At 62.4% G+C, this 122,379-nt stretch overlaps 1 protein-coding gene across 3 annotated transcripts; it reads right to left on the bottom strand.

Moving 5' to 3' along the window:
- Positions 1-7,129: 7,129 nt before the first annotated feature.
- On the bottom strand, positions 7,130-102,957 carry RXRA (retinoid X receptor alpha). 3 transcript variants are annotated; one of them, XM_057499203.1, is made up of 10 exons: positions 102,802-102,957; positions 34,588-34,853; positions 29,086-29,236; positions 28,413-28,592; positions 20,627-20,844; positions 17,591-17,720; positions 15,584-15,716; positions 14,102-14,193; positions 12,508-12,613; positions 7,130-10,951 (listed from the first exon to the last, which is right to left on the bottom strand). In XM_057499203.1, the coding sequence occupies exons 1-10, from the start codon at positions 102,827-102,829 to the stop codon at positions 10,804-10,806; spliced, it is 1,452 nt and encodes a 483-aa protein (XP_057355186.1). In that variant the 5' UTR covers positions 102,830-102,957; the 3' UTR covers positions 7,130-10,803. The 3 variants fall into 3 exon arrangements, with proteins under 3 accessions (XP_057355186.1, XP_057355185.1, XP_057355184.1); XM_057499202.1 differs by lacking the exon at positions 102,802-102,957 and adding an exon at positions 46,625-46,774; XM_057499201.1 differs by lacking the exon at positions 102,802-102,957 and having other exon boundaries at positions 20,627-20,796.
- Positions 102,958-122,379: the final 19,422 nt, after the last annotated feature.

Below are 122,379 nucleotides of genomic sequence, written 5' to 3'. Positions count from 1 at the left end.
TGGGTGTAGGCGTGGGCTTCTCTCCAGCTGTGGCGATTTTCACAACCATCCTGCAGCCTGGGGAGGTTGCTTTTCGTTGGAGTTACCCTCACCTGTTGCTCTGCAAGTCAGGGAAAGCTGCTTGCAGCGAATAGAGAGAGCTCATGAAATGCCCCTTTCCTTGTATCTGACTTAATTTAGTGTATAACCCACAGAACTCCACGCGCAAAAATAATTCACAGGTCGCTTCTGTACAGCTGACCCAAGACGAACAGCGCAGGACAGCCACTCGATCCATACTGTTTGTTCCTAACATACTTGTTATTTTTTTGTAAGCTGCTTTTTTTCTAATTGAAGTTCCACGTATTTGTTATACCCGAAGGTCATTGGATTTGTCCTTTCTGGCAAATTCCTGGGCCTTTTCCTTCCACTTGTCCCCACCCTCTGAAACCTTGAGGTCCTCCCACATCCCTGATAGTTGGCCTTCTACCCCCTGAGCAGGCCCCACCTTGTTTGCTCCAGGGCCCTGCAGCCCAGGGGAGCCCCACCTTCCACCCCCACTCCCGGCCTGGGACATTCTGCCTCTCAACTGAAATAGCCCCACATGTGCCCTGGGCATTCGTCATAGCAGTTTGGTCTGGACAGACACACGTTTGTCACGGATTTCACGCATACCATGTTGCTGACCCCAGCTGGCCCTCCCCAGGCGCCTGGAGAAAGGATCGTAGAGCTGGGCCCCTGGAGGGGCCCCTGTCCTGGGTCTGGCCGAGCCGCTGCTTGCTGACAGCTCCTCTGATCTGGGGGCAGGGCCCACGCTCTGAGCGCTCAGCGAGGCTCAGTCCAGAACCACGGGGGAGGCCCCAGGATCAGCCCCACTTCACGGATGCAGAAACTGAGGCTCCCTGGGTGAGTGGGGGTGCTGATGTGCGTGGCTCCAGACCCACACTTGTACCTGCAGAAGCGGGTGGAAGAGGCCCAGGACTGGGTTCTGGGATTGCCGTCCCCAGGAGGGCCCTGGGTCTCGGGGTCCCTGGCCTCCAGAGGCCCCGCAGCCCATCTCTTCCTGCCCCTTTATAGGGTGCCCACTCCCACCCACACCCACTGCCATCCAGCCCCAAATGAGAAGACTTTGGAAAACCCTGCCTTTCTGGGAAAGCACACCCCTTCAGGCCCTCTGGTCCGGGGGCCTCTCCAGCCCAGGGCTTGCTGACCTGGAGTTCAGGGCTGTTTTATGGGGGAGCTAGAGCCCCACACACAGAGGGGTAGCATACGGCATGGCACGGCTGTCAAGCTGAGGCTCTCCCTACCCTGTTCACAAGCTCTGAGCCTGGAAGGTAGGCCATGGGCCTACCAGGTGGGCCCCTGCTGAGAAAGAGGGCCAGTGTCCATCCAGCAGCCTGACCCGTCCCCAGGCTGCTCCTGTGTAGGCTGACCTTGGGGCCTTTCAGACAAAAATACAAAAGCTGAACTATGTTCTCTGACTGGGGTTATGCTCACTCCTGGGGAAACTGAGGCTCGGACACTGGCAACACCGACCTAGGTAGTGACCTAGCCTCATCGGTCCCCCCGGCCCCAGCCTCCCTCCATTCCTTCTCTCTGCCCCCCTTGAATGTGGGACATTAACAAAGACTCGATACGGAATCTCTCCGGGAAAGCCAAGTCCCTATCCCGGCAGCTGGAGTGGCTCAGAAGAGGCCTTCAGTGAACACACTAGTTCCATCAGAACTTAGGCCGCCATGTGTGCCAGTTTTTAAGTACACATACCCCTTCATTTTGTAAATAAACGTTTTTATTTTAAAATAGTATTAGATTTACCAAAGAGTTATAAAGATGTCAGAGTTCGCATGCAGCCCCTCCCTAATGCTGACACCTTCCTTCACGTTGCACGTGTCCTGACAAACCAGTATTGTATGGTATTTGGATTTTCTCCATTTTTTTCCTGGTGCCCTTTTCCTGTCCCAGGGCTGCATCCAGGACCCCATGTGACATTCAGTCACTGTGTCTCCTTGGGTCCTTGGGGATGTGACAGCTCCTCAGACTGTCCTTGTCTTCGATGACCTTGACAGCCTTGAGGCCTGACCGGGTGTTTGTAGAATGGCCCCCACCTGGGACATCTGATATGTTCCTCCTCGTGGTCAGGGTGGTTGGACTTGGGGGAGGACTGCAGAGGTGGGGAGCCCTTCTTATGCCATCCTATCAGGGTGCACGTTGTCACCAGGACTTGTCCACTGGGGGTGCTGACCTTGGTCCCCAGCTGAGGTTGTGTTTGCCAGGCTTCTCCACTGTGAAATTACTCTTCTCTCCCCTTCTACACTGTCCTCTTTATAGGGAGTCACACAGCACAGCCCACGCTCAGGGAGTGGGGATTAGCCCCACGCCCTGAGGGCACAGTATCTAACTTGTTTGGAGTTCTGCACAGGACGTCGGCCTATTCTGCACCATGTGTTTATTTATGCCATCATTTATTTATGTACATATGGACTCGGGTATTTACATTATCCTCTGAGCTATAAGCCAGTATGACTTTATCTTGGTCCGACTTTATTCTGTCCCAGCTTTGGCCACTGGGGTCTATGTGGGTTATGTCCTGTGTCCCTGTGACACACCTACTGTTGTGCTCCTGTACTCTGTTTTCTGGCACTGCCAAATGCTTCCAAGCTCATCTCATATATTTCCTGCCCCAGCCCTAGAATCAGCCATTTCCCTCAAGAAGCTCTGGTCCTTGTCCTTTTATTGGAGAATGGTGTTAGAGACCAAAGTATGGGTGCTGGGTGTGCTCACTGCTACTGGGAGTGGTACGTTGCTTCTAGTCTCTCTCAGCAGACACTGCCAGGACATGGGTGTGTAGCCTGCCTGTGTGTTGTACACACATCTATCGATATTTCTATGTGCAGTAGCTATGAGGCTAAACATGATTCATACTGAGGTCTCCAGCTCTAACCCATCACGACCTGGGCCATTCTAGCATCTCCCTACTCATCTGTCACTCCCACTCCAACAGAGGCAAGCCTGACCCCACCAGACTGAACCTCTCCAGTGTACCTGCTCAGTGGTGTCAGGACCATACACCTGCAGCCCTAGGGAAATGGTTTTGTCGGCTGGTCTCCTGCACGGTCCTGCTCAGCTTTCATTTTAAAATCTCCACTCAGTTGCGAAGCTACCCTGTCCTCCATGGCCTTTGGTGACGTTGTTTCATACATCCGTGATAGAGGTTGACGGTTCTGTCACCATCTGTATCCCATTCTGGGATGCCCCGGACCTCCTAAATGCCCAATTTGCAAACATTAAGGCTCTGTTTATGCTGTAAAGTACTCTAGACTTCAACAAGTGCACGATGTCATCCACCCTTATGGCACCACTCAGAATTGTTCACTGTCCTAAAGCAGCCCCGCGCCCCGCCTGCCCCCACAGGAACCTTGGCAACCACGGATCTGGTTACCTCTGTACGGCTTCGCCTCTTCTAGAGTGGTGTGGTCGGCATCACACAACCTGGTCCTTCTCCTCATCCCTCTCCTCTCACCTGGCAGTACATATTCGTGAGCGCTCCACCGTCTGGACAGCCCTCGGTCGGCTTGTGCATATTTATGCACCTGCTAAAGGACACTTCGGTTGCTTGCAGTTTTTGGTGATTATGAATAAGGCTGCTATGAATGTTCACTTAAAGGTTTGGGGGAGGCATGTTTTCAGATAGTTGTGTGAGCACCAAACAGTGTGACTGCCGGATGACAGCCAGCTGTGTAAGGAGCCGCCGAAACGCCCTCCGCAGTGGCCGCGCACCCGGCCCACTTGGGAGGTGGAGGTGCTGGAAGCCTCTCCAGCTGCCCCCGCCGCAGCCACCACACCCTTTCAGGGCTAGTAGCCTAGTGACCTGCCCAAGGGATCTGAAGAGTCTGGGGCCACAGAGGGGACAGGAGATCCACAGGTGTCCCCGTGGGTGTTGCCCCTCTCCAGCACACAGCCCCACTCGCCACCCTAGGCAGCCTGGGCTAAGCAGGCGGCCAGGTGGGCACACGCTTGCCCCCTCTCCTGGCAGGTGCCAGAGCTGGGGCTTGTCCGGGAGCTGCCCGGAAGCGGGACCTGGGTTCCGCTGCTCCGGCTGACTCCAAACAGTCACCTCCTCCCCTGGCCTCAGTTTCCCACCTCGGCAGCCGGGCTGCTCATCTTTGCTGAGTCATTACTCGGCTCTGAGCACCCACAGCACATGCTCAGACCATGGCTGGCAGGCCAATGCTTTGCCCACAGACCTCCCACTGGGCTTGGACCTCCCCCCACCCCTGCCACACACACACACACACACACTCACCCCACCCCCGCAGCCTGGCTTCCCGACCCTCGTGCCTGCCCGAGTGGCTCAGGCCAGGCACTGGGGCTGCCACTGTACCGACAGCTGGAGGATGGCAGCCCACTTGGGTGGGTGCCCCACAGACCTGTCACTCCAGCCAGAGGACACGCCCCTGAGCTGCATCCCGAGCCCTGCATGAGGGCCACCCTGGGGGCCAGGGGGCCAGGAAGATACCGTCAGATGCATCAGTTCTGGTCCCCATCTGTACGCCTGTCTGGGCTGTGGGCCCGGACTCACCCGGAAGCCCCTGACTGCCCCCTGCCTTGTAAACACTGGAACCAACACTGGTCCCACGGTGTGCACAGCTTTCTTTCAGCGCCACTGCATGCCGAGCATGGCTTCACAAGTTTGGGCCACAGACTCCACAGCCAGCCCTGCCACATCAGGCAGGGCTATCAGGTGTCAGGACAAGGCCTGGGGCTCAGGGTCAGGGGCAGCTATGCCCAGGTCACACTAGAGGGCAGAGAAGAGGCGGGGGGGTCTAGGTGCTCTGGGGTGCAGACCCAGGGGCCATCCTCCCCTGTCATGTGCCCTAGTGGGGTAGAGAGTCCCTCAGGAGGTAAGCCTGGGCTTGGTAAGTGTCATTTAGCAAATTATTATTAATGAGATCCCCTCTCCAGGACTCCAAAACACCCCCAGCCCAACCCACACAGCAGCTCTGACCTGCCCTTGGATTTTGCCTTCAGGTCACAGATGTGCCTGACCTTCTGGGCCCCCTACCCCAGTGCCACCTCCTGGGCCCCAGGCCCTGGAACCCGGGCCCTCAGCCCCAACCTGCAGAGGTGGACACCCGCAACGAATCCCCAAGGGTCCCAGCCCCTCTCCTGCCGAGGTCTGAGCTCTGTACTAGAGCCTCTTGACACCAAAATAAAACAGGAAGCAAACACTTCAGAATATCTGGGTGAGCGGGATCTTGTACAACTTCACAAAAAACGTCCTCAGACGGGGGCCTTCTGTCATTGCGGAAAAGGGGAAACAGGCCCAGAGCAGAAAGGTCCCCCACCTCCTGCCCAGGCTCCCACCGTGCTAGCTTCACCCCAGACCCCTGCTCCGATCGGCCTGGGGGCTGCCTGGGTGTCAGGATTCCGTGGAGTCTGGTGCCTCTAACATGCAGGGAACTGGCCGCACTACCATGGGGACTGCAGCCAGGAGGGGACGGTGAGCCACCCAGGTGGGCTTTGCCTCGGCACCTCCAGCAGGGGGCAGTGCCGCCTCATGCCTCAGCTGCCGTGACGTTAGGCAGTGCACCCTTCTACCGGGGTTCATTTTGACTGAGGGGGGGAACACTGGCCAGGTCCTGCCTCCAGCCCGTCTCTGCAGGCGGCCCTCCTCCGGGGTCTCTCCAGGCATGTACTGGAAGGCTTCTGCAGCTCGGGGGGCAGGGACAACGCGAGACTGGGTGGCCAGGGCCCTCCGATACCCTGAGCGGGCGAGGTCACCAGCAGCCCCCGAGCTGGGACAGATGGGACCGTGTGGGCATTAGGGTCCTGAGGAGGAAATCTACACGAGTCCTCACCATTCCCTCCATGCTCCAGCCCAAGCACCCTGCACCTCTGTCCCTCGAGCCCTCTGCTGGGCACCAAGGGCCCCTCTACGGGATGCCCCATTTGTCATACATGCTCTTTCTCCCATCATGCTGCCAGCTGGCTCCCTGATTGCAGGGCCAGCCAGCCTGTCACTGGGCCCCTGGCACCAAGCACCTGGCCCGGTATAGTGGGTGCTCAGCACCGTCCCACCCAAAAGCCACCTACCCCAGCCTTTGCCTCTCAGGTTACAAACCCAAGCCCTGTGGCTTGGCCGGTCACCACCTGATCCCGCTGATGATAAACTTACAGAGCCGTGTCTCTGGTCCAGGAAGACCACCCTGGACAGGTGTTACCATGGCCAACTGGAGGCAGCCAGGAGGTCCAAGGCCTGTGGGCAGCCTGGGGTGTCCCTGGGGTGTCACCAGAGGCCCCACTCACTGCACAAGGCTGCCTGGTGTCACCTGACGCTCAGCCCCTCTTCCCTCTCTTTTGCCCACACCCCCAACACCTCCCCCACCCATCCATGGGTGAGCTCTCTGCCCCGGGTGTGGTCCTGGGGCCAGCATTGTGGAGAACACTCCGAGGACCCTGGGCTTGGGCAGGTGTGGGCCCGTGTCCTAGGGACACGCGAGGAGCCCTCCCCTTCTGGCCCCGAGACCCCAGCGGCTCCTCTTGCCCTGAGCTACCAGAGCCCTCTCTGCAGGGGCTGTTCACACCTGCACCCTCCCACGCCGAGACCTCCTTGCAGGGTCAGCCCCAAAGGCTGTGCCCAGAGCCAGGCATCAGCTGCCGGCTCAGAGCAGGGGGCAGCCAGGGAACCAGTGGTCCCACGCAGAGCACACAGCAGTGTGGTTGAGCATACGGAAGGCAACCCTGGGGGCCCCTCCACAGGGAGGCAACTCTCAACTCCCCAGGCCCCTGGGCTGCCCCCTATCCAGGCCAAGAGGCCCTGGCTGGTTCCTGCATGCTTCTGACAGGAGTGCAGAGTGGGCAGATCCCAGCAGGGTGGGAGGAGTAGGGCAGCTCCCCCTGCCACCCACTCCCACAAGTGCAGGCTGAGCAGGGCAGATGGGGAGATAATGGGCAAGGGCGGCCCAGGTGCCCCAGGCTGGGGCTCGCACTGCCCCGGACGGGCCAGCACCACCAGGCAGGTGAGGTACCCGGTCTGGACCCAGCCTAGTCAGATGGAGGCCCACAGCCCCCCGAAGCCGCTTGCGGGGCAGGGCGACATCAGACCCAAACAGGAAACCCCAGCAGAACAAATGAGAGCCGAACGGTGGTGTATTTTTGGACGCTCATGCTTTGTTTGCTCCCCCTTGTGTTCCTGTTTCTTTCCCACACTTCTAACACCGCCGCACGACAGTCCCGGGCACCTGCGGCCACGCCGCTTCAGAGAACAGCCGTAGGGAAGTGATTTCACAGTCAGAGTCGCGGAAGGCTGGCTGGCAACAGCGACAGAACACAGCGAGGCTTGAAAATTACTCGAAAGGGGTGGAAAACCCTTGAAAGTGGCGGGCCCCCCCCTCCTGGCCAGAGGGGAGCCGCGCGCCGCCCGGAGCCCCGCCTGGCTGTCGGTCGGCGTCCCATTGAGAGGGCGTCCTCCTCGGCGTCCAGCAGCAGAAACAAGCCCCTTCCCGCTCTGCCATCCAAGGATACATGAGGGATAAAATTACATTTGTACAAAAATAGATTTCTTTACCTTTCCTGATGCTTTAGACGTTTCCTCTCATCTTTACTCTCTGTATCTGTCAGACTCTAAAGTGTCAGCTAGGCGGCCCAGCTAAGGTGTGGCTAAGGACTGGGAACTGCGAAAGCAACTTGCTCCGAAGCATCTTAAAATAGATGCATCTCCTTGCTGGAGATATTCACTCGAACCCGGATTTCACCAAAGGAGGGGTCCTTATGTACTTGCTTACATGAAGCAAATTTATAGGAAAACAGGAAAAGTCTTGATTAAAAATAAACACAAAACATTGGTAACTGCTACATGTGCACTGTGTTGACGGCGCGCAGCTCTGTGCACGCAGTTTCTCTGTACAGCACATATATTTTACACCACACACCTGCCCGGGCAGGGCCAGGCCATGTGCCCGAATTCCATGATGGGGACAACATCAGCTGATTACCCACCGGCTGCACATCCGGCCAGGCTTGCAGGGGGGCCCCCTGGAGGAGGGGGCTCCAGCACGGTCTCCGGCACTAGCTGCCAGCCCGCCAGCCCAAACCCTTTGGGAACACCGAGACTCGGAAAACGAGGGTGTGGGGCCATCTTTCCCCGGAGACCGAGTGCTTCCAGGTGACAGGGGCCAGCCAGCTGACACAGGGGCCATCTCGGTGAATGTCCCCGGGCAGGCCAGCTTCCAAGGAGATACCTAGCAGGAGAAGCAAGCTGGAGCCTGGCTTTACCAACACCTTCCAAACACAGGACGTGGTCGCCTTAGTTCCTCGGCCACGGGAGCCCCACCTGGGTGTCCCAGCAGGGAGGGGACCCCGCCGAGAAGTGCCGGCGGCGCTGCCAGGCGTGGGGCCCAGGAAGCATCCAGTCAGGCAGAGGCGAGGTGGGCACGGGGTGGCTAATGAGCTGATGTTAGTGCTATCTTTAGAAAATTAAAGATTGTCCCACCGAAATAATAATAATATAATAATAATTACAAAAAATCACCTTAATTGAACCAGATTGGTAATATGACTAACGGTCTGGTTAAATAAAAAATCCTACCCCTCTACCGAGTCAGGTGCCATTTCCCATGTATCACCTTTCCAGACAGCATCGTATGCATTAAGGACAGCAGACAGGCACGAGGGGAGGGTGGCCCCGTGACTCTCGGGGCGCGGACAGGCATCTCTGGCTTAGAAGCTGGGGGCCTGGGGGCCTCAGTGCTTTGCGACAGCCAGCCAGGGCCCTACAGGCTATGTGCCCAAGACGCTGACCCCCCAACACAGGGCCCCGACCCTGGGTTTTCTCCGTTGGGGCCGCCCTCATTCGGACGGAGCAGGGCGGGGACGATGGTGTGTCCGGCTACAGAAGGCACCTGGGGTATTGGGTGTGGGCAGCCTGGTGTCCCCACAGCCAGGGTCCTCCATCAGTGAGTCCCGAGAGGGCCTTGTCCCTCTGCCTGTCACAGCCATGCCCCAAAGGCTCCGGAGACTTTTGGGGAAACCCTTGGAGAAGGGACCGCTGGGCAGGCCCATCTCCGCCTCAGCCAGTGACGGGGGAGGGCAGCGCGTGAGTGGCAGCAAAGCCTGTCCTCAGCCACTGCTCAGGATGGGTGGTGTGGTCAGGTGTTTGCAGAGTCTTAGCTTCTGCCTGGTGCCTCAGGTTCAGCTCGGCCGGGGCTCTGGAGGCAAAGAATGGACACTTTCTTCCCCAGGGTGGCCTGGAGACCTGCCCCTCGCTGCCCAGCCCCACGGGTGCCATTACCATCTGGGGAAACAGCCTCTGGGAGGGCATCTCCACCCATCCAGGGCTGCTGGTGGGGGGCACGAGGGAGGCCTGCTGCTGTGGAACATCCCTCAGGCTGAGAGCACAGGGCCCCACCCCGCACCCCTGCACCATCTCTGCTCAGGGTCCACTGCGGACAAACGCCAGTCCCCTGGGTACGAGGCATGAAGACGGAAAGCACTTGGACGTGGTGGCGTGACAGTGCAGAAGAGCTGGGCCAGCCCCACCGAGCCTGCTCCCCTGGGCCCCAGGCACCCGCCCCAGGAGGCCTGGGTTCGGTCAAAATGCTGCAGACACCCACTGGGCCGGACGGGGTGCCTTCAAACAGAGATGTCCAGTGGAGTTCATCACCAGACAAGATGACAGCTGGGCTGGCTGTCCCCAGGGATGCTGGCTCTCAACCATTCCCGATTCCCAGACTCTTTTCAACAGAACAGCCAGCCAGCAAAGGAGGCCTCTCAACCAAGAGCGCCATGATGTGGCGCCATCTGCCCCCTCCCCACCTGGCTCAGGTGCCCCCAAGTCCCTCTGGCCCTCGCCTGCTGCGGGCCCCAGCTTCCCTCTGAGTGGGCAGCTGCTTGAAGACCCGCTGGGAAGAGCCGCGCTCCTCCCCTCGCACCCCTGTGAGTCCCACCTCGGGGGGTGGCCTGTGCCCATGACAGGCTGCTGGCACACCCGAGTGTTTCCAGGAGGGCCAGAGACCAGGCTGGACCTCTAGGAACCAGGGGTGAGCCTTGGCCTTCCTCACAGCCTGAAGGGAAGCTCTGGGGTTGAGGAGGGGCAGGACACCATGGCCTGGCTGCCTGGCACCAGATGGGGCCACGAGGCGAGGAAGGCAGAAACCGGGGCGATGCAATGAGAAAACCAAGGTGGGTGGGCAGCCCCAGTCCCTGCAACCTCGAGGTGAACCCCCAAGCCTGCAGAGAGGTCAGCTCCTGTTCCGGCCAGTGCTGGGGAAAAAGCACAAGTCACCTTTGGGAAAGGGGCTGCTCACCCTCAGTCTGAGGGGATGGAAGCCCCAGAGACCCCTCCTCTTCCCAGGGTGGCTAGCAGACACCAGACGCCAGCCCCCGACCTGCCCCTTCCTCCCAATCCTGTGTGGGGCTGGGCCGGCCAGGTGGGTGAGGGGGCGGCGCTCCCAACAGAAGAGGCCACACGGGGAACAATGAACAGCGACCAAAACAAAGCCACCCTTTGGGGGGCTGCAGCTCTGGGCCTGGGCCGGGAGGGAGGGCCCTGGCTCCCGGGAGAGCCCGACAGGCCCGGCTGGGGCTCGCCGAGTCCTTGCCACCCCGGCTGCCGCCCCGGGAAAGCCACCACCAGGGTCCAAAGACGAGTGGCAGTGAAGTAGCGAGGGTGGCGATACGTCTTAGGCTTAGCAGTGACAGGCTGCACCCCAGGCCCGCCGGGCCGGGCAGAGAAGGGGTGGGGATGGGGCTCAGTCGAGAAGAGCGGCCGGCGGCCAGGCAGGACGGCCGGGCCAGTGGGCGCGAAGGTCTGACCAGCGGGCGGGCCTAAGTCATTTGGTGGGGGGCTTCCAGCATCTCCATGAGGAAGGTGTCGATGGGCGTGTCCCCGATGAGCTTGAAGAAGAAGAGGTGCTCCAGGCACTTGAGGCCGATGGAGCGCAGGGCCGGCAGGCGCAGCAGCAGCTTGGCGAACCTGCAGGACAGTGGGCTGAGGGCAGGGCAGGTGGCCCCCTCCACCCTGGCGCCTGGCTGCCTGCCCACAGAACCGAGCCTCACCCCCCGGCCCAGAGCTGCAGCTGCACGAGACCTGCCTGAGCTGAGCCGCTTAGGCAGCGGGAACAGCAGGCCGAGGCCTGGAGGCAGGAGCGGACACGGGCATGAAGACCCCTCAGGAAGGTCCGTGGAGTGGAAATCTGGGACGAAGGGCCAGAGGTGAGACAGTGGCTGGGCAGGGCATGACGAATGGGGTTTCGTGGGGAAATTAAATATGTGGGCTTCTTCCAAGGGCACTAGGCAGCCACAGCAGGACTTTAAGCAGGGGAGAGAGCTGGGTGCATTGAGCATTAGCAATGCCTAAGCTGCAGTTGGCAGGCCAGCAAGAGAGCTGCTCCTGAGCCGGGGAGCAGGTCTGTGCCCAAGCAAGCCCCTTCCCATAAGGCACCCACCTCCCCAGGCCAGCCCCCTCCCCAGAAGCTGGAGCTGGGCCAGAGGCAAGGGACCCTCCTCCTGGCCCTGCCCACCCCCTGGGGAGTTTCTGGGGAGGGTACTGGGTGGAAAAGGGAAGGGGCTTTTGGAGGAGGAAGCTAGGCTCAGCTGCTTGGCACAGAGGACTGCGCCCCTGGGGATGGGCCAGATTCCTCCCACGCCCACCCCTGCGTGGTGCTGCCCTCCCTTGAGGGGCTGTATACCAGGGAAAAGCCCCAGGGTTGGCAACTACAGAACCCGTGTTTTAAAGGCAAAACACGCAGCACCAAGGCTGGAGCGGGGCCAGAGACAGCTGCTTTCTGCTGAGCTGGCGAGATGGGCTGCGGCAGGAAGCCAGGAAAAACAAGCGGGTGGCTGCCCCTCCGGCCTCCACGGTTCTAGGGAAGTTTCACTTTAAACCAAACCAGATGCAGGCTGAGCAGGGAGCGGGATACGGTTAACCGTGTGTGTGCCAGGCGGCAGGCAGGGTGGACAGGGGCGACGGAGGCCTGGTGCCCGGGAGATGCCCTTGTGGAGGGAGGGGTAGCACCAGGAAAACAGACCTGCCAGGGCATGAAGCCACTAGCGTCTCCCCTCCTCCTGGATGCCTACTGTGTGCCTGGCACTGTGGATGTGGAAACGAGACGGTCCCCGCCCTGCCGGGACCCACAGCCAGGTGGTGAGAGACAAGCTCTGCACTCACACGTAGAGCGGCTACTGCCTGCCGGTGCCCACCTCTGCCTCTAGCGGCTCCCTTGAGTGGGCAGAGGAAAACACTGCCTTCATTTACGAGCTCTACAGAGACAAGCACCCACTGTGCGCGGGCACCGCGCCTGGCCTGTCAGTATGCCCCAGGGCAGCCTGTGAGCGAGCGCGCACCCTGCAGCCCTCACCAGCACCTGGTCCCGGGAGGAGCAGGGGGCTCCCGGGCTGTCCTCAGGGAGGGGGCACTGCCTTGTGATTCACATGAAAACGCCTGAAGGTCCTGCCAAGGGCAGGGGGCCAGGAGCCGAGATCCCCGAGTCCCTGAGGCCCAGGAGGACAGAGGCCACCCACCAGGCTCACCTCCCTGGCTGCTCGGGGTACTTGTGTTTGCAGTACGCCTCCAGGGACGCGTAGACCTTCTCCCGCAGAGCCTCCACCTCCGCTGGGTTTGAGAGCCCCTTAGAGTCTGAAAGGGAGAAGGGGCCGCAGGTCAGAGCCCCGCACCCGGGAAGCTGCCCCAGGGACTTGGCACGCGGGCTGGCTCCCCGCAGGCCCGGCTCCGATGAGGCCGGCAGTGGGCTGCTGGGCGTGCTCTGCCCGCAAGGGGCCACCCTGGGCTGGAGCCCTGGCCCTGCCGCTCACTGGCCAGGTAACTGAGGGCCAGTCCCCAGACCTCCTGACTCCTAGCCTCCCCATCTGTGGTGCATGAAGGGCCTGTCCTCACCCTCTCCTGGTTACCACAGCAACCGGGTGATGCCAGCCTTTGCTGTACTCGCGCCTCAGTCCCCTGAGACAGAGGGCTAAGGAGTGAGGAATGCTCCTGGGATCAGCTCGGTGAGCCGTGCTGGGCGTAACCGGTGGGAGCCTTTGGGCCGGGCCAAGCGCCGCCAGCGCCTCCCCCCTCCTTCCTCGCCTCCCGGGGTCCCCAAGACCAACAAGCTGGCATCAGGCAAGCCCCCACCCCCACAGCAGCCCCCCCACCTGGCATGCTTTGGGCTAACAAGGCCCTGGGTCTGGCCCATCCTGGTGGCATTGGGGACAGAGGCTGGAGCCCACACCCGCCCCTGCTGCTGGTCTAAAGCCGCTGCAGCCTCACGGGGGCCCCTGGCACAGGGCTGCTGCTGCGTTGCCTCGCAGCACCCAACTGAGGGGTCTCGCGTACGCCAGAGCCGTGCTCTGGCAGTCTGGCATCCCAGCGGGGGTACGACTGCCCCGTGCGAACACAAGTGGCCTGGGGTCCCGGGTGCCTTGGGAACGTGTCAGGCCCCTCCACAGCTTGGCCCCCCAGGCCCAGGGCTGCCCCAGCTCCAGCCCTCTCTCCTCCATCCCCAGACATCCCACAACCAAGCCTCAGCTGGTGAACCAGCGGCAGAAGCCAAGCCACGAATGACAAACAGGGATTCACTGGGCAGGGCCAGGTAGTATGGCTCAGCCTCCCGTGCTGGCAGGATGGTGGGCTCGAAGCACAAAGCTGGGGGATGAAGCACCCCTGGAAACGGACTCTCCCCACGAGAACACTCCCATCTCCCCCCAAGCCTGGTCCCTCAGCCCCGGAGCTGCCCACTGCCTGGCCAGCTCCCACACCCCTCCCTAGAAGCCAGTGGCCCTGAGCCTGCCCTCCCAGTCCCCATCCGCGCCCTGCAGACAGCCCGGGCTCTGGAGCTTCGGCATTGAAGCTCACAAGAAGGCTGTCTCTTCTGAGCCCAGGATTCCAGGGCAAATGGTGGTGCCCAGAAGGCTTGGCCAGAGGCCTCATCAAACCACAAAGGGCAGGTGCAACATCCTGAGCCCCACTGTGTGCAGAACCCTCACAGGGGGCATCAGAGGAAGGCAGTAGGCTATCCCCTGATCATAGAGAGGCGACACCATGGCTCAGACAACAAGGGGGCATTCACCCAGTGCCCCAGCAGTGGGGCGGCCCTGGAGGACTGGCGTCTGAGGCTGGGAGCCATACCAGGGTTGAAGAGGACGATGGCGCGCAGGCAGCCCAGCTCCGTCTTGTCCATCTGCATGTCCCGCATTTTGGACACAAGCTCTGTCAGCACCCTGTGGGGGAAGCGGGCAAATGCCAAGGTCCGAGTCGGGCTGCCCCTCACCAGGTACCTCCCCAAGTACCAATGGACTCAGGAAGCCTGGCATGGGCCTGGGGGTGCCTGGGAGAGGCGTGGCCCAGTGGAGCTGCTCAGGTCTTCCCACCCAGCCTGTCGGCTCCATCTGGACAATGCGCTCCCCCTCCCTCCAGGGGTCTGCGTGTGGCCTTTTATTCTGGGAACCCAGAGACCAAGGAGGGACCTCCTGACAGCTGAGCCAGGGTGACGGGCTTGCGTGTCAAGGACAGAGGTAAGCACCACGGTTGTAGCCACTGTGGCCCACAGGAGAGCCACGTCCCCAGAGCATGGCCTTCCTCCTGGCTGTCTCCTACTGCCGGGGCACACACGCTTGGCCTCCTGTGACCAGCTGTGTTCCTCCGAGGGGAAAGCAGCCCGCACAGCCTGTCAGAGAGCTGGGGACCCTTCCCGGAACCCTTCAGAGCTCTGACCCAACTCAGCTGCCATAGCCCCACCCCCCGTGGGCAGCCGCGCCCTGGACCCCTGGCCTCTCTGCACACCCATCTCAGCCTGGGCTCCCCAACCTCATCAACCCGCCCTGACCCACAAAACTTGATGGTCGTGTCCAGGAAGTGGCAAGTGGTTGATGGGGCCAGGCTGCAGGGGAGCAAAGGGAGGTGGGGCCTGCAGGGTCACCCTGAGGAGACAGGCTTCTCCAGTAGGCAGAGGGGACCCGGGGTCCACCGGCAGGAGAGGGGCGGGCTCACATCGGATCCCAGGGGCCTGGAGGGCGGCAGGCGCAGAGCGGGCACACGGGCACCCCACCTCTGGGGCACCACCCTTCCCACCCAAGCAGAGGAAAGAAAAAGCTGGTCCTCCCTACGCCTGCTCCGGGACCCCGGGCAGCAGAGGCCAGCGCCCCCACCCCGGTCCCCTTCCCAGCAGTGGGGACAAGGACTGTCAGCTGCGTGCCGGGCCGGGGCTACCCTTCTAGACCAAAGCGGATCCCAGAGGGGCGGACTCTCTCCGGAAGTCTCCTGTGGGCGATCAGCGCTGCCCCGTGAGCCCTCTTTGGTGGCAGCCTGTACGTCAGCCCAGGGCTCAGGGCCAGGTGGGCACACGGGACGTGCCCTGCAAGCTGCGAGGGGTCAGCCACAGTGCAGGGGCATCTGGACGGGTGAGGCGCGGGGGGCACACGGAACCCCATCTACAGCATTAGCTGCTTCCCTCTTTCAAAAATACCCAGAAGGAAACAACCCGAAGTGCAGCTTTCGGTCGTCAGGTGGCCCTAGACGCTGGCCCTACATGGGTGCTGCCCTGTGTCCATTCCCGCCCGCCGCCCTCCTACGCAGCACAGCGGCAGCAAGAGAACGCGGCCGGCGCCCCACCTGTCGAAGATGGCGCCCACCCCTGCGCTGTGGGCGCTGTTCCGGTGGACGTGCAGCCCCGTGGCCAGGAGGATCCCGTCCTTGACGGCGATGGACCGGTGGGAGAAGGAGGCGATGAGCAGCTCGTTCCAGCCTGGGGAGGGCGCGCATGGTCAGGCCGCCGTCTCCAGACCCCTCGGCCCGCCCTTCCCCGGCCCCCAGTCAGCCCCCCAGACGCAGCGTGCGTGTCACAGACCCACCCCTTGGGCAAGCCACGCCAGGGTTCCCAAACTCAGCTCTGTGGAACCCTAACCCCACGGGTGTTCCACAGAAAATGGGTTCCTGGGAACCTATGTTTCGGAAATGCCTCTTTCTTCCACAGCGCACACTGGCACGCATGATGGAGGCCCTGAGAAGTCCTGCGCAGAGCACCTCCTCTGGCTCTGTGTAAAACTCCTGTGCCCGGGGAAGGCCCTTTCTGCAAGCACAGGATGCTCGTGCCACAGAGCACGTGGAGCCCCCCCACGATCCCCTGGCACAGTCACAGGGCGGCTGCTGCCAGTCTGGTCCAACAGCACCCTCAGATCCATGTGTGCTACGCAGATGCCACAAAACAGTGACTGATCAAACTAAAACAAGCTGTGTTAGAGCTGCAGGCCGGCTCGACGCCCTCTGTGCATGAGGTCCTAGCACAGACGAAGCAAGGGCGGCATCGGAGGTGTGAGGAAAAGGACAGAAGGAAAACTCGAAATGGAAACTTGAACCTAAAACAATTTCCAAATGTTTCGATGACTCCTGTAATTGGAGAACGTGAAGCCATCTTCCCCAGGAACAGTGACACCGATTTGCCTGGCCACCTCTCTAGTGTTCAGAAGGACCTGGGCTCTGCAGCTGACATCATCACGTGGGTTTATCCTTTAATCCTGACCACAGTCCTGCAAAGCAATATTCTCCCCCATTTTACAGAAGGGGAAACAGAGGCCTGGGCGGGGGAGGGCTGCATCAGGACAAGAACCCAGGGCCTTCCTTCCTGCCCCAATCCTTCCTACTCTCCAGGCTGTCACCTTCCCAATGGCTCGGGATGCTGGGTTTTATGCAGCAGTTAGAGTGAAGGCTCCTCCAGCAGCACCCCTCCCCGCTGGACCCTGCACGCAGGGATGTCCTGCCGGGTGTCTTCCCCCTCACCCGGAACTGTCCCCCCTCAGGAACCTCTCCAGACTCATTTCACCTCTCCCTCCTGTGCCCCACCCCTGCCCCGGGGGCCCAGGGTCCAGCAGGCACTGGGCTGGGCTGCCTCTGACACCCCAAGGCGCCCAGCACAGGCCTGGCGCTCGGCTGGGGACAGGAGGCGGCTGCTGAGTGGGGTTGCGGCCTGAGCTGGTATACACGGCGGGGTCCGGGAGCCAGGGCAGGGGTGCCCTCTGAGGACCCAGCTCGCCCGGCTCACCATCCTCACTGCACCCTGGCAGGACCTTGCATTGAGCACCCGGGTCTCACAGCGGAAACCAGCTTCCACTCAACGTGTTCACACCCGCTTTCCAGAAGACCCCAAACCCCAGGACTGCGGGCCTGACCCCGAGCCCCAGAGCCGTCCCATTACACCCCATCCAGTCATAGTGTGAGCGCTGAGCAAGGGGCAAACCCTTTTATGCAAAGGCTACATGCACTGCGGTCTCTGCCCCGAAAAGGAGCCGAGGCCTGGCGGCAGAGGGTAAGGGTATGACACAGGCACAGACCCCTACAGGCAGCACCCCCTGGACACCCACCCCTCCCTCCCCAGAGGCCCCGGATAGCTCTTCACATCCCTGAAGACCACTGGGCGAGACCCCAAGTCCAATGCCTCCTTATGCGGGAGGGAAGGGATACTGAGGCCAGAGGGGGCGGGGCTAGGACAGGAGCCCCACCCTGCAGGGCCCCCCCACGCCACAGCAGCAAGCAGGGTCCTGGGGTCTGTGCTATCCCTGGGGCTCCGGCCCCTGCCCCTCTCCTCCTGAAACCTGCCCACCCCCACCAAGCCCAGCCACTCACCTGCCCTCAGCAGGATAACCTGGTCGTCCAGGGGCAGCTCAGAGAAGTGTGGGATCCGCTTGGCCCACTCCACCAGGGTGAAGAGCTGCTTGTCTGCTGCTTGGCAAATGTTGGTGACAGGGTCGTTGGGCTAGTGGAGGGAGGGGCCACAGTGAGCAGCACGCCGGGAACCAGCCCCAGACCAGGCCCTGCCAGGGCTTTAGCGCATGGGCTGCAGAACGGCCCCAAAGACATCCAGGCCCTAACCCCAGAGCCCGCGACTACGTGGCCTTACACGGCAAAGGGGACTTGGCAGAAGGGATGGAGGAAGGGATTTGTGATGGAGACGATTCTAGATGATGGGGGGGGCAATGTCCTCACAAGGGGCCTCTCCAGAGGGAGGCTGGAGGTCAGAGTCAGAGAGGGCGTGGGGACAGAGCTGCAGTGACAGGAGAGAGGACGCTGGTCCTGAAGGCGGAGGGAGGGGCCCCAGCCTGGGAGCCTGGCAGCCTCTACAACCGGGAGAGGCCAGGAGGCGGCTCCTGGAGGCGGGTGCCCCCCAGAAGGAACCAGGCCTGCTGACACCTTGACTCCAGCCCAGGGAGACGACTCTGGACTTGTGCCCTCCGGAGCCGTAAGGCAGGAACTGCTGTCTGTGGTCATTTGCCACAACAGCCACAGGAAGCTCATCCAACTCGAATGACCCACTGAGTCCCCACTGCAGCCCGGGAGGCAGGTCAGAGGGACAGGGGGACACAGGGGAGGGTGCTGGCGCTGGGGTGGGACTCCCACAGTCTCGGCAGCCCCCCACTCTGCTTCTTCCTCCCACATGTAGAGATGACACACAGACAGGGAGCATCAGAGGCCCTTCTAGAAAGCTCTAGCTGGGAGGGGACTCTCTACTCATTCTCCCAGGTGAGAAAAACCAGGCGGGCCTCAGTGGCCTGGGCAGGACGGGGCCCCCCTTGCCAGCTCCTGGCTGGTGGGGCTCAGGTCCTAAACCCTCTGGGTCCTGAGTGGTGGGGGCCCAGACAGCGCGCCAGAGGCAGAAACCACCGTGGCAGGCACCTCGCGAGAGGAACGGCTCCCTTGAAGAGCTTCGCTGGCAGAAACCATCTGCCCTTGAGTGATGCGCAGGCTAAACACACCGCCTGCGTGAAGGGCCCGCTAAGGGCTCACACGGGAGGCCCAGGGACAAGCTGGCACCTAGCCTGCCATCGGAGAGGGCTGGGTGTGCAGAGGGGCACCTGGAGCCGCAGGGACTGGTCTCAGTGGGAAGGGGTGGAAGGGCCACGCCTGCCCTGCCCCCGGACTCCCTGGCTGTGAGGGGCTGGCCCGAGGCCCCCAGCGCTCCCCCCTCACTCTGGAGCAAAGCGTGGGGGTGTCAACTGGAGGCGGAGTACTCATGAGGGGCACGTCCTGTGCCGAGGGCCCCCCAATACCGCAAGTGCGAGGCTGGCACCTCCCACTTTGGCCAACTAAGGGGCAGAGGCTGGCCTGCTCGGGTCCCAGCTGTCGCCACCATGGCCGCCCTCTGCTCCTCAGGGCCCACTCTCCCTGCCTCCCCACTCCGCAGGGCAGCCCACGGGGCAGTGGAAGCCCAGGTCTGGAGGGCATCCTGGGGGGGCCGAGTGGAGAGGAGGCTGCAAGCGAGGGGGCAGCCCAGTGAGAGCCTAGAAGCTCTGGCACAGTCGGAGCCCCCAGAACCCGCCCTCTCCCTGGCCGGCAGCTTCCTCAGAGCCCGTGAGGGGCCCAGGGCAGGCCTGCGTGGCAGGGCATCACCACGTGGGCCCAGAGCAGGCCTGGGGGGAGGGCTGGCACCGAGCCCTGGAAGCACTGAGCAGGCAGCCCTCCTGCCCCACCTGCCGCCTGAGGGAAGGGCGCCCAGTGAGCAGACCTGGAGGGGAACCCAGGCGAACGGACGGGAGGCTGCAGCCTGAGGCCAGGTGCGAGAGGGCAGCCACGCGCTGTCCCAGGCTCACAGGTGCTCCCCGGAAGGACGGGCCTCCGCGGCCAGCTCACCCATCTGTGCTGCTAAACCGCCCTGCCTGCTCTGGAGCCATGGAGAGAGCAGATGGCAGGTTTTCCCCAAATAATGTCCTTACTTGACAAAATTAAGCATTAGCAACTTTTGTTCACCTTCCAGTTTTTCTCTGGGGAGTTTCTGCTCAGTCATGGGCACCTACCAGCTGGCCCCCATCCCTCGCTGGGCCTGGAAAGGCAGACACAGGTGGCAGGACCACAGAGCAGATAGCACTTCCCAGGGGCAAAGCTGGGGCCACCAGAGGCAGCATCTCCGGACAGGAAGACACCCTCAGGTCCCCCAAGGCAGGGGAGATCTAGGGGGGCTGTGGTCCTGGACACTGGAGGGCAGGGATGCTGGCGGCCAGCCACCTGGCCATGGGGGCCTCGGACCTCAGGAGCCTCGAGAGCAAAGGGGATCTGTGCACGCTGAGATGATGCGGGTCTCACAGCGCCACGTGCGTCGCTGCCCCTGGCCAGAGCTGGGCAGCGAGCAACAGCCCAGATGCCTCCCCCAGCCCCGGGGTGGCAGGGAGGGTCACCCCACCACGTTAAGGTCATGGGCTGGGGGCCAAGAAGGGGAGATCAGAGCCTATGGACCTGAGTGAAGGGGCCAGGCCCTCCCTCCAGGGCACGAGGGGGCCGCAGTGGGAAAGGTGCCCCCTGAGGAAGTGATACTTCAGCCAAAGTGGAAGCCTGAGGGGGCAATAGAGAGCAGCATGTGCAAAGGCCCTGGTGTCCTGGGATTGGGGTGGGCATGAGCCGGGGGGCACAAGCATGTGAGCCAAGGGAGAACGGGTTGGCAGACCCAGGGCGACCTCGTGGCCGGCCTGGACAAAGTCTCTGGGGCAGACACAGGACCCCCAAAACCTGGCTACCCAGTGGGGCCCAGCTGCAGCCTCACCATCCTGGCCCAGGAGAGACGGTCTTCCCCCAGGAGTGCCCGCCAGGGGCCAACGGGCCCCAGAGCCACGCGGGATTTTGCCACCATGGGGGGAGGCCGCGTGGCCAGGCCAAGGCGCAGGCAGCACTCACCGAGTTGGGATTCAGCCCCATGTTTGCCTCCACGTACGTCTCAGTCTTGGGCTCGACGGCCAGCTCAGCTTCCAGAATCTTCTCCACTGGCATGTCCTCGTTGGCGCTACTTGTGGACTCCACCTCGTTCTCATTCCGGTCCTTACCCCGCTGGCGCTCTTCCTGCACGGCTGCAACCCAGCGGAGCGTCCAGTCAGCCCCCCGTGCCCACAGCAGCCCTGTCCCAGGGGCCAAGGAGTGCCAGCTCAAAGCCAGCGTGCTCACAATACCAGCATCCCCAGCGGGGCCGGCGAGGGGGACGCTGCTCAGAGCCCACAGGGCCATGGCACCGCCTCTGCTCCAAGCCTGGCTGCTCAGGGGCTGTACCCTCAGAACTGGGAATGCGTGCCTCTGACTCGTTCATTCATTCAACTCACATTCCCACCAAGACCAAGGGGCAGGATGCATGAAGGGCTCTTGAAGCCCCCTCCAGCTACAGGGAAGAGGGGCCTGTGGGAGACCACACGCCGGGGCCAAACTGGGTGGCAGGGGTGGGGACTGAGCAGATAGGGTGGCCAGGGGAGGCCCTGCTGCTGGTGGCCCAGGGGGAGTGGCCAGGGGAAGGAGACAGAAGAGGACAGGCTCGGTCCAACGCTGCCCCCAATGATGCCTACGTGCAAAGAAGGCTGGGGCAGCTGGGGCCCTGCAGCTGGGCGCTGCAGACATACGGACCTTGCCACTCAGGCTGCCCTCTCTAAAAAGGGGGCAGGACCTCCCTGAGGCCACCCAGCAGGCCTGAGGCCCCAGGGAACCGGAACAAGGCTGTGGAACCCACCCAGAGCCCCACAAGCACCTGCCACGGCTCCTGGGGCTCCAATAGCCTCCTGGGCTGAGCCCTACACTTACTCCATCCTCTCGGGGGGCGGCACCAATGCTGAGTGGGGGCAAAGGAGATGGCAGTGGAGCGAAGCCACGGTCGAAGGCCCGGCCCAGGGCTGGGGGCTGTCCACACAGCACTGTCTCAGCCTGAGTCGGCCGGGTGTACCAGGCTCCTTTCTCCCGGGGACGCCCCCTCACACTATCACTGGCCTCTCCCAAGCCTCCCTCCTCTGGTGCTGCTGTGCCAGTGTCTCAGCGCCCACCCCAGGCAAGGCCCTCAGCTTCTCGGGGCCCCAGGAGACCCCCCTGCACAGCGGCAGCTTAGCGAGCACACCTGCAGAGCATTGCAGTGACACCTCTGCCCACCCACCCATCTGTGATGCGAAGGGCCTCGAAGCAGCCCCCCACTGCAAAGCCCAGGGCTGAGCAGAGCCCCGGGGGGACCTGGGATGGGCAGAGCCGGCCCCCGCCTTGGGGCTGCACCCCAGTCCACAAAGCTTCTCGTGAAAGATGAAGACTGTCCTGAGCTGGGAGAGCCCCGCGGGCCGGGTCTGGCGCCCACAGCCGTCCCAGGGGGTGGGCAGCCACCCCTGCTGGGAACCCTGGAGCAGGCAGCATGGGTCCCTGGGAGACAGCCACCAGAGCCCTGACCCCCGCTGGGACCCCACCCTCCACCTGGGCACGCATGAAGGTGGGTGCCCCCACATGGCCGTGCCCCCATCCTGCTGCCAAGGCCACACCCCAAGCCACAGCCCCCAGAGGCCCTGGGAATTGGCCAGCTCCTGGGGGACCCAAGGGTAGAACATAGGATAAAATACGGTGACTCCTGCAAGAAGTCCCAAGCTGCACCCCCGGGTCACACTGCCCAGGAGCCCACTCGGGGCAGCTCCCACAGCCCCACCCACCTGGCCTCCTCCAGCCCTGCAGGGGGGGCTCTGCACAGGAGCCTGAGGCCCTCAGGAGGACACCCAGCAGGATGGCCAGACGGGCACCCTCCTTCCCTCCACCCAGGCTGTACCCCCCTGGATTCCCCTCCTGGTTCCCGACACGCCCCAGGTTCACATCTGCAAGTCCGGCTCTGAGCTCCCTCCCCGTGGGTCCTCAGCCTGCCAGCGCTGCCCCCAGCGGGACCTTGCTCTCAGTGCCCCTGCTCCTTCCCAGACCCATGTCACAGGAATCCCCAGTGCTAGTGCCCTCTGGGCCTCAGACAGGCTGCCCCCCATGGGCACCTCTCAGGGCAGACACCACTGCCCATTCTCGCAGCCACCATGCACCTCCTAACCTGCCTCCTGCCCTGGCTCCAAGGGCTGAGCTCCAGGCCCCCTCACCCAGGCCCTTCTGCCCTTGGCCCCAGACGGGTTTGGCAAATGCGAGGGGCCAGCAGTGGGGGACGTGGGGTGTCCCCATTCAGGTGCTGCCCTGCCCAGCCAGTTCTCAGTGGCCACGGCTCCTGCTGAGCAGCCCTCTATCGGGGCTCTTCAGGTCCCCCTCCTGATCTGTCCAGGGCTGGGGGTTCGAGGGCTCCTGCCATGCTGTCTCTGGGACCCCCGGGCTTGCCTGGCTCTGCAGCAGTACTGGGCCAACACCCCCACCGCCGTGTGCCAGCTGCTTCTGGCTGGGGCACCGCCGATGACCGTTCAGAGATGCTGGCGGCAATCTGTGCCGCTCTCTGGGGCACAGGGCTCCCTGAGGGCAGGCCCTGAATCCTTCCTGCATCGACAAGGGGCTGGAAGCAAGCCCGAGCCAGGGGCCGTGTTCTACAAGACCCAAAGAACTGACTCAAGCGAGGAACTTCCCATCCATGGGGCTAGACTCAAGGACAGGGGCCAGCCGACACCTTCGGGTCACGGCAGCCGGCCAAGGAGCCACAGGGGGCCTCCAGCCGCGTTCCTGCAAGCCCGGCTCTCCGGACGATCCGACAGCAGGTGTGGCTTGGGGGTGCTCGGCTGGCGGCAGGTGGCAGGAGCAGACAGGGCTGAGGAGGGCATCTCCTCGCATCACCCTGTCACGGCGCAGGGTCAAAGGCCAGGAGAGCCCACCTGAGGAGAGGCCGCTGCACGGGCTAACCTGAGTCAGCAACCACGGTGACAGGACCCCGTGTCCCTGAGACCCTGAGGATGGGGGTCCCCAGGGTCTGTCCTCACAGCCAGGATGCAGCGGGGAGGCACAGGGTTAAGCCCAACCGGCCCATTTCGCCAGGAGGAGGGACCGAGGCCCTGAGCACAAGGGGGGCAGGCTCCGCCCCTGGGAGAGCGCGAGCTTCAAGCTGCGGGCTCTGGAGCCGGGCAGCGCTGCCCCCGACAGCTGTGCGGCCGCAGGAAGCCCCTCTCCTCCCCGTGCCCCAGCCTCCTCGGCCCTCAGATGAGCAGGGTGCCAGCTGCCAGCACCTGCCTCCCTGCAGGGCAGCCGCGAATTAATTAGTGGAGGCTCTGCAAAGCCCTCTGAGGCCGGGAGGGCCCAGCAGGGCTGAGCAGCCCCATTATAGATATCATGGTTTTATTTATAGACAGCGGAGGGTGCAGGAGGGGGCCTGGGAGGTACGTTTCGCCAGCTCAATCACCTTTTAGATGCAGTCATGTTTGACTTATGTTCTGCTAGCGCCGGAAAGCCTCCGGTGGGAGGCGTCTGCGAAGACAGGGCCTCGTTATGCTCCCAGCCGAGCAGGCGTGGGTCAGCCCGGGAGGGCGGGGAGGCCGCAAGCCCCTGCGCTGGGGAGCCCAAAGGCCCAAGGAGCACAGCCGACCCTCCCCACGCAGCCACGCCAGGCCCGGAGGGGGACTCAGTGGCCAGCGTGACCGGGGTGCCCGCCATCAGGAGCCACGCAGACGCAAGGGGAGCAGCAGCCTGGCCCTGCTGCCTCCTCTGCTTTGAGCACTGCCAGCCAGCTGGGCCCTTGCTCTGTCCCTTGCATGGTCCCCGGGGCAGGCAGGGCTGAATTTCACCAAAAGGCTCTGGTTCAGCCCCCTCTTCTTAAGGCCCAACCAACTGAGACCCAGAGAGGGGGCATCCAGCCGGAGGTCACACAGCAAGTGAGGTCCCTCCAGGTCAGAGGACATGTCCCTCCTTCCCTCAAGGGACTTAATCCAGGACAAGGAGTCTTCACAAGAGACTGACCACATACATGCACACATGCACACCCACTTGCACCCATGCACATGTGTGGCCACCGCTCTCTAAACCTACCACCAGCCAGACACACTGCTGCCACCCGCCACACCGCCCCCACAGGCCAGGGGGAGAAACCTTGCTGATGCCCCCACTGGACACATGAGGGGACAGGCTTGGAGAGTGAGTCACTTGCCCAGCTGGGGCCAGGTCTCCCTCATTAGACTGCGAGCCCGAGTGTGGGGCCTGCGCCCCCCAGACCACAAGCACCAGGAGACTCCCCAGGGCCTGCCACCACCCACCCCGACAGGCAGGCTGCGGCTCAGCCCGGCTGGCGGACCTGCGGTATTTCCCACCAGGGCCTCGGCCTCCACCTCCCCGGAATGCTGCCGAACGAGTCCCAGATGGCTGCCTGTGTGTGCAGGCCCCTAACATTGCCCAACAGAGATGCTATCAGCCTGCGGCGTCCCTCATTAGCCAGGGCAGAGGTGGGGGCCCCCCAGCCCCCAGAAGGGTGGGCCCCGCCTGGTGCCAACCCTGAGCACCTCCCAGCACTGTGCTGGGCAACACTGCCTGGGTCCGAACCTTGGCTTCCTCACCTCTTACAGGGAGCTCACCAGCCTTGCTGAGGGGTCAAGCAGCATCAAGGCCAGTCAGCACAGCTGCTCACTGCAGGCACTTCAGGGGGCTCAGGACGGGGCTGGGAGCCAACAGTTCACATCCCACATCCCTCCTGGCTAAGGCTGGGGTGGCACGCCTGGCCCAGTTCCCCAGCCAGCCGTCCCGACACATGCAGACAACAGCCCTGCCACTGCCAGGGAGCCCTCCTTGCAGCAGTTTGCCCACCCAGGACAGCAGGGAGAGAGCTGCATTTCAGGGCTGGTTCCAGGGGGCCTGGGGACAGTGCCAGCACCAGGGGCAGGCTGCCGCAGGGGGGCGGTGCCCCATCCCTCTGGGCCACTTGTCCTGGGAGACGTGGAGCTCTCTGCACAGCCAGCACCAAGGCTACACCGGGGCCCCTGCTCACTCCTTCCAGGAGTAAGGCTGCAGACTGGGCCCTGCAGGTGCCAGGGAACAACACAGCAGGCTGCCACCTCGTCGGTCCACACGCAGAGGCGCTGCCCTCCGCACCCCACTTGGCAGGAGGCCTCAGCCCTCTCTACTGCCACTCTCAAGGCTCTTGAGCCTGCACAGAACCGCCATCCACAGCACCGCCATCCACAGCCAGTGCGGCTGTTTTATATTGTGTTTGGGGGACAAGAGAGCTTTGCAAGAAGGTTTTTACTGCACGTTCGTGACTTAAAAATCCAGTAAGAGGCAGAGGGGAGCTAGGTCCCAATAGGACCAGGTATCTATCCAACAACCCATAAGTGAGGTCATGAGGGCTGCACGCTGCCTGGGGAATGTGCCAGATGTGCACCCAGCCCTGGACCAGGCAAGCGGTGCGGCCCAGGCCCTGTGCTGGCAAGCCCTCCCTGGGACCCCGGCCCTCTGCACCCCATTTCTCCATCTGTGAGGTGTGGGAACAGAATCACAGCACCTGGTGGGTGAGTGAGCGTGGAGCTGGGGCAGGGAGCCCCATGAGGGCACGCACCCCGCAGGGGCTCATAACCAGACTGTAGCTGGAGGGTACCAGCAGAGGGGTAGGTCAGACCAGGCGACCCCGGGTCCCCTGAGCCCCGAGCCCCTGCAGCTCCCCCAGAGTGAGATGGGGCATCATCCTCTCCCCAGGCTCAGCAGTGGACAGACTGAGGGGGCCTTAGGAAGGGGTCAGTGTTTGCTGGACAGGCCCACAGGCCCTGGAGGGCCACTCCCTGGGGTTTGAAGGGTGTCCATGCCCAGCAGAGGCCACATCTGCTGACATCCTCAGCCTCTGCGCACGCCGTGCCCTCCGCTGGGCGTGTGGTCTTCTTACACCCTGCCATTCTTCGGGTACCAGCCTGGACACCTCCCACTCGCCCAAGCCTTGCCTGATGCCCACAGCTGGGTCAGGTGCCTCCTCTGGCTCCTAGTGTCCCAGGTCCCCTACGTTAGCACTGATCAGACCTGGGGGGCTCTGCCTGGTTATCTGACAGTCACTTCAATGGTGGGGCGTCCCAGCTCACAGCTGTGCCCAGCATGCCACGTGGTGCCTGGCACCGGGAGCATGGAGTTCGGTGAGTGAGTGACCTTGGGCGCTAATCCAAGCTCATTTGTTCTGTGCTATGGTGTCCTCGACAGAGCCTTGAGCCTCAAGCTGCGTGTCATGCCCGCCTCCCCCCAACACACTGGTACCTGGGCACACACCAATCTACTGCCACCACACACTCCCCAACGGCCCACTGTCCAGCCCTTGGGCACAATGCTGCACTCACAACCTCCAGCAGGCCCTCCCTGACTACAGGGAGCCCAGAGGAACGAGGGCCAGGTGCCCGCCTCCCTGGCAGCCACACACCTCCTCTGCCTCCTTGCTGGCCTACAGGAATGACGTCTGCACTGGGAGCCAAAGGCCTGGATGCCAGCCCAGCGTGGGACCCTGGGTAAGTCCTGGGCCCTCTCGAGCCTGTTTCTCCACCAGCACAAGAGAGTACCCCAAGCACTATATGAAACATGAGCCCCGGTCAAGAAGGCCTAGTGAGCAGACGCTCCAGACGCCCAGGCCAGCCGCTGCAGTTCAGCACTGGAGCCTCGGGGCCACGCTCTGTGGGGTCCGTGGACCCACTGCCCCTCACAGGGAGGCTGGGTTGCATCCACCCCTGCGGCCTCAGGGAGGAATCCCGCACAACCACGTGGCCTGGCTGGGGCTCTGGTTTCTGGGGCTGAGGAGGCCAAGAACAAAAGCATGAAGCAAGAGGCACGCTGCAGCCACGGTGGGAGGACAGTCCGCAGCCCTGGGGCACCAGCCCGGGGACCCCACCAGGAGCCTGCGGGAAGGAGGTAGATGAACACAAGCCACACGTGGGCCACAGAGGCAGCCACAGCAGAGAAGGGAACAGCACGCAGACACCAGCCCCAGGCGGCCCTGGGCACGAGACTCCCAGTGCGGATGCAGACCACAAAGGAGAACCTGCCCGGGGTGCGGGAGTCACTGAGCCTGCAGATGGGGAAACTGAGGCCCCGAGCATGGTTGGACAGCTTCTATGACCTCAGGGAGTGACCATGCATGCTAGCCACCCCACCACCCAGCCCTGAACAAATGTGCTCAGTAAACTGGGCTCCCATATCCAAGGCCAGTGACCTGAGGCCTGCTGCTCTGAGGCCCCAGGCATGCCAAGCACCTGGGGTTGGCAGGAGGAAGAGGAGCCCAGGATGACCCCAACATGCAGCAGGCCAGGGATGGGGACGTCCTAGTGGTCTCTGGCGTTCCCTGCCCCCACCGCCCCTAGTCAGCGCTGCCCCTGCTCACTGGACAGCCGGGACATCGCCCCTGGACCCGCTGTCCCAGGCTCCACCCACGCCAGTCTGGCCTCACTGTATGCCCACCGCCCTCTCCAGCCTCAGCCCTCCGTGTGCTTCGGCCTCCACCCGTCTCCCACAGCCCGTGCGCCTAGAGTGTGACCAACACCTGTGCTCAAAGGGGCCGGAAGGTGCCAGCGAGGAAGGACCAAGGTGACCTCTCCTGTCACCCCAAACCTGGCATCCAGGTGCTCAGTTAAGGGTAGGCGAGTGAGAACAATGCCTGATGGGGGCCAGTGGGAGACTGGTGGCCAAGACCAGCACCTCCAGGGATGCACGGCTCCCCGCACAGCCTCTACGTCTGGCAGCAGCCTGAGGAGCGTGAAGCCAGCGTCCGCCAGAGGGCCGGCCCGCTTGGGGACAGTGGGCGCCCCTGCAGGGGGCCTACCTTCCCGCTTCATGCCCATGGCCAGGCACTTCTGGTAGCGGCAGTACTGGCACCGGTTCCGCTGCCGCTTGTCGATCAGGCAGTCCTTGTTGTCCCGGCAGGTGTAGGTCAGGTCCTTGCGCACTGTCCGCTTGAAGAAGCCCTTACAGCCCTCACAGCTGTACACCCCGTAGTGCTTGCCTGTGGGCGGGCACAGCAGGGCATGAGCGAGCGGCTGCGCCCGCCGCCCACCACCAGCCACCTGGAGGACCGTCTGTTCTCACCCACAGACTCCTGTCTCCAGACCCTGGCCTTCCGCTCGGGAAGGAGCGGGCCTGGGGGTACAGAAGGTGAGGCCCAGGCCCCCGCCAAGTCCCCGTCCTGTCCGTGTCTGCCCTGGCAGACCCGGGACAGCAGAGCGGCCTTCCACTGGGGCCGTCGGGCTCGGTGCTATGACGCCAGGGGTCCCTGGCCCAGGGCACGGAGCAGGGAGGGGCCCAGCACGCTGCCCCCCGGCCATCGCCTTCTCTCTAGCAGCCTATCTGCTCACCATGGCCTCCCCGCCTACTGTCTCCCTGACATAAACACACTCACACGCCCCACGTGAAAGGCCCTCGGGGCTCCGAGCCCCCTTTGTCGGCCTGGCCCCACCCTGCCGTGGGCCCTGCGGTCCCACTGCACCCTCGCAGCCTACCTGAGGAGCGGTCCCCGCAGATGGCACAGATGTGCTTGGTGAAGGACGCCATGTTCCCTGAGGGGTGGGCCGGGACTTTGAGGACACCGTTGAGGCCCAGGGGGGGCTTGATGTCCTCGCTGCTGCTCACAGGGTTCATGGGCGAGTTGAGCTAAGGAGGGAACACCACAATCAGCTCTGGCAGGCCGTTGCTGGGTGCCCGGGCACGTGCCAGCATCCCCAGCAGCCCTAGGAGAGGATGGTGCCACACCCCCCTGTACAGAGAGAGAAACTGAGGCTCAGGGACCTGCCCACCCCTGGCAGGGAATGGCCGGGCCGGGCCCCTCTGAGTGTTGGCTGGGTGCCTGGCCCCAATCTGCTCACGGGCTGGCGCTGCCCTCAGGCTACTGCCCTCCCGGGGCTGACCCCACAAGGCCCCTGCCCGCATGCTGCCCCTCACCCACCTAAATGACAGCTGCCTCCCATTCCTGGGAGCGCCCTCGACAGAGGTATGAGTTCTGTGACCCTCCCAGGGGGGCAGGCACTTTGGGGACCCCGGCCCACGGATGGGGTCTGAGGCCCGGTCATAGTGAGGAGGGTCCAGCCCAGCAGGACACACTGCCCGGCAGGCCTCACAGGGCGGGGGCTCCAATCACGTGACTGGGAGGGAGGTGGCACGTCCCTGTCCACACACCCCTGCCCCGCCCTCAGCCGCCAAGGCCTCCAGGAGGAAGCGTGGGAAACTCGCTGGTCTCCCTGGCAACAGCGCCACGCCACAGTGACACAGCAGTTTTGGTTCCGCTGCTCCCACCCCAGTTCTCAAGTCAGCACCAAGGGCCCAGAGGTGCCTCCCGCTGCACCCCGCGAGCCAGCCTGTCTCCACAGGCGCCAGCACCCCACCACCCCCACTTCTGCAAACCCCTGACGGGTGGAGCTGGGCCCTGCGGATGGGGCTGGGGGTGGGCAGCGGGCAGCCCCGGCCCCCGCTCCCATCCCCCTCTCCCATGGGGCAGAGGAAGAGCCGGGTGCTCGAAGCGTTCGCCGCCCTGATTTCCCGCCACTCAGCGCCCGGAGTCGCTCCTCCAGCCCCGGCTGGTTCCCACCCTTCCTCCCCCAGGTGGGCAGGGCGTTCTGTGAGGATGCCTGACCCCATGGGACTCAGGCGGGCTGCAGGGGGGCCAGGGGCTCATCCAACCACTCAGCTCAGGACACAGGAACAAGGGGGGTGAGAGGCGTGGGGTCCAGGGCACCCCGCTGCGAAACAGGGCAGGGGGTTCTGGCCAAGAAGGCGCTGCGGGCCTGCTGAGCGCTGCTGTGCCAGCTCCTCCGAGCTGGACACCCCCGGGGAGGCCGGCGGCTCAGCGGGGTCGGGGCGCTGGCGGAGGGCCAAGCTGCTAAGTAGCAGTGCCGCATTTGAGCTCAGAACTCTCAGCGTCAGCTGGCGGAGAGAGCGAGGGGAGCCCCACACGCTGCAGGGGGAAACCGAGGCCCAGAGCCACTTGGTGCTCCCCCACCACACACTGTTCACAGGCACCCAGCCAGGGCCCGAGGCCCCGGAGAACACAGCCCTGCCGCGGCAGCGCTTGCTGGCCGGGTGGGGACGGGGCAAGGAGGGGAAGCGGGCCAGCCCTCCAGGCCCCGGGATGCTGCCACCACTCGCTGTGTGACTCTGGGAAGTTACTTAGCCACTCTGAGCTCGAGGTTCCTCGCATGCAGGACTGAAATAACACGGGTGCCTGTGTGGGGCCGACATCAGGGCACCCAAGCCAAGTCACAGCCACAGCAGTGTGGTGGTGGTGGGGCTACTGAATCGAATCCAGCTCGGGGCAGAGCAAACCAGCTGCCTTAGCATTCGGGCCTCCAGGAGGGGAGGCTGCCGGCCAGGCCTCGGGTAGTGGAAGGGAGCATCCCAGGCAGAGGGGGCCGCTAGGCCAGCATCTGGAGCTGGGGAACCCAAGGGACTGTTTGGAAAAGGGCAAGAACTCAGTGCAGCCAGGGGTGGGGGACAGCAACAGGGGCCAAAGGCACTGGGGGCAGCCACCGAGGGCATGAGCGGAGGCTGGCATGAGGCCTCCCCAGGCTGCGGCCTTCCCCACATGCAGAGCCCAGCCACAGCTCCATGTGGCTGGGTCTGGGGAGGCACCAAGGAGAGGAACTCGGGCATTTCCTCTTTCTGCGGCTGCCCAAACCATGCTGGGAGCGCAGGGGCCACCTGATCTGTGTTGCGGCCCCCATGGGCAGGCTCTCAGGACTGGTGCCTACCCTAAGTAAACTGAGGCAGGGCCATGACAACAGGGAAGGCTGGCCTGGGTCCCACCAGGTAAGGAGTTATAAGCAAGATGGATGGTCACAGCCAAGGCCAGGCTGGCTCCCAGGCCACATGCCAGGGGTGTCCCTACCCTCCCAGGCTCAGACTTCCCATGGGCACAGCTGTCGGCCAGAGGCTCTGGGAGCGCGGGGAGACCCTTCCCGTGTGGGGGATGAAGGCAGGGCTGGAGGCCCCGCCCTCCCATGCCATGGGACCTCCTGCTTTGCTTCTCTGCCTCAACTGGGAAGCCATCCCCACATGGCCACCAGGACCAGGTTCTGCCCCTTCACAGTGCCAGGCTGACCAGCCCTGGGCCGGGTTCACAGCCTCCAGAATAGAGCACAAGGCAGTCCCTCATCTCTCCTCTGGCACTCTCCCCATCTCCTAGGAGACCCAGGGTGCCAGGAGCCCCTTGCTGAAGCCTTAAGACCCCATGGCACAGCCAGGGTGGAGGCCCTGCACTGTTCCCTTTTCACATCCACGCCATTTTTTTTCGGTTCCAGGACTTACTACAATAACCATGCACCTCAACACCCTGCTGGGATCTCCTGCCCATTTCTCAGTGCTCTGTTCCTCTATCCATGCCCACACACCCTTCCACCCACGCGCACAGCAACGCCTCCCGCAGCCCGCTCAGCCAGAACTGGGTGGGGGCACCGGGAACAGGCAGGCCCTTGGCATCACTGGCTTCCATCTCCCCATCAAGGCAGGTGGCAAACCGCGTGGTGTGCACTGAGGCTCAGGCAGCGCCGGCCGCCCCACAGGCCTGGGCAGGACCCACACTGGGGAGGCTTTGCTGGGCTGGCGAGGCCTGGATGCTGAGGTGAAGCACTGCAGGTGAGCTGGCAGAGCCCCTGGACAAGGAGAGACATGGGGTGGCTCACGCACCAGAGCCCATGGCCTGGCCTGGCCCTGCCCTGACCTCCCCAGGCACCCGTTTCCCTGCCAGGTGGGGTCCAGTGGGGTGGACTCAGGGATTCTGACACCCTTTGTGGACATGGACTCCAGCAAGCAGCACCCGGCAGAGGCCCCTCCCTGACAACAGCAGAAGTCGGAGAACCGCGCTGGTTCCGGCAACTCTGACTTCGCGGTTGTGGTTTCGGGGCCGGGGGTGGGGGCATGCCACCCTCCCCCGAGCTCCACCCACACTCCCATGTATAGAGGGAACCCTACGTTTCCTAGACATGCTGAAGCCCAGAAGCTGAAGTCAGCTGCCAGGGAACAAGCCACAGCGGGAAGAGGTGGAGGCGGGGGTAAGGGGGACCAAGGCCGAGCGCGGGGCTCAGATCTGCCGTGACAGAACCAACCGCGGCCCCGCGGACCACCACACAGGAGCAGCAGGACAGCGAGGAACACTGCGCCCCCTGGGTGCTCGCCCACATCCAACCCTGCCAGGCCCTCCTCCCTTGCCAGACGACAGGGGCCTGGGGCCCCTGGCTCACAAGCAAACCGGAGTCACCAAGCACCCGCTCCACGCCATGAGCCTCGCCGTGCACAGAGAACAGCAGCACAGGATGCAGGTGGCCTGAAAACCCCCCACTCCCCAGCAGCGCCCCATCCCTGCCCCACACAGGCTAACAGTGCCAAGTTTGGGGGCCCTCAGGTGGGCACCCTAGGGCCCAGCCTCTGCACAGCCCCCACTGCAGATTCACATGCCCAGGCTCTGGCCTCATACAAGCCCTCACAGTGCCCAGGGCAGGCAGCAGCACTGTGATGAGCAAGGAGCCCGAGGGGACAGGTGTGGGCCCAGCCTTCGTCTGCCACTTCGCTGCATGGCACTGTGCAGCCTGCAAGAATGGGGGTGGGGCAGCAATGCTAAAAATAGCGCACCCAGGCCCAGGAAGACAGCCGAGGCTCCCCCATGCCAGCCCCTCAGCCTCTGTGGCTTCTGAAAGGCCAGGAGACATGAGTGGGGCACAGGAGCCCTGCAGTGACAGCCAAGACCCAGCCATTCTGCGCGCATTCCCCAGGTGTAAAGAGGCTGACAAGGTTGCCCCAGAAAAGCCAGCAAGATTCTCATCCAAGGCAGCTCTGGACAGGCCCAGCCAGACCTTTATGGGGCCCCAGTTTTCCTGGACCAAGGATGAGGGGACAGTTCTGGAGGTGGCGTGGCACCAGGGGCAACAAACAGGGCTTGGGAGTCAACAGGACACGGATGATACAATTAGCTGTGTGGCTCTGGGCAAGGGGAGCCCACACTTTGAGTTCCCCCGGCAGGCTGCCCTGAGGCCCCACGGAGATGGCGCACCAAAGCTCTCCACCACGGGCCTTCATCTGCCAGGAGGAATAGCTGAACCCAGACCAGGACACTCAGATCAAGAAGGGCACCTACCTGCTTCAGGAAGGACAGCCCGAGCCCCGGACAGGGCGAGGACCTGCTGGGATGCAGGAAGGTCTCTGGCCATCTAGCAAGTAATCTGCCAGAAGCCCCCAAGGCTGGGAGAAGGGTCGCCCAGGCACTCAGGATAATTCTGCATGGGCTTGGACAAGAAGCATCCAGGGAGGGTGGACCAGGCCTCTGGGGGCCCCACAGCAAGAACCGGACCAAGCCAGGTCCTGCCAGCCACCAACTATGTCCTGACCCAGAAACAAACCCCAAACCCAAATGATGCAGAGAAGTGGGCAAGCAAACACACAGCTGCGGAAAAGGCCATCGCACGCAGAGGAGCCCAGGCCACAGTGGGACCTGAGGCCTGGCAGCCCCGAGAAGGGAGGCATCTGCAGAGCCTGCGCACCCCTCCCCTGCAGGGTCTGGGCTCAGAGGGCACTGCAACCACCTGGCACAGCGAGAGGAGGGAGGGCAGTGGGGCCCAGCAGGAAGGGCAGTCGCGAGGACTCGGGGCTCCAGGGAGGTGGGGTGAAACCCGAGGGGCTCGGAGTGCCCACCCTACAGAGCTCTGGGTCATGGGAGCAAGGAGCCCCTCTCCCGGGAGGGAACCACACTGGGGTAAGGACCCACCGGAGCCTGGCTGATGACCTCTGAGGGGCAAGGGCTCAGAAGTCAGCCAGACCTGATCTCTAAGTCCGGTTAAGTCCACCCCTCTGAGGCTGTTTCCGGGAGACCACGGAGGTGACCGCACCAGCCCCTGGGCCCCAGGATGAGGCAGATGCCAGGAGAGTGGAGAGCTAGGCCCCGCCCCACCCTCTCCAGCCAGGCCCCGCCCCCTCCGGCCCAGGCCCCGCCCCCTCCGGCCCAGGCCCGCCACTGCACTTACCTGGGGGCTGCCTGCGCCGAAGCCCAGGGTGGGTGTGGTGGGCACCGACATAGAGTGGGGGCCCATGGGGGAGCTGATGACCGAGAAGGGCGGGCCCATGCCGTTGATGGGGGAGCTCAGGGTGCTGATGGGCGAGTGCAGCTGCCCCGGGGAGCCCAGCGAGGAGCCGAGGCTGGGCCCCAGGGAGGGGTGCAGCGAGGGGGCAGCCATGGAGCCGCGCCCTGGCGGCGAGTTCAGGGACGAGGAGTTCACCTGGGTGGAGAAGTCTGCAAGACAAGAACCCACAGGAGGACGGTCAGGAATTCTCACCACCTGGCCCCAGAGGCCACACTGAAGCCACAGAGGGCAAAGACGCCCAGGGCAAGGCCCCAGGCACCCCCATGGCAGCCCTGATAGCTCCTGATGCAAACCCGCCAGCACAGGCCAGGCCAGCCAGGGGTGCCTGGAGCTCTCCCCCAAGGCAGCTCTCCCGCCTGGCCTGGCCGCTCTCAGGCCCAGGCAGGGTCCGTGGCAGGTGCCGGACTAGCAGGCCAGCAGAGGCCCTCAGGAACTGAGATGCCTATCTGTGCAGGAGGCCTACTGCGCTCAACGCCCCAACGCCCCGGGCCTGGCCACCTGAGTGCCTGGTCGCCAGGAGTCACCAGCCCCTCTGCCATTTACTTGGGTCGAAGGGAAGGTCTGAGAATTATAAAAATAATGAGGGCTGACGTTTTAGAGCACCCACTACCCAGCAGAAGTCAGTCCACGTTCTCCATGAGAGGAGTTAGGTATTTGGCAGATACTATTATTACCCCATTTTACAGGCCCTGAGGTCTCACAGCTGCCTAGGGCAGGGTGGGACCAGGCCTGGGAGGCTGACCCACTCCAAAGTCTGTGGCCTTAACCAAAAGGCCACACTGCCTGGGCCTGCTCAGGAGACCTCAGCCCCCTGACTTCCCGCACACTTCCCGTGTGCCCAGGCCTGGTGGGCGGTGTGCAGCCCTGTGGGCGACGAGTTTCCGGGAGGCCCTCGGGCTGGGGGCCCTGGCATATGCCAGGCATGGAGACAGGCAGCCCACAGAGGCTGGGACCTCCCACACTGGGGTCTTTCATCTCAGGGATTTCAAAGCCCCAACAGGCACTAATCAGGCCTCCTGCCCGACCCTGAGGGCTCAGCAGGAAGGAGCCTTCCCAGGATCTCAGGGGGTGAATCCAGGGCCCAGGGCCGAGGCAGCAGGGGCCTGAGCCACAGGAGGTAGTGAGCTCTGCCTCCCTGACTCTCTGGGCCTCAGCCTTCCATCTGCAAAACGGTCTCTCCGGCCCTCGTGCCCTGGCCTGCAGTGGCCGTGCGTGTTTCTGAGGAGTCGAGCAGAACCACAGGTGCCACGGGGTGGCCTCTGTCCACGTGCACCCAAGGCCAGGGCTCACACCGTGGCTGCACCACTCAATGGCCCTGTGCTCGGCGCTCCCCGTGTGAATGAATGAGTGTGGGGGGACACGCATCATGCCGAGGCCGCCGCCAGCGAATGGCAGGACTTGAGCAGACCCAGAGCCCGCACGCTCCTATCCAGGGCCCCGTGGCCTTGTCCAGTCCGCGGGGCTGGGTGTTCCCAGCAGGGACACGGGGGCCCTGCCACCCCCACAGACCCCCCCTCAGGGACATGCCCCTGTTTCCAGCAGGAGCCTCCTCCCTCACTTCCCCTCTGCGGGAGGAGGCGTGCAAGAAGCGGACCTGAGTTCCACAGTCAAGGCCCGGGTGGTGGGCCTGCCTGCCCCTGCTCCCTCTCGGACTTCCCAGGCAAATGAGCCTCATCTGATACATTGGAAACGCAAGCCACTCGCAAAACTGCGAATAAATCATTTCACTGAGCTTGAAAACAAAAACTGAAGAACCGATGGCGGCAGCACCTACTGGCAGAAATGGGTATTGCAAGTCAGCCCTTAGAGTCCTGCACCCCACCCCCAAGCCAACCTCTGGGGAAGGCCACCGGTGGGCAACTAGGGCTGATGAGAGAGGGCAGGCAGGGAAAGGTGCCCAGGAGCATTCACGAGGTCCAGCTGCATACCCCTGATCTCACTGGATCTTATGACCCGGTCCCCCCGCCGGGCACCAACAAGGAAACTGAGGCAGAGAAGGTGAGAGGGTAGCCCAAAGGCACTATCCCAGAAATCTGCCCCTGCCCCAGGGCCGCTGCTGGGACCCCTGCAATGCCACAGGGCCGGCCCTCCCCACAAGCCCGCCTCCACAGCCTCCCACCACCCCCTGGATGAGGAGCTCCAAGCTCCGTCCAAGCCCCATCCTCCCATCTCCGCAGAGAGGCACGCCCACTCTGGCAAGATGCAGGCAGAGGTCTGGGCTAGGCTGGCCCCTCTCCTCCCACGCAGCCCAGGGACGCACCCGATGACTTCCAGGTGGAAAAGAGGGCCTTGCAGACACCTCCGCTGGAGGGCCAGCGTGGCTGCAGCTACCAGGAGGAGCTCAGGCCTCGCAGGGGCCCAACCTCGGTTGTGCATCCAGAATCCTGAGGGCTCAGCCACCCCCGGGGGCGGGGGGGGGGCCCTCTGGAAACAAGGTGGGGATCTCAGGGCCAAGCGGCAGAAGTCATCCTCTGTTCTGGTAACTTCCCCACCTCCACGCACTGCCCAGATAGTCCTGGGGGACTGGAGGGCTCCGAATTAGGAGGGGACTGAGAGTGTCTCTCGGGGCTGCTCTCCTTAAGGGGTGGGGTGCAGCCAGCAGTGCCAGGAGGGCCCAGGGCTCTCCCGGGGGCCTCCGCTGCTGGCCGGCAGCAGCTCACAGCTGCAGCCACACGGCGTTGGGCCTCTGCTCCAAGCTGGGCCTGAGCTCCTGGGTTGTTTGCTGCCACAGGCAGGGAGGGGAGGCAGCGGCAGGAGAAAGCTTGGCCGGAAGGAAGGAGGGAAAGACGCAGCCTGTCTGACTGCCAGCCATCGGGCTGCACCCTAAACTCCCCCACCGGCCCCCCGTGGTACCGCCGGCACCCAGCCCATCTGAAAACCGGTTGGGGTTAGCCAGAAAGATGGAGGAGAAAACCAGCAGGAGAGGAAACACAGAGGGCAAGGGGGCTCCAGGAGAAAGGGGGAGCAGCCTCGGGGTGCAGCCCACACCCCAAGTATAAAGGGGGCCTGGTTCCTCAGGCAGGACGCCCATTCTCTGCACCCTGAATCTCGCCTACCCAGCCTAACAGTGTGGGGCCAAGTGCCAGCAATGGCTTCAAACCGGGCTGTGAGCCCCCCCGGGGATCCCGAGTCTGGGGTGGGGGAGCCACACCACCCCCATCAATGCCTGCCTCAGCAAGACCCCCATCTGCCCCCAGGCCCCCACTGCGGGCGCTTCCTGTTTACACAGAATGTCCACAGCAGACACTTTCCCGGAGCCTGGGTGACAATGGGCTGGGTGTGTTTTCTGGAGTCTTCTGGAAAAAGACACTTTCTGGCCAGGAAGGGAATGTTAGAAAGAAAAGGCAAAGAAATGCCTAAACATCCTCTGCTCTCAGAGGGGCCCTGCCACCCCGCCTCCGCATGGGCGCAGGCCCTGCCTCTTCCAGGCCATTATCTGTCCCCACCCACTGATAAGCAAGGCTGTGATAAGGCCTTATTCTTCAGAAGTCATACTTTGGACTTGCAGGGGCCTTGCCACCAGCTGGCCACCACACGCTTATCTGATACTCAGTGGGGCTGGGGGCCAGGGCTGCAGGAGGCCAGGATCGGACGCCCCAGACCCAACCTGGGAACCAGCTGACACCCAGCCCTCCCCACCCAGGGGGTGCAGAGGGGCCGCTGAGGGGGCAGCGGAACCCAATCCCCAAATCTCACACCCTCAGAACCTGGGCCTCACCAGCCCCAAGCCCTAGCACCTCACACCCCTGGCACCCTCTACACCCACTTCAGGACCATCAGCAGTCAGTGCAATTCAGGACTCTGGGGAAAGGGGCCACGGCCCAGGAGTTCACAGGAGCTCACAGGGAACTTCGGCAAGAGAGGCCCATCCAGGCAGAGCGGATGTGTGGCAGCCCCAACAGACCTCAAAGGGCTCCCAGATTCAGTCCGGGAAGGCTGCATGGAAGAGGTGGTGGACTGACCTCTCACTTGACTCAAAGAGCATTTCAGGCCACCAAAAGTAACTCGAAATGCAAATACTTGGAAGCCAGAATGGAAACCAAGGAGCAGAAAAGGAATGCTCTGGAATGTTCAGCGCCCAGAGCAGGTGCGGAGTAGCTCCCTGGGCCCCGGAGCATGAGGGTGAAGAGTCACATCTAGTAAAGTTAAAATAAAGAATGTCATGGTGACTGACAGCTCACAGGCTACTTGAGGGGGTGAGTTCCCTGTCACAGCTACATGTGAGCAGAAACTACAACCAGCAGTCAGAACGACCAAGCAGTGGTCCCTGATGTCCCTCTGAGAGGGCGAAGGGACACCCCCACCACTGATCAAAATTCCTCAACTGCGTGGGCTCCCTCCAGAGCCCTCCTGCCCCTGGACCCCACAGCAGGAAGCCGGGGAACCCCCACCAACTCTCTTCCTGAGGCCTCTGCCTGCCAGGCGGGGGAAGTGGGGGAGGCAGCAGGAAATGCCAGTCTAGCTGCACCAGGGGCATGTACCCCTTCTAGACAGCCAGGGAACCCCCAACTCTTGGAAACGGGAGCTCAGGGCTCCTCCACAGTCTTTCTCAATTTGCAGGACCAGGCTGGGGCCACACGTCTAGCGGGAAAGAAGAGGACACGGGACGCGGGGCCCAGCCTCCCAGCAGAAAGCCCCTCGGGGAGGGATGGGTGGTCTGACCAGAGGAGCACGGGGAGGATCCCAGGGGGCTGGGGTGGGCCAGGGGCTCCCAGGAGGGCCATGGAGGCCCACCCAAAAACCGGAAAGGAGTGCTGGCAGGGGCACAAAGGGGTGAGGAAGTGCCCTGCAGGAACAGGACTGGGTCCGAGCCCAAGCATCTGCCCCCAGCCCTGCAGCTCTGCCCCTGCCTGGGGAACCCCCCGGGAACCAAAACCCTGCAGCAGGGAGCTGGCAGCCCCCAGGAGCTTCCCGGGACGCCCACCTCAAGGCCCTACCTTCCAGGAAGACTGCTTCCCCTGCAGCCCGGGGGAGGGAGAGGTGGCAGCCTGGCGGGGACTGTGGTGGGGACCACAGTGCGCCAGGGTTTGGGGGTGGCTGAGGGTGGTTGCAGCAAGAGGGGGAGGTGGGAAGCTCTGCTGGCCCCACAGGGTGAAGGGCTTCCAGGAACTGGGGCAGGAGGGCACCACACCCCCAACACCAGGAGGTGCCGGCCCTGCTGAGCGGGGGGTGCTTGCCCACCACCATTCCCTGGCCTCAGACCCTTTTGTCAAATGGGTGTGCCCACAGCCAAGGCTGCTGTGAGGGCCCAGAAGGATGGGCCCCAGGAGCCTCGACAGGGTGGGTTCCCAGCACACTGTGTGCCGGCCTCCCACCGCCATGCGGAGACCCAGGCCTGTCACCTCCAGCCCCGGGGGAGTAGGATCAACCCACTGTCTCCTGGCCCAGTGTCGGTTTACAGCTCAGGTGGCTTGGGCTGAAATTTCAGCTCCTCTGGGGTCGCCCTGCCCTTTCCGGACCCAGCCCGAAATCTCAGCCCCAGCTAAGGAGGACACAGGTCAGCTCGGCCCTCACGGATGGTCAGGAGCAGCCCTCCACCAAGAGCCTGGGACCTCAAAGCAGGGCTAGGTGGGGAGCACACCCTAAGGAGAGGCCCCCCCAACTGGCCAGAAAGGACCCAGGCCCTTCCCTCTGCCAGGCCCAGAACTCAGGTCCCACCCAGCTCCACATGGGAGCGGGGCTGTGGGGGAAGGCAGGCCCACCCAGACCCCAGAGGAGCCGGCGTGAACCAAGTGAAAACAGGACATGCACTCCTCCACCCAGCACCCACCCGCCCACCGGCACCCACAGAGAGGGGCTCTAGGGGCTTTGGCCCCTGGGCACCCAACAAGGGCTTCGTTCCCACAAGCCGCACAGAGACCACCACGGCCTCTGTGGGAATGCTTCTTCCTAGCACTGCCCTACCAGCCCTCTGGGACACAGACGGGGATGCCCAGGGCACAGCAGGCTAGGGGTGAGGAGGGGACAGGCAGGTGGACGCCGAAGGACAAGGGACAGGCAGGATGCCCTGCTGAGCCCATGGCCCTGCCAGCTGCAAGCCGGTGCCAGTGCCCAGAGAGACCAGGGGCCGCGGACTAGCAGGCGAGGCTCCCCCAGGGGTCAGGAGCAGACAGCGCTTCCTTGAGAGCCTCTGTTATGCTGGGACCCCAAGTCTGGCCACTGCCCTGTGAGCTCAGTGTCTGGGTTCCATGTGAGCACGAGACCTCAAGGACCGAGGAATGCCAAGCCTTCCTTTACAGTCACCAACCCCCGTCCAAGTCGGGCAGCAGGTCTCAGCTCCCTGCTCCCCACCCGGGAACAGCCATGCCACTGGGCTTCCCCCCCTTGACCGCATCCCTCGGCCCCTCGGCCCTGCGAACCCAGGAGCCAGGGGGACTGACGGCGACGACCCCGTCTTAGCTTCCCTTGGACCCACCTCGGCCCCACCTGGCTCTGAGCAGGAGCACAGGAAACACAAGATGTGAGGGGCATGAAGTGAGGGCAACGGGCCCAAGGGTGCTGCCCAGGCCCCCGGGCCCTGATGCGGACAGCACAGAGCTCGCAGACACAACTGGTCAGGGCCCTCTCGCAGGGACCTCCAGGGCCTTCCAGGGTGTGAGGACAAAGAACAATGACCCAAAAACCATGACCTCGGGTCCCAGCCAGGGCACAACAACCTAAAGCCTTTTGGTCCCGACTGACCTCAGGCTCCACAGCAGACAGGGCACATCCTTGCAGGGCAGTGCCCTTCATGCAGACAAAGCCCCAAAGCATAGCCAGGGAAGCCACCCTCCAGAACAAAGCTCAGGGCAGGACTTCTCAGTGCTGGCTCCAGTGAGCACACAGTGACGAACACACAGGCCCGTCACCACCGTCACCACCATCACCTCCACCACCTCCACCACCTCCACCACCATCCTCACCACCTGAGCAGCCCCATGTCCTGCCCCGCTGCACAGACACAAGGCTGAAGCCCAGAGAGGCTGATGGTGATGCTAAATGGGTTTTGCCACAAATGGAAAAAGGACGGTGTTTCAGGGTTCTGCTGGCCATACTGAGCAGGCCGGCCTGGTGAGGGGCAGAGTGAGGAACAGGAAGTGGTGCTGGGCTGGCAGCTACCCTCGCCCGGCCTGCTCCTACAGTGGGGGCACTGCGGCTGGGCCCAGGGGGGGGCAGGGGCGGCTGGAGTCCAGCCCCAGTGGGGGAAGCGGGGAACACAGCCAGGAGGAGCCGGGTGGCCAGCCAGCCGACACTCGGACCTGGAAGGCGCTCAGGAGGGAGCCGAGGGCTGGCGCCAGCGCAGTAGGCACCAGGGCCACGGCCTCTGCAGGAGGCTGCCCCGGGCCCACGCACCCTCCGAAGCCCCCGCTGTATGCCACACCAGGCCCAGCGACAGCCACCCAAACGTGTCTGAGCCACCTTCCCACTAACGCTTGCAGCAGGAGCCGTCATCACCCACTGGGCTGGCATCGCTCTGAGAGATGCCCATGGTGGGCACTACCTGGGGCGCCCTGGGCTGCACACCTAACCCAGGGGCAGCACTGCGCAAACCCCCACAGCACAGACGGAAGCCCCGCGTCTCTGGCCCACCCCAGGGCTGGGTCACACCCCCTCCTTGCCAGGCCTCCTGTGGTCTGCCATGGCCTCCGGGTGAACGGGCCAGGGCCTGCTGCACATACACCTCCCTCCTGGCCCCATCCACACCCCTCACGACGCCCCTGAGCACTGCCTCAAGAAATGCCACTGTCCCCTCCTCTTCCTGGCAACTCCAAGCCTCCCAGAGCTCAGAGCAGGGCCACTTTTTCCGGAGAAGCCAGGTGATGACAGGCGGAGGCAAACCTTGGGGAGGAGCAGCAGGCAGGCCTGTTCCCGGAGGCCTGAGCGGTGGAGGGGGTGCTCAGGGCTGGTGGTGACAGGGCGGTGGCAGCGGGACAGGAGGCCCACCCCTCTGGCGCTGCTGCTCTGTGCATCCAACAGACAGAAATCTCAGAAGCGGTTGGGCCCCCGAGGGCAGACCGTATGGCCCCCACCTGGGACCCCCATACTCTGAGGCCAGCCCTTTGAGAAGAGTTCCAGGCACCTGACTTACCAGGAGGTGCCCACATCCCCACCCGAGATGGCTGGCAGGAAACCAGGTGGCCTCACTGATGGGGCTACCCACCCGTCCCAGGGACCCAGAGGTGGGGATGCTGGCTCAGCTGGCCGAGGGCAGTGACAGGCCACTCCTCGCCTAGGCCCCATCCAGCAATGCTCCCTCTCAGCTGGTTCGAGAAAGAACCCCCTGCCAGGGGGCTACTGGGTGGAGGTGGGCACAGGGCTGCTCACCCAGAAAGACACTGAGGGGCCCTCAGCAGGACGCCCGCAGCCCTGCCCAGCAGTCCCCTCCCCTGGGCACAGCAGGCAGACCACCCTGCCGGCTGCCAAACAGCCAGGGCGCACCTCCCCTGCTCAGGGGACAAATGCATGCTGTCAAGTTGAGAGAATGGGGAGGGCAGCAATCAAACCCAAGGCCTGTGAGAATCCCGGGGGGGAGGCACAGACACAGAAATGGGGGTGACAAAAGGGGTGAAGCCACAGAGGACCTGGGAACCAGCCACAGTTAACCTGCGGGTGATAGTCATCACTCAGGCCTCTGCAGAACGGAGACTGCTGGACCCACGGCCCACGATGTGAGTGCCATGGTGGCTGTGAATCTCCCTGGAGACAAGGAGCCTCGCTGAGCGAAGGCACAGTCTAGGTGGCCGGACCTAAGATACGCCCGCACCCACACTGTGCTAACATTTCCCCCGGGAGCCCCCGGAGCCACTCCTCCATCATCCTGCCAGTGAGGAAAGGCCTTGGTGGGGGAGCTGCAGGGCCGGGAGGCTGCACCCTCACTGGGACCCCCAGCCCGGGTGGCCAGGCCCAGAGTTCCAGGCACAGACACCAAGAGCCGGCAGGACCCACTAACGCCCGCCGTGGGGACAGGCAGGAGCCCAGGGAGCTGAAGCGCGCTCACCTCTCCGAGGCCAGGGAGGAGCTCCCGGGCGCCGTGGCCTCCCCTCCAGGCAGTCTGCCTGAACTGTCCCCCAAACCTCTGGGATGCCTGCCCAGACAGCGGAGGACGGTGGGTGGGAAGGGGGGAATTCCTGGTGAAACCCCGCCTGCTGCACGGCAGCCTGGGGGGCACAGGCCTGAGCCTGCGGCCTGGCCGAAACAGTTTATCTTCAACAGGAAAATAAATGATTCTTGTTTCATTTTGAGCCGTGGCTTCGCTGGCTCAGAGGCCCGCACTCTGTCGCGGAAGGTCTATGCTTTCCACCCCCTCCGGCTGTTTTTCTCTCTAATTTTCATTTGCATCCCCGCTGGCCTCCGGAACACACTTGCAGGCACTCAGGCCTAAGCCCGCCCACACCCCACACCCCACCCACCTGCGGTGGGCTGCAGACTACTCCAGGCCAGGTGGCCGGCAAGACAGAGCATTCTGGAATGGTCAGAAGGAGGGGGGCTCCAGGCGCAGGGCCTCTGGGCCAGGCAGGGCTGGTCTCTCCTGGGGACGTCCCTAGTCCTCCCATGGCCGCCAAGCATCGCCATTTCCTGGCGTGGCACAATGCTCAGAGCCCCCAGGGCGTGGCTGCCCGGCGTCCCCAGAGAACTGTTCTCTCCAGCGTCCGCTCAGATGCAGACAGGTTCCCTGAAGGCCTCCAAGACCCCGCTACCGCAAGCTGTGACCGCGGCCCACACGGGGCCCTCCCCTCGGCAGAGGCCCACCCACGCCCCACTGACTCAGCCGGCGGCGCTGGGCTGGTGCCCTGGTGTGCAGGGGCTCAGCTGGCGGGGCCCCTGCAGACTGAGACAGGGCCCCACCCACGGGGCAGACCGAGAGTGGGGTGCCTGCCCGCGGAGCGGGGCTTCCCCACCGCAGCCGTGGCCGGGTGCACCAGCAGGGGTGGGGCCCCCGCGGCTCACCTGGGCCAGCACCGCAACCCCACCCGAGTCTGCTCCGCCCAGAGCAGCCTGTCAGAGCTCAGCCTCTGCCCGGCACCCTGCCCGGCCCTGGGAGAGCCCTGCCGGCTCCTGCTCTGGGCACGGAAGCTCCCCACAGGGCAGGCAGCCCCTGAACCCCTCACCGCTGTGTCCCTGCGCTGCCAGCTCAGTGGGGGGCCCTTGATGCTGACAGGATTGACTCCCAGGCTGAGATGCGCCCCTGCCTCAGCCACCCTGTGGGGGACCTGCTGTGTGCCGGGCTTCCCCTCTCCTCCCCCCGCCAGGCCAGTAGGTGCCAGGAAGCAGGAGGGAGCACGTGGAAAACACAGGCCCAGAGGCCAGGAGGCAGCTGCGTGAGTGCAGGGCCGGGGCTGGCTGACCCCACAAACCTCCATCCCCATCCTCACAGAGCAGCCACTGCATCCCACGGCTCCACCCTACGGCCTCACCTGATGGGGAGGGGGGCAGAGACCAGCCAGGTGGGGAGATCCCACTCACCCCACAGCCGGTACTTCTCGGGGGCTCCTGTGGCAGGAGGGGACGAGCCGACTGACCCCACAGACATGAGGGTGGCCAGGTACAGGCGGTGTCGCACCCTGTGGCCCCCGTCCCAAGAAACCGGGATGGGGCTGCGGTAAGCGTCCACGGTGGGACCCTGAACGGCCGCCCAGTCCACAGGGCCTCCAGGCGGAAGGGGGACTAGAAACACTGACAGCCCAGGAGAGCCTCCCTCTGGGTCACCACGACGTCCGCCTGCACAGCTCTGCCCCCGAGAATGCCCCACCAGCCCCTTGGTGCACAACAGCCCGAGTGGCCCAGCATGCCCCACCCCCAGCCATCCCCTCCACTGGTCTCTCGACAGACGGCCATGGTCCACTGAGTCCCTTGAGAACCTGCCACGGCTCCCCATTACACCCCCCAAATTCCAGAGCCCCTGCTTCATCCAGAGGCCAGAGCAGGCCCCTGGCTCCCAGCACCCCTGCCTTGCACCCCCTGCCCCATGCCCTTTCCTGCCCCTCGGACTCACCAATGCCCAACTTCTCCGTCCCACAGGCAACCCCCCCGGTGTGGCCAAAGCCAGGTCAACATGATGGAGAGGATGCGGGGAGACTGTCCCCACCCTCTGCTCCTGTCCTTAGGTGTGTCTGCAGACAGCTTCCGCCGCCTGCGTGCAGGGTGCATTTCTGAATTCCAGGGGGCCGTGGAGAGGGGGCAGGGCTGGGGGCTGTCCACCACAGGACCTCTCAGCTGACCAACGTGCACTCCTAGGGGCAGGGAAACACCGAGGGCCTGAATGACCAGCTCCCCTGGCCTGGGGGCCTGAAGCCTGGTGAGGCCCAGCCTTGGGGACAGGGAGCCTCAGGCAGCAGCTCCAGCCCCCACGCCCTCCGGATAGAGCAGCACCTTTTCAGCGTCTCACCCGGGGGGGAGCAGGGTCCCACAAACATGCCTTCTGGGGCTTCAAACCCAGATAGTCCCTGGTGCAGCAGCCCCCGCTGAGCAGGGAGAGGGCTGCAGTCCCTCGAGAGAATGCACAGCCTGCCAGACGCCTGGAGGACCCTTAGCATCTGGTCCTGCAGACACCCAGCTGTCGCCTGCATCATCAGAAAAGGGACAGCAAAGCACAACCTCACTGTCAGAGGCCTCGCCTATCCGGATGCCAGACGACCACAGATGCGGGCCCAGGAAGACCCCAGGGGGTAGTAAGAAAGCCTGATGCGGTGAAAGCAGCTGCTGCCAACTCCAGAAGCAAAGAACTTCATGCATCGACTCACAGACGTTCTTGCTCAGAGCCTACTGACCCCTGTTCACACACAACGCTAACAAGCTGCTTCTGACGATCTCCCGAAGAACACACAGTCGGGAAGAGGGGGAAGTGGTGGCAGGAGACAACAGGAAATCATTGAAACTCAGACAAGCAGACAGCACCCGGGCGCACGGCCTGCGGAGAGAAAGCCAAGGACCCTGCACTCACCTGTGGCGGCCAGAGCAGCGTTCCTAAGCCATCCGTGAGACAGACAGGTCAGCATGCCTTACGGGACACCCAGGAAGTCTGTCCTGGCCACCAGGTGTCCACGACGACACTCACGGGCTGGAACAGCCCCAACACCACCTCGCACACACCCTGCATCCGACCAAGAACCACTGAGCAAAGCGCTAACGGGCGGCCCACCCTCTGTGTAAGTGCAGAACGGGGCACAACATCCGGGATAGTTCCTGTATGAAAGTAACATTTTATGATTTCAAACCTCTGTCACATCAGGAGACTAGCTGACCCAGAACATTCTCTCTCTGCACCCACGTGACAGATAAGGAAACCAAAGCCAGGAGTTAGCGAGGGTTGTTGGGGGCCAAGCACAGTCAGGGGACCGAGGACATGTGCCCAGTTCTCATCCTCAAGGAAGAGCTGCCAGAGAGGTGTGAGCCTCCAGACTTCGACGGACACCCCCAGAACAGGAAGCAGAGCCCCTGAACCCAACCACGGCTGGAGGGCTGTTTGCTATAGGAAGCTGGGCCTTCAGGAAACCTCAGGCTCCCGGACTCAGACCTGGCGCAGCCTTCACGGTTCCTCACCCAGGGCAGCCAAGCAAGCAAGGGGGACGCTGTGCCCAGAGATAGCCAGGGCAGGCTCCAGGTCCCCAGCACGCCAGGCCCAGCCCCAGGACAAGTGTGCAGGGCCAGCACGCCTGTGTGTTGTTCCCGGCAGAGCCGAGCGTGGGAAGAGCTTGCCAAGGGCATGTTAAGGGCAGGCAGCCCCCAGGCAAGGCAGCATGGTGCCTCACTGCAGTGCGCCCTGATGCCAGGTTCCAGCCCCAGAACCGAATGGTCCCCAAAGACTGCCTGGCACGGCCTCACCTGGTGCCTACCACAGTCCTCACAGCACACAGGAGCCACACGGCTCCTGACACAGAGATGTAGGCAAAGAGCCCGAGACACTAAGGGCTAAACATTCACAAACAGCGAAAGGATGTTAAAATGCCTGGAAGAATTTGGACCTGGTGGTCCAAGCTGCCACCCGGCCCGGCCAGTCTGAGTCTCTCCTTGGAGCCACTAAGTGGCCCTGGAAAAGTCACTTCCATCTCCAAGCCTCATTTTCCTCTGAAACCCCTGGGCACAGAGAGTTCCCCTAGGGACATCTGCACAGGTAAGTGAGCACCTTAACGGGCCCTGAGCACTAAAGAAACAACATCCTTGGAACCAACTTTAGGGCAACAGAGCGTGAACCGGGCCACGAAGGCCCCCAGGGGGCCAGTGCCTGCCTCCCATCACAACCACGGGGTTGGACTGAGACCTGCTGGGACTCCAGCCTCTCACCTCAGAGCACAGAGAGGCTGCCAGCAACCCCCCAGACCTACCCACATCCCCATGCACGCAGCCACCAGGAGCCAGAACAAGCCAAGGGGCAGGGCAGGTCTGGGAACACCTGTCCCTCCGGCTGCAGCCCGCACCTTGCACAGCTCCCTCGCAGGGCATCTGCGGCTCTGAGCGCACATTCCCAACACCAGGCCCAGGAGAACCAGGCCCTCCAGCAGGACCGGTCTCAGCGTCCTCACCGTCAAAGGGAAGTGAGCCAGACCCCAAGGGGCCCTCCGCAGAACCGGCCACTCTCCCCACCCCACCCCAACCCGCTGGCTGATACCCAGGGCAGAGCAGAACCCTGTGGTCCTGGCCTCAGGCTGTGGGGTCCCACAGACCAGGACCCTGTCCCAGCCATGCCCACGTGACCTGAGACAAGTCACCTCCACCTGCTCACCTGTGAGGTGAGGTGCTGACAGCGGCAGCCTGGGAGGACAGCAGCACGAGTCGGGTGCCCTCAGCATGACCGGCCACCAGTGTGCACTCGGCAGCCAAGGCTGGACGCCACACAGGCAGGCCCCTCGGAGGGGCCTAGCGCCCAGCACCTGGCCCAGGCTCTCCCACCAGGGGCCTCCGACAGACTGGCCATGAGCTCCACACTCCATGGGCAAGACACTGCACACCCCCAGGCCCTGCTGCCCCACGGCCCCCAGCCAGGGCCTCACCTGCCGGCCACCTGAGGTCCCACGCCCAGCAGGCCAGGCCGCCCCCTGCAAGAGAGGCCAGGAGTTGCAGCCTCACAGTGAGCGCAGGGGAGGGGTCCCACCCTGGAGCTGGCCCTGTCAGCCCCCTGCCCACCGGCTCAGGGCCCACAGCCTACAGCGGCACGGCACGGCAGTGCGGCGAGCCGGGGTCCTGGGAGGGGAAGGAGGGCTGGTGTCTATGAAGCGGCTGCAAGCCTGTCAGAAGCAAGTGGTACTCACGCTGCCCAGCAGCCGAGTTCCCCTTTCGCAGGCCCGCCCGGCCCACCCCCTCACCCAGACACCTGTGCCCACAGGCCGAAGCCAAGGGCTTCCTGGAAGAGGACAGGGACCCCAGCCTCGTTTCCTCAATCTGAGATATCCACAGTGCCAGACTGCAGATGGTGCATGTGGGGCCTGGGGCACAGGGAAAGGGCAGGGCCCAGATGGCTAGCAGACCTGGGTTCAAATCGGCTGCACCACCTGCCAGGTGACCTGACTGAGCCCATTTCCCCAGGTACCCACTGCTGTGAAGATGGGCCACTGGGCAAGCACCCCGACACAGTGCTCCCTCGCCCAGGAGCACAGTGCTGGCCCTGGCCTGGCCTGCGGCGCTGTCCTGCCCGCTCCCGCAGGAGGCACTCTGCCCTGAGCCTGCGACCGCCAGCAGCAAGCGTCCTGCAGGAGGAGGGAGCAGAGGCCAGGCCACGAGGCCGAGTCCAGGCAGACAGCAGGGACAGAGACGGCGGAGCAGAGGCCGGGCGGGAGCGGTGTGGCGTCGGGGGGCCGTGAGGACCCCACAGCCAGGGACGCAGAGCCTGAGCAGGTTGGGATGGGCCCCGCCTCTGGGGGCGAGGGCAGCGGGGCTGGGGTGGGGGTCTGCCTCTGAGGTGGAGGGTCTTCAGGAACTGGGGAGGGAAGAGCCTTCAGGGTTCCTGGCGGCACTCCAGCCACAGGTCGGGTCACTCCTCAGGGCACAGAATGCTTCTGTGGCCTCCCAGCCAGTGGCCCTGCCCAGGGACGGGGGTGGGAGTGGGGGCAGGGTGCAGAGGCACAGCACCCAGCCCTCAGCCCCACCATCCCTGGCAGGCACGCAGGGTGCCCTCAGTCCCGCCTGCCAGGAGGCCTGAGGCCCAGCCACCTATCCACGCTGGACTCCAGGGATGGGGCTGCCAGGGAGCTCTGGGGCGGCCCATGTTGATCAGACAATGCCTGCTGCCTATTGCCGGCACTGGGTACAGGCCACCAAGATGTGGCCCAGGGCTAGGGGACACAGGAGTCTGCCATTAGCCACCCCCCCCCATGGGCCCACCCTGTCTGAGAAGCCTTCCGCAGGCTGGGCTCCGTGGCACCCTGGAGGCTGGGCGGCCTCAGACCCGCGGCACTGACCTACAGCCCCAGCCTGGCTGTGGGGCCCAGGCAGGGCCTGGACGGGCCTCATCCCTCCCACGGGACTCATAGAGAAGGGCCAGAGCCCCCCCCACCCAGGCTGACCATGCTGGCGGCCCAGCAGCCCCATCCCCCCGCCACTCTAGGGCACCCTGCCCTGTCCCGCCATCCGCTCACACTGAACCTCAACTTGCTGAGGGACCCGGGCAGGCCCCTCCCTTGCGGGCCCCCAACTTCTCCCTTCCCCACCTGCCGATAAAGGGCCACACTCACGGCAAGCCCTCTAAAGTCAAGGTTCCTGGCCTCCCCGCAACAGCAGGCTGTCCTGGGGCAGGATGTCCCTGAGGCCATGCACATCCTGTCTCCGGGCACCCACTTCCCTCTGCACCCCAGCCACACAGAGCACGCGTCTGCCCAGTCTCAGGTTCAAGGATGATGAGGGGAATGCCCAAGGGTCACCGCACAGTGGTGGGGCCCAGGATCCTGGCCCTGGGGTAGGAGATACATCATTTCCTGCGTGTTTATTTGGCTCAGGTTTTGTGCCATATACACATTATTTTCATGACAATGACACCTGCTGCTGCTGCAGCCTGATTTTAGCAGATTTGACCAGAAAGTCCCAAGACTACAGCTGCCCATCCTCCGCGTTGGGCAGGATCCCTCATCTCCTCCTCCTCACGCCTCCCTGATCTCTGCTCAGCTTGTCTGGTTGGGGACAGGACCACACCTGGGTAAGCTCACCGATGGGGGCAAGGGAGGTCGTGCCTGGAGCAAGGATCCCAGCCCAGCCTCCTGGGCCCTTGGCCAGCTCACAGAAGGCTTTATTCCCAAGAGGAAAGCCATGCTGACTCAGCTATGGCTGGTGGTCTCCCATGACCCCCCGATTCTGCTCAGCTGCCTGAGGGCCTGGCCAGTCAGCAAGGCCCGTGCTCCCAGGGCGCAACAGGGAGGTTCTGGGGAGTTCCTCTTGGTCCCCACCCCACTGAATCAGTTCATTTGTGCCCAACAAGTCCCATCGCTTGAAAGCCAACTCCTGCTGTCTTTAGCAACCAGGAAGGAAATGGTGCTCTGTGCCACCCCCAGCTCAGCCCCACGGGTGGCAGGTGGGGTCCAGACTACAGGGCCACCTCCAGAGCCAACACAGACTTACCTCCTGCCTCAGTGGGATTCAGAGAGAGTCCCACTGGCTGGGTGGCCTCAGGGGCTGTGCATGCCCCCCACCATAGCCCACCTGTGTGCTGACACCGGGGCGGGGGCCTCTCACAGATGCTCGGATTCACCACCCCCACCACCCCGATCTCCACGTGCGCTACACGAGCCGCAACCGTGTGGGTCACGCAGTCCAAGAGCCTGAGCAGCACAGGGCCCACCCTGGGCACAGCCAGGTGCCTCCTGGTCCCCCGCAGGCTCTCACCAAACATTCAAAGGCTCTCAGACATTTAGCAAGTACCAAGGATGTGCCAGGTGCTGGGCAGAATCATGAGCAGCAGTGTGTGCCCTCTCTGGGTGGGCAGAAAAGCAGGGGGGAAAGGGGGTGCTCCCAGGGAGGGAGCTAGACCGGCTCAGACAGGCTCACACACACCCCTTCAGCATTTGGCATGTAGTGATGTCACCAGTGGCATGGGGTTGCCCACTGAGGGAGTATTTACACCACGGAAACTGGAAAACCACCACAGGCCAGAGCATGCCCCCTTCCCTGAACCATGGGACCGCCCCTCTCCTGGCCCTAGCATACCTCAATTTGTAACTGGAGGGGTTGGTGTGACCTCAATTCCCCCCAGCACCCCAGTCCCCCAGACCTACTGCTCCTTCCAGCACAGGACCCTGCTTATCCAGCCCCTGGCCTCTGGCCACCTCATCAGCCAGCAACGTCTTAGACAGGAGATGGGCCCTGGGGGAGACCTCCCACCACCCCTCAGGCGTGCAGCCTGGCTCTGCTCTCCTGCCAGCTGTCCTGGACCTGCCCCGGCACCTGGTCCCCCCCAAGAAGACCCGAGCCCCACCACGGCCCCTGCTGCCCTCCCCTGGCCTCACCGTCCCAGGGACGGCTCTGGAGGCCGGAGCCCAGGGCCCAGTCAAAAGCAAACACACGCACACACCACCCGAGCCTCAGCGTCCTTCCTCCCGACACGGCCAGAGAGCAGCAAGCCAGGGCAAGGGGGTGGGCAGGTGGCGCCGGCCCCAGCAGCTGCACTTAGCCCCCTGTGCTGCCCCTTAGCTCAGCCAGCGGCCCCTCCCTCTCGGCCACATCCTGGTCAGCACAGAGAGCAAGGGCCACCATCCAGCCCAGCCAGCCTCTCCTGCACTCCTGGGCAGGGGGGCCTGGGGAGGATGTTTTTGTCTCCAGCTAGGTAGCCCCTGCCTGGGAGGGCACCCTGCACCCAGAGGCACAGACCACACACCTAATGTGCACTGGGCCCAGGACTGAGGCACTACCCTACCCCACTTTTGGTCGTTGGATAGGCTAACAAGTCCAGGAGGCCAAGGCCTAAGTCGCAGTGAAGCTGTCCCTCCAAGCCCCGACTGGCGCCGTTGAAAACAGGCAGAGACAAGCCCACCCCACCCACAGGCTGCTGGTAGCGTGGAGAAGCCCCAAATCCATCCAGGGGTTTCTCTATCAATCACTCCCACCAAGGCCAGCCCTACCTCCCTCTCTCAGGGGGCCCACAGAGGGATCAGGGTCTGCTGGCCTGCTGGCCCTCTCCAGCTGGTGTGGCCACTGACCCCTCTCAGCCCCAGCCCTGGAGCCCAGAGCAGACATGGTCATTCCCTCTTGTGTCTTTCTGCAGGCACACCTCCTCCAGGAAGCCCTCGCTCTTTGTCTGACCATGCCAGACAAAGCAGGAAGTTCCGGACAGGACCCTAGCCCCAAAAGACTCCCTCAGGGTACTCAGTCCCAGCCTTGCAGATGCTAGCTTAGGTCTGAGCCCACTGCCCCAGACCTGCAGGCTCTCAGGGCAGGCAGGGTCATCACAGGCCTGGCCCGCCTGTCACCACAGCCAGCCACACCACCCACCCAAAGCCTCTGCAGCCTCAGGTCTGCTCCAGCCACCCCCAGCTCCCCTGGACCTGCCTCGACAGCCCAGCCCACACATCCATCCTTCCTCACAGTGGTACCCAGATGGCCTTCCGAAGGTCAGAGGCTCTTCCCTGGATGGCTGTTCCCAGGTTACAGGGCTGGCAAGAGGCTTTGCCAGGCTTGGCCCCCAGCTCTGACTCTGCCCACACCAGTCTGTACCACTCCCCACAGTGGGGGCATACAAGCCTCCTGGTCCCCCCACCATGTCCTGAGGCGCTGCCATCTCTGCCCCGAAGGAGGCAGTGGGACAGAGAAGGGGCTGTCACCAACCTCAGGTCTCCTGCAGCGCTAAGCCCCTGACCCCAGAGGCCCTTCCTCCGGCCCCCAGACCCCCAGAACCAGGTGTGAGGGGTCTGTAGATGGTGCAGGGAATCTGGGTGGCCAACTCCCTCCCATCAGCCCGGGACAGGACAGCCCAGCCGGCTGGGGGCACAGGTGCAGGAGGGCTGGGGCCTGGCCCGGTGGCACCCTGACACAAGGGTGGAGGGCCACCGCCTCAGGCTTGCCACACTGCCACATCTGCTCCTAGATGTTGAGTGGCCGACCCACTCGCTCAAGGGCTGCATCCTGTCCACTTGCCTGCCCTCCCCACTGACAGCAGGCTTTCTGTCCACTTGAAAGGTGGGTGCTGGAGCATCTACACCTTGTGGAGCACCGATCTGGAGGGGCGCCCACCCTTCCCGACTCCTGACCCGTCCACAGGCCTACACCCCAGCAGGAGGGGCCTGTATGGGAGGCCAGGTCTCAGAGATCTGGCCCACGGCCCAGCTTCCCTGGGAGGCCACCGGCAGGCCCCTTCCCACCCTACTCCACCTGCTCGCCCGTGCCAGGCCAGTGGCTTGTCTCGGCGTGTCAGCCTGCAGCCAGGCCCTCCCCACCCCCTTCCCAGGATCAGTGTGAGTCACAAGGCTGACACACCACCTGGCCCCCACGAGGGAGGCCGCCCTGAACACACACACCTGTCCAGACCTGATGGCAGTGGACGACAGGGCAGGCCTGGGAACTGGTGACCCCAACAGTGTGGAGCCAGACAGACACTGTGCCATGGAGGGGCTCCCAGAAGGGGCAGGAAGGTCAGACCTAGGCAAGTGGCACAGGGAACACAGCCCCTGCAGGGCTGGAGCGCCAATCCTGAAGGCCCAAAGGCCCCAAGGGCCTAGAGGACAGAGGCCTGGGGGCTGAGACCAGGCTTGCCTCCTTGACTCACCCGGCCTAGAGGCCAGCAGGCTAACCAACCAGGGAGGGCGCTGGACCCTCCAAACCCAGGCCCAGGACTACCACCCTTCCCCACTGAGCCTCACCCTGGGGGACTGGGCAGGTGGGCAGGCCCTGGTCCCCTACAGGCCACAGGCCACATGAGGCTTCTGCTCAGGCAGGGCTAAGGTCTCAGCCATCAATCAAGGGGTTCCTGTCACCTCCCAGGAATGAGTGGGACTGTGAAGGCAGGGATATAGAGGAGGGGGAGGCCCTGTCAGCAGCCAGGGGCAGTCAAGGGGCTATATCTCCGAGGGGGCAAGCAGTCGTACCTCAGCACAGAGGGCCAGAGCTGGCCTCTGACACGAAGGGCCACGGGGCAACATGTACACTGCCTGGCTCACTACCCCAGGCTGGCAGCCCTTCTCCAATGCCCCCATCAAGGCCTCTCCTGAACACAGGCCCCAGAAGCAGGCCCCACAGACAGCCAGACAGCAAAGGAGGCCCTGTCCCAGCACCCCCCGGAACCCACAGTGCGGGGCACCCACCTCAGGGTTGCGCCCCCTTCATCCCCCACGCACAGGTCACCAGATGGCCAGCACCAACAAGAGGCAGGCCTGGATCCCACCTTTGGGAAGCCCACAGGAAGTGGACAGAGACCCCAGAAAGCAGGGGCCTCCCCCAGTGCAGGCGAATGGAGATAGGGACTGAAGGAGAAATTAAGGCCAAGGGGCCAGGAAGAGCACAGCAAGGATAAGCAGGCAGGACAGGGAACAGCGTGAGGTCCTGCCACAGAGGAAGTATCTGAAAGCAGGCCCCCAATCCCTAGAGCTGTTTCAGCAGGAGAGTGACCCGGCGGTCACTGTTTGTTGACTGACTGACAGACAGACGGCAGTGCGGGCCCCACCCCCACCAGAGGGAAGGCAAGTGGCTCACGGCCCCACCGAGGACAGAAGCAAGCCTCTCTTCCGGCACAGGATGGAGCACGACAGTCTGACTCGAGGAAACAAAACAAAGTCACAGCCAAGTGAGGCCCAGCTCCCAGCCTGCGCTCAGCTTGAAGGACTCACGCAGGCAGCAGGGGACGGGGCCATGATTGCCGGCTGCAGCAGGCCTGCCATTGGACTCCTGGAGGCAGAGGGACATGCAGGCAGGTGCAGGCACCTCTGGGATCCAGAGCCCTCAGTGTGCAGGAAACCAACCGCCCTCCACACACCCCAAGTGTGCAGTGGGGCTGCTGGGCAGGGCACCTGTGGGTCGGAGGCTCCCACCCCTCTGGCTGTGACAGAGCAGGCCATAGAAGCTGGCAGACCACGGCCCTGAGCTGGCTGGGGAGGTGAACAGCCATCACCTGGCACCTGCCCCAGGTCCTGCCAAGGTCTGGCGGGGCAAACGCACCCTCAGAGGACAGCTCCCTGGGGCAGGGACCTGGCCTGTTCCCTGGGGACTCAGGAGCCCGGCTCCAAGCAGGCAGCCTAGACAACACCCTCATTCTCCTCCAGGCCGGCATCCCCCATGGGGCAGGCATGGGGCCAGGGTCCTGGGCAGGGTCCTGGGCAGAACCATCACACAGGAACACTGCAGGTGGCCTGACACCCCCAGGCCTCGCTGGTCCCGCCCTGGCCTTGCCCAGAACGTGTGGCAGCTGCCAGCTTCCTGCTAAGCATGATCCTAATCCCCAAACACAGTCAGCATGAAGCCGGCTCACCACCTCAGCAGCGCCATCCTCCGGCCACCCAGGAGGACAGCATGGCAGCAGGATCTCAGGGACCTCGCTCAGCTGCCACCTCCCATCACCCCCCAGGCCCCAGGGGGCACGACACAAGCTGGTCTGGGCAGCAAGGACCTGCAGCCTACACACACACAAAAGAGAAAGACAATTCGGGCCCCAGATTAGAAATTCTAAATCTCTCCAAGAACAGGGAGCTCTTCACGCCCCCCAGATCCTCCATACAGTGGAGATGGTGCATGTATCGCTGCTCCACCCAGGGTGCTCAGAGCCTGGGCCTTCGTGCTGACACTGACCGAGGCGGGGCGGGGCTCCTACCAGGTATAACAAGCCAGGAGGTCGAAGAAGAGACAAGCGACAGGGTGACAGAGGTCAGGACAGAGGTGACCTGGGCTGACAGGGACCGCGGGGGACCTGGGTGCTGGGACAGCTCCCTCTTGCTCTGGGCACACCTCTGAGAGGTCCAGGGAGCTGAACCTGTGAACCTGAACGATGTGTGCAGTTTACCGCAGGCATGCAATGCCTCCAAGCGCAGGTGAGCTCCAAACGATGGCGGCCTGCCCTCGGCAGAGCGCCTGCACCTCTCTGGGCCTCGGCCTGACAGCCACGGAGGAGCAGGGGCCAGGCCACCCCCAGTGCTGCCCACTCCCTGGTCAGGTGGTCAGGAGGACAGGCCATCACCCCCGCACTGGGGGGGCACAGGGTGACTCGGAGGCTGGCCAGCCCTGCCCACTGGTGACTCGGTGACCACTGCTGGTTGGGAACAGTGACTGCTAATGCTGCTAGGGGCCCTGGGGGTGGAGACAGGGCTCCCCCAGCCCCCAACTCAGAGCAGCAAGCCTGGGCCCCTTCTGCCAGAGTCCCTGCTCCCAGGGACAGCAACTGACTAGGCCCACCCCAGGCCAGGATGCCAGGGAGAGTATCTGGGACAGAGGGAGGGCCTGGGGCCAGCATGTAAGGACCACACTCAGCCCAGAGGGCAGCCCAGCCGCCTGTCCAGCCAGCTGTGGGGAAGCGCTAGCATCCTGTGCCCACCCACTCCAGACCTCCACAGGCCGGAAACCACCCCCACCCCCAGCTTGTACCCTTGCCCCTGTGCTGCGGCCCCTGCACCCCTCAGACTCTGCTGGGGCCACACTCTGCAGTGTCCAGACCCTTAGCTGGTCCCAGGCACAGGGAGCCAGACAGGCCCCTCCCCCAAGCCTACTGATGGGGAAAGACACCTGCTGAGGCCAGCACTGACGTGCAAATGCCAGGTGGGTGATTTCTGACTAGCCCCAGCCCCACGGAGGGGCCCCACACCCGGCACTTCGGCACACGTACCTCACTTGGCCCCTTCCAAACTCCATATGCAGAGGGGAAAGTGAGGCTCAGACACACAGAGGTCAGCTTGCCCCAGGCTAACGCAGCTCTCGTGGCAGGCCAGACAGTGAACCCTGGCTGCCTAGGCCCAGGAGCTGGGATGGGGGGGCGGGGCCGAAGGGGCTGATGTCGGGGGCACTGGCGACAGGAGCAAGAGGCGACTCAGGGTAGTCGCCGGACGGGCTGTGGCATCCACACGCCGCACACGTGCCCTGCTGGGGGCCCGGAAGCTCTGAGCATCCCCTAAGCCCCGGGCAATGCCCCCAGAGCCCTGGGTCTGAGTCTCCAAGGGCATGCCCAAGGGCACTCTGCTGCCCCGTCCACCACCGAGGGGAGGCTGGGCCCGTCCCGCCCAGACGCTGCCTCCTTCCTCCCCGGAAAGACGGGAGTCCCTCCGTCCTGCAGGAGACCCCAACTGTGACAAAAACCAAAAATCGTACGCCATTCTTGTTTTAAAAAGTTATAATAAAAACCGAGGTATGCCATCATCTAGCTTTCCTGTTGGAGGACAAAGGCCGGACGCACAGCAAGACGCCAGCGGTGCTGACCTCGGTGGGGGGCGCGGTGGCTGGTTCTCACTCCTTTGTTTGGCTTCAGTAACAGAGTTACAGAGCGGTGGTTTGGGGTTTTTCCTTTTTTCCTTTTTTTTCCCCCAGCATTTCCCTGATGAGCCATGTGCACAAACTCCCACCAAACATGCTCTCCAAGCCAAACACAGATTTGATTTTCCCCGAAACTCTGCCACCCTCAGAGCCCCCCCCAACCCTCCCCGCACGAGCTGGAAGGAGCCTCAGAGGACAGGGAGCCCCCGGCCCAGCCTGTGTCCTCAGCTGAAAGATGAGACGGCGGACCCGGCAGCACCCACCCAACACCAGCCCACACAGAAGGGCCCCAGGCTGACCCCAGGACGAACCGGGCTTTACTCTGGGCCAGGGCCTGTCTGGAGGCCTGCACCGGCTGCCTAGGAGCTCCAGGAAGGGCTGAGGCCCACCAGGGGACCCCTCGGCCTCCTCCAAGAAGCTCTCCCACCTTCCATGCCAGGACTGCAACTCCGGAGGCACGAGGGCCTCCCGAGGGCCCAGGCCAAGCACAGCCACAGCACACACCTCCGTCCCGCCCTCGTGCCCTCTTGGACTGCCCACCTTCCACCCCCAGCCCTGGGAGCCCACAGGAACGCTCCCTCGTTTCTAGGTTGGGACATGCTGTTCCCTGGGCCCGAAACTGCCCCTACTTGGCTCCAGGCTCCCTCCAGCCCAGTTTCAAAAACACCTCCTCCAGGAAGCCCTCCTGATTCTCCCAGCCAGGGTAAGGGCCTCTTCAACTACATACCCCCAAAAGGGCACTTACCATGCTGCAGGGTGCCCCCAGCCCAGCTGTCCAAGGCTGCCAAGACCTGGGGCTCCTCAGGGTAGGGGCCACAGCTAGATCATGGGGCATCCCTGGGGTATAGCCTAGGGTCTGGCACACAGCAGGTACCACTTAAAAGACTTACTAAATGGATGGATGGGGTGTGGGTGAGAGGGCTAGGAAGGGGCCAGTACAGACTGCAGGATGCACCACCATCCTAAAGAACCAGCTGAGCAAGCGCCACATTTCAGAGAGACCCCAAGGCACTGACAAGCTGTGCAGCCCCAAGCAGGATGGACAACCTCTCTGAGCCTCTATTTCCACTTTGCAAAGAGATGTCGCTGGCTACGAGGCAGTGGAAGTCGAGTGGCCACAAAGCTGGCCATTCCTCATCTGTCCCCACAGGTGGTGAGGGGCAGGTGGCCCACAGGCTGCGGGACTCACAGCTGGGTGGGGCTGTGGGCGTGTGACCCAACCCTGATGGCCTCAAGTGTCCTTGTCCTCAGAAAGGGGACGGTGCCCTCAGTTCCAGCTCCCTCTGCATATCACAGAGAGGCCTCACTAGTGGGACACCAACTCTCCTCACAACTGCCTTCTGTGCTAAGAACAGGCCCTGCCCAGGGACACCCAGTCCACAGCCAAAGACAGCCTTTCCCAGGAGCCCACAGGGCCCCGTCAGTCAGTCAGTGATGGGGCAGCAGGAGGGGCATGCTGTCCAGGTCTAGACATCAAGGAGGGCTTCCTGTAGGAAGCACCCCTTGCCTCCCTCCAGCTACAACACAGTAGACGCCTATGTCCCTCCAGACCAGCCCCTGGACTCTGTGCATGGCTGGGAGACAGGAAGGGCCTGCGTACATTCACTCCGTGAGAGCAGCTGTACCCCACCACAGCCCAAGGGAGCGAGGGCAGCAGACAGACGCTGTGGACACCTGGCACCCGGAGGCATTGAGACGGAGGTCCAAGTCCAGCCCCACATCCTCCTCACCGGGAACCATATAAACAACATCACTTCTCTAGACTGCAGTGTTCTCATCTGGAAAATGGGCTAATAAACCCTAAAGGGGGTTGTTTTAGGACGTAAGTTGGGTAAGCCGAGCACGCGCGTGAGGCACAGTAAACTGACAGCTGCTGAAGCAGGCAGGCATCAGCTGTGATCCTGGCACACAGCCGGTGCCCAATAACTAAGGGCCGCTCCAGGGGTCCCCATCGTCCCTTTACTGCCATCCCCAGCCCGAGTGAAGGTGCTCCGTGCTGCCAGCAGGAACCACACAGTCCTCCCGCAACAACCTCTGAAACCCCCACCTTACCAGAGCATGGGCTTCTGGCAGCCCCTCTCCACAGGCCCAGGGCTCGGCGGTACCTCCTGTGTAGCCCGGGCCCAGCCCCTCACCCTCTCTGGGCGCCTGCTTCCTCATCCATCTATAAGAGACTCGTCTCCAGGGCCCCTCCCCTGCTGACGGGTGACGGACGGGCAGACGCCACAGCCGGGCAACGCCTGACCACAGGTTCCAGGAACCTCAGCACCCCGACCTGCACCCCGGAGGGGGATCTGGCTGGGGTCTGCAGCCGCACCGCTCTAGGAAAGGCGGTCCTGAGCCCACTCCTCCTGTCCTTCATCCGGAGAGCCAGACTAGAAACATGCTCAACCAGCCCAATGCCCAGGCCAGCAGAGTCCCCCTGAGGATCAGAGATCCTGGGCTACTTGCCTGAGGTCACACAGCTCTGAAGAGCAGAGCCAGGATGTGCCCCAAGGTGTCCTTTCCCACTGAACGATCTCCTCCCAGTCTGACCCAGCAGAATCCCAGAGAAAGGAGCCTTTGCCATCCAGCAACCTGGACACTGGCTCCCTGCCTGCTGGCTGTGTGCCTCCTGCAGGTAACTTGCCCTCTCTGGGCCAGTTTCCTCCTCTCAACTCTGAGTGTAAGAATGCCTTCCCCAAGGAGGACATCCCGGGGGCTCCACTGTCCCCGTGAAGCCCCATGCGTGGAGCACAATGGACGACCAGTACATCCGCGAGCCCCACGGTCACAGTCCGAGGCACCAGGCCCCACGCTGGCCAAAGGGAGAATGATGCCACAGTGCTGCCCGAGGCTTCCCATTTCCCATGTCTCCTCAAGACGGGAGCCAGCCCAGTAAGGCGCCCACACCTCCAGTGCAGGGCACTCCCTCGAAGGGCACAGGAGCTGCAGCCACCCTCCCCCCTCCCTCCTGCCTGGGACTGCAAGGGTCAAATCCCACCCTCTACTCTAAAGCCGAGTGACTTCCCCCGATGGGCAGGGATGGGCAGGTCACAAGGATTACATGGGCCCGCAGTAACAGCACCCTGCCCGGATGTCACGACCTCGGCCAGCGCCCTGGGCCGCAGAGTGAGGGAAGGGCAGCTTCCCTTCACCTCCCTAGGGAGGAAATGGGGAGCCAGGCACTCTGAGAGGGCGGCCCAGGCTGGCCCTGGCACCCAGGCTCCTGACACCCAATCCTGTGACAGCCTGGCAGGATGTTGGGAAACCCACGGGCACTTATTTCGACACTGCTGGCTGCGTCAGCGACTGGTTTTGACATGCAGCACCCAGGAAAGGGCCTCTGCCAGCTCGTGCACCGCCCACCTGCCTGCCCAGCCACAGGGCTCCCCGCTGCCCTGGCCATCCCCAGGCTTGGGTGCCAGCCCTTGTCCTCGGGGACTCGTGGAGACGAGGATTAGGTCATTTCAAATGTACAAACGCAGGCCACCCCAACAGCCTGTCTCTCGCACCCCTGGGCCAGGCTGCAGGCCCAGTGAGCCTGGGGGTACCAGGCAGAATATCGGGCCACCAGGCTCTGCTCCGAGCCTCCACACCGTGGCCGTGGAACAGGGATGGGACGGGAGTTCTCTGCAGCCCTGCCAGGGGTAAAGCTCGGGGGAGACCAAGCTCTGGAAAGAGAAAGCGCCCACTGAGCTGGAGCCCCCTCGCCACGGCCTGGGCCTGACTGAGCCTGAGCAGCCCCTTTGCTGGGTCACCAGACTGTCCACACAGCAGCGATCAGGCTGAGCAAACTCACTTCCCACTTCCCACTGAAGCCTCCACCCGGTACCCCACGAGTTAGCAGAGGGCACCCCAGCCACCAGGTACTGCCCACCTTGATGGGAGCAGCCCTCCACCAGCCACCCAGTGAGGAGGCCCCATGCTTAGCAGCGCCCTCTCCTAGCAGGTGTGGCCCAGGAGCGTCCACTCCCTGACCCGCCCCTCCGTGGCCCGAGCCAGGCTGTGCTCCAGGCCCCTGGGTCCTGCCACTGCTGGTCCCACCCACCCTGCAGACTGCCACAGAGGACTCTAAGGGACCACAGTTCTGCCCGGGTGCCCCCATCCTAGTGTCCAGTACAATGTCCAGTTGGGGACAACAAAGAAGGATTACTGAGGCCATACGCCATGAGACGGCTCTGAAATCCAGAAAGCTTTGCAGGGCCAGGCCCCCCACCAGACAGAGAACTTCAAACGAGGGGACCATGCACCCGACACCTGATATGGTTCTAGATCTGGGGACATGGCAGGGAACCCACTGGGGGAGACAGTACACAAGTAGGGGTCACAAACGGGGAGGCCCAGTCTGGACCCAGTGGACAGGAAAGGCCTCACGGACAGCTAGGAACAAGAGAAGCCGGCCAGGGAGCAGAGGCCGGGTGCTCTGAGCAGCAGGGCCAGCCAGCCAGAGGGGAGCCTGCAGGGGGAGAGCCAGCCCTGCCTGGCAAGGTCCTCCGGAGCATGGCCCACGGTCGTGCCACCAGCTGGCACCACAGCCAGTGCTCAAGCTCAGGTCTGAGAACATGAAGACCCGGTCTCCCCAGGGCCCAGTATATGTGGACGTCACTCCACAAACCCCTCTGGGGCCCTCAAAGACATGCCCTGATGGGGACAGACCCTCCCCACGTGCCCAGCACCCCAACAGGTCTTCAAACTCAGCAAACATTCAAAACAAGACACAGGCGACACCCTACTGGTCGTGTTTAGCGCACCTGAGTCGGGGGTCCGGTGGGAGTTCACATGTGTGTACACAAACATGTGTACGACTATGCAAAAACAACGTTGTAAAATTTCAGGTTGAACTGGGCCTTGAACCGGGAGGGAGGTGACCCAACTCAGCCTCTGAGCCAGGAAGCTGCAGGAGTCATGGCGCAGCTTTGGGGCAGGTGCCCACGTGGCCCTAGAGGAAAAGGGGCTTTCCGGAGGTCACCCCACTGCTCCAGGCTGGACGTCAAACCCACGCCTAGGATTCCAGCCCCGGACAGCACCCGAGGGGCAAGGAGGCCATCGAGGTGTGGCAGCCATCGTCCGTGCATGCGCACGCACACACACACACACACACACACGTGTACCCTGCCCGTAGGACAGCACACCTGACTTCTCATTCAAAGCCAAGAGAGCTGGCTCTCTAGAACCTTTTGCTGCCTGGCCTTCACAACTCAAGGCCCAACTCCACTGCAGCAAAGTGCAGGGAGGCCCCTCGGCAGGGGCTGTCTGGCCCTGGGAAAGGGGTCCCAGGCCCCTGACCAGAGCCCTGGGACAGCCGGAGCGGAGCAGCCGCCATTCCTCCCAGACGGGGCCACACCTCCTGGGGGCTTGGTCACATCCTGTCAAGCCCCCGCCAGCCCTTGGCTGAGCGCATCGGGGCGATGGGGGGAGCTAGAGCCCAAAGCGGGCAGAACCCACACCCAGCGTGTCTTCCTGCTCTGGGGGAGGCCCCTCCAGAGATAGGGCCCAGGAAGAAATTCCACCTTGCTGCCTTCAACCCAACCCACGTGCTCCTGCAGGTGCCAGTGGGGGCGCTGAGCACCAAACTCCAGGGCGAAACGGAGGCGGTGTACACAGGTGCCGCCACCCAGGCTGTGGCCTGGGCCCCTGGCTCAAGCTGGGGAAACCCCCTGCACAAGTCCCTCCACTGGCGGGGCAGGAAGAGTGCCCAGGGGTTGAGGGGGGCCCAGGTCCAAGCATGCTGCAGCCGGGCACCCCGAAGCAAGGTGCCCTTTCTGGGAGGCCCAGGCCTGGGCACAGCCGTGCGCACACACTGGCACCTCCACCCAGGGGAGAACTGGCTTCATAACGAACCAAGCAGTGTTTGTTTAATGACAAATCACACCGAGCAGGCAGGGCGTGTCTTACAGGCAAGAATCTCCAGCAAGGCCGATAGCATCAACTGATGTCAGGGAGCTCTGGGAGCCATTAGCTTAATTAGCAGCTCCTGCAGGGTCAGCAAAATCTGCTGGCTGAGCCCCGTCCCGGAACCAGCTGTCAGGCTGGCCAGGTAGGTCCCGGTGGCGGCCTGGTGAAGGGAGGAGCCCGAAGTGCAAACCAGGTACCGCAAAACAGCTTGAGTGTCGCCCCTCACAGCTCTCCACCTGTGGGCGCAAAGGACCTCTCTGTGTCCCTTGGCGGGCATGTGGCTCACACCGGCCCACTGCACAGGTGGTCAAGTCAAGGCCAGGGAGGCAGCAACCAAGGCAAACAATAAAGGCAGGGCACACCTCACAGCCCCCAACAAGAGAAGCCAGCATGGCCTGCCCAGTGCAGCCCTACCAGCTTGCCCAGGGGCGGAGGGCCTGCCTGGGTTCGCAGCCTACCTCCAGGAGGGTGGTTCCTTGACTGCGCTGTGCCACCTGCCCACCAAGGCCAGAGACCACTGCCCCGGGCCCCCTCGACGGGCAGCCTCCACAGCCATGCAGGAGCTGGCCTTAGGGGAAGAGGTCAGTCCTGGCTCTGCAAGGTCACAGGCACAGGACCCACCTCTCTGGACCTGCATTCCCCACGCAGTGTGGGGACCGTCCCTTCAGACCCTGACTCCGAACCTCTAGGTGCGGCTTCTGGAAACGGGAAGAGCAGGCCAGCTGGAGACAGGTTCCCAGCCAAAGCCAGCTCCTCATGGGGAGGCCCAAGGCCCCTGGCTAGTAGGGGCATGTGTCTCCCGGCCCTCCCACAGCCCAAGGCCAGCCTCATGTTGCCCGGGAGCGCTCCAGGCCGAGGGCAGCTGGGCTGACATGGGAGGGAATGCTGCCCCTCCTGGGAGCCCGCCACAGCTGCGCCATCTGCCCCCAGCGCCCTGGAGTAACATGCTCCAGATGTGGCCGGTGGCAGACAGGGGCAGCTCTGCGTCCTGCCCTGGACTCTGGAAATGGTCTGAGATAATGTGGAATTCCGGAGCCCAGGCCAAGGGCTGTGGCCCCGGGTGGGATGACTAGCAGGGCTGTGGGGGGGAGAGCAGGCTCCCCCTGCCCATGTGTGTGCCAGAGACCACCACCCAGGCAGCACCCATGTTGGAGACACCCAGCCAGGACCACAGTCCCATCCTGGCCACCCCCCTCTGGGGGCCTGGCGTCTCAAAACCTGAGAGGCCCACCTGTGATGGGGCAGAGCTCCTCGCCCCAGGCTGCTGCTAAAGCACCTACCAGAATGGAAGGGGGACAAAGAGGTGCCAGACAAAGTCCTACATACAGTCGTGAGGCTCTGGCCAAGCCAGAAGAATGCTCCTAGAGGCCGTCCCCCTGACCCGACCCTGACCCACGGGTCACAGCTGCCACGACCTCACTGCTGAGCCTTTGCATGTGCACCTCCAGCCAGTCACCCCCCAGCATGGCACCCCTCCCGCCAATCAGGCCTGACCTAGGCAGGATGACAGGAGGGGGACCTTGTGAACGGAGGAGTGAGTTTGGGGGACTCTCTGCCTGATGCATCTCCCTTCCTTCTGTAAAACATGCCAACTGCCCCTCCATGAGCCCACCCGGCCCCTTGGAGCTACCCCTGACCCAGGCTTATAGCCAACAAGGGCAGACACACAACTGGCCTGCTACCTGCCCTGTGCCAGGCCGTGGAGGGACAGCCCAGGTCCCAGTCCACACATGGCCCCAGCTGCTGGGCCCCAGGCACCCTGCCTCACCCAGGCATGGCCAGCAAGAAGAGTGGGGGGCCTGGCCACACAAGGCACCAGGGCCCCCCATCCACACTGAGGCTGGTGCGCCAGGAACACCTGGGTCTCAGGCTGGAACGCCCGTGCAGCTGCTTTTTCAGGAGCGGGCACACCTGCCCAGCTCCACCCACAGAGGAGTGTCGGCCCACACTCCCAGCACACCCAGGACCCAGGACTCAAAGGCCTCCTTGGCTCCCCCACCCAGAAGAGGCAGCTGACAGGGCAGGGGGTCTCCGGCCCGGCCCCTAGTGTGTCCCTAAGTCTCGGCCTCCATCCGCCCATCTAGGGCAGGCCCTGCAGCGTGGAGCACATCAGGGCCTTCTGGAGGCCTGCTGTGCAGTCAGCCTCAAGTGGGCGCTGCCGGCTCGCCCCCTCCTCCCTCCAGCACTCAGACCACAGCGACAGCCCCCGGACTTTCACTGCCCCCCACCATGGGAAATGCCCCCCGACTCTGTGGGTCTACCCCATGCGGGGTGACCTTGGGCGGGATACAGGCCTCTCCAGCCTGTTTCCTCTTCCGCAAGGGGGAGGGTGGGCACTGAGCAGGAGAGATTAGAGACCCTCATCCATCAAGTTCAAAGTGCTGGGCCACAGGCCACGGCAGATAGGCCGGCCACGCACCCAGCTCCTCACCACAACCCCCCCAACAGGCCCAGCTGGGTCCCAGGCAGCCCAAAGTCACCACGGGCAGGCCTGGGCCCAGCACACCCCACAGATGGGCTTCCCCAAACTCCTGGAGTGCCCCTGGCTGCCAGCCCCCCGGCCCTGCCTGGCAGAACCCAGCCTAGGTGAGGGGGCAGGAGGCCAGGCCCAGGGGCTGCACCACCTCTGTCCACATCTCCAGTAGCCACCCAGAAGCTCTGGAGGGGGCCAAGGGTAGGACAGAGCCCCGGCTGGAATACTGGCCTCATCTGTCTGGGCCTCAATTTCCCCAGCTGTTTACTACCCCTCGGGCTTCCGGGACATGTGAAGGGACCATGCCCATGACCGATGGGCACCCCGATGGGGCTGCTGGCGTTACTGTCGGCAGACCCCAACCCCAGGCCCTTCCTGGAGCCTCTCAGCCCATCAGCTGGTGTGTCCCCACCAGGGCAGGGGCTGCATGCTACGCCAGCGCCCGAGTGTCCACACAGCAGATCTCGCTGGGACTTCCGCCCTGGCTGTACGCACAGGTTCCTGCCCCGTGGCCCCTACACTGCCCAGGAAAGCCTAGACTTCACAAATGAGGCATGGACCTCAGAAACTAAGCTCAGTGGGAAGATGTCACAATTCAGCTTGAGATGTAGAGAAAAAGGTCAGTTCACTTCACCACGGTGGAAAAATCTAGAAAATTGGGCTGTGGGAAGGTCTGGGGAAGGGGCAAAGCCCATCTGGGGGAGGAGCAACCAGCAACCACACTGGCTGTGCAGACCGGCCTCTTCCGACCCCTTGTGTTTTCCTAGCTGTAAAATTCCCAGGTAAGGCTTTGCCCCCAAACTGCATGGAAATGACAAAATGTTGGGAGCCTAAGGTTTTGCATTTACCCAAAAATCACACCGGCCGTGCATGCCCAGAAGCCCTACCCTCAGGCCGGTGACCATGCTGCACTCCCACAACCTGCACTGGACAGTGGGCGCTGCCCCAAGGCGAGGAGACCCACCCCTCCTGGGCCCCGGTCAGCAAGGGCAGCACAGAGCCTCCCCCCGGGGGGCCGTCCCAAGGACCAGGGATGCACCGACTGAGCTCAGGCAGATGGACAGCCGCTGTAGCGAGCCATGCATAAACGTGCACTCGGTACCCGGCACGGCACCGGACACAGAGCTCCCAACGGTGTCCTCGCTACGGCCACTCTCCACAACCCTCTGCCCACATGCACCAGCTAGGGTCTGCCTGGACGGTGCCCACAAGTCCCAGAAACCGAACAGTGGCCAAGAGCCTCACAGAGACAGGCGCCCCTGCAGGGGTGAGGGACAGAGAACAGGCCAACAAGCACTCAGCAGAGAGCCTGCGAGGTCCACCCCAGGCCCATTAGGGCCGGGTGCCAAGATGGGAAACCAGTGAGCTGTGAAATTGGTTGATCCTCTAAATGGATGCCTTCCACCTCTCCCTCCTGGCCGGGAAGGAGGTGGGCGGGCAGGGCCTGTGCCTCCCAGGGGAGCCCTCCACCACCGGGGAACAGAGAGCAATGAGGTCTCATTGACCTCCTGCCTGCAGCCATCACTCGGGTTGTATCCATCACAGGACAGGATGGCCCCAGAAGGGCCTGGCACACAGGCAGAGAACTGTGCGAAGTGAGTGTCCGGCGCCCCCCCGGAGGGGTGGATGAACATACCACGTTGGACAGCTTCCAGGCTTCTGTCAGGACTCACGGGGCGGGAGGAAGGGGCACCAGCTCTGGGGCCACCCACATCCTCCTCTAATCAAGGACAGCAAGGATTCAGCCAGACAGGGGCCCTGGAGCCCGGGAAGGGTGTCACGGCTGCGACAGTAAACACTTCTGGCCCGGGTGAGAGAGATGTGAGCGGGGCTTAGGTGCGGGCTAGGAATGAGGCCCGCAGGCAGGGGCTGCCCAAGGAGAAGCCCCCTCCTCACTCCAAGCCCCACAAGCCAGGCCGGACCTCCAGCCTGGGCATTCACCCCAGCCACCCGAGGGATACCTGGGAAGTGCGGGTGGGCTCAGCTCCAACACAAATCCTGAGTGCCACTCTGTAGGGCCTCTGGTCTCTCCTTCTCAAAGGAAATGACCACACGGGCCTGCAGGCCCGGCCCAGCACCTGGCTCCGTGAAATGTTTGAGAAGACGTGGGCCCACCGAGGGGAGACAGCGTGGCCAGCAGCTGGAGGCTGTTACGGAATACAACCTTTTATTCATGCAGCACATGCCATGGAGGCCTGACAGCCTGGTGCTGGGTGCACACTGGGGGCAAGCCCCACACAATGCTGGGTGCTGGGCACACAGCAGGGACACGGTCAGCTTGGCACCTGCCCACTCCAGGCTCAATCTGGCAGGGGTGGGGGAGACACTAGACTAGCCACAAAACATGGGGCTTGTAAGGGAGAAACATAGTGGGCTGCAGGAGCATTTGACACGGACCCCGACTCAGCAAGGGGTCCAGGAGATGCCCCCTCCACCCCCCACCTCCCAGGCAGAGACCTCTGGCCTAAGACTTGAGCAAGAGCCCCTGGGGTCGAAGTCCAGGCAGGAAGGTCAGCCTGTGTGCGTGCTCCTGGTTGGGAGAGCTGAGGCACAGCGTGGCTCTGCCTTAGCAGAGGGTGACAGGGACCCACTGAGGGCATGAGCAGAGAGTGCCGTGGATAGCACGGACCAGCACAGCTCACTTCCCAACGCACAGCAGTGGGGCAAAGGCCCGGAAAGGTGGCGCAATCTGGGGCAAGCCCAGGGCTGGGAGAGGGCCAGAGCTGGGCCCCACCCCGTGGCCTGGCAGCCGGGCCAAGTTTGATGGCTGTGCTGTGGGGCTCTCCCACGGGGGCGGAAACTCCAGCCTGGCTCCCAGGGCACTTGGAGCAGGGGACAGAGGGGCTGCCGGCCCCAGCCTGTAGTCGGGCTCCAGGTCAGACCAGGAGCAGGCCTTAGGCACTCTGCCTCTGAGCTCTTGCTCTGGAAACTTCCACCATCACCTGGTCGCTTGGGCAGACAGTGGGCAGCCCTAAGAGCCACAGGCCTGCTCCCAAACAAGAAACCTTCAGAGTCCCTCTGATTTTAATCGGAGCCTTTAGACGCCTGCTCGGCAATTAGGAGACACAAATTAGAGTATGAAAAAGCTCATTACCAGCAAATGACAGCTCGACCACTGACACTGAGTCCCTGATGAATCGTGCGCCTTAGAGGCATTCGGTCCCTGGGAGCTGCAACACCTCAGTGCCCACGGCCCCATTTGTCACCTGCACCTTCCTGCCACTGCTGGCCCAGCCCCAGCGGGATCGACTGTGCTGGAGGGGGCAGGGGGGCAGCATGGAAGATGCGGGGAGCAACGATGTGGTGGGCACACCATGCTAGTGGGGCAGGTCCTCAAAGGGGCCTCTGCACACAGTAGGCCCTCAGCCATGCTGGGTCACGGGACCCGGGACAGTGTCCAGGAGGGGCAGGGCTGTGTAGAACTGCCTCAGTTTCCCTACCTGTGAAATGAGAACATTAAACAGAATCCCCAAGTTCCCTTCTGGCCCTGAGGCCAGTTGCCTAACTCAAAGAAAGTTCCAGAATCAATTAGTTTATGAATGAATTAGCAAAATGGTCACTGCGTTAATCTGATGAGTCAGATGGCAGGGCACGTGGGAAAGTCGAGTCTGACGCTGAAAGGCCGGCTCTCTCCCAGCGGATACCATCTGCGCAGAGCCGGGGCGAGGGGGCCTGGCCACAACCGGGGCTCAAAGGGAGCAGCGGGCCCCAGCCAAGCACAGTGTGGGGGCTTCCCCTGGTGGGAGGCAATCCTGCCAGGCCTCCAGGGTCCGCAGACCACCCACGGGGGCTCACCTGGGCTGACAGCCACGGGGGTGGGAGCCGGTACTAGTCCGGGGCCCTCCCCTTGGCCTTCCCTGCCACAGACAGGCAGCACTCAGGGGCCCGGCCTCCCCAGGAGCTCAGCCCTCGGGGGCTCTGGGACCTGGAAGGGGCTATTAGGAGCCAGAGATCCAGGCCGGAACTCGTCCCGCAGCAGAGGCCCCGCCCCCAGGCTCAGCCCCCCACGGCAGGCCCCTACCTGAGGCCTGGGAGGGAGCCTCACCTCTAAAAATCCGAGGGGCGCTGGCCCACTGGGGCAGCAGCGATGAGAAGTGGTGCACTAGATGCGGTGCCCACTCCCTCAGGAGAGGAAACGAGCTCGGGGAAGCCCCAGGACCAGACACGCAGCCGGGCACACGGCGCCCAGATCCAAAGCCGGGAGGAGCCAGGCCACTGGGGGCTGTCCCAGGACCCCCCGAACCCCAGCTCCGGGGAGGCAGCCTGCTTCCCGCCCCCGAGGGCTCTACGGCGGCTTGTTCCAGGTCCCAGGGCACATGTACCATCCCTCCACGCACAGAGGCCACGTGATTACTGGGTCCCCACTTATTCAGCAGAGGGAGTGAGGGGTCTTTATTTACCAATCTTCAGGAAAAATCAATCCAAGCCCACTAATGGGGGTGGGAGGGGGATCCACCTCACCTCCCACAGGGCCCACCTCCCAGCTCAGCACACTCCAGAGGCAAAACCACACGGAAGGTTTGCGGAATCCATTTTCCACCGGGAGCCCGGGAGCAGCAGGGAGGCAGCCCAGGTACCCAGGTGGGGCAGGCGCCCGGGGCAGGAGCACCACAAGAGAAGAGGGGCCAGGAGGAAGGGGAGGGGGGGGTTCGGCACCAGCACAGATTAATTAGCTGGTTATTGCTGGATAATTACCCAATACACGAGAGGTCCACAGGCGCCCCACTGAGGTCTCCAGGGCTTGGGACCCCCACCAGGCCCGCAGTGATGGGCCTGTTTCCCCAGTTGTCCGGTGAGATCAGTGGCGTCCAAGTCCGGCTCCAAGGCGCCCTCGGGTGCAGCAGGAGTCGCCCAGCCCCCTGCCCAAGAGGAGCACACCGCCCCCCTCGCTTTGACCTACAGACAGCCTCGGGGAGCTCCCCAGAGCCGCTCCTGGGCCCCAGCCTCTGCCGGCCTCTCCCTGGCCCCCTCATCTGGCCACAGACCCATGCCCCCTCCTGGGCCTCACTCCAAGCTTCCCCGGCACCCAGGAGGTGCTAAGTGCTTCCTGAACCGAAAGGGGCACAGCAGAGGCCGGTGGGGGGCACAAGTGTAATGAAAATCCCCACCCCGTAGGGGGGTGAGTCTCTTGGCGATTCCAGCTCAGCCCACAGGGCACCTGCCCCCTCCCTGTTCCTTACTGGGCTCTAGGGGAACGCTGGGAACCCCATCCTCCCACCCCCCAGGCACGCGGCAGCCGATCACAGGGCTGCTGGCCCTCTGCCTGCACGCGTGTGCTCTCACACAGGCCGGCCGGGCTCAGACCTGCGGCACTCCTGAGGCTGCCACCGACACCTCACGGAGACCCCAGCCCTGGCCCGGGCCTGCCCCAGGAACGCCTCGTCTCTGGCAGGGCTCGGAGGCCCTGCCCAGTCCTGCTGAGGAGCAGGGCCAGAGGCGGGGTAGGGGGAGGCCGGGGGGATGCACTGCTCTGCTGCCACAGCCGCCAAACAGAAGCCCGGATTCCTGGAGGCTTCCCTGGGACGGGGCCTCCCCAGCTCCAACAGGGTCGAGCACAGGCCCTGTGCGGGGTCTCTGAGACTTGCCCAGCCCCGGCTCCTGCAGCCGCATGGGAAACAGAAGCCCTTGCTCACCTCTGGGCCTCTGTCTGGACCTGCAGACTGTCTCCACCTCCAAGAAGCCCTCCCTGAGCTCCATCCCAGACCACGCTGACAGACCTCGGGCTGCCCGTGTCCTGCCCCTCACCTCCACTCTGCAGCCTCACCCACCTCCTGCATGAACGTGGCCACTGACAGCCTGACTGACCTTCTACCTAGCTCAAGGCTCATCAGGCCAGGACACTCGCCAGGCAAGGACACCCAGACCGGGCTGGGCAGAACTTGGCCATTTCGGCTCTGCCCTGGGAGAGGAGCTCACACGTGGTGGCCTGGGCCGGGCGCAGTGCACCCAGTGTCAGCCCTCTGAGAACTGACACATGGCCATCACAGGGACCGCTCGAAGGGGACGGCCCTTCAGTGGGCAGGCAGCCACAGCCAGTCCACGACGGTGGACGTGGGCATCACACCTTACTCCCACCGTGCCCCAGAGTGTCAGAACGACCCCCAGGCCACCCATGATCTGTTTTCTCGCCCGCTTTCCTGCAGGCACTGTGGACAACTGCAGTGTCCCCAGCACTTCCCTAAGTGGCCCAGGCCACAGGCAGGGCTTTCCACCTCCTCCTTAGCTGTCACTTCTCCCTGCTGACCTCAGTTCTGCTATCAACTGCCCCCGTGGTCTAGTCCTATGATAACATAGGTCAAAGGTTGTCAGAGAAAAACTGATAAACTTATGAAGAAACCATGATTTGCACACGATTTTCTAAGAACACAAGCCCTGACCTGGGGGAGGCCCTTTCTGCTTCTTTCTGGCGCATGTCTGTGCTCCAGCTGACAGAAATGTGACTTCAGGATGGGTAGGATATTTTCTACATAAAATCTGCTCAGGACTGGGCCCACTACAGCCAATCCCCTGGCCTTGCAGGGCCTTGTACGATGGCCGCAGCTGGGCGTGGGGCTTACTAGGGCCTCGGAAGCTACCCTCCCGGTTGACACAGCTGTCCCTGGGCCTGCAGCTCACTGCTCTGCACTGTCACTGCCAACAATCCCTGCAGACAGAACCACCTCCTTCAACCCCACCCCCCAGGCCCAGCACAGATGAGGAAACCGAGGGCCAGGAAGTGCCTGACATCACACAGCTACAGGAGAGGGGCAAGGTGGGACCCAGCTCAGCACAAGGCCCCTCCTGGGTCTGTAAAGCCCCCTTGTCCCAAGAACCTTCAAGGAGCCGGGGCGGCCAGGCAGAAGGCTGTGGCTCCTGCAGCAGTGACCTCCGGCCAGGTTTCTCCCTGGGGCAGAAGGCCCTCCACCCGGGGCAGCAACCAAACCCATCCAGCTGCCCCCACGACTCAGCGCCTGGGTGACTATCTGCTCCATCACATTTCTCAACCCACAGCAATTGCAACAGGCTGTGGAGACAGATAAGGAACCGGGGGTGTGGGCTAGGGGTGGGAGTGGGTTTGTTTTGTTGTGTTTTGTTGTGTGTTTGCCCCCTGTGCCTTCACCACTCCCCAGGGCGACCTGGGGTTGCTGGCAGGGGGGCTGGGCACCAGGGCTCAGGGCCACAGGCGGTGACACTGGGGCGGGGGGAGCAGGTGAGAGGCCCCAGGAGACACCCACTCTCACGGGGCAGGGCTGAGCAGGCCCCCAGGCAAGGTGAGGCCCAGGCAGGTGGCAACACCCCCCCAAGAAAGCGCCCTCCCGAGCTGCAAGGGTGTGTGTGCCCCCAGCCTGGCTGCCATCTCCCACTCGGGCAGGGCCGATGAAAAGGCCCACCCTTTCCCATCTGAGGCCCAAGGGGGGCTAGTCCAAGAGCCTCCGAACAGGATCAGCACGTGCCTGACATGGGTGCTGGACCACAGCCTTCTCCTGGGGTTGGGGAGATGCTCCCTCCAGCAAGGCACTAACTATCCCCCACCTCTCGGAAGCAGAGCACCGGTGGCAGGCACACAGGAACGTGGGGCCCCCCACCTCCCCCGGCCCTGGCCGGGCTGCCCATCAGGGGCCTTTTCTCATTGCCAGCCTGGCAGGACCCCTGAGCCCCACAGCCACATCCAGTGTGGTTCCAGGTGTGAGCCAGGCAATGCTCTTCCCCCTTACAAAACCCAGCAAGGTAATGAGACCTCACATTCCCCACTTCACTGATGAGGAAATGGGGGCTCGGAGGGGTTAACGTGCCCACAGCCTCCTGCTCCCTCCAGGGGGGTCACCCACAAAGGCCTGACACAGTCCCCCACTCCTCGGGACCGGCCTGCCCAGTTCTACAGGGTTGGGGGCTAGAAAGCTGGGCAAAGGTGGGGTGCTCCCCAAGAAGGCCCCCACCCTGCCACAGCCCACCAGGGTGGCAGGGAAAGGACAGAACAGCAGGGTTCATGCCTTCTTGGTCACAGGGAAAGGAGGCCAGTCAGAGGCGGGCGCTCAGGTAGGCCTTGGTCTGGCTCCCCGCAGGGGCACTGCTTGCATCTCTTAGAAGGTGTCATGGCCCAGCAGCCATCCCAGAAGGCAAGTGGCTGCCCCTCAAAACCTGGCCGTGGTCAAGGCCTGCCTCACGCCTGGGAGCAGGTCGGGCTCCTCAGAGCCCCTGCTCCCCTGGGACAAGGCTGCCACAAAGCTTTCCAAAACCTGCAGACTCCAGGGCAGGGCCAAGCCCAGGGCCCTGGGAGGAACTTCCTGCACCGCCACTGGTTGCACAATGGGCAGGTCCCCACCTGCCTCTGCAGTGTCGGAAGGACTGGCTGCCCTTCCAGGCTGGAGACAGAGGGCTTGAAGGCAGAGGCTGGGTACCCCATCTGGGGTGGCGGAGTGGGGGTCCAGGGCTCCCTGCAGACAGCTGCTATCTTCTCTCTCCCCTTGGGCTCTGGCTCCCCTAATTCCGGCCTGGGCCTCTCCCTGCCCCACCCACAAGGTGAAGCCCTAGGGAGAGGAATTAACCAAATCTGACAAACAGGACTCCCAGGGCTGGCTGAGCACCCAACACTGCTCACTCTTCCTGGGCGCCTGAAGGCCCCTCAGGAAGCTGGGGCCAGGAGCGGGCGGCGGGGGCTGTGGCTGACGGCTGTCTCTCCCACCTACGATGAGGGTCAGGCTGGTTTGCACCGTCCGCCATTTGGTGGACAGCTCCAGCCAGGAACCACTGCCCGGGGGCTCCCTGCCCCTCCGGGTCAGACCAGCAGCCTGACGCTGCTGCGGAGCTGAGAGGGCCCACCGGCCGGGCGCTGCTCACACAGACCCTGGGAACCCCCACAGACCCCAGGGCCTAGGCCTGCATCCCACGTGAGGACGCATGCACCCCTGGCAGGGAGGAGGCAGCAGAGGGCCTCCCCCAGCAAGGCCCCTGCCCCTTGCGCCCTGAGTGGTACCCAAGCGCTGGGCATGCAGAGGGGAGCTGTACACAGAGGAGGGTTCAGGGACACCTGGTTCCTGCCTGCAGGGAGGGGGTGGCCTGACCCCAGACCCACTCTGAACCCCAAAGGCCAACCTGGGTGGAGGAAAGAAGGATACACAGCTTTCCTGGAATTACAGGTCTCGGGCAATACTGGAGCAGAGACCCCACTCACACACCCTCCTGAGAACAGGACAGCCAGTCTCTGGGGTCCCCAGCCCTAACACCCCGAATCTCTGGACCAAGCTCCACAACTCCCAGCTAAGACCTCCTAGCGGCCTCCCAGGCCCCAGAGCCCCAAGCCCATCCCAAGCCGAAGGCCCATGGGTGCTGGCGGGGACAGTGAGAGTGCAGGTCTGTGGGGCCACAGATCGGGGCCTCAGGTAACCATCGCCTGAGACGGTGCTGGGCCTGGGACACGGGAAGGAGGCCTGACCCAGGTCTGTGACTTTCAGCAACCACACAGCTCCTCCAGATTTAAATCTCATGGGAAGCCCAACACACACACACACACACACACACGCACGCACGCACGCACGAGCCGTGGGAAGGACACCCCAGGAATGCCTGGCCAGGATGGTCTGAGCTAGTAGGTCTCAATCCTCAAATTGCTCAGGGGGCCGCTGACACGCCCCCCAGTGCCCAGACAGCACCCCCAGGGCTGCTCACCCAATGGGAATTTTGAAAGCTCCCCTGATGACCCCAAAGGGTGGCCAGGCCCACAGCACTGACAGACCCCAGGGACCAGGCCTTCTCACGCCAGACCATTCAAGGAGGATGCTGCGCAGGAACCCGGCCCCTCTTGGCTGGAAACTGCAGTTACAATGACAACGGACAGAGCATGCTATGTTCTTGGCACAAGTGCCCAATTGGAGTCACAGTGAACGGCAGAGCCCAGACGCACAGCATGCACCTTTCCCTGCCCGGCTTCCCTGGCAAACGTCATCAATTCACCACAGTGCCCTTGCCCACCGGGGCCCCCGAGCTCACCCTGCTGAGCCCCATGCAGCCCCCATCAACAAGCACAGGCATGCTGGCTGACACTGGCCCCTGCCCTCCCAGGCCTGGGCCAAATGGGTATTTCGTGGAGGCAAGAGTGGCCATGGTGTGAGCACTTGTCCCCTTCCCCAGGGGGCTGGTGGTCCCTGCTCTCTGAAGCACCCCCAAACTCATTCCCACCAGCACCCTTGGGACATTTCCCCCAACTGCAGACAGAGCTCTCTGTGCTCACCCTCAGCAAGGCTTGTGGATGTGCTTCGAGACGTCCAAGTCTTGCCAACATCCTCAGTGAGAGGCCAGGCATCTCAGGTCACAGATGGCTTCAAATGGGCACAGCAGCCCTTGAAAGTGAATCCTGTCCCAAAGGCACAGGGAGCTTCAGAGAGAAGGACCCTTCCTTCCCTGAGGCCTGGCCTCAGCCGCACAGGGCACCTTGGCCCTCCTGCCCCAGGAGGGGTAGAGGGGCCAGACCACCTGCTGACCTGGAGGAGGAGGGCTGTGGCCAGGCCACCACCTACAGGAGGACTGGAAGGTCCAGCTAGACGCCCTGGGGACACGTGGGTTACAAGAAGCAGACAATGAATCACTTGGTGAATTCTTTTGAAAGCAAGTAAAGGTTTGCTTCAAGCCAGGGCTGCCTGTACTTCGGCCACGTGAAGGAGACCAGCCTGACAAACAGGCGTGCAGGGACAAGCAGGTGCGTCTGTGTACACCCACGACCAGGCACACATGCGCACTCACGTGCCCATATGCACACGTGCAGCCCAGGCCACCTGGGACCTCCTCTCTCCACCTCTCTCCACACTGGTCCCGGGCTTCCCACCACCAAAGACTGGCAGAAACTCTGCCCTTTGGGGGTATTTATGGGCACAAGCCAGCAGCTCCCCACATCCAGCTAAAACACACCTTCGCTGCTGAGCCAGCTAGTCCAGCATTTGCTGCTTCCTCAGTCCCTGAGCCAGAGCTCAGCCCCCTGGTCGCCCCAGCCCCCTCCTTTCAGTGCCAGAGGGGACCCTGCACCCCACTCAGCAGGCACAGAGAAGGCCCTGGGCTGCTCACGCTCCTGGCCCATGTGCTCAGGGTCTACCGGCCTGGATGCCATGGCTGAAACCACTGCGCTGAACAACCAGAGCCACGGAACCCAGCCAGGCGTACAAAGTGCTCCTGCCTCTCTGAATGGGCACCATGCCCGCGCCTAGAAGTAGGGCTGCGTCCCAAAGACAGGGAGAAGCCAGGGGAAAGAACCCGACTGGAGACCCATGGCTTCATACCAGGGGCAAAGGGACCAAAAGAGCAAAGTGCCCCACGATGCTTCAGGTCACTCAGGGCCCTCTCTGCACCCCCGGCACAACGTGCCCACAGACAGAAACTGACAGGCGCCACCCCCGTGTTGGCACTGCACACCGGCCCCTCAGGGGGGTCCCACTGCACCCCCGTGCCATGAATGCGTCTCCCCGGGGAAACTGATGCTCTGAGTCAGCCAGCGTGTCGGGGGCTGCAGCCTGGGGCCGGGGTTCAGCTCCAGCCCCACCAGAGGAGAACGAGAGGCCCAGCAGGACAGTGGCTGGAGGCTGGGTGGTCCTTAACCTCGCAACCTGCTGCTTGGCCGTCGGCCACTTCTGCCCCGTGCTTAAAGAGCAGCGCAGTACTGCCAAAGCCTTGTGCTGCCCGACTGGGGCCGGCAGTGGGCCCCTGCACCCTCCCAAGTGCTCTAGGCACACCTGGGGTCCTGAGTCAACCCTTCAGAGCCCCTGAAGGTTCCAGTGAGCAGCTGCCAGGCCTGGCTGGATGCCAGCCCCTCGCAGCCCTCCTAACACATCACCCAGGGTTCCCAGCATGCTCTCCTGGAATGGAGCTGTCCGTCCAGATCCGGGCTACCACCTGGCCTGGGAAGCCCTGCGTCAGCGCCCCCACCCGCTTGCCTCTCCGGGTCGCACACCTGAGCAGCCCCGAGGCCCCCAAGGCCCTTGGGCCGGGCCTCTCTCCCTGTGCCCTGGAGCCCAGAGCACTGCTCACTGGGGGCACCCAAGCCCTGTGCGCCCTTTACACATCATTCTGGGGCCCCCAGGCTGCCTGTGCAGCCTCCCTCCCTCCGCCAGCTGCCAGGCTCCAACTGTCCCTGCACCAGGCCCTGTAGATAGAGCAGGGCTCCCGCCGACAGGAAGCCAGACCCCGGCCGCCCAGCCCTTCCCATCCTGACCCACACACGCACCTGCACACGGAGACCAGACTCTCCCAGCCAGACCTACACGCACACACCCCGCCACACACACGGCCTCTGCGTGCTCTGCACTCGGATGCGCACCATCCGCCGCTCACCTTGACAGTCAGAAAGTCACTCACGGCACGGCTTGGCGATTACATCTCAGCCTTGATTAAAGGGGACCGCAGAAGTGCATTTAAGCAACAATGTCGTTTCTAATTGACATGATTCTGTTATCAAGAAAAACACTCAAGCGACTGGAGCCGGAGCAGCGCCCCTGCCCCGCCCTCCCAGAGCAGCAGGCGGGTCAGCTTCAATTTTTAATCCACTGATGAAATATTCACAGACCAGGAGGGGGTCATGTTTCCTGAGGTGTTGGGTCCCTGCCCTTTTCAGGGGGTCCCCAAGCCAGTGGGACACCGAGTTTAGGGTGGCAAAGTCAAGGGGGCCTGGAGGAGAGCCGGCCCCACAGCCAGCACCCCAGGGGGTGGCCCTTCCCTCCCGGCCTCCGTCATGCCCCCTGCTGTTGGCAGGGGCGCTCTGGTGGGTGATGCCTGGAGGGGGACACTGGGGCCCAACTGGCCCCAGTCTTGCCACGTCTGGACCTCCAACACTGGTTGGACCCCGTCCAGGAGAACCAGCCTCGTCCCCCGCACTATAGTTTCCTAAGCAAAACAGCAGAGGGCCAGGTCCCTAACGCCACGTTGTCCTCACCACCACTTATCAAGGCCACAAGCGCGGCTCCTGAAAGCTGTCACTGCTCCCATCTTACAGGAGAAGACACCGAGGCTCTTGCCTTCCTCGGGCGCCTGCCCATCCACGCCCAGGAGCAGGGGCTTGGCCAGATGAGAAGGGAGCGCCATGCCAGGCCTGTGATACTACAGCCCGGCCCCTTGTCCTCTCCTGGAGCCACTGCCAGGCAACAGAGGTGCTGACGTCAGCCCCGGGTCCAGATGAGGACACGGAGCCGGCAAGGGAGGTGCTCGGGCTGGAGCAGGAGCCCAGGGCCCTCGCCCCCTGATGCATCCCCGTGCAGGGGAGGAAGGCAGCCGCCCACACATAGCCCACCTCCCCCCACCTCCATCTCTGCACAGAGAATAAAATCATCCCAATTGGGTGCGGGGTGCAGGCAGGACGCCCCCGCCTGGAGGAGCAGCAAAAGCAGAGTGGAACAGGCCCACCACTCATTCCAGGCCAGGCGCACAGAGCAGGGCCCCCAGCCAGCGGCACCTTCCATCTCCCGTGTGCGCGCACACAGCGGGCCAGGGCTGGGGGACACGGCTGGCAGATCCACCTCAGTCCTTGCTGGGCCCCCGGCCAGATGCCCGATGCCCACGAGGAGAACTGGAAGGCCCCAAAGGCGAGCCACCCCAGTGGGAACCCCCAGGGAGCCTCCATCAGGGACACCCCCTTAATGAGTTTCTGTGCCAGCAGCCACGAAAAGGGGCATCCCACTTTACAGCAAGTAAACGGAGGTTCGGGGGCAAACGGCCCCCAGAGCACCGGCTGTTAGGGAGGGCAGCGTGGGCCCCAGGCTGCAGCGCCGCCCCAAGGGCTCCCTGAGGCCCGCCCCTTCCTCACCAGCACCTTCTGTCCCCCAAGCTCCGGGCCGCTTCCCTGCATCCTGCCTGGAGAGCCTGACACCGACCAGCTGCCCAGTCGGCCCCGGATAGGTTGTTTAATCAAAGCAAAAGCTCACAATGGGCATAGCGCCTCCTGGTATCTCTGCGCAGACATGCCCCCAGACAAGCCATCTGGGGGGCCTGCTTTTCTGACCCTGGGCCTGTGCATGCTCTGGACAGAGGCAGGAGTCAGGGTCCAAGGCATGGGGCAGGGGCCCAGAGGTTCAGCAGGCAGCAGGGGGCAGGAACCGGCCTGGCGGGAGAAGAGGGAAGCGTTAGGGCAGAATGACCAGGGGCGAGCTCCGTCGCAGGCAGCCTGACCAGGCACCCCACCTGCGCCAGCTCCCACAGCCCACTCTGAGCAGCCTTCCCCAGTGGGCAGTGCCCACAGGCTCAGCTCTGGGCGTCACGTGGGCAGAGGTGCAATTTTGCGGTGTGATGTGGAAAAATGCACAAAAACCAGGGCGCAGGCAGTCCTGGTGGGACTGAAGACCCCAAACCTCGTGAGACAAGGGGTGGCCCACGGGGACCCAGCCCTGCCCGTGCTCACTGACATGATGGCCTGACCCCACGCATGCCCCCTGCATGTAAAGAGCTCTCGGGGTTGGAACACAAACCCAACCTCAGCAGTATGCAGGACCCAGCCAGCACGGGGTCCACCCACACACAGCCTGGCCGCCGCCCACTCCGGAGGCCAGCCTGCGCCCCCAGAGCCCCCACAGGCCTATCCCTGCCCACTCCCTCCTGCTCCATCTGGGGAGGCCCTCCCTCTCCCACAATCCCCAAACCCAGCCAAGCCCTCCACCCAGGCTGGGCGACCACTGCCGAGCTGCCCTAAGTGGGACTGAGGACAAATAGGTGACCAGGCACAAAGCGAGGGGGGCTAGGGGAGGAGGGCTTCCATAGCCTGGGTGTGGGCGGCTCCTAGCCCAGCTGGGAGCTGGGTCTGCAGGCCTGGCCAGACCCCTCTCCTGGCAGAGTACCACAACGGCCTTCAGGAGGTGGGGGCAGTGCTCGGGATGCCCCCCTCTAAGCACGAGTCCCAGGGCAGTCCAGGGCCCTGTCAGGGGGCAGCATGCGGCCAGGCATCAGCCACCTCCAGGGCAAGGGCCCTCCCCTCACTGTGACAGACCCAGGCCTCCCCCGTGCCTGCTCCCACCCCCAAGGCTCGTGCCGACAACCCCACGGCTCCTACCAAGGCTGGGCGGAACTGGCGTCCAGGGAGGGGCCCTGTGAGCCTGGAGGCCAGAGAGGGGCCAGTGGCTGGGGACCGAGGTTCTGGTGCCACACACAGAGTTCTGGTCTCACTCGGGGACTGTGCCACCCCCAAGCTCAGCTACTCGCCTCAATGTCCAGCATCCTCAGGAGGCACCTGGCAGGCACCTGACACCTGACTGCAGATAGATGGGCAGGAAAATCAGCTGTCAGGACCTCAAGGCAGGGCACAGGTGCAGACACAAGGGAGTAAGCCCTCGCAGGGACGAGGCGACTACCCAAAGAGGGGTTCCACAGCCAAAGCCGGCGAACTCGGCCAAGGCCGGATCCACAGTCCCTGAGATCAGCTTAACAGCGCATGCTCCCCTAGCCACGGGCACCCCAGCCGGCAGCGGGGCCTTCCCGAGGCCGCCCTGAGCTCTGAGGGCCACCTCCGCCCGCTCACTGCCGCACACGCATCCCACCACTGGCACTACACACGCCAGTAAAGGGCGCTCTGACCCCCACTGCTACCAGTCCCTCAAGCCCCTGGTTATGTTGACCAAGTGCTGCACCTAGAACATTCCACGCTCTGACCACAGATCCCAGAGTCCTCAAGCCCGGGCATCAGTGTCCCTGCCTTCCCATCCTAACTGCCCACCCAGGACTCCGGACTCCTCCCCCACCACACCCCATCCAGGCCCAAACCTCACCCGAGCCCTGAGCCCCCAGCTCTGGCCAGTCAGACATGGCTTAACTGCAGCCCAGATCCACCTGCCCCCAGCCCGCAGCTGCCAGCTCCTCATGGCCCTGGGACCCCACCCCTGCCCCAGGTCCACTCCCACCAGTGGCTGGGGTCTCCCAAACTCCACACCAGAGCCTTACTGCCCCCTGAAGGTTCTCACTGCTGTCAGGACAGGCCCAGCACCCCGGCTGCACCCTGAGGCTCTGCCCTGCCCCCACTTCACTGCTAGTCCTACACCTGCCTCCACGCTGACCGTCGCAGGCCAAGTGACCCCCACCTCAGGGCCTTTGCACACACTGCCCGACACTGGATGCTCCACACAACTCTGCCTGGCTTCCCGTCCTGCAAGCTCACCTCAAAAGGTCACCCCCATGTACCCAGGGCTTGACCGTCACCATGGCAGGCCCCAGGCCGTCCTTACCCGGCCCCAGTGCTCCTCTGGAGGTGGGGATACAGGACTGGGAGGGACGCCTCCCCCGGGGTCCTCCTCCTCAGCGGATGCCCCGGTGCAGCCGTGGCCCCTGGCCCTCGGGCTCCCCATCCATCCGGGCCCAGGGTGCCCTGTCTACCCCTCGCTGTCTGGCCTCCTGGACTGACAGAGCCACTGGCTGAAGACAAAGGCAGGCTGACCACAGGGGGACCGGCGATTAATCTCGGTCAACACCACGGTGGGGTGGGTCGTCCTCCGCCCTGCAATTTACATTTTTATTAAATCACATGGGAAAATTAGAAACATTATTACTTCCCTCAGTCTTTAACCCTCTCTGCCCCACTCTGCTCACAGTCACCTCTTGCCATCCACCCAAGGGTGAGGATGTCCAGGCCCCCACCCACCTCTGCCTGCCTGTCACCTCCACAGGGACAGCCTGGGGTCCTCTCCCCAGCCTGAGCCCCCCACCAAGGCCCCAGCAGGGCCCAGGGAGTGCAGCCAGGAGGCAGTGCCTGTCCAGCCCTCCCCAGGGGCCCCGGGTCAGGCAGGGCCACCCCTTGGGCCTGCCTTGCCCTTCCACAGAGCAGGAGTCCAGGGCCAGCATCTGGCCATGCCCCCTGCTGTCACTACCCCACCCTGACGCATCCCCACCCGGCCTCCCCAAGCCCCTGGGGCCCCTAGAGCTCCCACCACCCAGAGGCCAGCGATGCCCAGGGCTGCTCCTTCCCTTCCCCTCCGGTCGGGTCCCAAGTGGGGAGGCGGCGGGGCAGGGAAGCAGCCGACCCCAGAATGGGCGCTCAGCCCTGGGGAGCCCACCCCGGCACCCAGCTTCACCCGTGCTGAAGGCCTGGAGGTGCCCTGGGGTATGGGGCAGGTCCCACAGTCCTCGGGCACACGCCCCAGCCGGGGCCGTACGGAGCCCCAACAAGCCACCCACAGGGGGTGCGGAGCCCTCAGAGGGAAGCGAGCAGGCTGAGGAGGCCGGGGGTGAAACCACAGTGGCCAGGGGGCCCGAGGGGCAACACCCAGGGAGAGCGGAAGGACAGCACAGCAATGGGCAAGAGGGGAAGGAGTCAGGGGAGGGAACAGCACGTGCAAAGGCCATGAGCAGGGGAAGGGCTGGGAATATTCTGGCAACAGGAAGTGGATCAATACAGCTGGTCCCCCATGAGCAGGGACAAATGCCAGGTCTGGGGCTGAGGCTTCACCCCAGAGGCCATGGCAGCACGGGAGGGACCTAGAGGGAACGGCACGGTGAGGGCAAGCATTTTAGAGTGAGCACTACAAGGAGGCCCTTCTGGATGACAGCCAGCACATCCCTCTGCGCTGTCACACACACCCTCACGTGGCCACCCCAGAAGCCGCCGTCCCCTACTGCCTGCAGGGTCCCTACAGGCGAGGTGGGAAAAAGATGCCCTCAACACACAAGGTACCAGGCGCCAGGCTTGGGAGAGGCCCTCCCAAGTGGGGGCAGCAAGGAGGGCTACCAGGAGGAGGGGCCATGGAGGCACAACCCACAAAGCGGGTGCAGTAGCCCTACCACAGTCCTACAGTGCAGCCCTGGCTCACGCTTATCCGTGCCAGCAGCTGACCCAGATTCAGTCACAGGTGAACCGGGCTGAGTCAAGGCTGACTACGGTTCACTTTCCCTGGTCCTGCGTTGGGCACTGCAGTTTTGGGGGAGGAAGGCACGCAGCAAGTTAATGTCCACAGGGCTATTCTCTCCCGCCTCACCCTCCCCCACCACCAAGAGCCTGCTTCAGCTCCGCGTCGCACATACTGTAAGCAGGTGGCTGCTGGTGGCAGATGCTGGTGGCACTGTAACGGCGGTGGGGGGCCCACTCGGGCCACCCTCAGGTGCTGAATGAAGAACCGGCAGGAGGGGCCAGGTACCCAATGTCCAAGCTTTGGAAATATGTCCCCACCGAACTCAAGCCCATGGCCGAGGTCCCTGCTTGCTGAGGCCACTGAGGCCAGGACTGTGACTTCTCAATCCAGAATGCAAATCCCCAGCCCCTGCCTCTTTGTGGGCCCCAGGGAAGGGATTGGAGGCCACGAGCCCCCAGGTGCACCCACCACTGACAGCACGTGAGCACAAACCCCACGCCTGGATTCGGTCCAAAGTCTCCACCTCCTCCCAGCTCCAGTCAAGGAGCCAGCATGGCCTCAGGGGCAGGACAAGACACCGGGTGGAAGCCAGTGTCCCCTCGACAGGGAGGGGACTGAGGCCCTAGCCCAGGGCCCTGCTGCTGCCAGGCACTTGCTGGTGGCCTCTAGGGTGCGTCAGCATCCATTTCCTCAACTGTCTGACCATCGGGCAGGGTAGTCACCACACACAATGGACTGGGGCAGCTGGAGCCCAAGGGCCAGAGGCTGGCCCGTCCAAGCAGCCCAAGCAGCAGGCCCCGAGAACCCACCCCAGCCCTCTGCCTGGCACTGGGCCCACACCCACCTGGCTACACAGCCCAGAGCCCTGGAAAACAGGCCTTGCCCCTGGGGTGGGCACTGCGTCCCCTGCTCCCCCCAAGTCCACACCCACTATCGGACTGTCAGGTACAGTACTGATGCCAAGAGGGCTCCGAGCCCCACCCCGTCACTGCTGCCAGGGTGACGGGACACCAGGCACTGCAGCCCTGCCTAACCCAGGGGAGCTTCCTGGAGGAGGCTGCATTTATGTGGGACCTGACAGAGCAGGAAGCTGGCAGTTGAAGTGGCAACAGGACCTAGGGGCAGAGGCAAGCCTGGCTCCTGAGGACCAAGGGGTGACCCTATGGTTGCAGAAACGCCGTCCACGGTGGCAGCAGGAGGGGCATGGGAAGGGCACGAGGAGGGCTGGACCAGGCAGCAGTGATAACAGCATCCAGCAGGCACTGGGGAGCCACAGAGGGTGGTGCACAGCGGTGAGTGCAGTCCCCAGGGGTGGGGCTGGGGACAGGACAGAGGGAGCAGTAGGCCCAGAAGCCCAGAGCCCCAGCCGCCCCCACTCCTGCTGGGAACCCAGAGGCAGGAACCAAGGGCTCCACTTTCCACCTTTGAGGGGGAAATCTGGGGTGTGTGGTGGGCGCCAGGCTTGGGGTTTTGGGGAGAAACCTCTGGTGCCACACCCTGCAGCTGCTGAGTCAGGAGCCAAGAGACAGGATGCACATCACGGCCCCTCCAGCAGCTGGACGGGAAGCCCCGCGTGAGCGCCTGCTGCCTGCACACCAGGCTGGACCCGGGCGGAGAGAGCCAGCTCCTGCCCCCCTCCACGTCCCAGCAGCCCCCCACCCCCGGCTATGAGCCTCAACATCCTCACTTGCCAGTGCTAGAAGGGACCGCTTGGGGCAAGGGGAAGTGAGGACCAGGGCAGGTCAGGATGGTCGTGTCCATGTTCAGCCAGATCCCCTCCTGGGGCAAGGAGCAGATGTGGGGTGGCAGGGACCTGTGGGGTGGCAGGGACACCAGGCTCAGGCCTGGGATGACTCGGAGTCAGTCTGCAGGGAGGAAGGGGGGCAGGGCAGGAGCAGGGGCAGAAAGCAGCCTACAGCCTGGGCAGAGGCTCAGAGGGGGGAACTCCAGGGCAAGGCCCTTCAGGGACTCTTGGGGCTCAGCTGATGCCCCCACGGGAGATTGCCAGGTCTTGAGGGAGGGCTTCCCAGGCATGCCCACCCCACACTGGTAGGGCCATGAGGGCTGGCAATGGGCCCGCATGTTGCAGGCTGGCGGGAGGGCAGAGGGCAGGAGGGCACAGGGGACATCACATCTGCTGACCAAGCCGCCCCCACCCCCCTGCCACTCTGGGAGGAAATGCTCTTTCCCACAGTTATGAAAGATCCTCTTTGCTTAAAGGAAGAAGGTGAACCCAGACTCCCACCATTCCTCAGCTCAATGCCTCTCTTGCTGGGGTTGGGAGGCTGGATCCAAGGCCCAGGTGTCCACGACAGAGCCCACCCACCTGGCACACATCCCTGCCTGCGACCCTGAGCAAGGAAAGACCAGTGGGGACTAGACAGGGGCCTTAACCCCCAAGTCCACGTCCAGGCGACAGGTCTTGCTGACTGGCTCTGGGAGGTTTCTGGGCTCAGGATGGTTCTGGAACCAGCTGTCTCTGAAACCGCCCCTCCCAGGGCCACACCTTCTCAAGGAGAGAACTCATCTCCTCCCCACCCTGTCCGGCCGCACGCTGCGTGACCCCTGCGTTCCAGGAGCCACAGAGCGCTGGCAGGCAATCCTTCACAAGACCCTGGCCTCAGAGCAAGAAACTCTTCTCCCTACCCCACAGATGGGGACACTGAGGTCCAGAGGGGTCCCTGGCCACCACTTGTCCCTGCTCCCAGGCAAGAACTGAAGATTTGGACATTCTTAAGTTCACCCTCATGGCCACCCTAAAGGCAAGTGCCATTACTCCACCTCACAGACGACAAAATCCAGGCTTGGAGAGGGAGACGCTGCCCAGATCACGGCTGCAAAGGGCCGAGCAGGCACCTGAGCCGCCATGGGAGCCCTGCTGCACCAGCACCCTGGGGCCGGCTGCCCCACACATGGCTTCCCAGGCTCCGAGGGCCCCTCCTCCCAGCAGTAACAAGGCAGCCCCGCTGGCCAGACGCCCTCTACCCCCGCCACCCACTGTGGGCGGGGTGGGTGGAAATCCCGTGCTCTCTAGGGCCTCTCGGCCTCAGGTTCAGTCTCCTGGTCTCTAAACAAGGGGTTATCTACAATGCCGGCACCTCCACAGCCGCGCCACTCACGCCAGAAGAATGGCCACTTCAGCACAGGACAACAGCTGCCCACTGCACTCCGGGTTCAGGGGGGACAGGTGCCCAGAGGGAGGCCAGGCAGGCTTCTCCCTCAACACTCTCCACTGTCCCCTCAGGCCAGAATCCCCAAAAACCCCCTCCCGGCAGACCTGGGCACTGCTGGGGCTGCCCGTGTCAGCCCAGAGGCCACACTCAGTGCCCGGCAGGAAACAAGGGCTTGCAGGCTGCCCCTGGGGAGCCCACCCAGTGCCTCCCAATGGCAGAACACCCCAGGTACCAGCCAGGCTCAGCACGCAGATTCCAGGATCAACCGGCAGCTTGGCATCCAGCGCTACTGCCAAGGGTGGAGAGATGGGCACAGTGCAGCACCTCTGCGCGCAGAGGCAAGATGCCTGCACTAAGCCTGTGCCCCTCACCTACCCTCAGGCACCTCAGCAGCCCCTCTGACTGCAGAGCCCTGAGCCCTCAGACGCCAGCAGCACCCCAGGGTCTCATCCAAACCCTGCCCCTGCTCAGGCTGTGCACCGCCTGGTGCATGACAGGTACTCAGAGCAGTTGGGATGGACCTTCCCGCATGGAAAAATGTCTGTATCCTGCATCCCCACCATGGCCCCGGGGGCCTTGTTTTCTGACCCCAAACCACCCCCCACACCCCGCGTGTACAGGCCCACAGCAGGGCCTGCACAATCCCGCCCCCTTCCTGTAATAGCTCGGCCTGTCCTGCCCTCCCCACTGAAAGCCTGTGGTGGCATGCGCTGTCCTGGGACGCGGCCACCCGTGGGACTGTGCCTTGGTTTCCTTGTCTGTTAAGCACAGGGCAAGAGCATGGCATTGGCCACCCCACAGCCACCAGCTGTGTGCCCTTGAGGATCTGCTCAGCCTCTCTGAGCCCAGTTCTCATCTGGAAATGGAGTGCAGTAGGCTTGGCACAGGCTGGCACCTGGGCGTACGGTGCACAGCAGCTCACTGGCTCCCCACCTGAGCACCAATCCCACTCAGACCTGCGCACCACAGAGGCCTGGCACTTTCTCTGGCCTCATCCTGCAGTTCAGGACCCCCATCCACCAAATGCCAGCTCATCTAGGCAGACAGGAGCCCTTCACCCTAGGTCAGGCCATGAGCCCTTGGGGAGATGTCCCCCACAGCTAGCAGCCCCCCAGCCAGCCAGACGCTCCAACAACCCAGCAGCCAGGGACCTTGGCAGACCGTCTGAACAAGGCTGGGCCCAGCCCTGCCCTCCACGTGCCCTGCCCAGCCAGGTCCAAGGCAAGAACACCGCGTATTTATTCACCTGCGCATCCAGGGCCCACCCCACCCAGTGTATACACCCACACGGTCACCCTTCTCTGTCATGGCCACCCCAAACTCTGGCCTCTGAGAGGAGCTGAGAACCAGAGGAGGGGTGTGAGGAGGCCGAGGCTGCAGGAAGGCTCGCCCACTGCCACCAGCCACTCCCGCGGCCGGTCCCAGGGGATGGAAAGGGGCTGCCCTGCAGAACGGCCTGCAGCGGGAGTGAACTCCCCGTCACCGAGAGTGTGCAAGCCAGGCTGCTGAGGGTCCCCTGGGTCACACACACACTTGCCTACTCCAAGGCCGCAGGCCTGGGCCAGGAAACTGGGTGGAGACTGGAGGGTGGGGCCTGTCCAACCCAGAGCTGCTAAAAAGAGCCAACGGGGAAGTAAAAATAGGAAATAAAAATAAAATTGCTCCAGCCAGCCCTCGTTGTTTGCTTAGGAGACAAAGCACCTCAGCCCCGGGCCCTCCCAGACCAGGAATGTCTCCCCCGACCTCCAGCTGCCCCAGAACCTCAACCGCACACCAGGGGCCGGGGCAGGAAATGCCTCAGAGAGGAATCCCGAGAACCCGGTTCAAACCCCAGCTCTGCCACTAACCAGCCCCGTGACCTTGGTCACGGAGCTGAGCCCCACCTGCCTGTCAGCCACAGGGTGCAGACCACATCCCAGGTACGCAGGGAGGGAGAGAGTGTGGCAGCTTGCCCGGCCCGAGGCCCCCAGCACCCAGCAGGGCGGCCCCACACCCAGGTCTGCCACATGCCTCTCTCCTCCCCATCTGCACACTCACTCCATCCCCAAAGGAGGCAGTGAGGAGATAAGAGTACCAGACCACATGGAGGCCGGACCCTGCTCACACCAGCTCTCCGCGCAGCTCTCAGACTTCAATTTCCTCATCTAACGACTAAAGGAAGCCTTCCTTCCTGTCCTTTCCTGCTGGGCCTTTCCAGGACTAGCAATAGGCTCATTCACACTAAAGTGTGCATGACTGACCCTGGCTTCAGGATTGGGGGTAGAACTCCACAGAGGAGAGTATCTGATCCTGGAGCCGAGACAACCCAGCCAGAGGGCAAGGAAGGACCATTTGGTTCTCATGCACCCAAGCACCTCTCCATCCCTGGCGGCATGAGAATTCCCCACTGCTGGCTCAGTTCAATAAGGCACCTCCTGGGTCAACACTCATTGACGCAAGGCACCTGCAGAAAGGACGTCTGAATGCTGCCTGCCCCAGCCTGGGCCCAAGCCCCGGGCCCCTGCAGTGGGTGAGCACGGTGGCCCACCATGTTCTACTCCAGAGTGCTTCTTATCACCCCCAGGAGCCTCTCAGTCCCCACCGTGGATCTGATGTTCACCGCCCTGCCACTCCCTGGGAACGGGGGTGAACTGTAGGACTGGCCAGGGGGTCTGGGGGTGACATCACTGGTCTGACTCAGCATCAGCCGGCCCCACACCACCCTTCTCATGACAGCAAAAGGTCTTTCTAGAACTTACATCTGCTCTCAGCCTCTCCATCCTCTGGTCCTCAGGAGAAAACCCCAGTGCCCTAAACTGCAACCCACTCGGCCAGTGCCCTCCGCTCTCCTAAGGACAGCCTGGCTCTGACCACCTCACCTCCCTGCACGCAACGCCGGGCTCTGCCTGCCCACGGCACTCGCCACGTGTCACCTCAGCGTCAGGCCCATCCACAGGGACCAGCACACAGGGAGCCAGTCCACAGCAAAGCTGTCCCCTCCTGGACCTGTCTTTGCTGGCCAGGAGGGGTGGGGGGCACTGGGTACACGGCACACATATGCACGCGCGCACACATACACACACACACACACACACACCCAGGCTCACATGCCCCACACACATTCACATACAGAGGCCCACATGTGTACACTCTGGCACTGGACCCCAGCCCACAGGAATGACCTGCCAGGTCCCCCTGCCCCACATGTTCTGCCTCTATGTCCCTGAAGAGGGTCTGGGGGCAGCAGGCCCCAGTCGGGGAGGGGGGCAGGGAGGGGAGAAGGCAGCAGCAGGCACATCTCTGGCCTCTGACCAGAGCCCTCCAGCCCACAGACCCTCCGACTGGCCACAGAGCACAAGGTGGGGCTCCCCCTGGAGAGGACAAGAGGCAGACCCTGGGCGCACTTGACCTCCAGGTCCTGGGGGCCAAGCCGAGGTCAGGCCTCCAGCCCACCCAACACAGGCACGGAGGCCAGCGACCCAGGTCCCAGCTCAGAGTCCCAGGTCCCGGCCATGGGGGCCGCCAGGCACCAAGCACAGAGCCCAGACAGCCAGCGAGACATGGCAGTGAGGACAGTCATCTCATTGTTCAGAAACAGGTGCAGGGGTGAGGGGGACCTCTGAAAGGGCCCAACGGCCAGCAGGAGGGAGGCGTGGGTCATCTCCTTGCTCCAGGGTGCCCTGCGACCCCCAGGTTCCCACAGGCCTGCTCTCCACCCCACAGACATGGTCTGCCTGCTCCCCGGCCCTCACGCACGGGGCTGGGCAGAACACAGGGCTGACGCCGAGGAGGTGGGGGGCACCGGCTGCCCCGTCTGACAATGTGCACCAAAGCTTATCAGCCACGTCCAGGGCCAGCATGGGCCGCAGAGCCATTCCCTCCCTGCTCCATCAGCCGGTCACGAGAGCACCCCCACTGCCCAACACACACAATAACCGTCCACAGGCAGATAAGTTTCGGCAGCAGGGAGGCCATCCGCCCCAGAACGCAGCTGAGCTGGTGCGCTCGGGGACCCAGCCTCTCCGAGAGCTGCAGCCAGTAACCACACCAGGAGGCTGACCTCGTCCGATGCCCTGGGGATGTGGGCAGGCGCCGGGGGCACCGGCCCAGGTCTGAGGGACCAGGGCCCCACCTGGACTTGGGGCCAGCCAGCCCAGAACCAGAGCAGCCTGCATCCTGCAGCCAGGAGGGCTCAGGTCCTGACACGAGGAGGCCCTCTGAATACAGTGGCTTTCTCTTTTTGTAAACCCTGTCCCACGCCAGCCACGGGGGACAGAAATAAGTTGGCAAGGATCAAGCGCCCAGTGGTGGCTGGTGCACGCCCACCTTTCCAGCCCAAAGAGGGAGCCCCAGAGAGGTCCCTGGGCCCTCAGGCCTCATGCCCCCCTATACCCCCAGGCACCCCGGAGCCCTGGGACCATTGGGAGTAGCACCATCAGACCAGGCCACGTCAGCCCAAGGGGCATGCTCAACTGGGAACAGGCCAGGAGTGCGCAACGTGGGGCCAGGGAGGCACCAGTCTCTTACCTGGTGACCCAGGACACGCCACACCCCTCTGTGTCCCCCAGCTGCTGCAGGGGGAGATAACCTCTCCGGTGATGCCTGCCGAATGCATTTTTCCAACAGATCATGAGAGCAGAGACGCTGGGCTGGGGACAGTGGGAACACGCCACGGGAGCCCCCGGAGCCGCTCAGAGTCCTGCCACTCACCCACCCCCCACAGCTGAGACGAGGCCCATTTTCCTCCTCCTCAGGGTGAGGCCGGGGGGCCCCTGCTGCTGTCTCCCCCTGGCCCTTAGAGCTGTTATTAGCTGCAGCTCTGCAGCCAAAGACCCACGGGCACAACAGGCACAATTCTTCCCAGCAGGGAGAACAAGGCCGGTGGTCCCACAAAAAGCAGCTCTGAGACATGAAAGAGGAAGGTGGGCTGGGGTCCCGCCTGCCAAGCCTGACTCAAACACAGCTCAGCCAGACAGGCTGGCGGGACCCCTCTCCCGGGGCCCTGCACCCGGCTGCCTCCGGCCCTGCTCTGGGACCACCCCTCAGGGGACTCCCCCAGCCAGCAGGCTTTCCTGCGGGACACCACGTCACAGCCCAGGCCCTCCCCCACGCTCAGCCAACACACCCGCTGCCCACTCAGCCATGGGCGCCAGAACACGCCCCACACCAAGGTCCTGAGCATCCCCACACTTGCCCCTGTGGTCTCCTCATCTGGAAAAGGCACTTGATCCTTCCAGATGCTCAGGCTGAACGTCATGTTAGGAGTCAACTTCGCAAGGGGCCCGCCAGCACATTTCTGAAGTGGACGGGCTGGGGAGACGTCTGCAAAGAGCCCCGGTTCCCTCGACAAACACTTCAAGGCCAGCACGGGACCCGGCACTGCAGCTTCGGCGGCAAACGAGACCTAGCACCTGACCCCACCAATGAGCAGGACGTTCGGAGGCCCCAGGCCCTGGGGGAAAGGGCCACGTGCAGTCAGAGGTGGGCCGAGGGGCCCGGCCGTGTACCTCCCACCTCCAACTCCATCCAACATCCTTCCTTCCATTAGACAAAGAGGGAGGAGGTAACATGCCTCAAGTCACAGCTCACGTGGCGGAGCCAGGATGCAACAGGCAGGGGACCCTGAGCGTGCCGCCTACCCGCCGTCCAGTGGGCTGCAGGGGTCCGCCTCTTGGGAGCGGTGTTCCCTGGGGTCCCAGGCTTCGGGGGAGGCAGACCCATGGGCTAGGGGGGCTGGTGCCCTGACCTTATGCCCAGGGAGACAGAAGAGGGAAGAGAGGGGGCGCTGGCGCCCCTCCCGCCATCCTTGCCCCTCAGCTGGGCCCACGAGGGCCACAGCCAGCACAGCCCCACCCCAGGGGCCGAGGCCCGCCTCACCACTGTCTGAGCCCAAGGCCACCTGGCACCCAACACCTAAGGTCCCCACCTCCCGGCCCTCCTCCTGACCTTGAGCCCAGGCAGAAAGTCCAGGAGCAGGGGTGGGGCGTGGACTCTGCCCCCAGTCCGAGTTGTTTCCCTCGAGCCAGGCAAGGAGAGAGTGAGGAGCCATCAGGCAGCCCAGCAGTCACAGGAGGCCCCTGGGCCAGTGATGCCCAGAGGCGCCCACAGGGAGAGGAGCAGGGCCCGCGGCAGGGGCACCATGAGATGACCAAGGGATGTGAGGACAGACAGGCCGGTGGAGAGGGGGCCCCAGCTGCTCCCCCAACAGGGGGACCAACAAACAGCCCCTCACCCAGGCCCCGGAGATCTGAGCTGGTGTAACAACACGTGGTGGCCAGTACAGGTCATGATCCAACCCAAGACATTCTGGGGTCCAGGAAATACAGGGGACACTGGTCAGAGGAACCCCTGCAGCCAGGCTGCGGACCACCAGGTCACAGCCAGGCCCACTCTCACCCTCACCTCCTCACAGGATTAATTATTCCCAGACCGGCTTACCACACCTCCCCATGCTGGAAAGGTTCCTCACCAGCACAGACCTATAACCCAGCTGGCAAGGGGCGAGCCGGAGCAGCCTGGGATGCAGTCAGATCCTTCTGGAATCCTCCAGGGAGGACTACTACAGGTACCTACATGGGCATCACCGCTCTGCACCCTTGGCTGGGGCCAGAACTCCCCACGGAAGGTCCACACATTGTCTCTACCTTGATTTCCTTCCCACAACCCAGACATCAAACTCCTATTCATCCCTCAAAACCCAACTACAACTACACCTCTTCCATGAAGTCTCCCTGACCCTCACAGGTAGTTTACAGGTAAGGCAACTGAAGCCCACACAGGTAAAGTTACCAGCCCCAGGGCCACACAGCACCCAACTCAGAGCTAGCACCCATGACAGAAGGCAGCCTCTCTCACCAACAAGCTCCCTGAACAGCCAGGGAGAAGAGTGATGAGATTGGAGAGGCTACAGGGCCATGTGGACAAAGCAGAGGCCTGGCCTCCACGCTGGGGAAATGGGGAGCCATGGAAAGTTCCAGGCAGGGGAGGTCGGAGCCAAAGGAGAGAGGAGGCTAGCCCGTCCTCAGTTGGTGGCTGGCACGTCCCCACTGCCCCCTGCTCTGCCCAGCCCCCGTCTGTAAGGTTCATCATGTCCCCATTACAGCTGCTCACCTGAAATGCTTTGCTGTAACACTCCCAGTTCAAAATCAGAGCCTAGCTGAGCAAAAGTGACCATATACCCCACCCAAACTGACTCAGAGCCCTCGGCTTCCGGACCCCCCCGCCCGACCCCATCCTGCTGCCCCGGGCCTGTCCCGCTTATCCAGGGAAGGGTACAGGGCCATTTCCCGAGAATCTGGTCCCCAGCTGGGCCATCCTGATCAGACAGTCACCAGCTCCTGGGAACAAGGCCAGGGTGCAAGGTGCTGGGAGGGAAGGGCAGAGAACTCTGGCAGCCAGGAGGCACCAGGGAAACCGAGGCTAGAGAAAGAGGGACTGCCCAGGCACGCCAAAAGCCGGCCAGAGCGAGGCCACCTGCCCCAGCCCCAGCTGCACCCCTGCATGGGAGGGGTCCCTGTCCTTCGGGTGTGGGGTGGGTGACGGCTCTCCACCCCAGCAAGGCAGGACAAGGGCCTTAGGGGCACAGACCTCTGGGAGCAGCAGTGACAGCCTCTGCTGGAGCACCCTAAAGCTGCCCGTGTCACAGGGGGTACACAGGGGGCCCCAGATGTCCAAAGGGCACCCACTGCTACTTGGACCCGGGAGCTGGGCCCTTGCCAGCCAAGCACCTCGGGTGCATCACTCAACCTCCCGGAGCCTGAAGTCCTTATCCCAGAAACATGGTCACAACAGCCCCTGCCTCCTGGGCTTGCCCACGTAAGGGGACGGCTCAGCACACGGCAACCTCAAAGCTCACTGAGATGCTGCCCAATGCCCGGCCCTGACAGACATGAAGCCTGGGTTTACTGGACAGGGTGCTGTAGTGGCCCCCAGCCCCTCCCCAGGGCATGGGGCATCCTCCACAACGTGAGTCTCCAGCTGCCACGGACGGTCAGCTGTGGGTCACCATCCCACTCCTGATCAAGCCGGCATCTCCTGGGCACCTATGCTGGGCACTGCAGGGCTGCACACACTTTAGACCAGCCTCCAGAACCTCAGCAACAGAGGCGGCAGGAGACACGTCCAGCACATCATGCCACTGCGCTGGCCAAGCACCTGTTCTACCAGAACGGCCTCGTAGGGCGCCGTGTGTGCACTGAATCAGCTGTGACGCGGCACCATCGCCCCATGGCACGCACAGAAGAAGGCAAGGCAAAGGACCGGCAGGTCTGACAGTGGGGCCTGAACCCGGGTGACCTGGCACCAAGTCCAAAACCATGCCCACCACCCTGTGCTCCACACAGCGCACAAATGGTCAAGGACAGCCAGGCTCTGATGGCGGAAAGCGAGCAGACCCCCAGAAGGACATGGCTTTAGAGCTGACCCCACAGACAGGCGGCTTTAGAGCTGACCCCACAGACAGGCGGAGAGCCGAGAGGGAGCTCCCGGGGGAGGCAGGGCCAGCTGAGCCCGATGGGCACCAGCTCCAGACGGCTTTGGTCAAGGCAGCCATCCACTGGGAAGCCTATGAGCGCGGCAACTCCAGCCACCTGGGCTGTCACCGCCTGACCTCTGCCCGGGGGCCAGTGCGGACACTTAAGCTAAATTGGTCAATTACAGGATACTTAGATCCCTCCCTGGGGCTTCCCAGCCTCCTGTGGTTCTGGGCGGCAGCACCAGGGAGCCTGCTAAATCAGTAACCTCATTACAGCCCGGTGGCCACGCCTGAGGCTGGCTTTGAACTCCGTGGGGTTTATCCCTGGCCCTGGAGGATTTACACACCGCCTGGCCCAGGCCCAGCTCCTTCGCCTCCACACTGACGGCTCCAGGCTCAGGACCCATCGTCACCAGCCCCGGGCCTTGCACAGTCAGGAAAACTGAGGCACAGCTGGGAACCACTGGTGCTCAGACCAGCCCACAGAGGTGCAGGGAGGCCAGGGCCCAGCTCTGCGTCACCCCAGAAACAGCGTGTCAGACTTCCTTTACGTCCGCAGCCCCAGCTGACAGGCTCAGAGCCATCCGTCTCAGGAGCTTGGAGCCGAGGGCCAACCATCAACATCTCCAAGTTAAAGAAGGACCCCAAGTTAACCTCACACTGAGGCCCCCAGGGCCCATTCCCCACCACGGCCGTGGAGTCCCTGCCCTGAGCCCAGAAGGCCCAGCCACCCTGCCAGCCCACGGACAGCCTGACCCCAGCCTCCCCTGGTGCTCTGGGATCGGCAATCTTTCCAGACCTGGGCTCGGGCCCTCTTTACTCAGACTCCCATCGTCTTTCCTAGAGACCCCAGACCCCTGGCCGAAACCGCTAGCAACCCAGGCCCAGGATGCCTCCGTTAACAGGGCGGTGGGGGGTGCAGCACATACCCAGGGTGGAGAGTCCTTCCCCCAAGAGCAGGCCAAGGGCCAAGGGCCAGGAAGGGGAAGAGGACAGGAGTGCCAGGGCCCAGGTCGGGGGCTCCTCTCCCACCCTGAGGGAAGATGGAGATCCCCAGCCCAGCCCAGGGGCCCAGCCTGTCCCCAAGGAAGCCCTGTGCTGAGTGACCCAGCCATGGCAAGGTCAACAGCCCCCTCCTGGGACACCTGCTATGTCAGGCCAAGCCCACCTGGGACTTCCTCCTCCCAAGCCCTGCTTGCCTGCAGCCCACGTCCACACAGAGCTGGTGGTCTGATTCCAACTATTACCACCATCACGCCCAGTTCCCGTGGCCCCCAGACTCCCACCCATCTGACCGGCACCCCAGCCCTCACCCGGTGCCCGGTGCACACACCACCACCTCTCCCAGCTCTGGGCTCACGGGCCTCTGGGCCTTTTCCCTGCCACCCAGGGTGCCCCTTCCCCCACCACCTATTGTAACCCTGCCTCTCAGCTAGAGCCCCCATCAGAACCTGCTCCAGCAGGAAGCCTGCACCATCCCTCCGCTCCTGCACCTACCTCCATGAGGCCGGGAGCGCAGGACCAGGCCAGCACCTGGCGGGTGCACCCGACCAGCAGGCCTGAGTCCTTCTAAAAAGAGCTCATCAAGGCAGCGTTAGGATCAGCTGGGATAGCGAGGCATGTGCATGAATGTGTCTGTGTGTTCGTATGAGCATGCACGAGTGCAAATGTGCATGTGTATATGTAGGTGAATGTATGCACACGTGTGCAGGTGTGCATGCTGGAGGCTGCATCCCTACACACGTGCATGCGCTGTGTTGGGAGTGGGGCCACAGAGATAACCAAGACCTCCCTGCCCTGAGGATGCAATGTGGCCATCTTGGCCAGGCCCCCAACCCAAGTCCCTCAGGAATTTGCTGCCAGACAGCCCCACCACAGTGAGGTAGGGGTGGGCTACAGGCCACGGGTGTCCTCACGCCGTGCCTCTGGGTGCTGACCCAACCCATGGCTTTCAACGGCCCCCACCCTGCCCCACCCCACCCAAGGAGAACTGTGGGGTCTCCACTGCCCAGCGGGCCTTTAAGAGGTAAACAGGGACCAGAAACTTCAGCCCTCTACCAAGCCCCACAGAACAAAGCACTCACTTGCCCAAGCCAGAGACCTGTGAGCAGGCTCCCGGGGAGCCTGGATGGGGTGCAGATCCAGGCCCTGGCAGGTGAGCAGCTTCTAAAGGCCTGGGGGAGCAGCATCTCACCCAGGGACCACTTCTGGCCCAGCTGGGGCTCAAGGCCCCTGGCTGAAAGGCTGCAACAGGCCTTAAACAGCTTGGTCTCCCCATCCACTTGGGGCCCATCTCCATGAAGCCTGAGGTCCCGAAAACCCAGTCCCACGTTCACAGCAGGCACCCCATCAGTGGAGCCATCAGCATCCTTACAGGGGCAGAACAGGGCCCTGAACTAGCTGGGAGAGATTTAGAAAAGTGGGGTAGCCAGAGACCCCAAAGACGAAGAAATCAGGCCCTGAGCAGCCACCTCGCTCACCACTCCACTCTGGCAGGGGCGGAGGGACACAGGGACATGAGGACACACAGAGGCAGGGACATGCAGCAAACAGGGGCGGGGCTGCAGGACTGGGTGTGCGGTATAGCTAGAGCCAGCTGAGAGGGAGGCTGAGTGTGAGTGCGTGTGCACCCTGCATGCATGCATGTGCATGCCCACTCTCCCCTGCATCAGCCTGGGCCAATTTTATTTAGCTGCTTTCTGCTCCATTTCACGCCCGTTCAGCTGCTGAGCTACACGATTGCTTTGTGACTCTAGGGTGCAATTTCCCTGTCGGTGAGGTGCGGGCACGACCACTCAGAACATCTCACATCAGGTTCGAGTGGGTGTACAAGTGAGTCCTGCGCCCCACCCGCCTCCCCGGGGCATCACGGAGGGTCCGCACAGTGGGGACCCAGCAGGGTGAGGGCTCCCAGATGGGGCACGTCAGTGCTCACTCGGCACACAGAGGCCAGACCAGGCCGCCCTCCGCCCACGGCTGCACCCCACACCTGACAGCACCAGCCCCTAGCTCTGCTGTGTCCTGCTCCGGTTCAACCCTGCAGACCTGGGCCCCAGCCCAACCTGGAGGAGGTACGGTGAGGACTGGCCTGCCCTTCAAAAAGGGGCCTTCAAGGAAGCACACCTCCACGACAAAACGGGCTGCCCTCCCAGCACCCTAAAAGAGGCCGCACACGCATCCGTTTCACAGGCAGACAGCTGGGGCCCAGAGAGGCCAACGGGCAGGCCACACACACAGGCAGCAGAGTGGGGGTCAGACCCCAGCCCAGCAACAGGACACCCCCCCAGGAAGGTGCAGCTCCTGGGGTCCCCCCAGCGATGCTCAGGTCATTCCACAGAACAGGTGGGGGGCACCAAGTGACAAAGGGGCCTGAATGGGTGCGGAGGAGAGGCAGGGACGGTGGCGGTGGAACTGCACCTTATAAATGTAAGCGCGAGACTCGCCCTGTCCCCCAGCCTTCCACGGCACCCATGAAATGGGCTGCCTAGTGAGCACTGGGACAAAGGTCGCACAGGCAAGCCCTAATGGGCACCAGCCCCACTGGCCAGGCAGGCTCTCAGTCCAGACACACAGGCTCTCAAGGGCCCAGACCCCTGCCCCATCCCTGGCCCTGCCAATGGCCAGTTCCCGGGGAACAACCAGCTAATGGGACACCACGAGGCCCTGGCCGCCACAGCCTGCCAAAAGCAGCAAACTTCAACAAACTTGGGTGAGGAAAGAAGGGCAGGTGCTGGCTCACAGAGCCTTGGCCCTGATGACAGGGCCCCAGCCTGAGCCAAGGCAGGGGCCTGGCCATGTCCTCCAGAGAGCAGCTGAGCAGCCCGGGACCCCCTTCTCCCACCACCCAGGCCCGGCCGTGAAACACACCGGCTATGGACAGAGCCCAAGAAAACAAAACTCTGCCAGCAGCCTCCAGGGTTTAAGGCTCTCCCCCACCCTCCGCTGTCTGTGCAGCCAAAGTCTGTCCCACCTAGAATCTGGCCCCCACATGATACCAGAGCCACTCGCATGCACACCCAGCCCCGCCTGGGCGCGGGGCCCACTCGCGAGCACCCATTCTGTCGACTCAGTAACTCCACCACCAGCCACTAGGCCTCCTTTCCCAGGAAAGGAAACCAATACTGCCAACCGGAATCCCCCAGAGCCACAGAGGGGGTGGGGTGGGGTCCAAGGGAGAGCAGGCAGAGGGCCTCCTGGAGGAGGTGCAGCTCCCTGCAGGCTCTGAAGGACAGGCACAGCTGGGGCGGGAGCAGGGCTGCAAGCTCCAATCTGCCCTGCCCTGGCCCAGGGCCGGCCCGTGGCTCCCCGCACGGCCCTTCTGAGGCCACCTCATTCCTCCCAGGTCTGGGCAGAGGGGGCCAGGCTGCACACTGGGCCTGGGCAAGGATGCAGGCTGGCCAGGCCACAGCTGCAGTAAGGCCACCTCGGAGGGCTGTTTTCTTCACCCTCACATGTCCCCCATCAACAAACAGAGCCCCCTCCGAGTTTACCAAAACAAACGCCCCAACCAGTCGGCAAACGTCCCAACCAGTCGGCAAACGCCCCAACCGGTCGGCAGTGCCCAGGCCGGGACAGAACTGCCTCAGCAGGCCAAACTCCAAGCCCAGCCTCCCAGACTCACATGACCCTGTTATTTCGGGAGGCCCCAGAATGTGCTCTATTTTGGGTCCCAAGGGCTCTGATATTACCAGAAGCCCCTCACCGGGGCTACAAGCTCACTTAGGTCCCCAAAAGCCCTCCAAAGGGAGGCCATTGGCTTATCACTCTGCCACTGGCCACCCTATCCCCTTCTGGGCAAATGGGCTTAGCTGCCCAAGGGGTCTGTCAAGGTTGAGACCTCTGGACTTTGCAAGCTCAGCCTTCCAGTCCCACTGTCCAGGATGAGGCCAACACAGGCCTTCCCCCGTGATGGGCACAGGGGTACTGGCCAGCCCAGGGCAGGAGGCAGTTGTGCCTCAGGCGAGTTACCCAGAAGCCCATACTTGAGCTGTCCCTGCCCTCACCAGATGGCTGGGAGACTCCCAGGGTGAGAGCTGGTGCCCAGGCCCACCAAGCCCAAGGCAGTGTCGGGGGGAAGCCCTCTCTGCCCAGGGCCCCATAAGTGGCCAGAACACTAAGAGGGGCGGTTCAGCCTTCTCAACAGCTCCACGTCTGGTCTGGGCCGTCAGCGGGGCCCTGGACAAGCCAGGCCTTCTGACACTCACCCCCCACGAGGGATTAGGCTGTGTTGACAAAAGGGCTTAGGCAAGTAGCCGCTTAAACGGACCTTCAACTCCACTGGACTTCAGAGCTGGTCACAAGCTCAGAAAAAATAAGACGTAATCAGAGCCCAGGATTCTCTGCTCAAGCCTGGGCAGTGGGCCGCCTGGGAGTCCACCGGCCAGGACTGACAGAAGCCCCAGGCCTGCTTGCAGGCAGGGGCCCCCATGCAGATTCCTGAGGCAGTGGCCCAGAGGCACAGCCCCTCTTCGGGGGGACTCCAGCCCAGTGACCCTGCAGCCCAGGCCTGACATGTGCCAACTCCCAGGCCCACCAGAACATCACCAACAGGGACCTGTTCTGCTCCCAGTACCCAGCCACGGCCCTGCTACATGGGGAAGTGGGGGCTGCCACACAGAAGAGGCAGAGTTGAGCACTCTTGTTCCAGAGGGATCCTCTGGGAGAGCCTGGCTCTGTGGGCATGTGTGCACACGAGGGCGCAAAGCTTTAACGGGGAAAGGAGACACTGTCGCCTACACAGGGGCCCACCCGCACACTACGCCGGGCGGCAGTTAAGCCCCGAACAACTCGGCTTTCTCTACTGCTCCACACACACACACCGGCACCCACGGGCAGGTTGTTCAAACCCAAAACCCCCCAGTTTGAAGCCTGGGGCCTCAGCCTCTCCAAGTCAGTTTTCTCATCTGCAAAATGGGCATCAGTACTCTCTCCTGCGGCTTTGGGAGGACCCAGAGCCCACTCGGGGAGGGCCGCACGGCCTGGCCCTCACCCGCCAGCCAGTCTCACACAGAGACAGCCAGGAGGGCTTCTTAGACTTGACAAACTTGGAACCCTACTCCAGTCACACTGCAGCACGCCCATCAGGGGGCCGCGGGGGGTGCTCAGACCCCTCCCGCTACCTTCCCAGGGGCCAGCTCCACCATGGCTCGCTCCCCTCTACCTCCCGGTCTCATCAAACGTCCCTGCAGCTGTGCCAGGTTCTGACAGCCAACCTGGTGGCCACACTGCGCCCCAGGATGCAGGAGGGTGGGCAGGCAGGAGGGGCGGTGAACCGTGGAGTTTCATTCATAATCAGCTGTTTTAATTTCCATTCAGCACAAATCCTTCACCCTGCCTGACAGCCTGGCGGCTGTCCCCACCACCAAATTAATATCCTTCCCGGTCTCATTTATAAAGTCCCCACACCCCTCCCCCTTCGCTGCTTCTCACTACCTCCCAGACCCTGGGGAGGGCAGAGGCTGGGGGCGCCGGGCCATGCCCCCTTCTCCTCCTAGGTGGGTCGGGGCCTGGAGTTGGAGGACGTCTGGGCAGGGAAGCCACCGGGCGGGATGGCAGTAGGAGAGCAGGAAAACTGGCCCTCCGTGCCTCGGGGTGTCCTTCTCCCAAGTGTAGGGCCAGCCCCAGAACGCCCAGAGGACACTCGGGTGCGCCAGGGCTAGGGGCCCCGTTTCTGGGAGGGGGCCTTCCAGCTTTGCTGGTCCGGGTCCTGCGGCCCCTCGGCGACCCTGCCCACCCGCGCCCGGGCTGCTTGGGGGCCAGGGTCCCGGGTGCCCGTGCCCGGCCGGCGGCCTGCTGGACCGGGTGGCCGGGGCCGGCCGGGCGGGGAGCGCACAAGTTGCGCCACCCGCGCAGCGGAGCGGGGCCCGGGCCCTGGGCGCCCTAACGCAGCCGGGTGACCGGGCCCCGCCGCCGCCGCCCGGGGAAAAGTTGCCCGGCGCCTGCTCCGCGCAGGCCGGCGCCCCGCGCCTGGAAACGCGCCCCGCCGCCCCCGCGGCCGCCCGCACTCACCGAGCGGCAGGAAGTGTTTGGTGTCCATGGCGGCGGCCCGGCGGGCGCGGGCGAGCGCGGCGGCCCCCGGCGCGGCCGGCCGGGCCCGGGCGGCGGGAGCCGGCGGCGGCGGCGGCGGCGGCGGCGCGCGGAGGCCGCGGCGCGGCGAGTTGTTGCAAAAGTCGCCCAACAATGTAAACTACTTGTGCTGCGCGCCGCCGCCGCGCGCCCGCGCCCGCGCCGCGCGCACCCGCGCCCCGCTCCGACCGCGGCGGCGCCGGCGGGGGGGCGGCGGGGGGCCCGCGACGGGCGCGGACTCGGCGCAGCGCCGCCGCCCCGCCCGGCCCGGCCCCGCGCCCCGCCCGGCGCGCGCCCCCCGCGCCCGCGCCTCCGGCCCCCGCCGCCGAGTTGCGAGCGGGCGAACGCCGCACAAACTTGCAAGTTGGCCTCTGCCGGGGGTCGGGCGCCGCGCGGGACGGGGGAGGGGCGGCAGCGAACTCCCTGCCCGGCCCGCCCCAAAAGCCACCGGGCGGAGGCGGGAGCGGAGCCGCAGAGCCCGTCGCGGCCGGGCCATTGTCTGGGCGGTCACACAAAGCGGCCGGCCGCGGGGCGCGGCTCGCCGACCGGCCCTGGCCGCCGCCGCGCGGGGAAACTGAGGCGCGGGGGCCGTAGTCCCCCCTCGGGTCACGGTCCGGCCCCTCTGCCCGGGCGTGTTTCCTTTAACGCACCCCCGTCCTCACCCCACTTCCACGCATAAGGAGCAGTGGAGGCCACAGCGCACCCCAGCCCGGCCACCCATGGGGAGACCAGGCCCGCTGGACGGCTGGGACCCCTCTTTAAAGGCACCAGGCTGGGGGAGCTGCCGCCAGTTGGGCGCTGACTTTGTGGCCTGGCCGGTGGCTATTTTTATGCCTTGGGTACTTCTCTGCTTGACTTTTCAATTCATGATTTGTTTAAAATCGAAAGGAGGCGCCTGGCCCAGGGTCGAGCCGGCTGGGGTCTGGGGGCGAGTTGCCTGCACGGAGCCAAGCCTCCCGGAGCAGGCGCAGGGCAGGGGCGCCTCCCTCCTACCACCCCCAGGAGCCGGCTGCGGGGCTACACCCGCCTTTCCCTGGAGCCCCAGGCTCGGGAGGCATCGGGGCTTTCCAGGGTCACACGCGCTGCACGCGGGTCGGTGGCTGAGGACCAGAATGAGTCCAGCGCCGTACGTCTGGGGCACCTGGAGTGAGCCTCAGCACCACCCTGGCGGGCTTCTCTCCCCCCCGTGAAGTGGGAGAGTAACGGGACCCCCTCCCATGCAGGGCAACCAGGAGCTGGATCCCAGGAGAGCCAGCCGCTGTGATCCGTCCAGCAGGGAGGCCCTCGTCCCGCTTGGGGCAGGAGTGTCCTCAGGAGCTGAGCTGGCTGCCCTCCCCAGCATAACCACAAGCTGCTGCCCAGGCTTGTCCTGGCCTCTGGTTTCTGCTTGAGCCTTGCTCCCCTCCCCCACCCCTCTTTGCTGGTTCCTGGGCCCCCCAGTCCGGCCCACCGCCCACCCACACGCACACACACCACACCCTCCATTCTGCCTCTGCATCCAGCCCCAGCCTGGTTAACTGACGCCCTCATGCACTGCCATCGCGAACCCACTTCCCCGCATCCCGCGGCACAGAATGTGCTTCTAAACCCGAAGCCCTCCTGCCACGGCAGGGGGCCCGCAAGGGCTCTGAGGCAGCAGACATGGGCGTTGGCACGGAGGTGTAGGTGCCAGCCCCAGTTCTCAGGCCCGTCCCCACTGCTCCTGCGTGCCCTTGGCTGGGGCACACAGTGGCCCACCTGGCCCCTGTCCTGGCCCACATCAGACTAGACGCCCTCTCCACATGGTGGGGGGGGAGGGGCTCCACTGGCCACGTGACCAGGAAGAGAAGCCCACCCCCTCCCAGCCCCCACCCCGGGACCAAGGCACCAACTCCCATCCGACACAGAGTCACGCCAACAAATGACGGGCAGTGGACACTACTAGGCCACCTGACCCTGAGGACAGCTCACCAGGGAGAGGGGGCATCCAGAGCATGTCACAGCAGTGAGGGTGAGACCAGCTCCTGAACCCAGGGCCTTCCTTGGAGCCTCTGGCCCCTGCACAGGCCCCGTGGGCCCTGGCGGACAGCCCTCCACCATCCTCAGCACTGGGCCTCAGAACAGGGAGGGTGCGGATAGGTGGGGGCTGTGGGGAAAACGCAAAGGAGCCCAGTTTTCCAATGCCACCGATCATTTACTCATTCGACAAACATCTGTTGAGCCCTTAAGCAAGGACCAGACCCTGTGCTCAGGCTGGGTCCTCAAGTGGAGATGTGCTCCCAGGTGCACAGGCATGGGCTGGATCCCAGCTCTGCTTCCCACCAGCCGGGTGGCCCAGCCAGCTCCCTCCCTCCCTATGCCTCAGTTTCCTCATCTGTAAAGCACAGATAACCACACCCTCGTCGCTGACTCACTGAGATGACTAAAAGATAACGCAGAGAGTCTGGCAACAAGGAGCAGCCTCTCAGTAAGTAATAGTTACCACTACTACTGTTATTACTGTTGTCGAGAGAGGGAGGAGCCCCCCTCCCCCAAAGCCCCAGCCTGGAGGGGGTAGAAGCCACACCCACAGGTCCATCATTTGAGGTAGAGGGTGATGAGCAGACAGTGTTATGGACAATGACTGGAGGGCTAGGCCTCGTCTGGCCTGGGGCCCCCGGGAACTTCTGGCTCAGCTGGTTCTGGAGCTGGGCGTGAAGGAGGGAGTTTTCGTCAGCAGAGGCAGAGGTGAGGGCCCCCTGGGGCAGGCTGGGCAGGAGCAGAGGCCTGGACCTGGGAGGGGCCGCAGGCAGGCCGCTGGGCGGGCACGGCAGAGCTCGCCAGGCGCTTGTGAGGAAGCCGGTCTTGGAGGCCTCGAAAGCTGGGCTCACGCATCTGGAGTTGCCTCTGCCAGTGGGCAGCCCAGCCCCTGGGCTCCCTGCCCCTCCCAGCCCCATCCTTGCCACAGAAAACTCGACACTGTGTGTGGAACTGTTGGTGCCTGGAGATGGGGCTGCACAAGCCAGTTTCCATGTGGGCTCCCCACCCCAGAGAATGCCCAGGACTGGGAGTTGCCAAGATGCAGGAGGGGCCCCTCTGCTCCCGAGAGCCCTGGGAAGGCGCCCCCAGCCCCAGCCTTACCAGGGCTCCTGGGGACCACATGGACTGTGCAGTGTGCAGGGCCCAGGGCCATGCAGAACTGCTCAGAATCCAGCCCCATGCCCAAAGATGCAGACTGCCCTCAGCCTCGCCCTGCTCAGGTGGTCAGCTCAGGGTGGCACCGCGTGGGGAGGGGAGCAGCATTGGGAGGGAGCCTGGCTGGAAATGTGCACGCTGCTTGTTATTTCTATTTTTCACTCTTCCCCTCGAGCTGGGGCTCTTTGTGGAAAGGATCCCACATGACTCCGTCTGGATGGTGGCTGCCCCGTTTGGAGTGGCTGGGTCCAGGCTAACCATGGAAAAAACCACCCCCAGCCTTCCTGCCATTTGCCTCTGCAGCCAAAAGTATTTTTATAGTAATATCCATCTATTTACAACCTGAGATCTAAGAGGGTTTTGTTTTTTGTTTGGGGCTTTTTTTTTTTTTAACTATCCCTGAAAGATGCTTTTTAAGGTACTTTGGCCTATTTTGTGTGCCTGTCTCAGCTCAGTTTTGTAAATAGTCTCCAGAATCACTTGGTGAATAATATTTTTAAAGGGGCCTCTGAGACTGGCATCTGCGTGGACAGCACCCAGAAGTTCCTGGGACACTAAGGGGCACCTCAGCTGCTTCCAGATCCTTCCCCTAAGGAAGGTGCATGCGATCCGAGCTGCTGACCAGCAGGACCTCACAGGTCGGGGCCCATGGCTCCCAACAACCAGGACAGGGCCTTAGACACTGAAACTGTCCTCGTGGGCAGGTGGCCCGCCTCTGTTCCAAACACCCCAGCCCAGAGGGCCCTTTTTCACCACCTCTGTGACTCCTTTGGGGGTGACAGTTTCTGTGTTTGGTGACAAATGACTCAAGCTGGGAGGTGGGAATGAAGCCCAGAGGGGAAAGCACTCACCGGGGGTCACACAGCAAGGCCAGAGTAGGCCACCCTGATGTCATGTCCTCTCTCTCCATCAGTCTGAGGGACACAGGAAAGCTGCTTGTCCACACTCAGCCTCCAATCTGTTCTGCTTAGCGGAAAGACAAAGAGAGGATGTGAGGGAAGGGACAGAAGGGCTGGAGGAGGCCTGCAGCTGCTGGGGCTGCCCCTCTGCGAAATGCCTGCAGCCCTACAGTTCCTGGGCCCACCGGTCAGCAGACAGCTCCCCGGCCCACAAAGGTTAGGTGCCCTGCAAATCAGATACTCTGAAGGCAGACAGCTTACCTCATGAGGCAGGAGCTTAGTTCCAAACCTCCGGGGCATTGAATGGCAGTTTGGGCAAAGCAGTCCAGGCGAGCCCAGCCCAAGGGGATAGGGGCTGGTTGGCAGAGGTGGGCCAAGATTGGGGGCAGCTCCAGGCTAGAGCTGCTGGCTTCCCTCCAGGGGCTTCCAGATGCTGGCGGAGATGCTCCCACTGAACCCCCAAGCCACCCGTTAGGAATCTCAGATGCCTGGGGGCTGAGGAGTAGGCAGCCTGGGAAGGTGGAGAGGGCCAGGGTGCTTCAGAGAGTTCCAAGTCGGGAGGGAAGGACACTGGCATTTCCTGGGTGCCTCTTGGTGCCAGGTCTGTTTCCTCTAAACCCACCCCAGCCCATTTCACAGGGGGAAGTGCTGAGGCTGAGGAGCAGTAACTGGCTCCTGCACCAGGGTCACCAGACACGGTGAGGTCGATGGTTGGACCCCCCACCAAGGAAAGCCTCGGGATAGCCACCCACCTGGGCTCCTGCCTTCAGTGAACTGCTCCACCACCTCAGCTGGGCGAGGAGCTGCCAGGTAAGACCAGAGTCCAGAGAGAAGGACCTGGCAGCGGGCTTGGAGAACTGGATACCGGGAAAGGCACCAGGAGGAGGAGGCCACAGCCTGGCTCAGCCACCAGCTCTCACATGGCCCTCTCTGAACCTCAGTCTCCTTTTCTATAAAATGGTAGAGAGGAGCCGCTTAACCATGGAGCCCTTCTGGCACAAGATGAGAGCATGTAAACAGGGAAATGGGTATTAATGCGTTGCTGAGAAGGGCCAAGGCTGAGAACACCAGCCTAGGGCACCTGCGTCAACCTCCGACCACCCCTGAGCATGGCACGCCCCTCCCTGGCTCCTCTCTACCATGCCCTTCTCCAGGGGCCAACCATCCAGCAAGGATACAATGTGTTTTATCAGGGGCATTTATCACCAACCATTGCTCCATAAATCTCTCCATATATACATACGTATACATGAGAAGTGGGTGAATATTCAGGGAAGAGCCACTGTGCCCAGTCTCAGATGGCGTCAACTTGCCCCCATAAAGATAACAGGAAATGATTCACAATATTTATTTGACGGACATGATATGAACCGTAATAGCCTGTTGGGATTAAAAATATCCGTACGTCTCTGTCATCCACCAGAGAGGTTTAAATATTATATGTGTGGCCACCGCCGCATCAAGATGTGGGAGCCGTTATTGATGGCGGCCATAAAGAGGAGTCGTTTTGTGCTGAAGAATGGGGAAAGTAACCGAGGGGTTTGCCTAACGCTCCTCTGTGCTTTCGTCAAAAGAAACTACTTAAAAAATGAGGCTCCCCACCCCCACCCCGTCCCCAACTGCAAGCCAGTGCCGGCAATGGCTGCCAGCCCATGCTGTTCCGAAGCCCCAGGAGGGCTTGACCTGGCTCCAGGCTGCAGATCAGGGTCCCGTGAGTTGCCATCACCCCAGAGGAGACCCTGGGAAACACAGGCCCCAGCTTCCGGCTGGAGGCCCCCAGCCTGTCCTGACTGGAGAGCCAGCAGGCCTGTCCCCAGCCCCCACCCAGCAGCAAACAGCAGCCCGGCCCACCTGGTGTGGTCACTCCCTGCTGAAAACCCCTTCAGGCTCCCACTGCCCTCAGGATAAAGTCCAAGCTGCTAGGAAACCCTGCCAGGCCCTCCCACCCTCCCAACCTCCCCTGAGTCATCTCCGTCCTGCCAGCACCCAGCCCTTCCCACAAGCCACCCCCAGGCGTCATGGAGGCAGGCCTGCACCTGTGGACCACCACATATCCCCAGCCGCTCGCATTCCACTAAAGGACCCGCTCCAACGCATCCCACCCCCAGCACCCCACCAAGCCTGCCCAGGGCTTTTCTGCACCCTCCTTGCCTCCATGTGGCCCGTCCCTAGATGTGCCCACTGGCCTTCCATCCAGGAACTGGAAACGACTGGCTTTCCATTCCCCACTGGCCACATCATGGGAGCCCAAAATGTTGACCAAGGGAGGGTGGGAGGGATGTTGTTCTTAAGGGCCTGCCTCCTGCTTCTTTTCCCAGCCACTTCCCTCTGTTTACCTATCAGGACCACGAGTCTTCACCACTGGGCGGGTGGTGGGGGCCTCCTGAAGCCCCAGGGGCATTTACTCATTTACCTGCAAGGAGGCTGATTAGGGTTTGCTTGGGGAAGTACCCAAAGATCTGGCTGAGAAAATCCCAGTGGGGAGGAAGTGCTCCCACCCCACCCCACCTTGCCCCACCTCACCTGGTCCCACCCCAGTAGCCCTCAGCCCCTGCAAGGAGCCAGGCCCCAGGTTGATGAATTACCAGCTCAGGTGACAACTGGCCTTTGTTTCTCCCACTAGCAGGGTTCCCACTCCCCGAAGGAGCTGCTAGTGAGCTGAGACAGGCTGGGCAGGGGGGCACTGGCCTGGAGATGAGGTCACCCAGGAGGAGAAGCCTAGAGCCAACTACCTCCAGCCTGCAAGTGACTGGGGTGGCCAGCCTGGCTCAGCACCACCCCTCCCTGGGAGAGGGGACATCACCCTCACAGGCAGGCAGGCAGGCAGGTGAGCACCAGGCCGGAGCACCACTGGTGAGCCAGAGGAGCCCACCACGCATGTCCTGGGCCGCAGGCAGACATGGACCTGCACCGAAGCCCTTTGGGGAAACCCCATTCCTCCTGGGCCCAGCCTCCTGCTTCATAGGTGGAGCTAGTTGCATGGAGCTCCTGCCAGCATCCCCCCTCCGCCCAGGAAGCACCCAGGCCTGGGAGCCTGCTGTCAGCGTCACCTCCAGAGCCCACCAGAGCCCCGCACTCAGTGGGCATCTTGGAATTGGCAGCTGGACCCACCCCTGCCCCTCTGTCCTCAGCTCCTCTCCAGCATTGAGCACCAGGGTCCCCACCTGCCCAGGAGCAATGGGCACTTAGGTCATGGGTCCCACATGCACCCTGGGCAACTGCTCACAACCAGTGGGCTTCAAGTGGGGATTGGCAACATTTGACTTTTTTTTTCCTTAAAGCTGTTTTCTTTAATATCACAAAATATTTTCATGGACAAGTGAGCCCCAGACACGCCCCCGCATGCCCTTTGGCCCCTAGTCTCTAGCCCGCTCCTACACCAATGTGGACGTGAGATGGGGAACGAACACAGCCCACAGAACAGATGGAGGCAGCCGATTGAAGGGATGGACTGTAACATCGTGCCAGGTTCCACTTCCTCAAATGGCCCTGGCATAGATGGGCAGCAGTCACACCCTGGTTGAGGCCAGCTGAGGGCCCCAGAACCTGCCCACCAACTCCCAGCCCCACAGGGTCAGGAAGGAACCCCACATGGGGGGCAGTAACAGGACAGACCCACCAGCACTCAGGTGTGCATCCAATGGAACAGTGGATGTGGAGCAGCAAGCCCAGGCCTGCCCTGAGCCTGCGCCAAGTATGCCACACACTAACAGGCTCCAGGCCCAGCTGGGCCATGGCTCGTGGCGGATCCCGTCAGGGCACCTCTCAGCAGAGAGTCTAGTGGTTTTGTGGAAAACCAGCTTGCCCAAGGGCAGGCCCCAGCATCACTTGGATTAAGCCACGCGGCAGAAATGTTCAGATTGTCCTGGTGTTCATATGCTGGTCCCAGTACTCCAGGGCGCCGAGGCCTCTTGGTGTGTACAGGTCTCTTTTAGTGGGGCCCACCCACAGAGGGGCTGATGAGCAGGTGGCTTGGGCCCTTGGGCACGGAGCGGGGTGAAGGGTTCTTCCCGCCAGCTGCGCTCAGCTGGCTGGGCCCCTGTGTCTGAGCCACTAGGCAGCACTAGCCTTGGGAAGGCAGAAGGGAGCAGGGCCTCCCAAAGGGCCCTAGGGGCCATTCGGAGCCAGGTGAGAGGACACAGGGACAGCCACAGGTGGGCTCCTGCCTTGCCTGCCGTGCACTGTGTCACCGCTGCACAGCCAGGGTGAACCAAGGACACCCTGGGGAGTGGGCTGTCTCCACACAGCAGTGCCCACTCCCATGGGCTCCTGGCAGTCCCGCCACTGGGCCTCTCAGCTCACCGGGCTCAGAGAAACTTGAGCCCACGAGCCTGACTGGCGTTGCTTCCTGGGGTTCAGACCCAGGGCTATGCCCCACCCATCCGGCAGGTCCTCTCCCTCCACCTCAATTTCCGCCTCTCTAGAACAAGCCCACCTCCCCACTGGTGTGTGATCCCAGAACTCTGTCCTGGGGATGGCTTGGTCACCAACAGCCTCCCAGTGCCTGGAGGAGAGCAAGAACTAAGCCTGAATCCGAGCTAGGCGCACCCCATCCAGAGACGGACCCTGAGGCACAGGGACTCAGAGGAGAGCTCCATACAGAGGCGTCCAGTGAAGCCCCTCTGACAGCTGGGAAGGTGTGACACGGCCTGGACGGTTGTTGAGGATGATCTGTTAGATCATGGTGGATCCGTCTCCGATGAAGCACACCCATGTGCTAAAAATAGTGTGCCACCAAGTGGAAAGACGAGCGGCTTGAAATTATATACAGAAGGATGCCAACTATAACTGCATCCTCAAAACCTGGAAAGAATCCCCCCATTTGTTAACAGCGGTGAGGTGACTAGCCATGGAGCTGGGGGAGCATTCCATGTCCACCTTTGTGTGATTTTCAATGTTCTTTAAGGAGCCTTTATCATTTTTATAATCAGAAAGAAGCAGGATTCACAAAGACCTGTCTGAAATGCATCTGAAACCCAAGCACAGGAGCGGGTACCAACCCCAGGTCAGGTCCTGCCTCCCCGTCTCAGAAGCCTCCACCCCCACGGCCCCCGTGTGACCAGTCTTATGGGCCCTGGAAGCTAGTGACCGCATCTCCTGGGGCTTCCTCTCTGTCCCCCACCAGCTTCCTTATTGCAGGGGGCTTCCAGCCCCCCACCGTCCAGCCACCCTCCCCTGGGCAGGCTCTGCTTTATTAGTGTCATTCCAGAAACATCCCGTGTCTACTTTGCACAGATAAGATGCTCACCCTGCCCTCAATCCTCTGTGAGGATATTTATCTGATCTGCCCACCTTGTCCCTGGGCCAGGCCAGATTAATAATACACTTAATTTCACAGGCACAGAAGGTTGTGTCTAAATGGCCAAAATATTTGGACCACAGCTCGGCAAGTGAGATCATTTCAGTGGTTTTAAAGCTGATGCAAAAGCCACTTGGCTTTTGTTCCTAGCTGTCTTTTGCCAAACAGTGAATGGCTCAGTTCGTCCAAAAGGTTCCGACCTGCAGGACAGAACCCTGGACCCCAGCACCCCCAAACACCAACCCTCCTCATCAGTGCCTCCTATGAGAGAGTGGTGAAGGGTCGAGGTGGGGGGCGCAAAAAGGAGGGGAACATGGCACAGCCCAGGCCCCTTCTCACTTCCATCTCCAGGGGACACACTGGTGTGACACATGCCCTGTGGGCCAGGCCCCTCCATGCCAGGCCTGGCCACCAAGGTGGATAGGCACAGACCAGGATAGTATAGGACCCAGACCCAAGAGAAAAAGAAGACGGGGGGTTAGAGACATCCAGCGACACCCAGCAGGGTTCTGGGGTCCTCTGGCCAGTGCTGGGGCACAGTGCTCCTGAGAGGCCTGGAGGTGGGGCCCGGTCTGGCTGGGGGACGTGGCAGTGCCAGGCCTCCTGGTAGGGAGGTCACACCACAGCTGGGAGCGCGGGGCGGGGGCCACAGCTTGAAGCGGTGGCCAGGCATCATCAGATGCTCAGTGGGCAGCTGTGGTCCTGCCGCTGATGATGAAAGGGGCGTCTGAGCCCAGGGGAACCCGCCCTCTGGGGACAGTGAGCCCAGGGGCGGCTACTCACTGAGCTCTTGCTCCCCGTGCCTTCCCCCTCACCTGGAGGTAAATGCACTATCGGCTCCATTTGGCAGGCGGGAGCCGGGCTTCCCGGAGCCGGGGGCCTTGCTCTCTGCTGCAGCTCTGCTAGGACACTGCAGCCCGGAGCCTGGGTCCGAGAGGGCAAGGCTGGTCCCGCTTGGCTGGGTGCAGGCGGTGGGGGGAATCATGCATGCACCACCCCCAGCCCAGCCCCAGCTCGGCTCTGCTGCTGGGCCCACACTGCCCAGTGGCCTCCCCCTGCCTGCCCAGACGGCCCTCCGCAGGGCTGGTAAGCAGAGCTGTCCCAGGCAAGATTCAGGATGCCGCCAGCCCACCCTAAATCCCCTGGAAGCTTTCCCTCCCCATCCCACCCCCAGTTTTATAAGTGGAACTCCAAGGCCCGGAAGAAGGGAGGGGCTGCCCAAGGCCACCCCGTGGGCAGGGCCTCAGAGGCCTCCTGGCCCTCAGACCCTGCGGTTGAAGGAGGCCTGGCCCTGCAGTCGCCTCCTTCCAGCAGGCTGCTGGGTGTCGGCGCCTCGTGCCTGCTCTCCCTGAAGGCCTCAACTCCTCTTCACGTCCCTGCCCCAGAAGCAGCTTTGCCTGGGGGCCACTCCCAGGGAGAGCCCAGCCCGGGACTGACGGCATTTCTCCGCCCTGTCACTCCTGCCATTACCCCCCTCTGACCATCTGCAGAGGCCTTAGTGTGGGCTCCCCTCCCTCCGCCCAGACCACGGGCCCTGAGCTCTGCCCACACGTCCACGGTGTACAGTCAGCTACAGTGGAGCGCGGTGTCAGGCCTCTCTGAGGGAGACCAGCAGACGAAGATGCTGGGACAGACGGCCAGCTCCCTTGTAAGCCAAGCAGCCCTCTTCCCCGTTGCTGGGGGGCCCCGGGGGCGGGGTGCAGAGAGTGCTGGGTCTTCTCAGCAGCCCACAGCTGAATCCCTGCTCTGTCAGCTCACAAGTCTGTAGGGCCCAGCTGAGCACCTGTTTCTGACCCCTAAGCAAGGCCCCAGGACCTCCCTGGAAGCCAGCATAGGCATGAGAGACACGGAGGGTAGAGCTCCAGGCACACAGTAGGTGCGCAGTGCCTGCCAAGCGCCATTGCTGTGACTGGACCCACAATGTCCACAGAGAATACTAACCCTAAGTGAGCCTCAGGTCTCATCAAAGTGGCCCCTCTGTAGGACACTGGGTTTGCCAGGCCCCCTAATGAGAGATGCCCACAAATGCTGCAACTGCCCCCCGAGTGCTCTAAGGTCTTTGTCTGGTGCTGGCAAGGCCTGGGCAGCCATGTATGCCCCTATTCCTGTGAGGCTGCGGCCAGGGTCACACCCCGCAGGGCCCTGTCTGCTTCTCCCCTCCACCACGGAGCCCAAAGGGGCAGGCCTCTGTGCCTTGGCCACCCACACGCCCAGGGCACTCCTGGACAGGCTGCAGGGATCTGTGGGCTGTGCGCTCCACCGCCTTCTGGCTGGGCATCCTGGTGCCAGTGGTACAGCTGAGCCTCAGTCTCCTCACCTGTAAGATGGGCAGCAGTGACAGCCACCTCGGCCTCCACCGTGATTACAGGGCCAAAGAGCGTGGCCCTGCGTACACACAGAGCAAATGCTCGATGCATTTTGCTTTACAAGTGTAAAACGTGATGGTGGGAAGAGAAAAGGGAGCTCCCAGAGACTTCCCTAATTATCTACGTGGCTGAGGACGGAGGCCCGCTCTGCTCCCAAAAGCAGGGCACCGCGCTTCCGTTGCCGCCCTACTGGCTGGCCTGCCAGCTTTACTAGGGTCTTGTCAACAGAGGGTCCAGCTCCTCCCGGCCAGTAGTCCGAGCTAGAAAAAGAGGACACAACACCAAAGCAGCCTCAAGCTGCTTCTAGTTGATGGCCGAGAGCTTGCCCAGGCCTCCAGGAAGTCACACTGGGCAGTGGAGAGACCAGACGTGTCTTGGATTCCCGCTCCCCTGTGAGCCCAGACAAGACTCCGGCGTATCTGGACCTCCTTTCCTCACCTGTGGAATGGGGGCAATGTGGTCTTTGTGGGGGGTCGGTGAGAAAAGATGAGAGCATTGTAAGTTGTGCTGGGTCCATGATCACCAGCGTCCAGGTACCGACCGGCCCGCAGCCTAGACGAGGGCGCAAGACGGACTCCAGGTTCGCGGCAGAGCAGGCAAACGTCCACCGCGAGGACCGGGAGACTGGCCTTACACCCGAAGAAGCTGAGGCACGGAGAATGAGTGGACTCGGGCCCAACGTGGTTTGCCCACTGGCCTTGCGATATACTGTTTTAAGAATACGTATTTGGTCATTCATATAATCAAATAGGTATTTTCCACGTATATTTGGTCTTCACCCACAGCTCCTAAAAACTCTGCAGTCTTAAAGGTGAAGCAGGTGTCTTGTCATGTTAATGAGAGACTTTTGGACCCCAGCCCAGGGCGGGGGGCTGGAGGCTGAATCAGCCAATGGCCAATAATTTATTCAGTCATGACTATGCAATGAAGCCCCCACAAAAACCCCTGAGGAGAGCTTTTGCTCTCCGTCTCTCTGCCTGTCCGTCTCTCTCTGCTCTGCTTTGCCCATTCTGCTCGGTTGGATCCTGTCTCTAGGTCAGAGAGAGCTTCTAGGCTGGGGGGACCAGGATGCCTGCACGTGCCCCCGAGCCAGGCCCCCAGCTCCACAAGGATAGAAGCTCCTTTATTTGGGACAGTGCCTCGTGTCTCTCTTCATCTGGCTGTTAACTTTTATCCTCTATGGTACCCTTTATTAAACTGGTAAACATATAAGTGTTCCTGAGTTCTGGAGCTGCTGTAGCAAATTAATCGGACCTAAGGGGGAGGTTGTGGGACCCTCCAATCTGCAACCTATAGGTCAGAAGCACAGGGTGCTTGGGGCTTGCGACCTGCGTCTGGAGTTGGGGGTGGAGGGCAGGCTCGCAGGACAGAGCCCTTAACCTGGGGAATCTGGTGCCGTCTCCAGGCAGATAGCATCAGGATTGAGTTGAGTTCTCGGACCCCTCACTGGTGTTTGAGAATTGCTTGGTGTAAGTCTGTGTGGGAAGACCCCCTCCCACATACTTAAACACATTGGAACCAGGTCTGGGAACCCGAAAGAAGGTGTACTACTATTATTGCTGGGTATAGTATTGCTACTGTTATACATACATATAGGGAAAGAATACACCACTGTATTTGGTGTTGGACAAGTGGGAATCACAGGCCTGGAACAAGGATACAGGAGAAGCCATTGCTCAGCAACAGCACAAAAGTGACTGAAGGCATCAGCCAGAAGCCTGACAGGATGGCTCCTGAGATGAATGGGGTGGATGGAGCCCATGCGGGAACCCAGGGGACACCCCCCAGCACCCACAGCCAAGGAATTCATTACATCATGGGCTGATTTCTGCCCTAATGTCTGGAAGCAGAATGATGTCTGTGACTCTCGGATCCAGCCAACCCTCTCCAAATGTAGGAAATAAAGTTGCAGTCTAAAAATGACCCCGCATATCAAAATGTATAGGATGCAATTAAAGCAGTCCTCAGAGGGAAACATGTAGCTCTAAGTGCTTGTATTAGAAAAGAAAAAGATCTAAAATCAATGACCAAAAGTTTCACCTTAAGACAATAAAAAAAACAAGCAAACTAAATCCAAGAAAAGTAGAAGGAAGGCAATAGAGATAAGAGCAGAAGTCAGTGAAAGAGAAACAGACCACAGAGAAAACAAATAAAGCTAAAACCTGAGTCTTTGAAAATATTTAAAAATGACAAACCTCTAGCTAGAATGAACAAGGAAAAAAAGCACAAAAGTCACCAGTATCAGGAATTGGAAGACTGTTACCATGGCAGGTTCTATTAATATTAATAAGATAGTAAGATAATGTTATAAACCACTTTATGCCTAAAAACATGACAATGTAGATGAAGTGGACATACTTCTTGGAAAAGAGAACTTACCAAGAATGACACAAGAAGGAATAGAAAATCTGTCCAGCCCTACATTTATTAGAGTAATTGAAGGTGTTATCAGAAATCTCAAAACTCCCAGGTGGTTTCACTGAGGCATTCTATCAACTATTCAAATCTCTTATCAAAGATTTTATAAAATTATTTTTTTAAAGACTTAAGAATCTTTACCAAACTATTAAAAATTAAATCCAACAAAGTTTAGAAAAGGATGATACCTCATTATCAAGTAAGATTTATCTCAGGGATGCCATGGTGGTTTAACATTTGAAAGACGATTGATAGAATTCATCATAGTAGCAGACTAAAAGAGAAAAGTCATATAAAATAGGATTCTTTCAAAGATTCAGAAGAAGCATTTGACAAAATTAATCACCCATTCATGGTAAAACTCTCAGAAAACTAGGTAGGAAACTAGAGTAGGGAACTCCTGCAAACTGATAAAGAGAATTGACGAAAAATAAAAAACTGATAACCAACATCATCCTTAACAGTGAAAACCAGACTTGTTTTCTGCTGGAATGAGGAATAGGCAAGGAGGTCCTCTTGCCGCTCGTGTTCAACATTATTCTGGCAGTCCTAGACATTGCTATAAGCCAAGAAAAAAGAAATAAAAGACACAGATCAGAAAAGAAGTAACACTGTCCCTATTTACAGATGATATGATTATTTATGTAGAAAACTCCCCAGGGAATGTAAACAGCTATCAAAACCAACAAATGAATTTAACAAGGTCATAGGAGACAGGTTAATATAAAAAAACTATTGTATATGTCAGCAGCAAACAACTGGAAAATAAAACCTTTAATTTTCCACTTATAGAAGCATAAGAAAAGTAAAATGCTTAGGAACAAATCTAATAAGATGTTTCCAAGGCCTCTGTACTGAAAAGCACAAAATAGTGGTAAGAAAAAAAGGAAAGATCTAAATAAATAGAGTGATGGAACATATTCATGAACTGGGAGGCTGGATATTATATAAGATGACAATTACCCCTAATTGATTTAACACAATCCCAATTAAAATTGCAACAGATTTTTCAATAGAAAATGACAAGCTGATTCTAAAATTTATATGGAAATGCAAAGACCTAGATAACCAAAGCAAATTTTAAAAGAAGAACAAAGTTGGAGGATCTACCCTATCTAACTTCAAGACTTTGTATAAAACTACATTAATCAAGACAATTTGCCATTGGTAAAGTACATATATGTGGAACAGACTAGAAATAGTCCAGAAATATATCCACACATACACATATATGGTCAATTATTGCTACAAGTACCAAAGCAATTCCAGGGAGAAAGGAAAGCTTTCGACAAATGATGTTGTAACAACTAGATATCCATATAAATACTAAACATCAGCCCTTATATCATACACGGAAATTAACTTGAAATGAATCATAGAACAATGTGTAAAACCTGAAATTGTTTTTTAAAAACCCTCTAGAAGAAAATATAGGGGAAACTTCTTCAACCTCGGTGTAGGCAAAGGATTCTAAGATAGAAAACCAAACCATGAAACTTTTTTTTAAAGGTATATCAGACTTCATTAAAATTAAAAACTTTTGTTCTTCAAAAGATACCATTATAAGTGAAAAAATGAAAATGCCCTTGACTGGGGTGATGGTTACTTGAGTGTGTACACATGTCAAAATTCATTGAGCTGTACACTAAGATTTGTGCATTTTATTGTATGTAACTCTATAAAAAAATGAAAATGCAAGAGAAGATATTTGCAAGACCTGTCACACAGAGCATGTGTATCTAGAATACATACAGAACTTTTAATAGTAAGAAGGCAATGAAATTTAAAAATGAGCAAAAGATTTGAATATTCATGTCACAAAAGAAGATTCAAATGGCCAACAAGCACATAAAAATAGGCACATTACTAATCACCAGGGAAATGCAAATTAAAAACACCATGAGCTATCACTACTAAAATGGCTAAAACTAAGAAGTCCAGCCAATCCAGCTGTTGGCAGTGATGTAGCAGAGTTGGGACTCTCCTAGGCTAGTTGTGGGAATAGAACATGATACCATCACTTTGGAAAATAATTTGTATTTTCTTAAAAAGTTAAATATGCATCTACCATATGACCCAACTATTCACTCCTGGGACATATGCTCCCAAAAAGACTTGGACATGAATGTTTACGGCAGGACACCTGCACAGTGGGGCTCTTCTCCCCAACCGCCGCGGCTTGTCACCAAAGGAAGCAAACAGAAAGAGACAAGACGTGGCCCCATGTGATGTGCAAGAAGAAAGGAGGTTCTGGAAACCTGGAGATTCAAGCCTTAGTTTTGGCATTTGTTAGCCATGTCTTCCCCTCTCCAGCCCTCTGCTTCCTTGACTGCCAAGTGGGAAAGTATGGCCAACCATCTGGTATGTCGTTCAAAGACCACAGAGGGCCGACGGCTCCGTGAGCATCAGGGTCCCCGCACCAGGAGGGAGGGTTCTCATTGGGCACCTATGGTATGAGCACCCATGGTGTGAGCACCCAGGGAGCTTAGGTCTGTGATGCCAAGCCAGGCAGCCACCTGTAGGTGCATGTTCATCCAGGACATGGCTCAGAACCAGAACCATCCAGACCCACTGTTCCAGCCAGCTATTGCAACACACCGCCCCCAAATTTGGTATCACAGTGGCCATTTTTCTTTGGTTCATGTTGTGTGGGTCAGGAATGCCACCGGGGGTCCCAGTAGGCAATCCTGCCCTGTGCAGCATCGGCTGGTATTCAGCTAGCAGCAGGGCTGGTCTGCAGAATCTCAAGTGGCTTCACTCACAACTCTGGTCCCTTGGCAGCATGGCTCGAAGGCTGGGCGCCACTGGGCCCATTACTCGGGCCTCCCACGCGGCCCCTCCAGCACAGTGCTTTGGGTTCTTCTATCACAGTGTGGGGCCTGCAGCGTGTCCCGGGAGGCCTGGGGGTCGGGGACGCTACAAGGCTTCTGCTGACCCAGACCTGGAATCATGCAGCATCATTCCCACTGTGTTTTAAGCAGGTTGCGCAGCCATCCAGACTGGGGGAAGGGGCGCCAGACCTCCCTTCCCCCCGGGGGACCGCTTTGGGAGGGCTCCTTGGCTGGCTGTATGGTGAGTCCACGTGAAAGGTGTTTCATCACCTCCACCATCGTCATCATCACCTCCTTTACCATCACCACCACCCCATGACCTTCACTGCCACCATCACCATCACATCATACCACCATCAACCTGCTGTGCTCTCTGAGGCCAAGCCTGCTGGAATCCCTGCGATACAGCAGACCCCCCAACGCACCGGGAACTTGCCCACTCTGACCCTAAGGGAAGCGCCAGGGCCTGGATGCAAGTGGGTCTGCCCCACACCCTCCCCGCGTGCCCTCCCTTTGAGCGCCGGCTCCCTGGGTCTTCCCGGGCTCTTACTGAGGTCAAATCGCCCATGAATCGTCATGGCAAACTTGTGAGGGAGCCCTCATCATCCCCAAGTCAGGGAGCTGGGGGCACAGAGAGGAACAGTGGGGCGTGGCTGGGGGCCTCGGCTCTGTCCCTGGCGTGGTCTCCATTCCGCAGCAGCTGTCTGAACTCGGGAAACCGGTGCGAGGGGGTGTGCCGGCAAGCCATTGGCGGTTCTTCTGTACTAATCAAGCTAATTGGATAATTGCCACTTCCTGGTGGTTGGTGTTGACACAACCTTGAACTTGGCTTTTCACAGAAGCTTTTCTCTGAACCTCTCTGGGAGGCTCCTCTGGGTGGTGAATAGAGGCGCCTGCTTTTCCAGAACGGGGGTGTCAGGGCCTCCTTTTCCAGCTGGGGGGATGCAGTGGGGAAGAAAGGCTAGATGGCTGCCTGGGGTCAGGAAGGGACCCGTGCCGAGGTGACGAGGGAAGGCCCTCGCGCACCCACTGCCTCCGGCTCTGGCGGCTAAATCGCCCCAAAGAGACCTGTGTGATTTCATTTCTATTCCACCTGCAGGTGGGGGAAAAAATCAATGTTTGCAAAATGGAAAGGAAAAAGATGGGCAGAAGGAAATGTATTTTCAACTTTTAATAGGGTGTTATCAACAATGACAATCTGGAAGTAAAACCACAGGCCCATCTGGCCGTGGGGCTTGGCTGTGAGGGGGCACATAACCTTGGGGGCCAGGTGCTGGGGACACAGGGGCCCTCAGACCCCCTTCTGCCAAGCTTCTGAATGAACCACAGCTGAGTGCCCCCAGACAAGGAGCAGAGCACGGGCCTCTCTGAGAGGGGAAAGGAGATCAGAGCGAACTCCCTGCAGGGCCCTCAGCCCGCTCAGGCCCTGGACGGGCAGCCAAGGGCAGCGGGCATGCGGAGGAGGATCCCACAGGCTCCGGACACCAACACCAGTGGTCTGTTGGGGCAGCGTGGATTGGCAAGGGTGTGGCTTTATTTGTTCCTTGACTTTGGTGTCTATTTAGCAGAAAAGTTGTTGGATATCTCCTATGAGATGGGCAGTGCCCAGCGCGGGGGACACGGTAGTGAACTGGGGCAGAGACTGGCCCTGCCCACAGGGTTTCTGGCTTGTTCGTTGCTGGCATAGATGATTAGCATAGGCAGGGACAGGGGACTGATGGCAGACAGTGGGGGTGTCCGGGCTGACGACAGCCTGGAGGAGGCGTCCTGAGGGAGGGATGTCTCAGAGGAAGGAGCCACATGAATGAAGGGCCTATCGAGGCTGAGGAGCGAGCCGGGCCCCTGGGGTCCCGACACAGGGAGGGAGTGGGAGCTTGGGGCCGGCAGGGCCGTGCCCAGGGCCCCCCTCTGCCCTCTCTAAGCCAGGAATCCACAGCTGAGGTGTGGACGGACATCCGAGTAAGGGCAGATCCTGGCTCCGTGGGGCTGGAAGCACACACAGTCTCAGCACCCTCCAAGAAACAAACAGAAAATATCCAGCCCAGAGTTCAGTCCTCAGAAGACCCTGCGGGTGCAGGGTGTGCCATCCAAGTTTCCTTCACTTCCTGGAGAATCCCCTACCCATCTATATTCCTGCATTCCCTAAAATCATATTCCTCTAAAACCGTTTCTCTTACATCCCACCCCGTCACGCTCTGGACCGTGACCCCACGGCCCTGCCTGCCCCTGCCCCACGGGCCCCAGCCATCCCCTGCTATTCTGCCTTGACTGCGCAACTTTGATTCAGCTCCTGGTGACCTGTCACGTTTTCTTCCATGACGCTACAAGTGTAGGTTTCCTATGGACCTGCAGCTCCACCACTGTCCCTGTGGGCCCCCCAGCCTGACGCCAGCTCAGCTTAGGATGATTCGGGGCCCTGCACAGGGGTGTCTTTCCAGGGTTCAGTCCTTGGCTTCCCCTTGCAGGGAGACAGGATTTTCCAGAAGGACGCTAGGAGGTTACGAGGCTGGAGGACCCAGCCTGGAGGGTCACGCAGTGGGACAGCCTGGAGCTGG

Source organism: Manis pentadactyla, chromosome 3, assembly GCF_030020395.1.
Source record: "Manis pentadactyla isolate mManPen7 chromosome 3, mManPen7.hap1, whole genome shotgun sequence".
NCBI classification, from domain to species: Eukaryota; Metazoa; Chordata; class Mammalia; order Pholidota; family Manidae; genus Manis; species Manis pentadactyla.
This window is presented reverse-complemented; position numbering and strand designations above follow the sequence as displayed.

Bases quoted from the DNA above. Each gene is read 5' to 3' on its own strand.
- RXRA (XM_057499202.1), bottom strand. From the start codon at position 46,679: ATGCTGACCTGTCTGTCTCACGGATGGCTTAGGAACGCTGCTCTGGCC. The intron at 29,237-34,587 runs GTAAGTGCAGTG...TTCCCTCCTTAG, and splicing joins TCGGCGCAGGCAGCCCCCAG to CTCAACTCGCCCATGAACCC. The intron at 14,194-15,583 runs GTGGGGCGCCGG...CTTCCCCCACAG, and splicing joins GTGGGCGCCATCTTCGACAG to GGTGCTGACAGAGCTTGTGT.